Below are 144,179 nucleotides of genomic sequence, written 5' to 3'. Positions count from 1 at the left end.
AGATTAGTTCTCTCCAACAAGGGAGTAAACAGCCGGGCCCATTGAATCATAGAGCGCAAGGAAATAACTTGCAGTAGAATGATGCACCTAGGCAAATATTGCAGAGGGAAAAAACAACTATAGAAGAGTTGCCACAAGGCAACGGGGTCAGCCTTATTGAGGCTGTACGAGTCAATGATGCTGAAACCTCTAACTTAAGAGCCGTGACAAGAGGCCAAAAGGCTAAAGAGGTTGACAAAGATAATTACAAAACCAGTTGAGGCAAACCCTAAACAAGGGGACAAGGGGACGCAAGTCCAGAATTCTAGCATAGAAGGGGGACCCCTAAGGCCAGTTGACAAGAAAGTTGACCCTAAGAAGGATGAGGAAGTGCCCAGAAAGAAGGCAAGAGGCAAGAAAGAAGCACCAAAACTGGTCCAAAGACCAAAAGAGAGGATGGTTCGGCGAGAAAAGAGAGCTTTGGCTACTTATCATGACTTTGATTTAGCAAGTTCTCTTTGCAAAGTTAAACTAGATGTGAACCTCTTGCAATTGATCAAATTATCTCTAGGAGTACGCAAGGAATTTAAGAAGATCCTGCATATCGGGTATATTGTAGAACCCTTGGGCATAGCACGAGTAGGGAAAGATTGGTTTGACCATGCTGAAAAGAACTATCCTAGGGTTCCAGCTTATGTGGATGGAATATTAGTGGAACATGCCACTGTAGACACTGGATCCTCTGTCAATATCATGAGTTCAGAATTGATGGAGAGGTTGGGTCTAGGCATCCAGAAAGAGAGCTCCACCCTTCTGAGAATGGCGGATGATAGTCTAAGACAACCAGAAGGTTGCGTTACTAGAGTCCATGTTATGGTTGCAAGTGTAGAATGTTTCTTGGACTTTAGGGTGATTAGATTTGCAGGACGCCCTAGCTATCAAGTTTTGCTAGGAAGGCCTTGGATCTTACGAATAGACTGTCAAGTCGATATACCCGCCGGTCGAGTGGTTCTAGGTAGAGGTGCTAATCGAGTAATAGTCAATGCTTATCGTGAGTCTCCTCAAAGTGAGAGAGCTCCTTTATCGTCTACTGAATTAGAGACAGCAGAGGATCCAACTGGTACTGAGACATCATCTAGTGACAAATCTAAAGAGGGGTCCACTATAGAGGATATCTATCAGATAACTGTAAATGAGCCGATAGAGCCGCAAGATAGAATAAGAGACGCAGATGTGATTGAGTTAGACCTTGGCACGCCGAATGATTCGCGGACAATTAAATTAGGTTCCATGCTCAGTTCAGCAGAGAAAGGGAGGACTATGTGTCCTTGATTCAAGAATTCCGCGATATCTTTACTTGGAGTTATGATGAGCTGAGAGGCATTCCTCCCAGCCTGGCTGTTCATACTATTCCTGTAAAAGAAGGCAGTCGTCCTATGCGTCAAAAGGTAAGGCGTATGCCTTTTGAATTGAGGGACGGGCTGTTTGAGGAGTTACAGAAGCTAAGGAAAGCTGGGTTAATCTTCCATGTACAACACACAGAATGGTGTTCACCCGTTGTTATCAGGAAGAAGGAAAACAACCAGATCCGATTATGTGTGGATTTTAGAGGGCTGAATAAGTAGACAGTTAAGGATTACTACCCGTTGCCATTTATTGACCAGATTTTGGATCAATTAGCAGGTAGGGAAATATATTTGTTTATGGATTGCTTTGCAGGATATAACCCGATGGCAATTGCAGAAGAGGACAAGTTGAAAACCACTTTTATTACGGTCTTTGGTACTTTTGCATACCATGTGATGGCCTTTGGTTTGTGCAATGCACCTGGATCGTGGCAACGAATAGCAGACAAGACCTTTGATGACATCTCCCCAGATTAGTTGAAAGTATTTATTGATGACCTGGGGGCAGCCACTGTAAGGGAAAGGATGTTGATTATTTTAAGAAAGTGCTTTGAGCTTTGTAGACAATTTATCACTCTTAACCCACGGAAGTGTGTCTTTGGAGTACCTTATGGGCTATTGCTAGGCCATGTGGTCAGTTCAATAGGGATAGCAACTGACCCTGAGAAGATCAAGGTCATAGTCGCTATGAGTCCACCACACACTCCGAAAGAGGTTCATAGCTTTATGTCATCAATAGGGTACCATCGGAGGTTTATAAATGCCTTAGCAGAAAGAACATTGCCATTAACGAATTTATTATCATTTAGATGTTCATTTGAATGGAGCGACCCTTGTAAGGTAGCTTTCGAGGATGTGAAGCAGGAGTTAGTAAAAGCACCCATTTTAAAAGCACCTAAAAGAGGCGAGGTGTTCTATATTTTTTCAGCAGCCACCATACATAGTATCAGCTGCTGCTATTTAGCCCAAATCAAGGAGGAAATTTGGTATCATCCGATAGCTTTTGCTAGTCAAAAATTGGGCATTTCAGAGATTAATTATACCTACATGGAGAAGTTGTGTCTTGCGATGGTCTTTGGGACTAAGAAATTCAAGCACTACATCCTCTATGAAAAGGTAGTGTTCTATACAAAGGCAGAAGGGCTAAAATTTCTTATGAACAAGCTACAACTGCCTGATCGTTTGGCAAAGTGGTTAATCACTTTGCAGGAGTTCGATTATGAGATTAAGAGTAAGCCACTGAGGTTGCAGGGTATTGTGGAATGCCTTGTGGATTTCGAGGAGCCGAAAGAGATTTTGGCTGAAGGAAGTGATATTGAGGAAATGTTTAAAATTGATACAGCTTCTATTCCATCTTGGTATGCTGCTATTACGCACTATCTATCAATAGGAGAGACAGGTAAAAGTCAAAAGAGGAAAATCAAACAACAGGCATTGAAGTTTTCCTTAATCGCAGGGACACTATATCAGCAGGGTGTTGATGATATCTATCGCCGATGTGTGATGCCTGACGAGGTTCCTTTTATCTTAGAAGAGTGCCATGACTCTACATGTGGAGGGCACTTTGCAGGACGATTGATGGCGCAGAAAGCGTTAAGAGCTAGATATTGGTGGCCATCCATCTTCCAAGATTCTTTTGAGTATGTAAAGAGATGTGATACCTGTCAAAGGCATGACAGTAGAGAGAATAGGAAACACCCACTTACGCCTATCATGGCTATCCTTCCATTTGAGAAGTGGGGCATTGATTTTGTGGGTCCTATCACCCCATCGTCTACTACCCAGAAGAGGTACATTATAGTAGCCACTGATTATTTTACAAAATGGTCAAAAGCGCGGGTGACGAGGCAGGACAATGCAAAAGAGACTGCAAGTTTCCTGTTAGAGCAAATTATCTGCCATTTTGGTCCACCAAAAGAATTAGTGTCGGACTGTGGAACCCATTTCCTGAATAAAGTGATCAAAAGCTTGAATGAGGCTTGGCAAATCAAGCACAATAAAACGACTCCTTATAATCCTCAAGCAAATGGACAAGTTGAAAGTACTAATAAATAGCTTGTGGGTATTTTGTCTAAGACAGTCTCTGAGAAGAAACGAGACTGGGATAGGAAGTTGTATGTGGCAGTATGGGCGTATAATACCACTTTCAAGCGAGCTACCGGCCATACTCCATTTAAATTGGTTTATGGGAAAGAGTGTGTATTACCCCTCGAAATCGAATTGCCAACCATACGGTTTGCAATTAACCATTCTTTGGGAGATAAGGATTCCCTTTTTGAATGTTTCACGACCTTAGCCCACCTGGATGAGCTGAAGTTGCAGAGCTTGTTACACTAGGAGGTAGCTAAACGTTGGATGAAGCGGTTGCATGACCTTAGAGCAAAGAAGTATACCTTTAAAAAAGGGCAATTAGTCCTCTATTATGATGCGCGTAGGGAGCTGTTTCTAAGGAAGCTAGAACCTAAATGGGATGGCCCCTACAAGATTGTTAGGTTAGGGAAAAATAGGTCTACAGCTCTATTAGCTGATCTACAGGGAGTAGAGTTTAAAAATAAGGTTAATCTTAATAAGATTAAACCTTATTATTTCTAAGTATGCTAATATCGAGAAATGCGTTGCAAGTCCATGCTAGGGATGATTTGAGACCTGCAAAAAAGAGCTTAAAAGCTGGTTGATGGGGCGGTTAATTCCTTATTTGGAGCACCCATATCTGGAGCAGAGATACCATCAGGGGAAGCTTATCTGGTGGAGCAAAGAATACAAAGTGATTGAGCAAGAAGACAGAACCTTTGTGTGGGAGATTAAAGTCTTCTGCCATCACTGCTTACGACTGTTGACGAGTATCCCTATTGAGTTCAATGAAGAAGGTGGGATGGAGCCGTCAGTTCATCCTCTCAACATGCTAAACTTTGACTACCATAATTACGAATAGAGGAGTTCGTGATGGTAGGCTGTGTAAACCCATTGTGGACGTATACATTATATTTTGATGGAGTGTCCAGGGGCCCTAATAAAAAAGGGAGTATTGGAGTAGTAATCCGAGATTCTCGACGAGGAGTTACAATGAAGTTAGCTGCTTATCTTGGGGTAGGATTCACTAACAATATGGCGGAGTATTAAGCCTTGATTATGGGACTGCATATTGCCAAACAAGGTGGTATTCGTCGGTTGTTGGTAAAAGGGGATTCCCAGATGATCTTGAATCAGTTAGATGGGACATACACAGTGCGGAATCCCATTCTCTGTATGTATCATCAAACTTCTATGACCCTACTTGAAGAGTTTGAGAGAGTGTATTTTCAGTTGATTCCACGTTACTGGAATCAGTTTACGGATTCACTGGCAAATCTTGCTTATGAGGGCTGCCTTATATGTCAACCATTTGGAGTTGAGGATAGATGACATGTTCCAGCACTATTCTTCTAAAATGGCTACTTTCCCTAACACTTTATGGTATTCAATGATTGATTTTGTAATCTTGAACCAACGTCAGAATACAGCTTCTACTTATGTGCAGAGCACTAACCAACTGAGGGTGGATATCATAGCTTATCTTTCCAAGAACCATCCATTCGATTTATCCTTCTCTGATGCCTACCATCGATTATTTATTTTAGGTCCCTCTGTTCCTAGCTTATTGTACTATCAACAAACAGCCCATCGCTATGATGCTTATTTTTCCCTTTATCAATCCAACTCAGCAGCTATCTTACCTCTCCTTTTCCAACTTCAGGGTTTTCCTCAAATTCCAATCTTTACCTATTGTTCTTTCATTGAAGATCGATTATTTTCCCCTTCTCCACCATGCCCTTGTCCATCTATCCATATACCTTCTAATTTTCCTGCATATCAATTGACACCTTTCCTAACTGATTCGCTTAAATTTTCAGCCACTCCTTCTTTAGCTTATTCCTCATTTTATGATTTTGCCTACCCATCTCTTCATCCTCTTTTACTTATTCCTATTCCATCTCTTGCCACTTTTATTTCTCAACCCCCTAAGTTGGTTAGTGGGTACGAAGGATTTGATCAGCAGAATCTGAGAAGAAGAGGGTGGAGCTCAACTAATTCTCTCACGGGACCATAGATCAATTGGCCATTAATTCCAGGAGACTGGACAACTACTAGTCAAGCATACCAAAATTACCTCCATTTTTCTCAACAATATTCACAATCTCTAGATCTTTCAGTGAGATTGACAGCCCATTTTGCTTGGTACTTACCATATATGCATAGGCATTCCCATAACAATCAAAAGGCCATTCCAAAGCTTTATATGAATGTCAATGTGAGCATTGATTCCCAATAGTTGGATGTTCTATATTTTCATGCCCTTTGTCTACCTAGCAGATACCTTGTTTTGCTAGAACGGATGTGCTGCCTTCAATTCTTTCAGAATCCTCCAAAATCCTTTGTAGATGAGTCTTTATCCCTGCATCTCTTTCGTAATCATCGAGCCTTTAAGAGGGATCATCTTCATTAATATCCCTGGATGTATCTTCTGTGCTTCTTAGTGAGACATTTTTTTGAAGGTGCCATTCAGATGGTTATGTTTGCGTGTGTGTTGTAATAATTTGTATGTGATGATTTCGTGCTGGTTGAATAATTTGTTCGAAAGCTCTCTTTTCAATTATTGATACTGATGGTGTATGGCAAGCCTACAATGGAGAGTTGAAGAACTTATTATATCCTTTTCAAATTTGTTATGACTTTTTATTGTTTATCAGATGTGTTAATGAATAACGAAGTTTTCCTTTAGTAGTATTCTTTTCTAGAGATACAGGTGATAAGTTGAGGTCGTGGTGGAGTGATTATTAAAGATACTAAAGAAGATCAAATTGATCTCTTTAGTGAACTTATATTCTTCTTTTCCTTAGTTTGTGAGGACACTTTCTTTCCAAGTGTCGGGATATATTGAGAGTGGAAAAAGACTGAATTTTTTATTACTTTTTGTTGTTTTTGAGGTCTGAATGGTTGAATTTTGATGGATTTAGAGTGATGTATGGTTGTTAATGGAAGTGTTTGGGAGCTTTTTGGATGATATTGATTATGTTTTGGAAGTTCATGATGATTTTTAGTAGAAATATGAAGCTCTGTGATGTGTTCTCTTGAGGTTCTGATTGGTTCTGATACCCTCTGTATAGCTTCTGTTTTGTTCTGATTTTCTTCTCAAGAATCAAAATGAGAATAGTCAAGGGGCAATAAGTATTGCAAAATAGAAAGCATTTTCATTTCCTTAACGAACATGTACCCCAAACAGGCATGCCAAAGAGATACATGAGGTAAAGACCCCAAAGACAAAGCATGATCAATTGTAGATCTAGAAACAACTAAGGGGTAGAGGTTGCCACCCTTGGCACCTCTCGCAAGCACAAGCATGCCACGAGTAATCTTTCATGATGCAGACTCTCCAAAATATACATGATATCCTATATCATCAAGCTCTCTAGCAGACATGAGACTACGTGTCAATGTAGGTACATGGCGTACATCGTGTATAACAAAACTATTGCCAAAAGGAAACTATAGCCTAACATCACCAATGCCAATGATCTCAAGAGACCTATCATCACCCAAGTGCAAAGAAGCTAAAATAGAATGCTATGAATGGAACCACTCTCGGTAAGGTGTCATATGAAAGGACGCACTTGAATGAGTCCAAGATCCAACACTCTGCATACATAGAGTGTATCTCTGTCATCTGCGAAGCACTAGATGAAGCTGTTGCAAGGATGTAATCACTATCACTATCCTCGGGCTGCATGACATTGATCTCTTAGATTTTAACATCTAACTTAGCAGGTACTATGCTGCAATCAGAAGACTTTTCTTGCACTTTCTCTTTTCCCTTGTCTTTGTGTCTTTCATTGTGCAATTCATGACATTGTGGCCTTTCTTCCCAAAAAGATGACATGTTAGATTGGCATTTCTCCCGTGAGACTTACTGCACGACTTGCCACACAACTTGGATGACCAAGATTTTTGTGAATCCCATCCATGGCCATTACCACGGTCATTCTTTGCATTTCCATCATGTCGACCTCTAGCTGTCAAAGCATGAGACACACGAGAGGCATCCAAATTTTGACGATTTATCGCTTCCTATAGAAGAGAGCTCTCAACATCAGATAACTTCAGAGTAGTGGCAGAAGCATATAAGGCAGCTAGGAATACATCCCAAGACTCATTAAGAGTTCCAAGCAAGAACAATGGAGTGAAATCCTCTTTGAAATCAAAGCCTTGCAAAACCAAGTTCTTAAGAATAGCATGCAACTGGCTCAGATGAGTTGACATGGTCACATTCTCTTTCATGAAAAGATCCATATGTTGTTTTAGCTAATATATTTGACTTGCAGGACTTTCCTTCTCATAGAGGTTATTGATCTTATCCCAAAGTTTCCAAGCACTTTGTGCCTCCTCAGCCACATTGTAATGCACCTCTTCAATGAGAGACAAGAAGAGGGTGGACTTACATAACTCATCAAGCTCCATCCATTCGTCATTAGTCATAGTTTCAAGCTGCTCTCCACTCAACCTTAGTGGCTTTTTGCACCAATACCTACCGAAATTTGGCTCTTCCAATAGGCATAATTCGTAACATCAAGCTTAGTGATGTTGAAGATAACACTATTAGTGGAAGAAGATGCCATATTGCAAGCTAAAACAATGTAGACAGTTCAAAACTGCTTGTTGTAAATTGCACAAAATGACCAAAAAACCACAAAAACCAAGGCAAAATGGGGAGAAACGAGTATTTAATGATGTTTCCCACCAAGTACCATCAAAAGTACATCAAACCAAAAAATACATCACAATCGGGAGATATATACTTGCTATAATAATTTGCAACAATGTACAATGAGAGTTGATAGTAGGCAAAAATTAATATTTCAAGTCAACCACTGACTGTCAATGCAAAACCAACATCAAGTGGGCATCAACAAGCATGTAACAGTCAAATTGACATGAGCCAACACCCAAGCATGTCAGACAAAGTCCATTAGTAAATTCAATACATCGCCCAATCAACAAAGTCCATCAATAAAGTCAGTACACAAGTTGGTGTTTGCTCAGTGAATATAAAGCCGAATCAGCCCAAGTACATCTACACAGACCAAGGTATATCAACCATACATCATCCACAAGGAGATCCCGGTCTCAAAGATCCAAAAGTTCAATATGCATAACCTGCATTTCTCAATGTCTAATAAGCATACAAAGACACACACCCATTGGCACAAAAATCATAAGTGGCAAGTAAATAAGCTCAAAAAAAGCATGTAAGAGTACCAGTGACAAAGTACCCAAGATCATACATCAGTAAGACATCCAAAGCTTATGAGCCATCAAGTAACCAATGATAGCATCCAGTGCCATGAATAAAATCCCAATCAATCTCTGATGAGCCAAAGAAAGACAAGAATAAGCTCCAAAATATCCAAAGTCAAGCCCAAACGAAGCTCCAGTAGCATTCAAGTCCAAACAATGTAACTAGCATGTGTAGGTGACATAAGCATCAAGTGTGTAAAAGGTGGTCAAGCATAGACAAATACATGTCAAAGTACATCCAAACGGAGGTCCAAAATGCTAACCAAGATGGAGCTCAAGCTCAATGATACATCCGGGAGCAATGCCAAGCTCTATGTCGACCCCAAAGCATCAATACATCATGTAAAGCTGCCAAGACATAACCCGATTGCAACAGGTATAAGAAACCTTTGACAAAACCACTTCAGCCTTGAAATTTCCAACATACATTCAATGCATAAAATTTAGTATCTTTTAGATCAAGATCAGTTTAAAATGATGGCAAATCAGTAGGCATACATTCCTTAAACATCCGGCATCAAATAGCCAGTGCTATCCAAGCATAAACATAAAGTGTTGATGTAACATTGTTTGTGGCTACTTGTGTACTATGCAAAACAGTCCTAGACTAAGGTCAATCAGTCCAAAAATCAATGCCAGTGATAAACTACCAATGTCGAGATCAAGGGGGTGTTCCAAGTGCCAAATGAAGTGTTTTCAAGCTGCCAATAAGTGCCAAGGGAGGGCCGAAGTAAAAAACGAATTTGTACAGGTCTTCAAGTTGGCGCAAACAAGGGTGATGCTATTGGGTGTATTGCTAGTCCACATGGCATTAATAGGGTGGAAGGGGGACTCAAGTAGGGTCTAAAGAAGGCCTACACAAAGCCTTGTCAAGCCTAATCAAGCAAGAGCCAAGATATGAAATGGGGGAGCTCTAATGGATGTTGGAGCTATGGTTGTCCCTTTCTGTTTTACCCTACAAATTGAAATAAGCACTCAAAAGAATGCTTCAATACCTTTGAAGGAATGCCCTGAAGGTGCCTAAATGGGCCGAATCTAGGGAGTGATTGAAGCTCAAAGGAGTTGAATATGCCCCCCAAGAGTGAGAACCAATGGTGTAGGGATTCGAATGAATGCTAAAGGAGTCACAGACCAAGTCAAATGTTCAAGCAACCATTCTCTGATACCAATTGAAAGGTGAGAAGGATCAAAGCTTGCATAAAGAATAAAAAATAAAGTGATGGTGATGGGCGCCCGCTACGCATGTAGTATGCAGGCGCGAGTATTGTTAGTGCAGTAATAGACAGGTCGCTAGTCAGAGGCACCTTTACCCCCAACAAAAAGCTCAAGCTCCAAAGCCCCAACACCATTGACCTTGCAACACCTCAATGAGTCTATTACTAATGGGACCAAAAATGGGCCGGCACTAGATGGCACTAGCTAGACTTCATGCACACAACAGACAGCTCCACCACCACACGACCTCATAGGCCAGGAGCATCTCCAATAACTAAATGCATACTAGATACATCTAATATTGCATTTGTAGTTGGATAAGAGTCCAACGGCACCTTCCCCAAAACCCCTCAAAGGGGGGTATCCCACACATATTGGCGATAAGTGCCAAGTATCACATACATAGGAGACACCCCATTGGGTTATTGTTGTGGCCCCACTGCAGCTCTCCTACATCTTGGGGATTGGCCCCTCGATGCACTACTTTTCCATATAAACACATTCGCACAAGACTCCTCTCTTTGTTAGTGAGATCCAGGAGATAGCATGTTTCCTCACCAATAATTTTCCACAAGAAACAAACGGCTAACCTACGGCAAGGGTAATCTCACCCTCTCAAGCGTGGGTCAACTATAATTCAAACAATTGCTATGCATTTCCAAGAGTTCATACCATATGTAAGATCAATGCAACAGTGGATGTCTCATCATGCACAAACAGTTATGTTTCGAAATCAACCTATGTGCTAGTACGCAAACAGCCTTTCTATGAATTCCAACTAATACGTATATGCTTTGTTACAAGAATCTAGCACCATGGCGAACCTTGTGCTACTAGACCCTTTATCTCGAAATAGGCCGTTTCCTAAATGCTATGTATAAAAAAACAATCAAAATTTGTATTATTTCAGTTCTCAAACTGTTGCACAAAATCCTCCTCCCCCTCACCGTTTAAATTTTGCTTCGTTGCATAGGTGTGTGGAGGTTGTTTTGTCATAGTTTAATATATAAAAAGCAATAAATCACACACTGTGACAAAAAAATAGGGCAAAATACATCCACAACCACTTATTATATTTTTTCGTATTTTTCTAAGACATGTTCCTATTTTTCTCTTATTTTCTCTCATTTTTCTCTATTTTCCTAATAAATATATTGAAATATTTTCAAAGTTCTAGCTCTTGATTCTTAGAACAATAGAAATATAGATTTTGTTAGCATTTTATCCCATGTGTATTGGTTTATCCCACCCGAAAACACCAAAAACCCCATTTTTCTCATAAAAATCGCATTTTACGGGTTTCTAAAAATTATTTCCAGCATTTTGACTTTTAAAAAAAAAAAATTTCATCATACAAGCATAGAAAAAAGAGTAAATAGAATGTCTAACAATTTTTACTCCATAAGAATAACATTGGCTCAATCAAAAGTAAAAAACAAGCAAATTTCCTTCGTAAAATAGAATTATCGGTTTTTTCCTTCTTCGCGGGTTTTAAAATCTAATGCGGGACTGCAAGTCAGCCCTCATTCAAGGCTCAACCCACCTCCAAACAATGAACTCTATCCCTCCATCGATCCGGGAGTGATTCGGTACTATGCCAGACAAGCATCCTTCAACCAGTTCTCTTCTTGATTCTTCCCTCATGAATTGCTTCTTGGAAGAGAGAGAGGGAGGAGAGAGAAATACTAGTTTTTGTCCTTCATATCCAGGCAACCATTTCACAGGTGGAAACTGGCAATAGGAAGCATAGACAGGAGGAAGATCAGGCATGCAATCAATTGGGGGGTGCTTTGAAGCTCTCCCATCCCCCCTCCCTTGACCCTTGGCACGAAATCAATTTTAGTTGGGGGCTCCAAGGGGATCCCCCAAAGGTCACACCCCTTTTGGCTAAAGTCCCTTTTACACTTGGTTCTTGGTCCTCAGCCTCCCGTCTAGCCTATCTCCCGCGTTCGGCCTCGGATTTGGCCACTGAAAAATTTTGGGCATTCGTTTCGAAGTCTTGTACTACCGGGCATCTTGAGAAGTCTCGTCTGACAGTCAAAAAATTTATGAAAATTTCCCAACTGTCACTCAGTGGGTCTTTAAAGCACTTTTGGGGCATTGCCACTTAAAATCGTACTGATTGCAGCTGCCGCCTTCAACAAAGTCTAATTTTCCCCTGAAATTTTGATTTTTTGGCTATTTTTAAGCACTTCTCAGCGTCCAAAATCATTTGTCATTGGCAACCACGGGATAGGGCGACTCATCCCGTGGAATCCCACAAGCAAATCTGAACATACACAATCAAAGGAAGCATCAAGCTGATACAAAATAGATACGCATCAAAACACATCACAGCTCTCACCCTACCCCCTGACATGACCAAAGTGTGAAATCCACAAGAAGTAGGCCTAGCATAATCTGATGAAAAGCCTAAAGCTAGTCACTAACCAATTGTTCCAACACAGCCAAGCTAAGAAGAACTATCAAAGAGGTCATCCTAAGTGGTGGTCTGAACTACCTACCTAAGGACAACTCAACTAGGAGCTCCTACTAGGCGAGGACTACTATAGCCCGATCAAAAGGTATTATCATCTAGCACAGTTATTGGTTTATCCTTTTTCCATACTTGGGCATGTAAAAAGGAAGGAGCTGAGTGTAGTGACCCAAGGAGAACAAGGCATCGGCCTCAGGTCCTGTCTTGGTACCCAAGAACCTACCAAGCCCTCGCGAGGCGATACTTAATCCTTTTCTAATGCTCAATTTTATTTTTGCTCTTGCCTTCTTCTATTCTTATTCTTCCAACTAGATGCCACCCCTAGGAATAGGAAGACAAGGCATCGGCCCCAAGTCTCATTCCCAGGAACCTATCAGGCCTTCGCAAGGCGATAAAAAACTGCTCAAGGATTTTTCTTTCTTTCCTTTTCTATACGTATATATATTTAATAGGGGTTAGACCCCTTTTTACACACCTCCGTAATTCATAGATTTTTTCTCAGATATTTAGGGTTTTGCTTCTTTATATCATCATTTTAGTAGGCTTCTCTAATGGCCTCACAACTAATAGAAACTCCTAGAACGTCCGCCTAGTAGGTCAACAGATAGGGTCACTATAACTCCCTTTGAAAACAGGTCTTTCAGTGCCTGACAATGCCTTTGTAGGAGGAAACAACTACTCAAACCCCCCACAAACATACATAACCTAAACCTAGGACTTCATGCCTCGATTGCCGGTCCCCAACAAGCAAAAAGAAAGTACCCCCTTATACATGTATTTTTATTTTCTTAAAGGAAAACCACAAGAAGCTCCGCCACAGCAAAGGCTCCCTCCAGCGACTTCATCAACCTGTATGATGCAATCACTAAAATAATAAACCATTAACCATACCTGCACCAAATAGGCATAGGGCCCTCTTGGCCTAAAGAAATAGCACATTTGTACTGCAAACCAACTAGCCCTCTTGGCCTAAAGAAATCAAACATTAAAACCTTAAGACAACTGGCCCTCTTGGCCTAAAGAAATCAAACAAACCAGTTCATATAGATCCCTCATTGGAAGAAGGAAAATATACGAAAATACACTCTATTCCAAGGGAAAAAATAGGGCTCTCAGCCCTAAACTAAATGCATCAAGTTGTGACCCATACCTCCTGCATATATAGCAAGAGACATACACATAATATGTCATCTGACCAACCTATGGGTCGAGGACAATAGTGGTATGTGGGTCTCAGCTACTCTTCGCATTACCCATATCAACCATCACCTACCATATAATGCATGGTTTGATAACATTCCCCACAAATGACCAGGTCCTATCTCATTATCAAGAGCAACATCTGGACTAGAACCAGAGTTGAAGAAGAGGTCCTCTTCATAAGCAAAATTGTCTAGTGAATCTACAAACTCATTCCAAGAACGTGGAATCAGCTAAAGAGATACGCTCTCAAATTCATCAAGTAGGGTTATAGCAGTTCGATGATACATACAAAAGATAGGATTCTCGACTGTATATGTCTCATTGAGTTGATTTAAGATCAGCTGGGAATCCCCTTTTAATAACAACTCCCAAATACCACCTTTCTTGGCAATATTTAGTCCCATAATCAAGGCTTTATACTCCACCATGTTGTTAGTGAATCCTTCCCCGAGATAAGCATCTAATTTCATTGTAATTCTATGTCAGGGATCTCGGATAACTACTCCAACACTCCCTTTTTTATTAGGGCCCCTCGATGCCCCATCAAAATATAATGTGTATGTCCACAATGGGTTTACACAGCTAGCCATCAAGACCTCCCCTATTCATAATTATGATAGTCAAAATTCAACATATTAAGAGGATGAACTACTCCATCACACCTTCATCATTAAAGACTATAGGTATGCTTGTCAAAATCTTCAAACAGTGATGACATAAGACCTTAATCTCCCAAACAAATGTCCCGTCCTCTTGCTCAGTCACTTTATAGCCTTTACTCCACCAGATGAGCTTTCCTTGATGATATCGCTACTCTAAGTATGGGTGCTCCAAATAAGGGATCAGTTGACCCATCAACCTCTATTGTTGTTTCCTTGCAAATGTCTGATCAATCACACATAGACCTGCAAGGCACTTATGTCATTAGCGCAGTCAGAAACAATAAGGTTTAATCTTATTAAGAGTAAGCTTATTCTTAAACTCCACACCCTCAAGTTCTGCCAATAATGCCATGGATTTATTCTTTCCAATCTTGACAATCCTATAAGGACCGTCCCATTTGGGCTCCAACTTTCCTGGAAATAATTCTCTACACGCATCATAGTATAACACTAGCTGTACTTTCTTAAAAGTGTATTTCTTTTCTTTTAGGTCATGGAGTTGTTTCATCCAATGCTTGTTCACCTCTTGATGTAGCAAGATCTACAATTTAATCTCATCAAGGTATGCCAGAGTCATAAAGTGCTCTAAGAGGGCATCCTCGTCACCCATTGATCGGCAATCTTATCATTGGCAACTCGATCTCTAGAGGTAGGATGCACTCCTCTCCATATACTAACTTGAATGGGGTGTGAGAAATAGCTCATTTGAATGTCGTATTGTATGCCCACACTACCACATACAACTTTTTGTCCCAATCTCGTCTCTTTTCCCATACTACCTTAGACAGAATGCCCACAAGCTGCTTGTTGGTACTCTCGACTTGCCCATTGGTTTGCGGGTTATAGGGGGTTTTTTTATTGTTCTTGATGTGCCAAGCCTCAGTCACACCTTTTATCACTACCTTCAGCTAGGGCTTCCTTTGGCTCCCCAAAGTCCACAAGGCACTCTATGATACCCTGCAACCTGGGTGGCTTGCTCTTAACCTCATAGTCAAACTCATGCAAAGTGATTAACCACTTTGCCAAATGGTCGAGCGATTGTAGCTTATTCAGTCATAGCCCTTCCGCCTTCATATGAAGGACAATCTTCTCATAAATGATGTAGTGCCTGAGCTTTTTAGTTGCAAATACCATCGCAAGGCACAACTTTTCCATGTAAGTATAATTAATTTCGGATACACCCAGCTTTCGACTAGCAAAAGCAATCGGGTGACACCACTTCTCTTCCCACATCTGTGCTAAATAGCAACTAATGCTATGCATGGTAGCTACTAAAAATATATATAAAAAATTATCCCTCTTCGGTGCTTTTAGCACAGGTGCTCTTGCGAGTTCCTGCTTTACATCCTAAAAATCCACCTTACAAGGGTCACTCCACATAAATAAACAATTTAAGGATAACACCTTTTTCAATGGTAACGTTCTTTCTGCCAAAGCTTTTATGATTCGATGATAATATCCAACTGATGATAGAAAGCTGTGGACTTCTTTGGGGGTGCGTGGCAGACTCATGGCAACTATAGCTTTGATCTTTTTAGGATCCGTTGCAATCCCTACTGAGCTAACTATATGGCCCAGCAAAAGCCCATAAGGTACACCAAAAATGCACTTCCTCGGATTGAGAGCTATGCAAAATTGTATGCATCACTCAAAACATTTTTGTAAAATAATCAACTTCCTTTCTCTCACGGTGGCTACCCCTAAATCGTTAATAAATACCTTCACCTCTTGAGGGGAAGTGTCATCAAAGGTCTTATCGATAGTTAGTTGCCAAGAACCAGGCTCATTGCATAGACCAAATGCCATCACATTATACACAAAGGTCCCAAAGACTGTTATGAACATTGTTTTGAGCTTATCCTCTTCTACAATCACCATTTGATTATAGCCTGCAAAACAATCCATGAATGAATATATCTCCCTACCCACCAATTGATCCAGAATCTAGTTGATAAAGGGCAGTGGGTAGTAATCCTTAATTGTTTGCTTGTTCAACTCTTGAAAGTCCACACATAGCGGAATTTGATTATTTTTCTTCTTCCTGATCACAACTAGTGAATACCATTCAGTGTGTTGTACAGGGAAGATCAAACCCACTTTTCGTAATTTCTATTACTCCTCAAATAGCCCACAATGCAAATGGCATACGCCTGACTTTCTGCTGCACAAGACGACTGCTTTCCTTCAATGGAATTGTATGGATAGCGAGGCTGGGAGGAATTGTATGGATATTGTGGAACTCTTGGATCAAAGAGGCATAATCCTCCCGCTCCTCTGCATTAAGCATAGACCCTAGCTTTATTGGCAGCTCATCGTCTGGTGTACCAAGGTCTAGCTCAATAACATCTGCGTCCCTTATTCTATCTTGAGCTTCTAATGGCTCATTCAACATTACTTGATAGACATATTCTATGGTCGATCCCTCTTTGGATTCATCAGTCGGCAATGTCTCACTTGTAGACACATCTTCCATTGTCTCTAACTCTGTTGAAGATAGGGGAGCTCACTCACTTTGAGGTGATTCAGGATATGCATCGATTACCACACGTCTAGCACCTTTGCGAAATATCAATCTACCAGCGGGTATATCTACTTGACAATCTGCTTGCAAAATCCAAGGTCGACCAAGCAATACTTGGTAACTTAGACCCCGTGCAAATCAGATTACCCTAAATTCCAATAGGCATTCTACATTGGCAACTGTCACGTGGACTTTAGTAATGTAGCCCTCCGGCTGTCTCAGACTATCGTAAGCCATTCTAAGGATTGTGGAAGCATCTTTCTAAATTGCAAGACCCAACCTCTCCATCAATTCAAAGCTCATAATATTAACCAGGGATCGTGTGTCAACGATAGCATTATCTACTAGGATCCCATCAACATAGGCTGCAACCCTTGGGCAATGCTTTTTGGCATGTTCTACGATATAACCTATATATAGACAAGATGCATAGGTAGCCAGAGAAGATAGTGGAGATATATAGGGTTATATTTCGGGAGGAGCCACGAGTTCCCGTATAACCAACTGGACAACCTGTAGTAGCAATAGGTGCTCATGGCCAGGTTGTTGGACAGAATGTTGAGCAGATAGCAGAGCCTACAGTGCGGCATTCTACTAGAGATAGATGCCCTTGAAAAATTTCATCCCTTGATGCATTGTGTCTTGGTTACAGATACAAGAGATCCTTTCACTTATGATGAGGCTATGCGCAAGGGTGATAGTAACTCCTGAGAGAGGGCTATGCAGTCTGAGATAGACTCCTTTGCATAAGAATGAGACTTGGGATTTGGTTTCCTTGCCTAGTGGCAAGAAGGCTTTGCCATGCAAATGGGTGTAAAAATTGAAGAGTACCCCTAGACACCCCACGCCGGCTTATAAGGCAAAACTTGTTGCTAAGAAATTTAAACAGGAGCATGGAGTTGACTTCGATGAAAACTTTGATGAAGACTTTTCTTGTGTGGTTAAGATGACCACCCTCCACTTGGTTTTGGTCTTAGTCGCGTAGCTTGACTTGGACTTGTATCAATTGGATGTCAAGATGGCATTTTTACATGGGGATTTGCATTATGAGATTTACATGGAGCAGCCTAAGGGCTTTACAGAGCCTGGCAGGGAGCACGTAGTGTGCAGGTTGAAGAAAATTATTTATGGCTTGAAGCAGGCACCTAGGGAATGGTACCATAAGTTTGATGCTTTTATGCAGTCACAGGGCTACAACTGTAGTGTTATGGATATGTGCTTGTATACACATAGAGTATGTGATGGATCTTTTCTTATTTTGGTATTCTCTGTGGATGACATGCTATTAGCAAGAAAAGCTCATGATGAGCTAGACGCTCTTAAGGATCAACTCAAGAAGAGCTTTGGGATGAAGAATCTTGGGCATGCCTCTCACATACTTGGTATGCGCAATAGACACGACAGGCATCAAAGACTCCTCTATTTGTCATAGAGGGATTACATTCATAAAGTCCTTGAGTGCTTCCCAATGCAAGACGTGAAGCAGCCTATTGGCTGTCCATTGCATTCCTATGTGAAGGCATCCCAGACCGATTGTTCGCAAACAAATGAGCAGAGGACTGAGATGGCCAATATTCCCTATGCATCTGCAATGGGCAGTCTTATGTATGCCATGATAGCCACTCATCTAGATGTTTCCTTTGCAGTTGGTGTTGTGGCACACTATATAGCTACACCTGGCAACAAGAAGCATTGGGATGCCATGAAGGGTATCATGAGGTAGCTGAAGGGAAATGCATATATGTGCATATGATCTGCTCACCAAAAGCCTCTCTACAGAGCACTTTGCCTTCCTTAGGATATTGTTGGTGGGCGTGGGATGAGATGACGTCTTTCCTCATCCTATTATACATGTGTACATATTGTACTGTCTTTTCTTTTTCTTTTTCACTCCTCACTGTGGTGGATTCACCTTTAAGTGGGAGGTTGTTGGGGGTAAAGGCACCTCTGTCTAGACGCCCATGTATTACTACACTGATAGTACATGCACTTGCACACCGTAGGCCGCGCGGTCGATGCCTGCTATCACCGTCACTTTATTCTTTATTCTTTTAGTGGCAGATGAATAAAAGGAAGGTTGGTCACACATTGTGACTGTTGGAGTTCCCACATTGTGAGTCTCACTCACTCACTCACTCACTCACTCACTCACTCACTCACTCACACACACACACACACACACACTCTCTCTCTCTCTCTCTCTCTCTCTCTCTCTCTCTCTCTCTCTTGCTCTCCCACCATAGCTCTCCCGTGTAAGAATCAATCCTTCTTATCTTTTACTTTTTGCATTTTTAGTGCCTAATTTATTGTATAGCTTTGTATAGTTGGGTTTGAGGGTGGTGTTTGAATAGTTGGGTTTGAGGGTGGTGTTTGAATTTCTTGGTTTTAGGCACCCATATCTAGGCATTACTCTCGTAATAGCCTTGCACTTGCAATAAGGCCTTGGATACCCATCTTGGCTTGATTGTGCATCTGTGCCTATAGTTTCTCCATTGCCTCTTGGGTTTTGAGTGTGAGTTTCTAAGCTTGCAATGTCGTGATTGCATGCTCCTAAGCAACAGTCCTTGATCTTTAGGCACCGATGGGAACTGTGGTTCAAAGGTCATAGCTTTGATCTCAGGCGGTGTGTTGTGTGACGGTGTGGCATGGCGGGTCGTGACAAGTCTTGGCCCTCCTCCTTAGACTTGGTGGTGGGTTTCTCTACTGATGGCCTTATGAGCTTTGATGGAGCCACACTACCCTTGCTGAAAGCCGTGACTATTTGCACATTGCCGATATCAAGATGAATACACTGTGAGTTGTAGTCGATATTATAGTGTGCTTGCTCTTGAAATGAGTGTCCTAATAGTGATTCATGACCGGCATCCTTTTTGTTTGAAAATACGTAAAAGATTATGGATATGCTTTTAGACTCGATAGAGGCTGCTACTTTGCATTTCCCTAGAAGAGCATACGATTAGCACCAAATGGGCTAATTTTGGCATTGGTAGGTTGTACTTGTGGGAGCAGCCAATTTCAGTCCAATGATTGTGAGTTAAGATATTAAAATAATCTCCCTCATTTTTCAATGCATCAAAGGTATATGTCTATTGGGCAATGACCATTATGCGTAGGTAAGCGAGTGCTATTGCCTCTTCATCTTCCTCCTCAATTTCTGTTATTGTGGCAACTCAAAATTTCACTAGGGACTCTAGCATGGGAGACTCGTGTAGTGGATGTGCAAGAGGGTAGTACTTCTTTATGCACCTCTTGTTGAAGAAGCCTATGCCCTCTCCATCTAGGGTCTCGAGCTCTACATTGCCGGTTCGACTGATAGTGTGGACTCGAAAAGGCTATAATCCCTTGAACTTCATCTTCTATTTGTGGCATTTTATTAACGACAATAGCACTAATTCACCCTATTTGAATTCTCACTACTGCTTGATGTGCTTGTCAAACAAACTCTATCGACATGCCTTTTCACAAATTAGCGCATGGGTGGTTGGAAGTCGAGTCTTAGAGCCTTCTAGCTTGATCAGGCAGTTAGTCCATGCCTTCTTTTCATCCCATCTCTCTTGGGTGGCTAATCTCAAGCTCAAGACAAAGAACTCTACAGGTATAATGGCTTCAGTCCCGTAGGTTAACTTGAAGGGAGACTGTCCTACTGCTATTTTATAGGCTATACGATAGGCCCATAAGGCTGCCATCAGTTTGTTGTTCCAGTTGCTATGTGAGACAGAGACCACTTTGGTCAGGATATTTACTAAGATCTTATTAGTGGAATGAGCCTAGCCATTTTCTTGACAGTAGTAGAGTGAGGATTTTTAATGGATGATTAGAAAGGTTGACAAGAGGTGAGCGATCACTTCATTAATGAAGTGTGTGCCTTGATCACTAACTAGCTCAATGGGGCAGCCAAATTGTGAGATCACCTGCTCCCAAAGGAACTTAGCAGTGGTTCTAGCATCATTTTTCCTTGTGGCTCATGCTTCTTCCCACTTCATGAGATAGTCTATGGCAATGCCAATGTACTTGGCATGTGAGTGCTGTGCAATAAGGCTAATTGGCCCAATGAAGTCAATTCCCCACTTCTCAAATGGTTGCCTTGTAGTGATTAGGCTTAGCTTCATTTTATCCTTGTGAGGAATGGGTACCTTGGTCTTTGGCACTCGTCTCAGTGCTTCACAGCTCGTGCTACATCTTGGAAAAGAGTAGGCCACCACAGTTGAGACTGCAGTACCTTGCGGGACATCGTGCCTCAACTTAAATTCCCTCTTGCGATTCCATCGTGTGCTTCTACAAGTATGTCATGTATCTCATGCTCGCACATGCATCCTAACCTATAGAGGTATCCTACTATCAACTGATAGGGTTAGATTTTAAGGATGAGTATAACCTAAGTCAAGCCTTCTCGATGGGTTTGTCAAGTAGTCTATGCTCAAGCACTTGGACTTTGTTGTTTGCCTAGCAAGGCGTCAAGTCAACTCTAAACAAGTCCCTTTTGCTAGATAGGTTAAATAGATGTGTGTCAAGCAAGTCATCTATGACACCTTTTCCAGCAACTTCTCCTATGGGGATGTGAGACATATGGTTGGCCATGTAGTGCTACTTCCCTTTGCATATGACCATAGAGAAGTGGAACTCTAGAATCAGAAGTAGCCATCGAGTGAATGTGTCCTGTAGTGTAGGGTTTGTTAACAAGATAAAGCAAGGTTTGATGGTTAACAAAGAAGACAAAAGGTATGGCCAAAAGGTAATGCCAAAATTTCTTTACACCAAACACCATGGCAAACCCTTCCCTCTCCGTGGTGAAGTAGTTCATCTCAGTATTCATGAGTTGTCTAGAGCCTTGTTTAACTCTTCGTATGCACATTGACATTTCTTGGTCCATTCAAATATCACCAATAATTTTTATAAAGACCTAGTGATTAATGCATAGTTTAACAAAAATCATCGATAGTACCCTATATGGCTGAGGAAGTACTAAAATCCTAACCCTAACCCTTGAGAAGAGTTATCCTAACCCTAACCCTTGAGAAGTTGGTGGCAATGCCATTCTTTGACACCGTGTGCCTTAGGATGCATCCATGCTTTACCCAAAAGTGGCACTTTAAGGAGTTCACGAGAGACGATACAGTCTACATCTTTCAAAGGATGCTTAGTGCTTTCCTAGGTGTGCCTTCCAATTAGAGTGGAAATATAAATTGTCAGCAAATACCTCCAACTCTTGCCTAAGCATGTCTTTGAAAATGGCACACATGAGCCTTTGGAATGTGGCTGGTGTGTTCGTCAATCCAAAGGGCATGACCACGTAGGCAAAGATGCCCCACTCAATAGCAAATGAAGTATTGTGCCTATCATCTAGATGCACTTGCACTTGATTCTATCCGAAGAAGCTGTGCCAGAAAATTGTAGGCCCCTTTACCTTCCACCCTCTCGAGCATATGCTCAGTGTATAGCAATGGATAATTGTCTCTCTTTGTGGTAGGGTTAAGTTTCTTGTAATTGATGCAGACTCTGATCTTTCCATTCTTCTTCATTACAATCACTATGGGTGATACCCAGACTGTGTGATCAATTTCATAAATGAATCCTTATCTCAATAATTTATCAATTTCTTCCTTGACAGTGTGAGCATGTCTAGGATTCATTGGATACGATTGCTGCTTGACCGACTTTGCATCGAGTGTCATCAGGATGTTATGAGTCAATGTTATGAGTCACTACACTTGGATCTATCCCTTTTAGTTCATTGAGGGACCAAGTGAATACTCTATGTATTCTTGCAAAAGGGCAATAAGAGTTGCCTCCTCTTCCTTCCTTGGTCAAGTTTTCAGCCATAAAAATAGGTCGGGGCATCTCCCCTTGCTCAACTAGATTGACCTCCTTAACTTTGGCGGGTCCTTCTATAGGCTCGCTTGTTTGCCCTTATCTTTTGGCTCCTAGAAAGACCACTACCTTCTCACCTTTCTTAAATCTTGTGAATCACTTTGGTAGGTCTTACGACTTCCTTTGCTCCTCAGATTGCAGATCCCTAGGCTATTTCCTCCTTCAACCTTTGGTACCTTAGGTGGACTGGTAGGTCTTCTTTGGTGCATTTGGACTTAGGTGGTCGGGGTATCTCAAGATCACTGTCTGAATAACTCAGAATTGAACTCTTTATCTTTGTGAGAAGAGGGAGTCTCCTGTGGAGGTCGTAGCTCCAATGGTGATTCCTAGCAAGACCATTGCCCTCTCACCTTTCTTAAATCTCGTGAATCACTTTGGCAGGTCTTGCAGCTTCCTCTACTCCTCAGCTTGCGGATCCCTAGGCTATTTTCTCTTTTCTTCCTTCAACCTTCAGTGCCTTAGGTGGACTGGTAGGTCTCCTCTGGTGCATTTGGTCTTAGGTGGTTGAGGTATCTCAATATCAATGTCCAAGCTTACTTCTGACTCGGAATCAAACTCTTCACTCTTTGCTAGAAGAGGGAGTCTCTCCTAGGGGTCATAGGTCCAATGGTGATTCCATTTTGAGTACTGGTGCAACACTTGGTTGGGTAAGACCTGCTCCTTCATAGTCAATCGCACCTATGTGGTCCAACATGGTGCGATCACAGCCCATTTCATGACTCCTTTCTTAATTCTGAAGATGTTGTTTTTTTGCAATTTGGAGTTTGCTCAGATTTGTTCAATCTCTTGCCCCTCCACATCGTACTCTATCCTTATTTTCTCTCATCACTGGAGGGACAATAGTCTTCGTACTCATCATCAAAATCTTCCTCATCTGACGGATCATCATCTCCTAAGTGCAGCTCCTTGCCATTGGTGTGGCGAAGGCCCAATTATACGTCAAATTCAGGCCATGCACCTTGGTCCACTACCACTTGGGTTCATCCAAGAGATCCTTGAGTGGTTTAAGATTTGCAACTAGGCTACTGGCTAATTTGTTCGTCGGGTGCTATAAGATCTTGTGGAGGTCTAGTTTGTTTTTTGTGACCTTGAATGTAACAAAGATGGGTCACCCATGCCAGCTCCTAGTCATCATGCAAATTGGTATTGAAGGCATGTCTCTGGGCTTACTGACTACCTTAGTAGCTTGTTCATATTCCTCATTAACTGAGAATGGAAAATTGATTGTGGATAGCAAATGCATCCAATCTTGCTCATCCTCAGGGCAAGGGATATACTTAGTTAGTGGCCCGTAGGATTTCCTGATCTGAGCATCACCCTTGAGCATAACACAGATGGTGTGTAGGTCCATTCGTGTAGTCTTCCAAGTATCCATATCCACTCTTACCAATGCTATTCCATTTCCTAGGAAGATTAGACCATTACCCTAGTCTTCTATGACTCGTGCATTGTGCATCTAGGGTCAGCATAATAGGATATCGTAGTCTACTCCTTTCATGACTATGAAGTCCATAGAGAGCTGGAATCCTACGATCTTCAATGGCCTATTTCTCAGCACTCGTGATGGCTTCACTTTTGTTCCGTTAGCTAGTGTGACATTGAACCTAGCATCCTCGAGATGTGGGTTACCCAAGAGCTTGGGAGTAGTGTGTGGCTTAGTACACTAACTCCAGCCCCTATGTCTACAGTCCCTTTCCTCCTGGTATCACCTAGAGCTAGGACATGTAAGACCGTGTGCATTTTAGTGCCCTCTTAGAAAGCATTAACATGCAAAGACCTAGGCACTGAGTGTAGCATCAATTGGCTCAATATTTATGTTATTGTGTCATGGTCTTGCAAGTCAACAACAGCTTGCTCCATTGATCCCTCCACTCACTGCTTTAGCTCCTACCATAGCATTTGATGTTACCTAAGGAGATCTCCTAGGCTTAGAGTTACAGGACTGTTCATTAGCATTGTGAGAAGGTTGCTAGCTGGTTTCTTATCTCCGAATTCTTCGCTTCTCCTTGGCCAATGGCCTTGACTAGTTTGTTGACCCATGGCATTCAATCTCTGTCTCGGCGGCACAATTTGAGGTGCAGACGCATCTCTTGGTTGTGTGGGAGAGATAGATGTGCTTACACACTCGACGATCTTATCCTCCAAGCTGGGCTCAGCATCCTTTAGGTGTTCCTAGGCTTCTCTTACCCACTCCTTGATCTTTTCTATGGCTTTGAGTTGGCACCTAGGGTTGGGGATACTCCCCTACCTTAGATCTCCCTTTCTCAACAATCTTTGGAGTAGATGTTTCTACCTCAGTATCCATGACTTTCTTTCCGATAGGCAGTGTCGTAGCACTTTCTGTTTTCAATGTGACATTTGCTTTTCTTTTCTTCACCTACAACTTTTGTTTCTGATTGAGGCTGCATTGAGGTTACTAGGCCCTAGCAATGATATGTCGGATTGCTTCATCTATGCGCGGGTCATAACATGCAATGGGATGGGTGTGGCCTCCTCATCGAGTGTCTCGATGCCAAACAGACCCAATGGAAATGATGGTACAATTGCCGAGCTAGGGGATGGTTTTTGTCTAGAGCAGTCGGCAACAAATAGGTGGGTGTTCCACAGTCAGCACATTTGAGATTAGCCTTGTATCAATTGGCCCGCTCCCTCTTAGGGAAATGTAAAGAGATGTGTCCTAGGTGACCACAAGTCCACCAAAAAGAAATTATCTCTTGGGTTTGCCCTCCTAAGCCTCTATCTCTCCCTCTTCCTAACACCATCACCAACACTAGTCGTTGATAATCCATGAGGATTGGATTGCCCTCTTTGTCGCATGAGGTGTAGAGGTTCACATAAGGCTCCTCGTTGTTTGGTTCCTTCATATTGAATGGATTGGCACATTGCTCGGTGGATGGGTTATGTAACGTCCAGGCAGCCTAGGTATACTTGTGGGATTGATCTCCATCCTAGGGATGGCTATCTTTGCATCATTAGGTGTTGAAAGGGCCAATGGGGCTCCTCTCCCAAAGAAATTTGGAGGCCTATTCCCTAGCTAAGGCTAGTTGTATGGCATCGAGTATAGGAGTCTCCTTAGTAGTCTGCATTGCATGGAATCGTGGCCAAACCTACCACAGCTAATGCAAGGTCAGGACCTAGGGTCCTGTCACTCAGCTTGGGAGGTGGTTTCCACCCCAATACCCACATTGGACATGTGACCACATAGGTCTCCTCATCATTATTGTAGTTTGGCTAGCTCATCTTCATCTTTGCTAGCTCCGTGCTTGGGTTAACGTCCTTCCCTTTATCTTAGTTGCTTGGGCTTGACCGATCGCTAGATGTTGTTGGTCTTTCAAGGGTTCTGGAGTCGGCTTTCATCTCGATTCGAGCTCCTGGAGTTTCTCTCCTTAAGCTCGTCATCCACTTGTATGGCCTCCTCAGAGACCCTAGCTAGTGTGTCTCTTTGTAAGCTTGAGTTTCCTGCCAAGGCCTTGTAGAGCTCCTCACTGCGTATTCCGTTGATGAACGCTGCGGACACTGCTCTCTTGGTGGATTGCTTGTTAGTGGGGATTCTCTTATAGAGAATCTACATGTGCGTAATGTAGTCCCTAATGTCCTCTTTGTCCCTGCTTGACATTCATCAACCGGTGGGAGGTTGTTGGAAATAAAGGTTCACCATGCCTTTTATAGTTTTTAGATGTGCATGCAATCTTCCACATGTACTTTGTATATATTATCAAAATCCTAAAGTGGTACATGTTATCCTTGTACCTACACATTGAGTGTCCTGCTTTCACTCTCTCACTCTCTACTTTGAACTCTGCACTCACTCCCTCTACATATCTCAACTGCACTCTATCTCGAATGGTGTTGCAGAACACAATAATTGCACCATTGGGAGATGGCAAGGTACATGCTAAAAGGCAAGGGATTACCAAACCATTTTATTGGCTGAAGCTGTAAATACGGCAGTCTACATTCTCAATTGGAGCTTTATAAAGGCTCTCAAGGGTAAAACACCTCATGTGGCTTATACTAGTAAGAAACCATCTGTCTGACAATTCAGAACTTTTAGATGTGAATGCTATGCACATGTTCCTAATGAGAAAAAAAACAAGTTAAAAACAAAAAGTAGAAAATGTATCTTCCTGGGTTATAGTGATGAGCAAAAGGCTTATAAATTCTATGATCAAGAGGCAAAGAAGATCATAGCGAGTTGTGATGCGGTGTTCAAGAGTAGTTGCATATAGTGGAGGAGAGGTATGGGCACCCTGTAACTGTATATAGTCCCAAAGGGTGAACCTCCAATGCTAGCATGAGTGGAGTTATTATAGGAAAAATCAACCAAATGCAACCATAAATCCCAATAATTTTGCACATCATGACAAAAATAACAAAGGTAAGTCTCCAATTACTTATTTACCCTTTTTATCTAACCATCAATCTATTGATGATAGGTTGTAGAAGGAGCCAATTTAGTACCCATGGAGCTAAATATTGCTTGCCAAAAGTTACTCATGAACTTGGTATTTCTATCATGTACAATCACTTGCAATAATCCATGTAATCTAGAGATTTGCTCCATGAGCTGACAAGCCACTTGTGAAGCAATGAGCTGGGTCTTGGTAGGAGTAAAATGGGCTGCCTTAGTGAGTCTATTCACTAGTAAGTAAGCCATCAATGAAATCCATGGTAATATGTGTCCATAAGCCTTAAGGGATAGGCAATGGCTACAACAAATCACTTGGCTTATGAGTGATGTCCTTATTTTGCTAACAAGGCATACACTTCAGGAAATAGTCCTTATCATGCAAGTTCTTCCACTTTATCATCAAGAGAAGTAGTCCACTATGGACTTGTTCCAAGATCTACCCCTATCCTTAAGGAGGAGGAAGAATCATCTTCAAATGATGAAGAGAAGTTCAACAACCTAACATCACGCCACTAGAAAAGTCATTGCCACGATGGGTGATGCAACTCTATGACCAAAGTAATCCCATGCCCACATTTGTTGAGGACAAGGCAAATGGACCAAGGAGGTCTGAGAGAATAGAGGAGCAAAGAAGGGCATCTTCTCACATAGTCAATATAACCTTGATGGCTGAGATTATGAGAGAAGTAAAGGAGCTAGCTAATTTGGAAGAAGCAATTGCAAATCCAGCATGGAAGGCAACTATGCAAGCTGAGTATAACAACATCATGAAGAATGACACTTGAGAACTAGTGGACCAGTTGCTAAAGAGAAAGATTATTTGCACCAAGTGGGTATGGAAGGTCAAGTTCAAGGCTGATGGAATCTTAGAAAAGTAAAAAGCTAGACTAGTTGCATAGGGAATTTTCACAGGTTGAAGGGTTTGATTTTTTCAAGATTCATTTGCTCCAACTGCCAAAATGACCACTATTTGCACAATATTTACAATGGCTGCCTACAATAAGTGTACCAAATAGATGCTAAATCAATATTCTTAATTTGTGACCTCAAGGAGGAGGTGTACATGGTTTAGGCACTAGGATTTGAGACCCCTATCCTGAAAACAAAGTGTGTAAGCTGAAGAAGGCATTGTATAGGATGAAAGAAGCCCCTAGAGCATGGTACCAGTGGATATATAAGTTCTTTTTAAGCTTAAACTTCAAAGATGTGCCTCGAATGCTAATTTGTATGTTTACAGAGATGGTGAAAAGTCTGTAGTTATTGTCCTATATGTGGATGACCTTCTTATTATGGGTGACTATGAAGATATGATCAACCAAACTCAAAAGGCTTTGAGCTCCAAGTTTGAAATGACAGACTTGGGATTGTTGCACTATTGTTTAGGGATTGAAGTTTGGCAAGAGCCAGGAAAGATTTTCATCTCTTAGAAGAAGTATGCATGGGAGATCTTGAAAGCATTTGGTATGACTGAGTGCAAAGAGATAGCTACACCTATGGAGATCAATGCAAAGTTATTTGTTGAGGACAAATCAACACTAGCAAACATTGGGAGATACAGGAGGTTGGTCGCAACTTGATCTACTTGTGCAACACTAGGCCAGATATTAGTTTTGTTGGAGTTTTGAGCAAGTTTTCAAACAAACCCCATGAGAGTCATTGGAAGGTTGGGATGCGAGTGCTCATATACTTAAAGGGAACTCTTGACTATGGTATCACATCCAGTTCTAGTGCTTCTCTTGTGGGATGCTATGACTCAGATTGGGCAAAAGACAACGATTCCTGAAAGTCAATTTTTGGTTATTGTTTTTCTTTAGGTTTAGGAATTTTCTCTTGGATCAGTAATAAGAAGCAACCAACACTAGCATTGTCTTCTACCGAAGCAAAGTACAAGGTAGCTTGTTTTGTTGCATGTGAAGCAATATGGTTAAGGATGACCTTATGGCATATGGGAGTACAGGATGAAGAGCCACCTGTGCTAAGTTGTGACAACCATAGTTCCATCACCACTATCAAGAATCCAGTGTTTCATGCACACACACAAAACATACAGAGATCCAATATCACTATGTACGTGATTTGATGGAGGATGGGATATGGAGCTCCAACAGAGGAGAATGGAGCAAATATCTTCACCAAAGCACTCTCAAAGGATCTGCTTCAAATTCATCTTCAAAGACTCGACACTGGGCGAAAGAGATAGTTCACCTGCCAGTGGACATTGAGGGGTGGTGTTAGATATGCTCAATGCCTACCCTTGTAAGGTGCCACCAATGATCCATGGTGCTCAAAGTTGTAAGGCCCCCATTATGAGGAGAAGCCATGTGTGAGCCTAGACATTGGTGGGTCATTACTTGTATGTCAAATGAGATTGATGTGACTGGATGGCCAAAAAGTGATTATTTCAAGTTTAGCATATGGGCTAAACAAAGTAGTTAAAGCTGGTAGTGAGTCAAGGCACACCGCATCGAGTTGTGGGGTAAGGAAGTTATCAAGGATCCCTATTTTGGGTTCGAGGGCCACAGAAGTAGCCCTTCACTAGCCAACTAGTGGAGGTGCACATGGAAGGTTAATAGACACATGTGCACATGGAAAATCAACAGACACAGGTGCATATGGAAGGTCATCCATCATCACTCCCTTTGCAGGCTATAAAAGGTAGACCCCATCACAACTTTCATGATCCATCCTTTCACCCAATCAGAGTTATTTCAACTAGCCTTAAGCTCTTCACCTATCTTCTGTTTAGGTCCGCCATCTAAGCTTCACATTGGAAGCGCATAGTGGATAGATTCATCTTTGTATCAGCTTGTTTAAAGTTAAAGAAATTTTATGTCCTCCTCTTATCTGGTGTGTACTCCCTTTCTCTATCTCTTGCTCAAATTCTATTCACTGTGCCGTGTAATTTTTACAATCCAGCACCTCAAGATGGCTACAAGACACTCTCCTCTTACTGTTCATCCTGAAAAACCAACAAGCAGCATCTCCCCTTGCTACTACAGCTATTCAAAACACAAGAATGGAAGACAAAGAGCCCCCAAAGAGCCAGATCAAGTTTTGAAATAAATAACTAGCTACCCCTTAATTAAATATTCAATCTATCATTTGTTTTGACGGAGGAGGCAACTCTTTGTAGAGCATCTATGTCTTTTTCACTTAGGTTTTACATGTGTTCACATTGGTTGAGATTTATTTCTAGCATGCATTTATTTTCAGTCAGGTTTTAGGTGTGTTCACATTGGATAAGATTTATTTCTAGCCTGCACTTTTTTCAACCATATTTTACTACATTCACACAGCATAAGACGAGGCGACTAGCATTTACGATGGCGATAACATTTTTCCTATTATTTTATAGTAGTCAACCAACATTTGTTGCTCCTATTTGACCAAGTTAGCAAATTTTAGGCATATCTACCTATTTCGAGCTGACCTCCCTTAGTTGACTGGTCATTCACAAGTTTTCCTCTGTAGGTTTCTACAGACACTTGAACTTTATTTAGTCATTTCCCTGAGATGACACAGAAACCTTGTCAAGAATCGCGTGGTGGGGGGACTTGCTCGAGATGATGCGCCAAACACACACAGAATGCACAAGGAGAAACTCACTCAAGAGACAAGAAGAGAGATGGAGGCCAAAACGTTTTCTTGCTGGTTTCTTCTTCTTCTACACACTTTACAATGTACACAAAGTATAGATAAGATATAACATAAAGAAAAGTGGCCTACTAAGTCAAACAATGCATAACCGACTACACTAGTCGACTGACGCTATAACTATGCCAGCTGTAGATAGGTGTAACAACCTGAATATAATAAGTAATGAGTTAGTGGCCATGTGAGAGTCATAATGACCACCGATATGCTAAGTGTAGACGTGTGGACCCATCTAACCAGGCGGTCCATCATCAATGTCCGCATGTGCTGAGCTTGTCATCTCAACAAACCTGAAGACCCACAAGAAAGGGTGTCTCCCCTCCAAATATGAGAGAGAGAGAGAGACATAGCCATAGAGAGAGAGAGAGAGTGCGCACACACACACACTCAGAGTAGGCGTGTTGGCATCTATGTGACAACCTACAAGTTGAATGAGCAGTTTGATCGCATTGGGACCTGCTCCTCATTAAAGGAGGATGACCAACTGAAGATTTGAGTGGGAAAGAGTGAATCTTCAGAATACTATCAGAACATAAGTGTCCATCCCAGTGATGGATCCAACAAAGCTTTGAAACTACGCCTTATAATTGTGGGCCCAAGTGTCAAGAGCAAGGCCATTAACTCTAGCAAAATTGAAAATAGTTGCAAATGGCAATCACCCTATGTGACATACGAACTGATAAACTAGCAAAAACATAGCCCAACATCATGACTGGGTTTGGATACTACAAACTTAACATTTCAATTCCTCATCTTTTCTGTGTCGGAGCATGACACTCCATTTCATGAGACTGGCAATCAAGATTCAAACAAGAAATGACTTTAATTTCACTGCGATTAGTACAAATGTTAATTCAACACAAGATGACCTCCTATAATCCGCAAGCAAATGGACAAGTTGAAAGCACCAATAAGCAGCTTGTGGGTATCCTATCCAAGATAGTCTCTGAAAAGAAACGGGACTAGGATACAAAATTTTATGTGGCGGTATGGGCATATAACACGACGTTTAAACAAGCCACTAGCCACACTCCATTCAAATTAGTTTATGGGGAGGAGTGTGTCTTGCCCTTAGAAATTGAGTTTTCGATCATAAAATTTGCAATCAATCATTCTTTGGGTGATGAGGATGCCCTATTTGAGTGGTTTACGACTATAGCCCACTTAGATGAGCTTAAATTGCAGAGTCTGTTGCACTAGGAGGTAACTAAACTTCAGATGAAATGGTTGCATGATCTAAAAGCAAAGAAATATACCTTTAAGAAAGGACAGTTAGTTCTATATTATGATGCGCATAGGGAGCTATTTCCAAGGAAGCTAGAACCTAGATGGGATGGCCATTACAGGGTAGTTAGGATAGATAAAAATAAGTCCACCACTTTACTAGCTGATCTATAGGGAGTGGAATTTAAAAATAAGGTTAATATTAATAAGATTAAACCTTATTATTTTTTAGTATGCTAATGCACTAAATCCATTGCAGGTCTAGGCTAGGGCTGCTTTGAGACCTGCAGGAGAGCTTAAATTGGTTGATGGGGCAGTTAATCCCTTATTTGGAGCACCCATATCTAGAGCAAAGATATCATCAGGGGAATCTTATCTGGTGGAGCAAAGGATACAAAGTGATTGAGCAAGAAGACACAACCTTTGTGTGGGAAATCAAAGTTTTCTGCCATCATTGCTTACAAATTTTGACAAGCATCCCTATTGAGTTTAATGAAGAAGGTAGAATGGAGCCGTCAGTTCATCCTCTAAATATGTTGAATTTTGACTATCATAATTACAAATAGGGGAGTTCTTTATGGTTGGCTATGTAAACCCATTGTGGATGTACACATTATACTTTGATCGAGCGTCCAAGGGCCCTAATAAAAAAGGGAGTGTTGGAGTCGTTATCAGAGATCCCGAACATAGAGTTACAATGAATTAACTATTTATCTTGGGGTAGGATTCACAAACAACATGGCGGAGTATAAAGCCTTGATTATGGGACTGAATATTACCAAGAAAGGTGGTATTCGACGATTGTTAGTAAAAGGGGATTCCCAGTACAACTGATCTGAAATCAATTAAATGAGACCTACACAGTCTAGAATCCTATCCTTCGCATGTATCATCAAACTACTATAACCCTACTTGATGAACTTGAGAGCATCTCTCTTTAGCTGCTTCCATGTTCTTGGAATTAGTTTGCAGATTCCCTAGCAAATTTTGCTTATGAAGAGGGTCTCTTCTTCAACTGTGGTCCTAGTCCAGATATTGCTATTGATAAGGTCACTTGTGGGGAATTTTATTAGACCACGTGTTATATGGTGGGTGATGGTTGATATGGGTAATGCAAAGAGTGGCTGAGACCCATCTACCACTATTTTCGTGGACCCATAGGTTGATCATACGACATGTTATGTGTACCCCTCTTGCTAAATATGTAGGAGGGATGGGTCACAACTTGATGCATTTTGTTTAAGGCTGAGAGCCCTATTTTTTCCCTTGGAATGGAGCGTATTTTTGTCTATCCACTTTATTCCAAGGAGGGATGTGTCAGTGCTGTTTTGCTTGATTTATTTAGGCCAAAAGGGCCAATTGCTTTAAGGTTTTAATGTTTGATTTCATTAGGCCAAGAGGTCTAGTCATTTTTGTAGTGACATGATCTATTTTTTTAGGCCAAGAGGGCCAGTTAGTTTGCAGTAAAATGTGTTATTTATTTAGGCCAAGAGGGCCACATGTCTATTTGATGCAAGTACGTTTAATGGTTTTTTGTTTTCATGATTGCAACATACAAGTTGATGACGTCACTGGCAGTAGCCTTTGCCACGAAGGAGCTTCTTGTGGCCATTCTAGGTGTTTTCGTCTCCCTTTTCAAGTCTTTGTCCCTTTTCCTTAAGAAATTAATGATATATGTGTATGTGAGTGTTACTCTCTTTTTGTTTATTGGGGACTAGCAATCAAGGCATGAAGTCCCAAGTTTAGGCTAGGTATGTTTGTGGGAGGTCTGAGTAGTTGTTGCCTCTTGTAAAGGCATTGTAAGGCGCTGAAAGACCTATTTTAGATGGGAGTTCTAGTGACCCTGTTCTACTGACGTGCTAGCTGGCCATTCTAGGAGTTTCTATTAGTGTGAGGTAGTTAGAAAAGCCTGCCAGACAAAATGATGATACAAGGGAAAAAACCCTAAACATCTGAAAGAAAATATATGAATATACATAGGTGTGTAAAAAGGGTTCTAACCCCCTATAAAAAGGAAAGGATAGAAAGAAAAATTTATAAGAGGTTCCTAGGGAGGGACAGGTCTCGTGCCCGGGGCCGATGCCTTGTCTTCCTAGAGGTGACATCAAGCTGGAAAAAAAATTCAGAGAACGTTGAAACGAAAATAAATGTGAGTGCTAGAAAAGGATTAAGTGTCGCCTTGTAAGGGTTTGTTAGGTTCTTGGGTATTGAGATAAGACCTGAGATTGATGGCCTATTCCTCTTGGGTCACTACACTCAACTCCCTCCTTTTTACATACCTGAGTATGGAAAATAATGGCCTAACAGGCCAAAAAGTACTAAAAGATAACATTTCTTGATCAAGCTATAGGAGTCCTTACCCAGGAGGAACTCCTCATTGAGTTATCCTCAGTTAGGAAGGTAGTTTAGACCACCACTTAGGATGACCTCTCTGATAGTTCTTTTTAGCTTGGTTGTCTTGGAACAGTTGGTTAGTGACTAGCTATAGGCGTTTTTGCCAGATTATGCTAGGCCTACTCCTCGTGGATTTCATGCCTTGGTTTTGACAAGGGATAGGGTGAGAGTTGTGATGTGTTTTGTTAAGTATTTTCTATATCAGCTTGATGCTCTTTGTGGTTGTGTTTATGTGCAAATCTGTTCATGGGATTCGACGAGGACTGAGTCACCCTATTCCGTGTGGTCGCCAATGACTGGTGGATGTTTCCCAAAAAACATGCTCAAAATTTGCCAAAACATCCTAATTTCAAGGGAAAAATAGACTTTGTCGAAGGCAGCAGCTACAGTTAGTTCGATTTTAAGCGGCAAGTCTGAGTCGGGTTCCTAAAGTGCTTTAAAGATACAACAACTGGAAGTTTAGGATTTTTCATAAATTTTCCATATGTTGGATGAGACTCTCGGAAGTGCCACTAGTGGGGGACTTTGAGATGGATGCACAAAATTTTTCAGAGTGCGAATTGGACATCGGATAGGGCCAAAGACTGCAGGAAAATGGCCAAACTTGGTGAGAAGGGGCTAAAAGGAGAAGTGAAAGGGGTGACCTTTGGGGGCACCCCCCAAAATCAATTTCGAAGGGGGAGGGGGGGGGGGCGTTTTTGTCAAGAATCGCATGGTGGGGAAACTTGCTTGAGCTGCTGCGTCAAACACACAATGTATACACAAGAGGAAGCTCACTCAAGAACACAAGAAGAGAGATGGAGGCCAAAACGTTTTCTTGCTGGTTTCTTCTTCTTCTTCCACACACTATACAATGTATACCACCTATAGATAAGATAGAACATAAAGGAAAGAGGCCTTCTAAGTCAAACAGTGCATACTTCACATACCTCAATATACGTCTAACTGCATCCAAATGAGGCTTTCTAGGCATCTGCATAAACTGATTGACAAGGCCAACAACATAGCTCAAGTCTGGCCTTGTGATAGTCACGTAAATCAAACTCCCTACTATCCTCCTAAATATAATAGGGTCTTCTATCTCATCCCCAATGTTAGCACTCAAATTCACATTTTTCTCCAATGGTACTGAAAGAGGCTTACATGCTGTCATACCATACTTGGATAACATATCCAAGCCATACTGCCTTTCGGATAGCCATATACCATCATCACATCTGATCACCTAAATACCAAGAAAGTATCTCAGCTCACCCAAATCTTTCATCTCAAACTTCTTCTTCAAGAAGTCCTTAACTTCAGCAATCCCATTGTCAATGTCACCTGTAATAATCAAGTCATCCACATAGATGACTATGATGACCAAACTTGCATCTCCCTTGCTCACATAAAGTGAGTTATCATAGCCTGCTGGCTTCTCCATATACACTTCTTCTTGCAATTCACCATGCAAGAAGGCATTCTTAACATCCATTTGCTACAAACTCCAACCTTTGGCTGTTGCCAAGGCAATTGCACGTCTAACAGTTGCCATCCTAGCAACTGGACTGAATGTCTCTTCATAATCTATGCCATATGTTTGAGCATAGCCTTTTGCAACTAGCCTAGCCTTATACTTGCTAATTGAACCATTTGCATTATGCTTGACTTTGTAAACCCACTTACAGCCAATAGCTTTCTTACCCTTAGGTAAGGGTACCAAATCCCAAGTCTTACTGGCTTCTAATGCATCCATCTCCTCATCCATTGCTACATCCCAATGAGCATGGCCAATAGCATCCTCAAAACAAGTGGACTCAACATCCTCAACTAGTTTCACCATATAAGCATTATGGTGAGCTGCATAACCTTCAAAGCTGAATCTTTTAACACAGTATCTGACCCTACTAGATCTGCGTATCACCGGATCACTCAATGGAGCCTTTACATTACCATGAGCTCTTTGTACACCTAGTGTCCTGACTGAAGGAATAGCAAGCTCATCATCCAAACTCTCCAAACCACTAGAATCTCCATCCAATCCCAAATGACTGGTAGATGCATCATTACCATCCAACACTTTCTTCTTTCCTTTGTCCTTCCTTACAATACTTATAGATCCACCTGAAGATGTGGGGCTACTCCTTAGTCTCCCAGACCAAGGGCTCACTATAGGTATAGTACTAGATGATGTTTCTGGTCCACTAAGACTCTATGATTCTTGTTTTTCTTTTTGCACATAGCTGTCCTGATCATTATCATCATCTAATACATCACCAGTAGGTGCATACCAGCTGCCCATCTCATCAAAGATAACATCCCTGCTCACTCTGAACTCACATGTGACAGGTTATAATAGCAATACCCTTTTTGCTCTAAAGAGTACCCAATAAAAATACATTTTTCAGCCTTTGGATCAAGCTTCTTTCGTAGCTCATCTGGCACGTGAACATATGCAACACATCCAAATACCTTCAAGTGTGCGATACATCGGGTTTCTTGCCAGTAAAGCACTCTTCAGGAGTCATCCCATGAACTATAGCTGTGGGAGTTTTGTTTATAATGTAGACAGTAGTATGGACAGCCTCAAACAAAAAATGCTTGGGCATATTCTTTTTAGCCATTAATGTCAGTAAAACTTCTGCAATATGCTTGTTTTTTCTTTCTGCAACACCATTTTGCTGTGGGGTATACCTACAAGTAAATTGCATCTTTATCCCATGAGTCCTCAAGAAGCCATTGAACTCATTACAGAGGTACTCTCCCCCTCCATCTGATCTCAAGAACTTTACTTTTAAGCCTGTTTCTATTTCAACAGCTGCCTTAAAATATTTAAAGTGCTCAAACATATCACTTTTTTCCTTCATGAAGTATACCCATAACTTCCTTGAACAGTCATCAATAAATGTGACAAAGTATTTGCTGCCACCAAGAGATACATTTTGAGTAGCCCCCCAAACATCTATATGCACTACATCAAGTATTTTTCTACTCACTTCTCTATCATGCAAGAAGGGTTGTCTTGCCTGCTTACCAAACTGGCATACTTCACAAACTTTATGCAATTTTGCAAGAAGGAAATCCTATAACCAAGCCTCTGGACTACATTAATTTCAGCCTTTGCATATTTTCATGTCCAATATGTTTATGCCATATTTCAATATCTGCAACTACTCCTTTTCCTTTAGCATACATAGCAGCATCCATTTCAAGAATTCCAGCATCTAAAATGAACATTCGGCCAACTTTACTTCCTTTTGTGACCAACTTGCACTTATCATTAAAGTCTTCTACAAAACAACATTTTGCATTGAGTTGGACCTGCAACCCCTGCTCTACCATTTGTTCAACAGACACTAGATTCTTTGTAATTGATGGCACATGTAATACATTTGTCAGACTCTTTGTCTGGCCATCATACAAGGACAAGGGAACCTTTCCAATTTGTGAAATTGGGTGGCATGAATCATCACCCATATGCACATAACTTGGATTTTGTAAGTCCTGCATCTCTCCAAACCATTCAACATGACTGGTCATATGATTAGATGCACCTGAATTGACATACCATACATCATCATGTATCCCCTTTCCTGTAACTACATTCATCATATGCTGCATAACAAACAAACACTCATTTTTGTCTTCATTCTATCCTGAAGACGATGCATAATTTCCTTGCTGCAATTTACCACTATGAATATCATCCTTCTTTGCATATCAATGGGCTGCATTATAGCATGTTTTGCCACAATAATGACAAACAATAGCAGAATTTTCAGAACCTCTATTCTACCATCCACCTCTTCCTCTAGAGCTCCCCCTATCTCTAAAGTTTGCTCGGCCTCCTGAAACCTGCATTTCACCACATTGCTGATTGAACTTGTTTTGCTGGTTATCACCAGCATGTCCCATACCACGGCCTCTCAAAGAGGATCTACCACGTCCCCTTCTTGAACTTGAGTAAAATGCTTGAACCTATTCACCATTTTTTTTAGATGAGTCGCCATGCATATTGATCTCTTCGGTAATCATGAGAGAGATCAACTCATCAAAATCTGGAAATGGCTTCCGTACATATACTGAAGGAATAAATGATTTCCATGCCTTCTCATTGTTAAGGCCACTCAAAGTGGATGAAACCAAATCATCATCATCAGGCATTGCATTTATCGCTACTAAAGCATCTGCAATGCTCCTCACCTTCAACACATACTCATTGACAGAAAATTTCTCTTTCTTCAAGGCATTCAAATATTGCTTGAGTTGACTCTTTCGTGCCTTTGTATTTACTGAAGACATGCTCTTAAAAATTATCCAAGCTGTATGTGAAGTTTCTGCATTCTTGATATGTCCCAACATAGTATTATCAATGACTACAGATAGCCAGTACATCACCTTTTTGTATTTTGCATTCCACTCTTTCCATGCTTTTAACTCATTTGCAGTCAAAGGGATACCCAGCTCTGGCTCCTTTTCTTCACCTGAAACAAACTCATAAAGGCTCTTTCTAATGAGGAAGTTCGTCACACGAAACTTCCATGAAGGGTAGTTGTTCTTGTCGAGCTTCTCAATAATGGGATTTCCACTGTTCTCTGCCATTATCACAAACAAGGATATAACACAGCAAGCTAGTCTTCTACAATCTTTAACAACACGGGCACAACAATACACCAAGCAACCTTTTTCACTAATTGCTCAATAGTACATGTAATCAGCAACCTGTTTGCAAATAAGCCTTATGTTTGCTTCCTGCAAACACCTCAAAAATTACAAACATAATAAAAGCCTTATGCGATTTGGGTGCAAACATCTCCATTGCTCTCAATTCCATGCATCTTGGGTGGTTTAGTAGAAACACGGTATGACTATTTTTTATGAAGGAAATGAAGCTTTTTTGGCATTTTATGATGGAAATGATGTTCTTATGTGGTGAACAATTGTTTGAGATCTAGTTTCATTATGTTTAATTGCTGTTTATTAGAAAATTCTGATTTCCTAATGATTTACATGTGCTATTTAAATCCCCCAAAACCCAAAATGTGGTTTTTAAGGGTAAAATGATAGTTTTGTCGTTTTCGGTGGGTGAAATGTGTTTCTATGGGAAAAAATGAAAAATAAATTAAATTTTAGTATGTTGAAATGATTGGTATGAGGAAAATAAAAAAATAATAGTGATTATTATCAAATAAGTGCTAAAAAATAAGAGAAAAATAAGAATACGCTTCATAAAAATAAGAAAAAATACAATGAGTGTTTGTGAATGTATGGTAATGGGGCGAAGCATGAGTTTTAGCCTCAGTTTGCCCTATATCTTTGTCAAAGTTTGTGATTTATCACTTTTTTTACATCAAAACATGACAAAATTAACCCCTACACCTATGCAACGGAAGCACTACCTAGAAGTAGGGGGTGGAAAATAGGAAAAGAGGGCCTAGGCTAATGGCCGGCCATGTAAAAAGTGGGAATGACCGCCCAAAAAGTAGGGCATGTATATAAAGTTCAAAAGTGAATGAGAAGCTCATTCTTGGGTGTGGCTAAAGCTTCTTCTTCTTCTTCTCTTGCTTTTTACCTTCTTCCTTGTGCTTGAATGAGGGATTGAGGGAGTGTGAGGGAGTGAGTGTGTGGGAGTAAGGGATCGTGGAGAAGAAGCTCCTCATCTTCTCTCTTCATCTTCCCTTCTCTTCTTCTCTCCTCTTCTCTTACGCAGCTATGGAGGATGGAGCTTGATGGAGACGGATTGAGGTTGCTTGAGCTTGCCACAAGGATCGTGGAGCTACTGGAGTGTGAGAGAGAGGAGGGAACTCAATCAAGCATCAAGGTAAGCTCACTACACCCACAAGGTAGGCATTGCGCATCGGCTATGTGAGAGGTAGCCATGGCTGCTTGGCTTGAAACGCTTGATCAATAAGCGGTCCATAGGTCTCAGGGTAGAGCTCCATAGCTTCCCTACATTTTAGTTCCATTGCCGGGACCGACGGAATCGATCCTTGAGCGTCATGCGCATCGTATTGAGCATGGCAGTAGGGTTTGCAGCCTGAACGGGTGCTTGAGATAGTTAGGAGGATTAGGAGGTTTTAATCCCTGGAGCAAGTAAATATTTTGATTTGCTGCTGAATGTAGAGTAGGACCATCTGTCTTTATTTCTGTTTCTAATTTTTGTTGCAATAGGTTAAGGGTAGGATAGGAAAAAGAAGGGAACAGAAGGGTTCTGCTGTTACTGGAGATAGGGAAGTTGGGGCGCAGATTCAGACATCTGGCTGGTGGAGTGTATGAGATTAGTCTCTAAGTCTACAATAGACTGAGGGAGGTAATAAGGGGCACAGCAGACTAGGGCGCCCACATTTGACACCCTGTTTTCTAAGACGACTGTGAGATTGGGAGCCCGGGAGAGAGTGAGAGAGGGAGAGAGCTGCGGGAGATCGTAAAGTGCTGACCGATCGAGCGCCCCATCGCTTCGAGGTATGCTAGACGTTTTCCTTTGTTGCTCCATTGATTTGGAGACTGCGGCATGATTTGATAGAGTAGGCATTGACCTAAAGGCGCCGTGCACAATTTGTGGGCCGTCGGTCACGCCGTCGAACCAGTTCGTCCGATTCCCAGAATCGGACCCCATCCAACTGCGAGAGTCGAACCGTCTGATTGCGAGAGTCGAACCATCCGATTGCGAGAGTCGGACCATCTGATTTCCATAATCGAACTAGTTGAATTTGATTCCCAGAATTAGACCAGCCCACCAAGTCGAGCCACGTATCCGAGTCCCAAACTTGAGCCACTCGACCCATTGCAGTGGTCGGCCACTCGACTAAGGGAAGCCAAACCAAAGTAAGACCGGACCCGCCCGTCTAATTTCCAAAATTGTATTAGACCCGCCAGAATCGGACCAGCCCGTCCGATTCCCAGAATCGAAATCCGTCCGATTCTCAGAATCGGACCAAATCACCAGAGCTTGATTAGAAGGTGATTCACCTAGGCCACAGTCCTGGGTGCCCTGGTGACATCTCTGACCTCCCCAGGGAACCCAATTTGATCTTGGAAGTTGGATACCAGACAAGGTGACGAAAGATTCACCCCAAGTAGCTAGACACTGGGCTGACATATTTGGGATTGGATTCAACGTTCAGCGATCAACCGCCCAACTAACCAACCCTGAAGCAGGATAGGGAATGCAGCAGGGTCTTTCTATAAGACTTTAGAGTGGCCAGGACATGCATCAAAAGCCACATTAGGCCACAACCGTAGGCAATGAGGTGGAGCATGCATCAGGCATTTAGTGCACCCTCACCTCACCTCCTGATTTCATCACCTAGGGTACACTACAAGGAAAGGAAAGGCCTACTTCCACACTGAGCACTAGAAAGCACTAAGCACAAGTTGTGGATAAGATCTCAAATGGACCGGCACTGGCTATGGCATTAGCCGGACCTCATACTCATAACAGACAAACACACCCTCATGGCCTTGTGGGCCAGGAGCGTCTATCTACTGCTAAAGGACAAATTGCCCTAAAGCCTAATCTATGCGTTTATAGTTTTATAGTTTTGTAGTCCAATGTTTCCCTTTCTATAAACTCCACAAAGGGAGAACCCATACACATTGGCAATAAATACCACGATAATCACATACATGGGAGGCAACCTCTCGGTGGAATCACCACGGCCCCACTACAGCTCTCCTACATCGCAGGAATTGGCCCCTTGATGCACTGCTCAACATATAAAACAAACGAACAATCTCCACTCTTTCATTTCGCAAGTTTCCAGGAGATAACATGTGTCCTTACTAAATAATCTCCCAAGAAATGAACGTCTATCCTACGGCTTAGGATGCCTTTCCACACTCAAGCGTGGGTCTTTGTCATTGAAAACATGTGCTATGCATCCATGTTTTTTTAATTCTGACACCATGCTTTCATGCACATGCAAAGTGATTGATCCTAAAGTGCTCAAACATCATTTTCAAATCAGCAACGTGCTTGTGCACAACCAGGCTTTCAAATACTTATTCCTTAATCCGTTGCGGTGATGTAAGGATAGCACTGAGACAACACTCGTGCTACTATCCTGTTAATCAAAATAACACGGACTCTATGTCATGATATGCATTAGAAAATCAGCAACAATCAGCATGCAAATCACACCATTCAAACATCCCAACCCCCTACGTTTAGGTATTGCTTTCGTTGGATAGGTGTAGAGGTTCATTTTGTCATGTTTTGATGTATAAAAAGTAGTAAATCACAAACTTTGACAAAGAGATAGGGAAAACTGAGGCTAAACCTCATGCTTTACCACTACCATACATCCACAAACAATCATTATATTTTTTTCTATTTTTCCAAGATGTATTTCTATTTTTCTCCTTATTTTTCCTATTTTTTTGATTTATTTGGCAATAAAATATGCTATTTTCTAATTTTTTTATTCCAATCACTTCAGCATACTAACATTCAATTTATCTTCCATATTCCCCCCATGGGAACACTTTTCACCCACCCGAAACGGAAAAACTACAATTTTACCACTAAAAGACTGCATTTCGAGTTTATGGAAATTAAATGAAGCATGTAAATCATTGCAAAACCAAAATTTTTTGATGAACAACAATTATTCATAATGCAACCAGCACACAAACAAATTTTCATCCAATAAGAACATAATTATCATCATAAACCATAAAAAATCCTTCATTTTCTTCATAAAAATGATCATGCCGTGTTTTTACATAACCCGAGATACCTTGAATAACTGCATAACTAGTAGAAGGAGCCTCCATTGCTCTCAATCCAATGCTGCTCATCAATCTTCTCTCCATCAATCTCCATCACCACTTTCTTCATTCTCCCTCCCCATTCCTCCTTCAAGATGATACACATGAACAACCCATAGAGAAGAGAGAGAGGGAGGAGAGAGAAAGAATAGAATCTGTTCTCTTCATCCAGACAGCCATTCCTCGCATGAAGACCAGCAATATCATCAGCCAAGAGGGAGAAGTTGCCGGGTATCATCGGTTAGATAGGTTGTATTCAGCCTGCCATCATGATCCGTGAGGATGATGGCGCAAAAATCGGTGCCCTGTTCACTCTTCCTTCTCCATGATTTGGTCACGATTTCTTGCATAAAATTTTAGGGGGGGGGGGGGGGATTTTAAGGTTCCAAAGGCACCCCCGGTTTGGTCCTCAAAGTTGTCCACCTCTTCAAATCTTGGCCATTTTGTGGCCTCTTCCTCGTCCGGGCTCTGTTTCAGCCTCTGAAAAATCCTGCGCGTCCGTCTTGACATCCCGCACTGACTGGCAGCTCCTGGCATCCCATACAGCAGTTGAAAAAATTATAAAAAATCCACAAGTGTTGCTTGGGTGCCTTTTAAAAGCCGTCATTCACTTGGTGCTTAAAATCGTCCTAGCTGCAGCCGCCGCCTTCGATGTTAAATATTTTTCCCCTAAATTCTAGATTTTTTGGCAAATTTTAGGCACATCCCGGGCTCAAAACTCTGCTCTCATTGGCAACAACGGGATAGGGTGACTCAGCGCGTCGAATCCCACAACACATCTGCACAAAACAACCAAAGGAAGCATCAAGCTGATACAAAATAGACACATATTAAAACACAGCACAATGCTCACCCTACCCCCTGACAACACCAAGGCATCAAATCCACAAGGAGTAGGCCTAGTATAATCTGATAGAAGCCCAAAGCTAGTCACTAACCGATTGCTCCAACACGGCCAAACCAAAAAGAACTATCAAAGAGGTCGCCCTAAGTGGTGGTCTGAACTACCTACCGTACTAAGGACAACACAACCAGGAGCTCCTACTAGGTGAGGACTCCTATAGCTTGATCAAGAAGTATTTTCTTTTTAGCACATTTCTCCTTTTATGTTTTTATTTCCCCATACTTGGGTGTGTAAAAAGGAGGGAGCTAAGCATAGTGACCCAAGGAGAACAGGGCATCGGCCCCAGGTCCATTCTTGGTACCCAAGAACCTACTAAGCCCTCGCCAGGCGACACTTAATCCTTTTCTGACGCTCACTTTTATTTTTGCTCCAACCTTCCTTTCTTTCTTCTTTTCCAGCGAGATGCCATCCCTCGGAAGACAAGGCATCGGCCCCGGGTCTGACTCCTCCCCAGGAACCTACCAGGCCTTCACTGTCAAGAATCGCGTGGTGGAGGGGGTTGCTCAAGATGCTGCACCGAACACACACAAAATGCACAAGGAGAAGCTCACTCAAGAGACAAGAAGAGAGATGGAGGCCAAAACGTTTTCTTGCTAGTTTCTTCTTCTTCTTCCACACACTTTACAATGTACACAAAGTATAGATAAGATACAACATAAAAGGAAAGTGGCCTACTAAGTCAAACAATGCATAACCGACTACACTAGTCAACTGGCGCTATAACTATGCCAGCTGTAAATAGGTGTAACGACCTAAATATAATAAGTAATGAGTCAGTGGCCATGTGAGATGCATAATGACCACCGACGTGCTAAGTGTAGACGTGTGGACCCATCTAACCAGGCGGTCCATCATCCATGTCCACATGTGTTGAGCTTGCCATCTCAACACTCCCCCTCAAGCTCAACTGCATCTCTGCAACTCCAAGTAAGCTTCAAAACTTTTGAAGCCTCTCTGTACCCAATACCTTCGTGAAGATATCAGCTATCTGATCCTGTGTGCTAACATACACCAAGTCAATCTCACCTGCTAGTACCTTCTCTCTCACAAAGTGGTAGTGTACCTCAATATGTTTTGTCCTAGCATGGAATACAGGGTTCCTAGCCAACTGTATACTACTCATGTTGTCACAATAAATGACAACTGGACCTTCCACCTGGACATCCAAATCAACCAATAACTTTTGCAGCCATACTACCTCACATGCTGCAACAGCAGCACCTCTATACTCAGCCTTTGCACTTGAAAAGCAACTGTAGATTGCTTTTTGCTGCTCCATGCAACTACTGCACTACCAAGAGAGAACATGTATCCGCTAGTAGATCTTCTATCAGACATACTACCAGCCCAATCTGCATCTGTGTATCCAAATACCTGTACATCTGTACCTGCCTCATAGAAAAGTCCATAATGTAATGTGGACTTCACATATCTCAATATGCGTCTGACTGCATCCAAATGTGGCTTTCTAAGTACTTGCATAAACTGACTCACAAGACCAACAGCGTAGCTCAAGTCTGGCCTTATAATGGTCATGTAGATCAAACTCCCCACTATCCTCCTGAACATAGTAGGGTCTTCTATCTCATCCCCAACATCAGCACTCAGCTTTACATTCTGCTCCAATGGGACTGAAAGTGGTTTGCATGCAGTCATACCATACTTGGACAACATATCCAAGCCATACTGTCTTTGGGACAGCCATATACCATCATCACATCTGATCACCTCAATGCCAAGGAAGTACCTTAGCTCACCTAAATCCTTCATCTCAAACTTCATCTTCAAACAGCCCTTGACTTCAGCAATCCCACTATCACTATCACCTGTAATAATCAAGTCATCCACATAGATGACTATGATGACCAAACCTGCATCTCCCTTTCTCACATAAAGTGAGTGATCAGCATCAGAAACATAAAAGCCAATATTGACAAGATACTCTCTAATCTTGTTAGACCATGCTCTAGGTGCTTGCTTGAGCCCATAGAGTGCCTTCTTCAACCTGCACACATACGTCGGATGCTCTAAATCTTCATAACTTGCTGGCTGATCCATATACACTTCTTCCTACAAATCACCATGCAAGAAGGCATTCTTTACATCCATTTGCTGCAACCTCCAACCTTTGGCTGCTGCCAAAGCAATCACACATCTGACAGTTGTCATCCTAGCAACTGGACTGAAGGCTTCATCATAATCTATGCCATATGTCTGGGCATAGCCTTTTGCAACCAGCCTAGCTTTGTACCTGCTAATAGAACCATCTGCATTGTGCTTAATCTTATAAACCCACTTACATCCAATAGCTTTCTTTCCCTTCGGCAATGATACTAGATCCCAAGTCTTATTGGCCTCTAATGCAGCCATCTCCTCATCCATTGCTGCATCCTAATGAGCATGACCAATAGCCTCCTCAAAACATGTGGGCTCAACATCCTCAACTAGTTTCACCATATAAGCATAATGATGAGCTGCATAACCTTCAAAACCAAATCTTTTAACAGGGTATCTCACCCTGCTAGACCTGTGTACCACTGGATCACTCAATGGAGTCTTTGCATTAATGTGTGCTCTCTGCACACCTGGAGTCCTCACTGAAGGAATGCCAAGCTCATCATCCAAGCTCTCTGAGCCACTGGAGTCTCCATCAAGAACTGCATCAATGCCTTCTGACACTTTACTCTTTCCTTTGTCTTTACCTGTAGTGCTACTAGATGCACCTGAAGATGTAGAGCTACTCCTTAGTCTCCCTGACCAAGGACTACCAGATGATGTCTCTGGTCCGCTAAGAGTTCGCGATTCTTGCTTTTCAGCCTGCACATGAGTATCATGATCATCATCATCATCCAATGCATCACCACTAGATGCATACCAACTGCTCATTTCATCAAAGATGACATCCCTGCTCACTCTGAACTTACATGTGACAGAGTTGTAACAGCGATACCCTTTCTGCTCTAAAGAGTATCCAATAAAGACACACTTTTCAGCCTTTGGATCCAGTTTCTTCCGCAACTCATCTGGCACATGAACATACGCAATGCAGCCAAACACTTTCAAGTGTGAAACATCAGGCTTCTTACCTGTAAAACATTCTTCGGGGGTCATACCATGAACTGCAGCTGTGGGAGTTCTGTTCATAATATAAACAGCAGTATGAACAGCCTCAGACCAAAAATACTTAGGCATATTCTTTTCAGCCATCAAGGCACGTGCAACTTCTGCAATATGCCTGTTTTTCCTTTCTGCAACCCCATTTTGCTGTGGGGTATACCTGCATGTGAACTGTCTCTTTATCCCATGAGATCTCAGAAAATCACTGAACTCATTAGAGAGGTACTCTCCCCCTCCATCTGACCTCAAGCACTTTATTTTCAAGCCTATTTCTCTTTCAATTGCAGCCTTGAAAGTTCTAAAGTGCTCAAAAGCTTCACTCTTTTCCTTCATAAAATATACCCACAGCTTTCTAGAACAATCATCAATGAATGTGACGAAGTATGAACTACCTCCAAGAGATACATTTTGTGTAGGCCCCCAAATGTTTGTATGAATAACATCAAGGATATTTCTGCTTACATCTCTGTCATGTGAAAAAGGTTGTCTTGCCTACTTACCAAACTGACATGCTTCACATACCTTCTGAAATTCTGCAACTTTAAATGTAGGCAAATCTGTAACCAACCCTTTGGACTGCATTAATTTCAGCCTTTGTACATTTGCATGTCCAATGTGTTTGTGCCAAATTTCAATGTCTGCAACAACACCTTTTCCTTTGGCATACATAGCAGCATTCATAGTAGGAATTCCAGCATCTAGAGTGAACATATGTCCAACTCTACTTCCCTTTGCTACCAACCTGCACTTGTCATTGAAGTCTTCTACAAAGCAGCCCTTTGCATTAAATCTGACTTGCAGCCCTTGCTCTACCATTTGACCGACTGACACCAAGTTCTTTGTAATAGATGGCACATGTAATACATCTAAAAGACTCTTTGTCTTACCATCATGCAAGGACAAGGGAACTTTTCCAATGTGTGAAATTGGGTGGCATGAGTCATCACCCGTCTGCACATAACCTGCATTTTGCAAATCTTGCATCTCTCCAAACCATTCTGCATGGCTGGTCATATGATTGGATGCACCTAAATCAACATACCAAACATCTTCATGTGTTCCCTTTCTTGTAACAGCATTCAGCATATGCTGCATAACGAACAAACGTTCATTTTTGTCTTCATTCTGTCGTGAAGACGATGCATAGTTTCCTTGCTGCAACTTACCACTGCGGATATCATCTCTCTTAGCATAACATTGGGCTGCAATATGACCTATTTTGCCACAGTAGTGGCACACAATACCAGAGTTGTTAGAACCTCTGTTCTGCCATCCACCTCTTCCTCTAAAGCTCCCCCTGCCTCTAAAGTTACCACGACCTCCTGAAACCTGCATATCGCCAAATTGCTGATTCAATCTATTTTGCTGGTTATCACTACCACGTCCTGTACCACGGCCTCTTGAAGAGAACCTACCACGTCCCCTTCCTGAACTGGAGTAGAAAGCCTGGACCTATTCACCACTTCTTTCAGATGTCTCACTCTGCATGTTGATTTCTTCAGTGATCATTAGAGAGACCAACTCATCGAAATCTGGAAATGGCTTTCTGACATATACGAAAGTTACAAAAGACTTCCAAGCCTTTTCATTGTTAAGTCCACCCAAGGTAGACGACACCAAATCATCATCATCGGGCATTGCATCAATCGCTGCCAATGCATCTGCAATGCTCCTTACCTTCAATGCATACTCATTGATAGACATCTTCCCTTTCTTCAATGTATTCAACTCTTGCTTGAGTTGAATCTTTCGTGCCTTTGTATTTATAGAAAACATACTTTCAAGTATGGTCCAAGCTGCATATGCATTCTCTGCATTTCTAATGTGTCCCAGCATATTATTGTCAATTACTGCACACAACCAATACATGACCTTCTTGTCTTTTGCATTCCATTCCTTTCGTGCCTTTGTCTCTTCTGCAGTTGGAGGATCACTCACCTCCGGCTCCTTTTCTTCACCTGAAACGAACTCGTAGAGGCCTTTTCCAATAAGGAAGTTCGTGACACGAAACTTCCATGATGGGTAGTTGTTCTTGTCGAGCTTCTCAATGATGGGGCTTCACTGTTCTCTGCCATTATCACAAAACTAATACCAAACAGCAAGCAAATCTTCTGCAACCCTTGACCTGTAGTGCACAGCAATACACCGGATAGCCTTTTTCACTGTCTGCTCAACAATACATGCAATCTGCAACTAGTTTGCAGATAAACCTTGTGTTTACTACTGGTAAACACCTTTGAACTTACAGATCTGAAATCTGTAACCTGCGCACCCACGTTCGGTCAATACAGTCGAAGTCACAATGTACCCTGAAATTGCTGTCCGCAACCTTGCGGCTCTAAAACGGGCCCTGAAACGGCCTCAGATGCCCAAAATAACTGCGGGAAAGTCATTAAGGGCTATCTGTAGAATACACAGCGCTCTTCACGCACACCAAATCTCACTGCAATCTGAGCTTTTTGCTCTGCCCTACTTCCGGTGCCTCCACAGGCACTATCCCATCCTTCAAAATCAGCCTTCGAAATCAGCCTCTTCAATGGCGCGGCTCTGATACCATGTCAAGAATCGCATGGTGGAGGGGGTTGCTCAAGATGCTGCACCGAACACACACAGAATGCACAAGGAGAAGCTCACTCAAGAGACAAGAAGAGAGATGGAGGCCAAAACGTTTTCTTGCTAGTTTCTTCTTCTTCTTCCACACACTTTACAATGTACACAAAGTATAGATAAGATACAACATAAAAGGAAAGTGGCCTACTAAGTCAAACAATGCATAACCGACTACACTAGTCGACTGGCGCTATAACTATGCCAGCTGTAAATAGGTGTAACGACCTGAATATAATAAGTAATGAGTCAGTGGCCATGTGAGATGCATAATGACCACCGACGTGCTAAGTGTAGACGTGTGGACCCATCTAACCAGGCGGTCCATCATCCATGTCCACATGTGTTGAGCTTGCCATCTCAACATTCGCAAGGCGATGATCAACTGCTTATAAATTTTCCTTCCTTTTCTTTCTATTTTTATAGGGGGTTAGAATCTCTTTTTACACACCTTTGTATATATTTATTTTCTTTGAGATATTCAGGGTTTCTTCCTCTCTATCATCATTGTTTTCTTTGGCAAGCTTCTCTAACTGCCTCACAACTAAGCAGGAACTCCTAGAACGGCTGCCTAGCAGGCTAGGAGAATAGGGTCACTAGAACTGCCTTCTGAAACAGGTCTTTTGATGCCTCTCAATGTCTTTACAGGAGGCAACAACTACTCAAACCTCCCTCAGACAGACCTAACCCAAACCTGGGACTTCATGCCTTGGACGCGGTTCCCAACAAGAAAAGAAAATCCCCTACAAGTACACAAACACATATAGCATAAAAACACGGTACTCGAAAAGGAGAGATATCACATGGATAGGGCCACGAGAAGTCTCCACACAACATAGGCTCCTTCCAAGCTCTTCTTTAAAGCTGTCTAGCATAGAACTACAACAAGAAACCATTAACCGCACATGTACTAAACAGACGACTAGCCCTCTTGGCCTAAAGAAATAAAGCATTTCTCTACCAAACTGATTGGCCCTCTTGGCCTAATGAGATAAAACATTTAAAACCTCACAAAACTGGCCCTCTTGACCTAACGAGATCAAACAAAATAGCACCTACACATCCCTCCCCAAAATAGTATAGATATACCATAATATGCTCCTTTTCAAGGAGAAAAAATAGAGCTCACAGCCCTGAACTAAATGCATAAGGTTATGACCCATCCCTCCTGCATATATAGCAAGAGGCGTATGCATAACATGTTGTCTAATCAGCCTATGGGTCCAGGATAACAACGGTAGATTGGTCTCGGCTGCTCGTTGCATCACCCATATCAACCATCACCTACCATATATTGCATGCTCTGATAACATTCCCCACAAGCAACTGGGTCCTGTCTCATTATTGATAGCAATATCCAGACTGGGACCACAGTTGAAGAAAAGGTCTTCTTCATAAGCAAGATTTACCAGTGAATCTGCAAACTGATTCCAGTAACGTGGAATCAGCTGAAGAGACACTCTCTCAAACTCCTCAAGTAGGGTTATCGCAGTTCAATGATACATACAAAGGATGGGATTCCACACTGTGTATGTCCCATCTAGCTGATTCAAGATCAACTGGGAATCCCCTTTTACTAACAGCCGTCGAATACCACCTTGTTTGGCAATATGTAGTCCCATAATCAAGGCTTTATACTTCGCCATATTGTTAGTGAATCCTGCCCCGAGATAAGCAGCTAACTTCATCGTAGCTCTAAGTCGGGGATCGTGGATTACTACTCCAACACTCCTTTTTTTATTAGGGCTCCTGGACGCTCTGTCAAAATATAATGTGTACGTCCACAATGGGTTAACACAGTCTGCCATCACGAACTCCTCTTTTCATAATTATGATGGTCAAAATTTAACATGTTTAGAGGGTGAACTGACGGCTCCATCCCACCTTCTTCATTGAACTCAACAGGGATACTTGTCAACATTCTTAAGCAGTGATGGCAGAAGACTTTGATCTCCTACACAAAGGTTCCTTCTTCTTGCTCAATCACTTTGTATCCTTTGCTCCACCAGATAAGTTTCCCTTGATGGTATCTCTACTCCAGATATGGGTGTTGAGATATCGAGCTCCACTTGTGATACGCCAGGGTGACCATTGTGTATTTATGTCACCGACTTGTCAGTTGCAAACGCGGTTGGTACACCGCCCATGAATAATAGCTACATGATAGCTATCCTTATCTACTCTAGTTTGTGGCTCAGTTAGTATGCCACCTTAGTTAGTTGAGTTTGGTTTGAGACCCATATATAGGGTCCTTCTATTTCTTTGTACTTGAGTTCTTTTGGCTTACACAACTAAGAAGAAAAAAACTGTTTTCAGCCTCCACCCTTGTGTGTCTTCCCCCATTGTGCAAGCAAGAAAGCTTCAAGCGAGACTCCTTCCTTCTCTTCCACAATCTTGACATGGTATCAGAGGCTTGTTCGTGGTCAGGAGCTCAAGAAAGCAAGCCAAGCTCGCGGTGTTCTGGTAAGAGGAGCAGTGTTGCTTTCATTTTCTATTTTGGGAGCAGATATCTGCAGGTAGCACAGCTAGAAAGTGTAGGAGTGCATTGTCTCAGGTTGAGACGCCCTTCGCGGTGAAGCAAGAGGGCAGTATATGCTGCGGGAGAGGGCTTTAGACCTTGGCGACCTTGTTTTTTTTATTTGAGGCCATTTCGGGGCTTGTTTTGGAGGCGGAAGTTTTCTTCACGCACTCAGAAAAAGGCCCAGTTTTATGCTGTGTAGCCACTGTTCTACAGGTCGGTGAAAAGTTACTGTAGAAATTGCATCGTATGCTTGTGCGCAGAGACATTGGGAGTTACAGAATCATCCCTGTTGCCTGTTGATGCAAAATCGTCACTAGAAAGTGACTGTGTGGTCAAATACCACTTTCGCCAGTTTTGCAGATTTTTCCTTGTGAGGGTGAAGCTGTGGTTTTTGCAGTGACAGAATTTTTTTGCAGTCTTCTGTAATGGCATCTGATTCTCTTTCACAGATTGTCACTGAAAAGCTTGACAAGAACAACTTCCAAGCATGGAAGTTTAGAATGACGAATTTCCTTATGGGAAAAGGATATTGGGAATTTGTTGCAGGAAATGAAGAAGAACCAGTTCTTCCTGATGTTCCCAATCAACAGCAAATGCAGGCATTTAAAGCATGGCATGAGAGAGCTAGGAAAGTTATGTATTGGCTGTCTATCAGCATTTCAGACTCTATGATTGTGCATATTCAGGATGCAAGTACGCCAAAGGAGGCATGGGATACTTTGTCAAAAATGTATAGCACAAATACGCAAGCCAGGAAAATGTAGCTCAAGCAAGAGTTGCACAATGTGCAAAGAGAAAATATGAGCATCAACAACTACCACATGAAGGTGAAGAAGATTGCAGATGCACTTGCTTCCATTGGGTCACCAGTGGAAGATGATGATTTAGTTTCTGTGACCTTGAATGGTCTAGGAAAGGATTATGCACAGTTTCGGACATCCATTTCCGTTCGTGAAAGATTTCCTGATTTTGAGGAGCTGATTGCTCTTCTAATTTCTGAGGAGCAAAGAAATGGTGGTGCATCTTCTTCAGGAGGAACTTCAAAAGAAGCTGTCTTCTACTCAAATGCTGGAAGAGGTAGAGGCAGAGGTAGAGGAGGCCGATATGGAGGCCGTGGTAGAAATCAGAATATGCAGCAAACTCAAGAAAACCAGTCCTATGGAGGAGGACATGGTAACTCTAGAGGCAGGGGGAACCAAAGAAGTCGTGGTGGATGGCAAAGAGGTCAAAATGCAAACAGTAATGTTGAATGCTACTACTGTGGTAAAATGGGTCATATGGCTAAAGACTGCTATAAAAAGCAGAATGACATCATGAATGGAAAACTGCAACAAGGGAATTATCCATCTTCTAGCAGACAGGGTGATGACAGAAATGAGCATTTGTTCATGGTGCAGCACATGAACAATTCTGTGACAAGTGCAGAAGAAAGCAATGATGTATGGTATGTTGACTCAGGTGCATCAAACCACATGACAGGTCATGCAGAATGGATGGAGGATGCAAGGAAAATGGAAAAACCAGGATTTGTGGAGACTGGTGATGATACTGCACATCCTATTGTGCAGATTGGAAAAATTCCATTGTCTATGCAGGATGGGAAAAAGAAATACCTGTCCGATATATTTCATGTCCCGAATATCACCAAGAATCTGGTTTCTGTCGGTCAAATGGTTGAGCAGGGCTTGCAGGTCAGATTTAATCCTCATGGATGCTTTGTTGAGGATATGAAAAATAAAGGTCGCTTGATAGCAAAAGGAAAGAAGAAGGGCAGAATGTTTACGTTGGATGCAGACATGTCTGAATTGAGTGCAGCAATGTTTGCACATGGGACCGGTGTAGTTGCAGATATTGATATCTGGCATAAACGCATTGGTCATGTTAATGTACATCGACTTAAATCAATGCAGGCCCAAAATATTGTTGCAAGTTTGCTGAAATTCAAGGTTGCAGAAATGCATAAGGTATGTGAAGCCTGTCAGTTTGGAAAACAGGCAAGGAAACCATTTCCTAGACATGTTCAAGAGAGTAAGAAGCCATTGAATTAATCCACTCTGATGTGTGGACAACTAAAGCTGCATCTCTTGGAGGCTGTCATTATTTTGTCAGTTTTATTGATGACTATAGCAGAAAAGTTTGGGTGTATTTTATGAAAAAGAAAAGTGAAGTTTTTGGGCATTTCAAAACTCTTAAAGCTATGGTTGAAAAAGAAACAGGCTTGCAGATAAAATGCCTAAGGTCAGATGGAGGGGGAGAGTACCTCTCAAATGAGTTTGCAAGGTTCCTGCAGGAGCATGGCATAAAGCAGCAATATTCATGAAGTCATACCCCACAACAAAATGGAATTGCAGAAAGAAAAAATAGGCATATTGGAGAGGTATCTCGTGCCATGCTCAATGAAAAAGACTTGCCAGATTTTTATTGGGCTGAAGCAGTTGCTACAGCAGTCTACATAATGAACAGGACTCCCACTGCAGCAATACATGGAATGACTCCAAAGGAGAGGTATACTGGTAGGAAACCAGATATTTCTCATTTAAAAATTTTTGGTTGCATTGCCTATGTACATGTGCCAGATGAGTTGAGATCCAAGTTGGATCCAAAAGCTGAGAAGTGCATCTTTATTGGTTACTCTCTGCAGCAAAAAGATTATAGATGCTATAACCCTTCTACTCGTAAGTTTACAGTGAGCAGAGATGTTGTTTTTGATGAGATGAGTAGCTGGTATAAACCAGTAAATGTGATTGATGATGTAGATGCACAAAATGGTAATGCTGCACAAAATTCACAGCAACAGTCACAAAATATTAGTGGACCTGGAGCGTCCTCTAGCAGTGGTTCACATTCTTCGCCATGGACAGGCAGATTGAGATCAGGAGAATCTTCTCAAAGTAATGCAGATAGTGGTATGCAGGTATCACAAAAAGGAAAAGAGAAGGTTGATCAGTCCATGTTTGATGTGAATGCAGGTCACTCTTATGTAGATGGTGAATCCAGTGGCTCAGAACAGAGCATTGATGATGAGTTGGGTATTCCTTCTATTGTTACACCTGGAGTAAGGAAGACCAGGGATATTTTGAGAGCACCTGGGAGTGAACCTACTTTGCGCAGGTCTACGAGAGCTAGGTATCCTATGGATAGGCTGAAATATGATGGATTTACAGCCATTCACTATGCATATATGGGTAAAGTGATACAGGAACCAGAACCCACTTATTTTGAGGAAGCCATGGGAAAAGAAAAATGGGAGAAAGCCATGGATGAAGAAATGGATGCCTTGGAAGCAAATGCTACATGGGAATTGGTACCTTTGCCTAAAGGTAAAAATGAAATTGGCTGTAAGTGGGTTTATAAGGTGAAGCACAATGCAGATGGTTCTGTGAATAGATACAAGGCAAGATTAGTAGTCAAGGGGTATGCACAAACATATGGCATTGACTATGAAGAAACATTCAGTCCGGTTGCAAGGATGGCAACCGTAAGAGCAGTCATTGCTATGGCTGCATCAAAGGAATGGTCTTTACATCAGATGGATGTAAAGAATGCCTTCTTGCATGGTGATTTGCAAGAAGAGGTCTATATGGAGCAGCCACCAGGTTATGTGCATGCTGTTCATCCTGAGTTTGTTTGCAGGTTGAAGAAAGCCTTGTATGGCTTGAAGCAAGCACCTAAAGCATGGTCTGACAAGATAGGACAGTATCTTGTCACTATTGGCTTTCAGATTTCCAAGGCAGATTTCTCACTTTATGTGAGAAAAACAGAGAAAGGTATTATGCTACTTGTCATTTATGTTGATGATTTGATTATGACAGGTGATAGTGATGAAGATATCCTTCATGTGAAAATGCTATTGAAGTAGAAGTTTGAGATGAAGGATTTGGGAGAGCTGCGTTATTTCTTGGGCATTGAGGTGATTAGATCACCAAATGGGATTCAGCTCTTGCAGAGGCAGTATGGATTGGACATGCTGTCCAAATATGGGATGACAGGCTGTAAGCCTATTTCAGTTCCTTTGGAGCAGAATGTGAAGCTGAGCACAGATGCATGTGAGCTTCTAGAAGACCCTACTATGTACAGACGCATAGTAGGAAGTTTGATTTATATGACTATTACCAGGCCAGATTTGAGCTACGCTCTTGGATTGGTAAGTCAGTTTATGCAGGCTCCAAGGAAACCACATTTGGATGCGGCTAGACGCATACTCAGGTATGTGAAGTCCACATTGCAGTATGGACTATTTTATGAGACTGGGGTTCAGATACAGTTGCATGGATACACTGATGCTGATTGGGCTGGTAGTATTTCTAATAGACGATCTACTAGTGGATATGTGTTCTCTTTTGGGAGTGCTGCAGTCACTTGGAGCAGCAAGAAACAGCCTACAGTTGCCTTGTCGAGCACAAAGGCTGAGTACAGGGGTGCAGCAATGGCTGCATGTGAGGTAGCTTGGTTGCATAAGCTACTTTATGATATGCATCAGTCTACAGATGGGCCAGTTGTCATTTATTGTGACAACATGAGTAGTATACACTTGGCAAATAACCCAGTCTATCATGCTAGAACAAAGCACATTGAGGTGCATTATCACTATGTGCGAGAGAGGGTTTTACTAGGTCTTATTGATCTAGTTTATGTCAGCACAGAGGATCATGTAGCTGACATATTCACGAAGGCATTGGGCGCAGAGAAGCTGCGCAAGTTCAGAGACCTGCTTGGTGTGCAGGAATTGGGATTGAGCTCGAGGGGGAGTGTTGAGATATCGAGCTCCACTCGTGATACGCCAGGGTGACCATTGTGTATTTATGTCACCGACTTGTCAGTTGTAGACGCGGTTGGTACACCGCCCATGAATAATAGCTACATGATAGCTATCCTTATCTACTCTAGTTTGTGGCTCAGTTAGTATGCCACCTTAGTTAGTTGAGTTTGGTTTGAGACCCATATATAGGGTCCTTCTATTTCTTTGTACTTGAGTTCTTTTGGCTTACACAACTAAGAAGAAAAAAATTGTTTTCAGCCTCCACCCTTGTGTGTCTTCCCCCATTGTGCAAGCAAGAAAGGTTCAAGCGAGACTCCTTCCTTCTCTCCCACAATCTTGACAATGGGTGCTCCAAATAAGGAATTAACCGCCCCATCAACCAGCTTTAAGCTCTTTTGCATGTCTCAAATCAGCCCTAGCATGGACCTACAATGCATTTTTCCGTGTTAGCATACTCAAAAACAAAAAGGCTTAATCTTATTAAGATTAACCTTATTTTTAAATTCTACTCCCTGCAGATCAGCTAGTAGAGCCGTAGACCTATTTTTCCCTATCCTGACAATCTTGTAGGGTCCATCCCATCTAGGTTCCAGCTTCCCTAGAAATAGCTCCCTACGCACATCATATTACAAAACTAATTGCCCTTTTTTAAAGGTATACTTCTTTGCTTTAAGGTCGTGCAACTGCTTCATTCGACGTTTAGCTACCTCCTGGTGTAATAAGCTCTGCAACTTCAGTTCATCCAGGTGGGCTATGGTCGTGAAACATTCAAAGAGAGAATCCTCATCTCCCAAAGAGTGGTTAATTGCAAACCGTATGGTTGGCAACTCGATTTCAAGGGGTAACACACACTCTTCCCCATAAACTAATTTAAATGGAGTATGGCTGGTAGCTCGCTTGAACATTGTATTGTACGCCCATACTGCCACATACAACTTCTTGTCCCAGTCTCGTTTCTTCTCAGAGACTATTTTAGACAAGATACCCACAAGCTGCTTATTAGTACTTTCGACTTGTCCGTTTGCTTGCAGATTATAGGGGGTTGTTTTATTGTGCTTGATTTGCCAAGCTTCAGTTTATTCAAAAAGTGGGTTCCACGGTCCGACACTAGTTCCTTCAGTGGACCGAAACGGCAGATAATCTGCTCTAAAAGAAAACTTACAGTCTCTTTTGCATTGTCCTGCCTTGTCGCCCACGCTTCTGACCATTTTGTAAAATAATCAGTTACTACTATAATGTACCTCTTCTGAGTACTAGATGACGGGGTGATAGGACCCACAAAGTCAATGCCCCACTTCTCAAATGGAAGGATAGCCATGATAGGTGTAAGTGGGTGTTTCCTATTCTCTCTGCTCTGCTGTCATGCCTTTGACATGTATCACATCTCTTAACATACTCAAAGGAATCTTGGAAGATGGATGCCCACCAATATCCAACTCTTAAAGCTTTTTGTGTCGTCAACCGTCCAGCGAAGTGCCCTCCACATGCAGATTCATGGCACTCTTCCAAGATGAAAGGAACCTTGTCAGGCATCACACATTGGCGATAGATATCATCCACACCCTGCCGATATAGTGTTCCTGTGATCAAGTCTCTTAGCAAGTTTGTGTTAGAGTAGCTGGTTAGTGGCTGGCTTTGAAGTTCTATTAGATTATAGGTCCCATCACACACTCACTTCTGGAGAGGGATATTTGAGGCCATTGGAACTCAACTCTATTCTAGTATAGCATATCACCCTCAAATTGATGGCCAAACAGAGAGAGTTAACCAAGTATTTTAAGATATCCTTAGAGCATATTGCTGCCGCAAACCCAAGAAGTGGATCCAATATCTACCATTGGTAGAGTTTGCCTATAATGCTTCCTACCAACAAAGCATTCACATGACACATTTTCAAGCATTGTATGGGCATGATTGCCATACTCCATTGAATATTTCAAATCCTACCTTAAGGTTAGAAGCTTCCAAGAAAATTCTTGAGGAAATGGATGAGCAGGTCAAGGCCATCAGACAAGACATTAGAGCTGCCAGGGATAGGCAGAAAGCCTATGCAGATCTAAATAGACAAGAGCAACTCTTCACAGAAGGAGATATGGTTTTTATTTTTGTATGACCGAAGAAGAGTTCCTTATCGTTGGGAGAATTTAAGAAACTAAGTCCAAGGTATTGCGGACCCTATAGGATCCTCAAGTGCCTAGGGCCCAATGCCTACAAACTCCAACTCCTCGAGAATGTAAAGGTTCACGATGTATTTCATGTTAGCCTATTAAAGAAATATGTAAACCAATCCTAACCATGTACTTAATGATCAATATGTTGTAATGCCAAGCCAAGGAGTCCTTGAGATCTGGCCAGATAGAATCTTAGCCATTCAAGAAAAGAGATTGAGGAGTAAAACCCTTAGAGAGTACCTCATCTAGTGGAAGGACTATCCAGAAGAAGATGTCACATGGATTGACAAGAGTACTCTCAACTAACAATACCCCCAATTCCTTTCGAGATGAGAACATCTCGATTCCTTAAGGGGGGAAGGATGTAATATCTCCCCTTGGCCCCGTAAGTCACCCCTTCATAATTAAATATTTTTTAAAAAAAATTCCCTCTGTCGGCATTGCCAGTTGGTGAAGGGAGGGGGAGCTGCAATGGCCATTGACACCAGGAGAAGACAAGATGATGTGTGGGTAGTGAAGCTACGGAGGAAGGAAATGAACGCGATGGCAATCCCTTCTCTCCCGATTAACCATAGTCCTCATGGCGATGGCTCACCCGACCACCTAGATAGAGATAAGGGGACTCCATGCCATGTCATTCCCCCTCCCCCCCAATAATGCTATAAAATCCCCCCCTTAGGCAAGAGAGGGGCACCTTATTTTCCCCTCCCCCCTCCTATCATATTGAAAGAGAGAGAGAGAGAGAGAGAGAGAAAGAAATACAGTGGGAGAGAGAGAGGGCACTAAGGGATAGGGAAAGAGAGAGAGGGAGAGAGAGAAAGGGGGAATCTCTCAAGAATCTTCCAAGCTTTCTCCCCCCTTTTTAAGAGGGTTCCCACGACCGTTCTCCCGCGAGGAGTCAACTCCTAGTAGCATGTGTGCATATCCGTGAAGGAAAGGCCAAACTAAACGATGCCTCCCAAATGAAATAAGGTCCAATCAAGTGTGAATCCTGCATCAACTGATGGAGCTACAGGTCAAGGAACGACAACGATTGGTAACTAGGTGCATTCCAAGAATATTACTCCGGTAGGAAACTTTTATAAACGTAGATTGACTACATTAGCTAGGAAGAAGTATTCATGCAAAAATCTATGATAGCTAACTACCAATTAGGTTGTATTATAAAATCATGTTGGATATTGTGTTTTATTGCACTAAGACATGTTATAGAATGAACAATTTGCATAAAAGACTTCGCATTGGTGCACATTGAAATCAATGATTTTATTAATTTTGTTTGGAGAGCATTAGATTTATGCACTAGTATTGGCATACTTGAGAGGTAAAAGGAATTGAAAAATGGGTTATTAGGTATAGATGTGAATTCATCACTCCAAAACTACCTACCGCTATGGTGACTTGTCCTATGAGTGGAATGATAAAGTGTAGTTATCATAGAAAGTAGTCATGTGTTTTTCATCATGTGATTTGTATAACCGGAAAGGTAGATGCATATGAATTTAGTTCATGATGATCATGATAGGCCATGAGTTGATTGAGAATCTATGGGTTGTTGCAATACTAATTGATTATCAGACATGAATTTTCGCAAGTGCATCTTAGGTTATCGATATGTATAATATGCAAGACCATGTAAGACAATGGCATCCTATAAACCATTAGAGAGATGTGGCTTGCATTTACATTAGGCATGAGGAATTCATGTACCTCACACAAAGAAAAAATATAAGTCACAATTTATGATTTGCATGAGTTCATTGAAATGAATTTCCAAGAATAGAAGCTCCACATTGCATCACCAACACTAGAAAGACTTGCATCTGGATCTGCGTGGCATCGTGGATAGTTTTGATTGCAGTACATGATAGAGATTCATCCTAAAAGATAGATTTAAGATGTGCATGCAAATTGTTAAACTTAATTGCAAGAGAAAATTCAGTAAATGAATCCCTATATGATAAGTAGGGCTAGGGTTTAATCTGACTTATTTAGGGTTAATTGTAAATAAGCTAAATTATTGTTACGATCATAGGTTGATTTAGAGTTAAGTAAACATGCTCATTGGCATCTATCCTAGAAACTAGCCACGATAAGTCCAAAACACCCTTAGAGGTATCATTTGAAACTATGATACAACTCGATGTCAATACAAGAAAACTTGAATGTCGTATCCGCAAGAGAGAATGACTATTTGTCACGTGACATTTGATGGTCGCAACTACTCATGGATTGCAAAGGACTTAGTTTACTATTGGCTTGCGGGAGGACTAAACAAAAGTTTATGTTGAGAAATCGTGAGGGAGTGAAACCCTAGGGTAAACTTAGGGACCTTGATAAAGTTCTGAGGAAAATGGTTATCAAATGACCAATTGAAATCCTAAATTGAATCATCTAAGATATGTGATCTCAAGACAAGAACCTCGGTAAAAAGGTTAGAAAATCAGGGCAACTACATTCGGGTGGATATAAATCCAAAGGCATAATTGCTGGCTCCTATTTGCATAAGAATGAGGGTCGGAACGAGGGTATTCTCTACCCCTCAGAAGGCCATGGTAGTTGACACTAAGACAAGAAAAACCCAAAAAAAGGGTGAACACTAAGCATTCAAAAAAAGAACTTCACCTTGGCAGATGTCCTAAGCACTAGCCTTCATTGCTGTTTGTGCTTGTAAATTTAGGAATACCATCTGTGAAAGGATTGTATGACCCAAACTCACAAAAGAAATTGGAATAATAAATCACCTTAAATTCATGGAGGGTGTACCAAACCACCCCCAGTAGGCCACCAACCCTATCAAAGGGGGTTCTAAATAACCGTGACGGGATCATGTACCGAACCCACCACGAGAGGTCTTTCCATGGATTAGTTTGAATGTAGGAGGACACTTGGATATGCCAGGGGGGACTCTCGCTGTAAATTCCCTGCCTCGAGTCTTACTCAAACAATCTATGTGACTCAAGATGGATTCTTGAGGCCTTGGTACTAGTGCAAGGGTAGAAGCTTGGAAGAAATAAGATGCATCCTCATAGATTGCGGGAATCGTCCTTTTTGGACAAGACTTGTATCTCAGTTAAAATGCTAATATAAAGTGTACTTCCAAGGAACTTGTTTGAACTATTTTTGTGTCATTGCCTTAAGTTACGTGAACAAATCATGTTCCTTAAAAGGGTTAATGAAAGAAGCTAATTTTAAATGTCACCCATAAATGTGGTAGGACCTAATTAGGTAACTAAAGAATGCCTAATGAGAAAGTGGGTGGACGGAACCCTCAACAGATCTGTCCTAGGGAAGGGTGGTCCCAGAGAACTGGGAGGCTTCTTACAAGGTTCTATAGACGTACAACCTTTAGGTATTGCTAGGTTAGAACCCGATTCATGCTGTTTTAGGGGATGTGAATGGGACTACTCCCTATGGATAGAGAGGTTGATTGATGCATCCCTCTCATTTCCCATTCTCTTTGAACCAAGTGCGGCATGGATGTGCTTCGGCTTGGGTATCTCTACGTAAAGTAGGATGTTCAGGATCGGACGCTAGAATGCTATCATGAGATCTTGACCACTAGGAACCCAAATTTTAGGTCGATCCTAGTGGGTTTGGCTGCAAACGTTCCATTGCGAGGTGGACTCAAGAAACCCTAGGTGATAAACCCTATAACATTCCCTGGGAGTGTCCGGATGTGTCACTTAGATTTGTCTCTTGATGGACTGCTAAAAACGTGTCGACATAGTTGATAGGCAGCACATTACATAGAGACTAGAATCCAAGCTGCCTATGTAATAAGAGGCTATCCCTCTTGATTCCTTGAGTGGTATCAAATGTTGTGCTAACTAGTTATAATCCATTACTTGCATTCTATAGTAGATTTTTAGCCCAAGTTGGAGGCCCAATAAAGAGTTTTATAATTACTAGCTTTTAGGATGTGAAATGTTTTCTAGTTCATGCTTATGATATCTATGAGTAGTTAATCCACTCCCCTTGTGAATCAATTGGCCATATAGTGAGACAACCCTCTTCAAATAGTTTGTGGGGGTGAGGCTGCTTATTATGAATCTTGTGCATCCAATATCATGGAGGAAGTAAACGATATGAGGAAGCGCTATATTGATATGATCACAGAATAATACTATTAAATTGCATCATATGTTAATTTTCTTAAATGCCAATAGAATTTGACTGACATTAGAAAGCCTTACGATGTAGGCCCATCAAAATTCAATTGTAAGTGGTGTGATGGTTAGCAACTCTTTCACAATTATCCACATGCAAAGTATGATATATGAGGAAAATCACGGCATATAGCCAACACATGGTGGAGTAGAATAAGTTCACTGCAACATCAATTTTTTAAATTTACATACTTGGACTAATTAGGTTTACTAAGAATTATTTTCATATCACATTCCATTCCATATGAACACCATATACACAATAAAACCCTAAAAACTCATGATTTTCCTTAAAATCGTAATGTTGCGGGCTTTGTGTGTTAGAAATTATTCGATGATTGACTTTTCCTACTTTTTCTAATATTTTTGATCAATCACATCATTAATAACCAACCAAGAACAACCATTTCCAACCATTTACAAATAGAACTTATCATAAAACGATTAAATTTAAGACTTACTCATGTGTGGAATAGTCTAAATTCTCATAATTTACTGATTGATCCATATACATTTCTTCTTGTAAATCACTATGCAAGGAGAGATTGTTCACATCCATATACTATAAACCCCAACCTTTGGCTACTGCCAAAGAAATAATAAAATCGATGGTTTTTGTCCTAGTAACTAGACCAAATGTCTCTTCATAGCCTATGCCATATGTTTGTATATAGCCTTTTGCAACTAGCCTAGCCTTATACCTATCAATAGAACATTGTCATTATAGTTTATTTTATAGACCATATAGAGCCAATAGCTTTCTTGACCTTAGCTAATGGTACTAGATCCCAAGTTGTATTGGCCTCTAATGTAGCCATCTCCTCATCCATTATTGCATCCCAATGAGCATGACCAATAGGCTCCTCAAGATAAGTGGCTTTAGCATCCTTAACTATCTTAATTGTATAAGCATAATGGTGATATGATAACACTAAAAACCCAATCTTCTAATAATTTCTCTCACATTTTTAAACCTATGTACCACTGGATCACTCAATGAAGCCATTACATTACCATATGCTCTCTATATACCTAGTGCCCTCACTAAAGGAGTACCAAGCTCATCATCTAAAATCTCTAACACACTAAGGTCTCCATCAAGTCTTGAATGACTAGTAGATATATAATAAACATCTAGCACTTTTTTTCTTCTTTATCATTATCTACAATACTAGTAGATGTACTTGAAGATGTGGGGTTGCTCCTTAATCTCCTAGACCAAGGGCCAACTATAAATCTACTTCCAAATCTTATTTCTAACTTATTAAGGATCCATGATTCTTACTTTTTTCTCTAGACATGACTATAATGATCATCAACATCATCCAATGCATCTCCATTAGATGCATATTCTTCCTAGAAAGCACCTTAGAACTTATATATTTGAAATTTATATGTGTACCCACTTTTGATCGGTACAGTCAAAATTTCCGTATATCCTAAGCTGTTGGTATCTACAACCTTGTGGATCTAAATCAGGGCCTAAAACGGCCTCAGTTTGCTAAAAAAACAGTGAAAATTCCCTAAAGGACTTATTTACAAAATATATAGTGCTCTACTTATACACCAAATCTTTCAGCAATCTAAGATTTTTTCTATATGCCCTACATTTGGTGCCTGCACATGCAGTATCTAAGAGAAAGAGTGAAAGAATGGGAGAGCTTCTTACTTGTTGCTTTTTTTCTTGAATCCTTGCTTTTTCTCATTCACTTTGCTCTCAAAATGAGCCTCTCTCAATGGTACTACTCTAATACCATATGAAGAATTGTGTGGTGGAAGGACTTTCTTTAGTTAATTGTTAACCTTAGCTTAAGAAAAAGTGAGAAAAGTGGAAAAGTGCAAGTCAAGAGCTGAAAGAGGCAGCCTAGAAGGAAATTCTGACCTCGAAGTTCTCAAAAGTGCAGGCATGGCCACAAGAAGCCCAAGATGCAACCATCGGAGCCCAAAAAGTGCTAAAAAATGAGAAGGTGTAGCTTTGAATGTAAAGGCGCAACCAAAATCCTTGTAAAAGAGCGCTAAGCTCCCTCCTGTGAAAATTGTAAAGGTAAATGAGTGGTAGAAATGGATCTAGGAAGATAGAAGGACAATAGGAAAGAGGGCCTCGTATGCCACAACTAGCCATGTAAAAAAGGGGATGACCTCCCAAAAGGGATTTAGGGTTTTGTATATAAACTCAAAAAGTGAATGAGAAGCTTATTCTTTGGTGTGTGGCTAAAGTGGACTCTTCTTCCTCTCTTTTTCTCTCCTTCTTTCATGCTTGTGTTTGCTTGAGAGAGGGAGTGTGAGAGTGTGAGGGAGTGAGTGTGTGAGAGTGAGAGATCTTGGAGAAGAAGCTCTCTATCATCTCCTCTCTTTTTCTTCTCTTCTCTTGCACACAGCTATGGAAGATGGAGCTTGGAGGTGGAGGCTATTGAAATATTTGCAATCACACTTACTTTAGTCCCTTTGTGAGGGGGAGTGAGGGCTCAGGAACAGAATCCCATATGCACAATAGGAGAAAGTGCCACCACTCAAATCCTATAAAGCATTGTACTTGCACTCTTTTTCTAATGCAATGATAGTACTATTTTCTTTCTAGTAAAGTGCATGTCACCGTCAAGGTAATCAACAACTTGGGCTAGTAAATCATCATGTAAATGATGGAACACTCAAAGGGGTGGCAATGAGAAGATTATACAATGCAGTATAGCCACTCTTGAGTAGATGCTACCTAGTGGGATCACTTTGATAGAGACACTCCCAGTCAGTGAGAATACTACTTCTAATGATATTAGAGCAATTACCATCATACGATATTCGAATAACATATCCAAGCCATATTGACTTTTGGACAAACATATACTATTAACATATCTCATCATCTCAATACCAAGAAAGTACCTCAATTTTCCTTATCATTCATCTCAAAATTTTACTTCAAAAATCCCTTAGTATTAAGAATTCCATAGTTTCTATTACTTGTAATAATGAACTTATTCACATAGATGACTATGATGATCAAAGCTGCATCACTCTTCCTCACATAAAGTGTAATTTGCATCACAAACATAAAAATAAATATTGATAGGATACTCTTAAATCTTCTTAGAGCATAGTCCAAGATTGTGTTTATGAGTCCAAGTCTCAATATTGGAACCTAATTTACTTGTGTAACAATTTGTCCTTGTTAGGGTCAATGTCTTCATGAGTTTCCTTTTCCTCTTTCAACCTCCATAGCTTTCGCATCTGCCATGCTCTAGATCCCGTGTATTTTAACATGGTATCAGAGCAAGCTCAGCTGAGCATGGCTTAGCTCATTTTAGTAGATCTTCACCTCTTGTCCATCTCTACTTAGCATTGTCAGTTGTCTCAAGTTTTGTTTTGTGGCCTCCATAGCCAAACAAGACCTGTTGCACTTGGAGCTTTCATATCTCATCATAGAGCTAACATATTTGGAAGCTTCCTTCTAGAGAGTTGTGCCTTGGGAGAAGATTCCTATCACTTGACACCTTGACATTGGCCACTCCAGAGCTATGCTAAGCAAGATGTATGTTACTTGTGGAATTTGTACTTTGGGTAAGCATTAAAGAGTTGGAACAGGGTCTACATAGTTGGTACATGCATGAAATTGATGGTACAAGTCATTAAATGACCAAAACAAAGCATTCACAGGTTGCAAGAAATTCCAGACAACTACAATAAATTTCCTACAGAATTTTTTGTACTCAATAATTTTCAATACTGGATAGCTCATCTAACATGAGATATCCTAAGATTTATATAGAGCCAAAAAGTTATTCATTTGGATCACTAGAGCTTAAGATATTTGAGTTTTTCTTCTTTTGTGAATCTAGGACAAGATGTCACCTATGGCTAAAAATAAAGGAAAGGACCCCATTATGGATACCATCAGTGAAGGTTTAAAGGAACTATCCGCTAGATAAAGAGTGTGAAGCTTCACAAGAGGCTATTTACCATGAGAACCATGTTAATGAGGAGCTAGAGATTAGTTCAACACATGCTGCAGTAAACAAACAAGTGAATGGGGTTGGAACTACTCATGCCTCTACTGATTCTAACAGTTTTCAACAACTCTCCAATGACATAAAGGACATGAAGTCTAGCATTGATAAGCTTGTGGCTCTCTTGAGTGAGATGATATTACCTACAACTATTCTAAATGCTCCAAGTCCTCCCATTGTTCAAGAGCAGCCAAAGACCACAACTCCCAAGGTTGTTTGATACTATGAAGTTGGAGAGCCATCAAGAGCTCAACCCTCTCATTTTCAGCCTCAATTTCAGCCCCTTAATCAACCCAAGACCTACACTAGCCTTCATGGATAGGACTTGGAAGATAAGACTCATGCTAACTCAAGGCTTGATGATGACACACATGGATGCCATCCTTTTTACAAGTCTTTTTATGGACAACAATCTACTATCTGTAAATCTACACATGAAGAGAAAGCTGAAGAACAGAGGTCTTATCATGGTCAAGCAAGTGGAGGTAATAATTTTCATGGGCAACACCATTACAATGGACATGGTCATGTAAATTCAACTCCAAATGCTTTGGACAACAACATCAAGTCAATAATAATCATGTAAATAATCAGCCTTCTAAACAAGGTCCTCATTCAAATCAATTTTTGCCTCATCAAATAAGTGGACAGCAACCACCAATGAATGCCACAACAAATATACACTCTCCAATTATGGACGTCAAGTCTATGGAGAGCCTCATGTTGTTGGAAACTCTTTCTTTCCACCACAAGGACAATTTAATAAGCCAAATGGTTTTGTACATACTCAGCAACAACCATATGTTCATGGAACATGGAGTAACGATGTGCAAAAGCAAAAAAATTTTGGTCCAAACTTAAATGGACAACAACACAATAATGGCCAATCTCATCAATATGCGTGGGAATACAAGGAGAAAATAACTATTTCTAATTTCAAGGGTGAAAATCCATCCCCTACCAAATTAGAAGAATGGTTTGACAATTTTGAGATGTATTTCTCTTTGTATCCTAGACCGAAGAATGCAAAGATAAAATTTGCAACCCTACGTTTGGAGGGATATGCAAACACTTGGTGGCGGTATATGTCAAGGATTGGTAATGAATTTTTGACATGGGATGCATTAATGAGGGAAATTATTGAAGTTTTTGTTTCTCCTATTGAATAAGAGAAGTTAGAGAAGAAATGGTATGCTCTTGAGCAAAGTGGATTATTCGTTAGAGATTATTCTAATGAATTTCTTAACCTCTCCATGTATGTGGATGGAGTATCCGATAATGCCAAGGTGAATAAGTATATATTTAGGATTGAATCTTCTCTATCTTTGGAAGTGAGAGCTATGAAACCATCTTCTTTACAAGCTGCCATACAATTGGCTGAAAGGTATGGTAAAAAATATAAGAGTTTTCAGCAAATAACAAGGCAATATTTTTAGCCAAACTAGTCCACTAGAATAGCTACAAATTATGGGCAAATAAAGATTGAATTTCAGCAAGGAGGGAAGCCTACAACAAGATTCCTACATATCCTTCTATTTATGGATCCAAACAAGGCAGTAATTTCAAATTTAATGTTGAAAATAGATCATATGGAAAGAGGACTGAAATAGGTGGCAAAAACTCAACTCCTATGGTGCAAGGAAAGCATGTGTCTAATGTCTAATGACAAACTAAAGGATTTGTATGTGAAAGGTCTATGCTTCAAATGTAATGGTCTCCCACACAAGACAAAATGCAAACCCAAGAATGTCAAAGTGAGCATGATCTTTGAAGAGGAATTGGATGTTGAGGCAAATGAAAGCCATCTATCTCAACTTGAGTGCTTACCTACTCTTGAGGGGATGCATGACCATGACAATGATTACCATGAAGAATTTTATGACCCTATGGATGGTTTTCCATTCCACCTCAGTAGTTACTACATGGATGATCCTTGGACAAATTTGGATTCATCGAATCTTTATTCTATCTCCTGTGATGCATGGAATGATTCTAAAGGGGACAATACATTATGCCTTGAAGGATACATTAATGGAAGAATTGCTCATATTCTGTTTTTCTTCCTTCCTATGTAGTATATCCGTGGCGCAAGCCTACAATGCAAGAAAATTTCTCGGCGTTCATTTATCTCCAAGCAAAATGGGGTTTTCCATGGGTTTGCCTTTGTATCATGTTCATACTGTTGTACTAAATGATCCCAGTCGTCTAATTTCTGTGCATTTAATGCACACTGCTTTAGTTTGCGGTTGGGCTGATTCAATAGAGGGAGGAGAGAGAAAGACTAGAATTGGCTCTCTTCATTCAGGCCACCATTGTACGGGCGAAGACAAGCGATAAGATCGGCCAAGAGGGAGAAGATCAACCCCAAGATCGGTTGTATGGGGTACTCACAGCCTGCCATCTCCATCTCCATCCATGGAGGCACAAAAATGGGGCGTCAAGATGGTGCCTTCTTCCTCCATTCTCTCTCCACGTTTTTTGCTTCATAAGGTGCATAAAATTTTAGACGGGGATCCAATACTCAAAAGGCATGCCCAATTTTGGCCTCCCAAGTGTCCACCTTTTCATATCTTGACCATTTTGTGGCCATTTCCCCATCCTGGCTCCAAATCGAGCTTTGAAAAATCCTGGGCGTCTGGCTTGTCATCCTGCATTGACCTGAAACTCCTGACATCCTGCACGGTAGTCTGAAAATTTATAAAAAATCAACAAGTGTCACTCGGGCGCCTTTTAAGAGTCGTATCTCACTTGGTGCTTAAAATCGTCCTAGCTGGAGCCGCCGCCTTCGATGTTGAATATTTTTCCCTTAAATTTCAAAAATTTTGGCAAATTTTAGGCACATCCCGAGCTCAAAAGTCCGCTCTCATTGGCGACCATGGGATAGGGTGACTCAGCCCGTCGAATCCCACAACAAATCTGCACAAAAACAACCAAAGCAAGCATCAAGCTGATACAAAAGAAATACATACTAAACACAACACAATGCTCACCCTACTCCCTAACAAAACTAAGGCATGAAATCCACAAGGAGTAGGCCTAGCATAATCTGATAGAAGATCCGCAGCTAGTCACTAACCGACTGCTCTAACACGGCCAGACTAAAAAGAACTATCAAAGGGGTTGCCCTAAGTGGTGGTCTGAACTACCTACCTAACTAAGGACAACACAACCAGGAGCTCCTACTAGGCGAGGACTCCTATAGCCTGATCAAGAAGTATTTTCTTTAACACATTGATTCTTTTAGGTTTTTATTTTCCATACTCGGGCATGTAAAAAGGAGGGAGCTGAGCGTAGTGACCCAAGGAGAACAGGAAATCGGTCTTAGGTCCTGTCTCGGTACCCAAGAACCTACCAAGCCCTCGCAAGGCGACACTTAATCCTATTCTGACGCTCACTTTTATTTTCGCTCCAACCTTCCTTACTTTCTTCTTTTCTAGCAAGACGCCACCCCTAGGAAGACAAGGCATCATCCCTGGGACTGACTCGTCCCCAGAAACCTACCAGGCCTTCACTAGGCGATGATCAACTGCTCATAAATTTTTGTTTCTTTTCTTTTCTATTTTTATAGGGGGTTAGAACCTCTTTTTACACACCTTTGTATATGTTTATTGTCTTTTGGGATATTCAGAGTTTTGTTTCATCATCATTATTTTTCTTCTGGTAGGCTTCTCTAACTGCCTCACAACTAACAAGAACTCCTGGAACGGCTGCCTAGCAGGCCAGCAAAACAGGGTCACTAGGACTCCGGTCTAAAACAGGTCTTCCAATGCCTAGCAATGTCTTTACAGGAGGCAACGACTACTCAATGTTGAGATATCGAGCTCCACTCGTGATATGCCAGGGTGACCGTTGTGCATTTATGTCACCACTTGTTAGTTGCAGATGCGGTTGGTACACTGCCCATGAATAATAGCTAGATGACAACTATCCTTATCTACTCTAGTTCGTGGCTCAGTTAGTATGCCACCTTAGTTATTTGAGTTTGGTTTGAGACCCATATATAGGGTTCTTCTATTTCTTTGTATTAGAGTTCTTTTTGGCTTACACAACTAAGAATAGAAAAATTATTTTCAGCCTCCACCTGTGTGTTTATTCCCCCATTGTGCAAGCAAGAAAGCTACAAGTGAGACTCCTTCCTTCTCTCCCACAATCTTGACATGGTATCAGAGCCTTGTTCGTGGTAAGGAGCTCAAGAAAGCAAACCAAGTTCGCTGTGTTCTGGTAAGAGGAGCAGTGTTGCTTTCATTTTCTGTTTTGGGAGCAAGTCTCTGCAGGTAGCACAACCGGAAAGTGCAAGAGTGCATTGTCTCAGGTTGAGACGTCCTTCGCGGTGAAGCAAGACGGTAGTATATGCTGTGGGCAAGGGCTTTAGCCCTTGGTGACCCTGTTTTTTTGATTTGAGGCCATTTCGGGGCCTGTTTTGGAGGCGGAAGTTTTCTGCACGCACTCAGGAAAAGGCCCAGTTTTATGCTGTGCGACCATTGTTCTACAGGTCGGTGAAAAGTTTCTGTAGAAATTGCATCGTATGCCTGTGCGCAAAAACATTGGGAGATAGAGAATCATCCTTGTTGCCTGTTGATGCAAAATCGTCACTAGGAACTGACTGTGTGGTCAAATACCACTTTCGTCAGTTTTGCAGGTTCGCCCTTGTCAGACTGAAGCTATGTTCTTTGTAGTGACAAAATTTTTTCCAGTGTTATGTAATGGCGTCTGATTCTCTTTCACAGATTGTCACTGAAAAGCTTGACAAGAACAACTTCCAAGCATGGAAGTTTAGAATGACTAATTTCCTTATGGGAAAAGGATATTGGGAATTTGTTGCAGGAAATGAAGAAGAACCAGTTCTTCTTGATGTTCCCAATCAACAGCAAATGTAGGCACTTAAAGCATGGCATGAGAGAGCCAGGAAAGTTATGTACTGGCTGTCTATCACCATTTCAGACTCCATGATTGTGCATATTCAGGATGCAAGTACGCCAAAGGAGGCGTGGGATACTTTGTCAAAAATGTATAGCACAAATATGTGAGCCAGGAAAATGCAGCTCAAGCAAGAGTTGAATAATGTGCAAAGAGAAAATATGAGCATCAATGACTACCACATGAAGGTGAAGAAGATTGCAGATGCACTTCCTTCCATTGGGTCGCCAGTGGAAGATGATGATTTAGTTTCTGTGACCTTGAATGGTCTAGGAAAGGATTATGCACAGTTTTGAACATCCATTTCCGTCCGTGAAAGATTTCCTGATTTTGAGGAGTTGATTGCTCTTCTAATTTCTGAGGAGCAGAGAAATGGTGGTGCATCTTCTTCAGGAGGAACTTCAAAAGAAGTTGCCTTCTACTCAAATGCTGGAAGATGTAGAGGCAAAGGTAGAGGAGGCCGATCTGGAGGCCGTGGTAGAAATCAGAATATGTAGCAAACTCAAGAAAACCGGTCCTATGGAGGAGGACATGGTAACTCTAGAGGCAGGGGGAGCCAAAGAGGTCGTGGTGGATGGCAAAGAGGCCAAAATGCAAACAGTAATGTTGAATGCTACTACTGTGGTAAAATGGATCATATGGCTAAAGACTGCTATAAAAAGCAGAATGACATCATGAATGAAAAACTGCAACAAGGGAATTATGCATCTTCTAGTAGACAGGGTGATGACAGAAATGAGCATTTGTTTATGGTGCAGCACATGAACAATTTTGTGACAAGTGCAGAAGAAAGCAACGATGTATGGTATGTTGACTCAGGTGCATCAAACCACATGACAGGTCATGCAGAATGGATGGAGGATGCAAGGAAAATGGAAAAACCAGGATTTTGGAGACTCGTGATGATACTGCACATCCTATTGTGCAGATTGGAAAAATTCATTTGTCTATGCAGGATGGGAAAAAGAAATACATGTCCGATATATTTCATGTTACCAAGAATCTGGTTTCTGTTGGTCAAATGGTTGAGCAAGGCTTGCAGGTCAGATTTAATCCTCATGGATGCTTTGTTGAGGATATGAAAAATAAAGGTCGCTTGATAGCAAAAGGAAAGAAGAAGGGAAGAATGTTTACATTGGATGCAGACATGTCGGAATTGAGTACAGCAATGTTTGCACATGGGACCGGTGTAGTTGCAGATATTGATATCTGGCATAAACGCATTGGTCATGTTAATGTACAGCGACTTAAATCAATGCAGGCCCAAAATATTGTTGCAGGATTGCTTAAATTCAAGGTTGCAGAAATGCATAAGGTATGTGAAGCCTGTCAATTTGGAAAATAGGCAAGGAAACCATTTCCTAGACATGTTCAAGAGAGTAAGAAGCCATTGGAATTAATCCACTCTGATATGTGGACTACTAAAGCTGCATCTCTTGGAGGCTGTCATTATTTTGTCACTTTTATTGATGACTATAGCAGAAAAGTTTGGGTTTATTTTATGAAAAAGAAAAGTGAAGTTTTTGGGCATTTCAAAACTCTTAAAGCTATGGTTGAAAAAGAAACAGGTCTGCAAATAAAATGCCTAAGGTCAGATGGAGGGGGAGAGTACCTCTCAAATGAGTTTGCAAGGTTCCTGCAGGAGCATGGCATAAAGCAGCAATATTCATGCAGTCATACCCCACAACAAAATGGAATTGCAGAAAGGAAAAATAGGCATATTGGAGAGGTATCTCGTGCCATGCTCAATGAAAAAGACTTGCCAGATTTTTACTGGGCTGAAGCAATTGCTACAACAGTCTACATAATGAACATGACTCCCACTGCAGCAATACATGGGACGACTCCAGAGGAGAGGTATACTGGTAGGAAACCAGATATTTCTCATTTGAAGATTTTTGGTTGCATTGCCTATGTTCATGTGCCAGATGATTTGAGATCCAAGTTGGATCCAAAAGCTGAGAAGTGCATCTTTATTGGTTACTCTCTACAACAGAAAGGGTATAGCTGCTATAACCCTTCTACTCCTAAGTTTACAGTGAGCAGAGATGTTGTTTTTTATGAGATGAGTAGTTGGTATAAACCAGTAAATGTGATTGATGATGTAGATGCACAAAATGGTAATGCTACATAGAATTCACAGTAGCAGTCACAAAATATTAGTGGACCTGGAGCGTCCTCTAGCAATGGTTCACATTCTTCGCCATGGACAGGCAGATTGAGATCAGAAGAATCTTCTCAAAGCAATGCAGATAGTGGTATTCAGGTATCACAAAAAGGAAAAGAGAAGGTAGAGCAGCCCATGTTTGATGTGAATGTAGGTCACTCTTATGTGGATGGTGAATCCAGTGGCTCACAAAAGAGCATTGATGATGAGTTGGGTATTCCTTCTATTGTTACACCTGGAGTAAGGAAGAACAGGGATGTTTTGAGAGCGCCTGGAGTGAACCTACTTTGCGCAGGCCTACCAAAGCTAGGTATCCTGTGGATAGGCTGAAATATGATGGATTTACAGCCATTCATTATGCATATATGGTCAAAGTGATACAGGAACCAGAACCCACTTCTTTTGAGCAAGCCATGGATGAAGAAATGGATGCCTTGGAAGAAAATGCTACATGGGAATTGGTATCTTTGCCTAAAGGTAAGAATGCAATTGGTTGTAAGTGGGTTTATAAGGTGAAACACAATGCAGATGGTTCTGTGAATAGATACAAGGCAAGATTAGTAGTCAAGGGGTATGCACAAACATATGGCATTGATTATGAAGAAACATTCAGTCTGGTTGCAAGGATGGCAACTATAAGAGCAGTCATTGCTATGGCTACATCAAAGGGATGGTCTTTACATCAGATGGATGTAAAGAATGCCTTCTTGCATGGTGATTTGCAAGAAGAGGTATATATGGAGCAGCCACCAGGTTATGTGCATGCTGTTCATCCTGAGTTTGTTTGCAAGTTGAAGAAAGCATTGTATGGCTTGAAGCAAGCACCTAAAGCATGGTCTGACAAGATAGGACAGTATCTTGTCACTATTGGCTTTCAGATTTCCAAGGCAGTTTTCTCACTTTATGTGAGAAAAACAGAGAAAGGTATTATGCTGCTTGTCATTTATGTTGATGATTTGATTATCACAGGTGACAGTGATGAAGATATCCTTCATGTGAAAATGCTATTGAAGTAGAAGTTTGAGATGAAGGATTTGGGAGAGCTGCATTATTTCTTGGGCATTGAGGTGATTAGATCATCGAGTGGGATACGACTCTTGCAGAGGCAGTATGGATTGGACATGCTGTCCAAATATGGGATGACAGGCTGTAAGCCTATTTCAGTACCTCTGGAGCAGAATGTGAAGCTGAGCACATACTATGTACAGACGCATAGTAGGAAGTTTGATTTATATGACTATTACCAGGTCAGATTTGAGCTATGCTATTGGATTGGTAAGTCAATTTATGCAGGCTCCAAGAAAACCGCATTTGGATGCGGCTAGACGCATACTCATATATGTGAAGTCCACATTGCAGTATGGACTATTTTATGAGACTGGGGTTCAGATACAGTTTTATGGATTCACTGATGCTGATTGGGCTGGTAGTATTTCTGATAGACGATCTACCAGTGGATATGTGTTCTCTTTTGGGAGTGCTGCAGTCACTTGGAGCAGCAAGAAATAGCCTACAGTTTCCTTGTCGAGTACAGAGGCTGAGTACAGGGATGCAGCAATGACTGCATGTGAGGTAGCTTGGTTGCATAAGCTACTTTATGATATGCATCAGCCTACAAATGGGCCAATTGTCATTTATTATGACAATATGAGTAGTATACACTTGGCAAATAACCCAGTCTATCATGCTAGAACAAAGCACATTGAGGTGCATTATCACTATGTGCGGGAAAGGGTTTTACTAGGTCTTATTGATCTAGTTTATGTCAGCACAGAGGATTAGGTAGCTGACATATTTACGAAGGCATTGGGCGCAGAGAAGCTACGCAAGTTCAGAGACCTGCTTGGTGTGCAGGAATTGGGATTGAGATCGAGGGGGAGTGTTGAGATATCGATCTCCACTCGTGATATGCCAGGGTGACCATTGTGCATTTATGTCACCACTTGTCAGTTGCAGATGCGGTTGGTACACTGCCCATGAATAATAGCTAGATGACAGCTATCCTTATCTACTCTAGTTCGTGGCTCAGTTAGTATGCCACCTTAGTTATTTGAGTTTGGTTTGAGACCCATATATAGGGTTCTTCTATTTCTTTGTATTAGAGTTCTTTTTGGCTTACACAACTAAGAAGAGAAAAATTATTTTCAGCCTCCACCTGTGTGTGTATTTCCCCATTGTGCAAGCAAGAAAGCTACAAGTGAGACTCCTTCCTTCTCTCCCACAATCTTGACACTCAAACCTCCCTCAGACAAGGAAAAAAACCCCTACAAGTAGACAAACACATACAGCATGAAAACACGTTACTCGTAAAGGAGAGATATCACCTGGATAGGGCTACGAGAAGCGTCCATGCAACAAAAGGCTCCTTTCAAGCTCTTCTTTCGAACCTGTCTAGCACAAAACTAAAACAAGAAACCATTAACCGCACCTGTACTAAACAGACAACTGGCCCTCTTGGCCTAATGAAATCAGGGCGTAATGTCCAAAGCATCTAGCCTTCCTAGCTTAAAACTAGATGGGTCATTTTAGTCCACATAATACTGATGTCCTTGGCATATACATCACACCCTATCAGACTACCCAGGGTGTCGAGGATAGCATATCATAGGTCGACTAGCCCCATGCTACTCATGCAAGTTAGCTAAAAGCTTGATCTTGTATTTTTTGATCTTAGGTTTTTTCTTGTAGAGCTACAAGTCCAAGTCTTTCCACAAATAACTCATCAATAAGGCCAATCCCTTCTTGGGCACTATGAGCTTAATGAATGGCCTCAGTGGGCTCGCATGTCCTACATTTATTGTAATCCGAATAAACTGGTTGTTCAAGTGGCTGAGTGGCTCCTTTGGCAGAAATAATCATAGCTTTGTACTCATTCGAACCTCCCCTATTTGGGTTTTCACATAAATCAATGTTGCGACCCAAACTAGGTAGAGCTTCAAGCCTAGGCACATCACATGGGTGTATCCCAAGGCAGTGTATATTGTCAGATGTATATCCAGTCTTATCCTCTTGGGGGTTCGACAAAATATATCTAGATGGGATCCTTGGCCTTACATCCGACACTCCTGCCATACTTTTGGAGATTTTGGGTCTCCAAACCCAGCTCACATTTCCCTTAATATTCTTGCATTCCCTCAATTTGTTGCACTAGTCTAATGAACTCAATGCAAACTTATCCCTATGGCCAAATGGCCTCACATCCTTATGACCTTTGTGAAGCACAAGTGGACTTTTAGCATTTTGCATCCTCTTTACAAAAGATGTCTTATTTTTTTACATAAGAACCATGCTTGCACTGAAGGGAACAACATCCACCCGGAAGCATGATTCCAACACCAAAGGTCTCTCAAGAGCCTTACTAGCTACAAAATTAGAACCACACATAGAATGCTTATCAACACTCATAGGCCCATCGCTTCTATCCATGTTGCCATCACAACTACCTCTCATGGAAGTGTTGCAAGCCCTAATGGGACTTACATGGCTTGGCACCTATTCACTGAGAGGCATGTCATTACTACTCATAGGATGGCCATTTTCTGCTTTGAGATTTCGGCCACCAAGGTTCCCCTCATAGGCTACCTTGGTATCAACAAGTGAGCTGTCTCCTTGCAGAGATGATTGGAAGCTAGGATGCACTTGTACTGAGCGGGGAAAACTCCAAAAGTTTTCCCAACATCTCTGAATATGCCCCTCATAATGAATGGCATGCAGTTTTGCTTCCCTTACCGACTTAGGATTCCGCAGTTCCACTTGGATTTGTGTATTAATCTCTAAGCCAATCAGAAAGAGCTCACATAGCACATCATCTGGTAGTGCACTGGCTCTTCTTATCCAAAGCCTAAGAACACTATCAAAGGCTCTAGCATACTCTTTAACAGAAAGATAAGACTCCTGTCTAAACTGCATAAGCTGCCCTAAGACTTGAATCATAGGGAGCTTCTTTTCATACTCATCTAGAAATTTATCACAAGACTCCTCAAATGATCTTATCCACCCTCTTGGGAGGCTCTAGTACCATTTCCTTGCCTCTCCCTTTAGGGTACTTGGGAATACAAGAATCCGATGTATATCGTCAAACCCACTTGCAATGCAAGTTAGGTCATATTCTCTTAAATGAATCATCGGATCCTCATTTGGCAACCCATAAAACATTGGGAGATCCCTATAAAGAGGAGGACATTTGGTCCTCACCTTTGGGATCAACACTGGGCCATTAAAATCTTCATAGTCATCATGATCTAGGTCCATCCTCTTAGGATCTCTAACCTCTTCCATCCCCACCCTTTCCGTTGTGGGGAGGTTAATATCCTCATTGACATCCCTTTCTGCCAACTCACTAAGTGGTCTAGGGAGTCCTATAAGTTTCAACATGTCATTTTGATCCCCTCTTAGAGGATCTTCCATACCTTTCCCTTTAAAAGGAAAGTCCATACCGGGTTTATATAAGAGCTTTTGGTCCTTATCTAAAGCAGATTTATATTTACCACTTCTTAAAACTTGGGAACCATGCCTTTTAAGCAACGGTTTTCCCTTGACAGCTAGGGCTTCTAACATCCTTGTGATGCCTACTGTGTCGTCATGGTGGCCCATTACACAGGATGTTTCAACCACAAGCATATTCCATCGTATATCAGCACTTTCCCATGGCATCATGGCTTTAGCATGATAACTTGTTGATGCCATAACTACCCTAGTTTCCAACATGCTTGTTTCATGCCCTCTAGGTTGATGGATGGTTAAACATGATTTCTCTTGGGTAGAGACCACACCAAGGTGAACCTCAGCCCATGCCATCATATTAGAGGATGGGGTAACCACTAATGGGCTACTCTTTTCATCACATAAATTATCTTTTGCAGAGGTCTCATGCTCTACATAACTAACTAGGTCCATTAGTAAGTTTTGTATGGGGAAAGCCAAGTTTTTCCATCCTTGAACTAACCCCATTTTATGGATAATTTAGGGTCCCTTAAAACCCTAGATTCAAAAACCGCCACTTATAGGCAGCTCCCGGTAGACGCACCACTGATGGGACCTGAAATGGGCCGGCACTGGCTATGGCACTAGCGGACCTCATGCTCATGACACACAAACACCCTCACAGCCTCGCGGACCAGGAGCGTCAATCTAATGCTAAACGACAAACTGCCCTATAGCTTAATCTATGCGTTTATAGTTTATAGTCCAAAATTTCCCTTAAACTCCTCAGAGGGAGAACCCATACATATTGGCAATGCTACAATCACACACATATGGAGGCAACCTCACTGACTAATAGTCGGAGCCCCACTGTAGCTCTCCTACATTGCAGGGATTGGCCCTTTGATGAGCTGCTAGATATATAGAACATTTCCACACATACTCCTCTCAAGGTACCAATATTTTACGTTCCAGGATGTACCGTTCCTCACTACAATTTCCCCTTAGGACCCAACGACTAACCTACAACTTAGGACATCCTCTCACACTCATCGTTGGTCACAACCTAAGGAAAACAAGTGCCATGCATCCAGGAGGTTTTTCTGATACCTTTTAATTATTATGCTTAATGCAAATCATGTATGGCTATGTGCTCAGACAAAAGAAAGATCAGCATTGTGCATAGTGCATAAAGCATTCTTTCCATGAATTTTACTAGCGTGTGTTGCGTTGAAAGGAGGCACCGAGCCATATGCTCATGCTACCATCCTCTTTATTCAAACCATTTTGTATATGCCAAGTGCAATGCATAATACAAATATTTTCTTATCTTTCAATGTTTCAGCCCCTCTTCATCCAATTCTTAGCATTTTGCATCATTGATCGGTTAGATAGGTTTTCTATGCATTTCTCTCTTTTAAAAGAACAATAAATACACACAAAACATAGAAACGAGGACAAACTGAGGCCAACCTCATGCTTTGCCATCGTTATACATTGCACAAACATAGGCATAATTTTTCTTAATTTTTATCAGCCATTTTCTATTTTTTCTTAATTTCAAACCCATTTTTTCCATTTTTTAGGCATTTTTCCTATTTTTCTTTAATAAATAATGACTAAAAATGAAAATTGATTGTGGGCTGTGGCCCTTATGTTCATTGATAGAAAAAAATTCAGATTTAGTTGGTGTGACATATCATATTTCTCATTTATATAGCAAAAATTTCAATTTTACCCTTAAAACACATATTTTCATGTATTTTGACACAAATTCCAGTCATGTAGCCTTATATTTTCTGATTTTCAGGTTGCAAACAGTTGAAACTCATAGAAAACAATATCATAATGAACTTTCATCCCATATGAGCAAGGTTTCATAAACCAAATAGCATAAAAAGATCATTTTCCTTTATAAAAATAGCATTACCGCTTATTTTCAGGTTTCGGTTTCTTGTTCTTGGCTATGGGACTGATTTCTATCATGCATTTAATGCTCAGCATCTTCAAAATTAGCACTCTTCAAGTCTTCATCCATCCGGAAGCAATCCAGTCTCATCCGGACAAGCTTTCCTCCACTATTCTTCATTGTCTTCTTCCACACAAGAACAACCCTTTAAGGGAGAGAGAGGGAGGAGAGAGAAAGACTAGAATTGGCTCTCTTCATTCAGGCCACCATTGTACGGGCGAAGATAAGCGATAAGATCGGCCAAGAGGGAGAAGATCAGCCCCAAGTGTCCACCTTTTCATATCTTGACCATTTTGTGGCCATTTCCCCATCCTAGCTCCAAATCGAGCTTTGAAAAATCCTGGGCGTCTGGCTTGTCATCCCGCATTGACCAGAAACTCCTGACATCCTGCACGGTAGTCTAAAAATTTATCAAAAATCAACAAGTGTCACTCGGGCGCCTTTTAAGAGTCGTATCTCACTTGGTGCTTAAAATCGTCCTAGCTGGAGCCACTGCCTTCGATGTTGAATATTTTTCCCTTAAATTTCAAAAATTTTGGCAAATTTTAGGCACATCCCGAGCTCAAAACTCCGCTCTCATTGGCAACCATGGGATAGGGTGACTCAACCCGTCGAATCCCACAACAAATCTGCACAAAAACAACCAAAGCAAGCATCAAGCTGATACAAAAGAAATACATACTAAACACAACACAATGCTCACCCTACTCCCTAACAAAACTAAGGCATGAAATCCACAAGGAGTAGTCCTAGCATAATCTGATAGAAGGTCTGCAGCTAGTCACTAACCGACTCCTCTAACACGGCCATACTAAAAAGAACTATCAAAGGGGTTGCCCTAAGTGGTGGTCTGAACTACCTACCTAACTAAGGACAACACAACCAGGAGCTCCTACTAGGTGAGGACTCCTATAGCCTGATCAAGAAGTATTTTCTTTAACACATTGATTCTTTTAGGTTTTTATTTTCCATACTCGGGCATGTAAAAAGGAGGGAGCTGAGCGTAGTGACCCAAGGAGAACAGGGAATTGGTCTTAGGTCCTGTCTCGGTACCCAAGAACCTACCAAGCCCTCGCAAGGCGACACTTAATCCTTTTCTGACGCTCACTTTTATTTTCGCTCCAACCTTCCTTACTTTCTTCTTTTCCAGCAAGACGCCACCCCTAGGAAGACAAGGCATCATCCCTCGGACTGACTCGTCCCTAGAAACCTACCAAGCCTTCACTAGGCGATGATCAACTGCTCATAAATTTTTGTTTCTTTTCTTTTCTATTTTTATAGGGGGTTAGAACCCCTTTTTACAAATCTTTGTATATATTTATTGTCTTTTGGGATATTTAGGGTTTTGTTTCATCATCATTATTTTTCTTTTGGCAGGCTTCTCTAACTGCCTCACAACTAACAAGAACTCCTAGAACAGCTGCCTAGCAGGCCAGCAGAACAGGGTCACTAGGACTCCGGTCTAAAACAGGTCTTCCAATGCCTGGCAATGTCTTTACAGGAGGCAACGACTACTCAATGTTGAGATATCAATCTCCACTCGTGATATGCCAGGGTGACCGTTGTGCATTTATGTCACCACTTGTTAGTTGCAGATGCAGTTGGTACACTGCCCATGAATAATAGCTAGATGACAGCTATCCTTATCTACTCTAGTTCGTGGCTCAGTTAGTATGCCACCTTAGTTATTTGAGTTTGGTTTGAGACCCATATATAGGGTTCTTCTATTTCTTTGTATTAGAGTTCTTTTTGGCTTACACAACTAAGAAGAGGAAAATTGTTTTCAGCCTCCACCTCTGTGTGTATTCCCCCATTGTGCAAGCAAGAAAGCTACAAGTGAGACTCCTTCCTTCTCTCCCACAATCTTGACATGGTATCAGAGCCTTGTTCGTGGTAAGGAGCTCAAGAAAGCAAACCAAGTTCGCTGTGTTCTGGTAAGAGGAGCAGTGTTGCTTTCATTTTCTGTTTTGGGAGCAAGTCTCTGCAAGTAGCACAGTTGGAAAGTGCAAGAGTGCATTGTCTCAGGTTGAGACGTCCTTGGTGGTGAAGCAAGAGGGCAGTATATGTTGTGGGTAAGGGCTTTAGCCCTTGATGACCCTGTTTTTTTGATTTGAGGCCATTTCGGGGCCTGTTTTGGAGGCGGAAGTTTTCTGCACGCACTCAGGAAAAGGCCCAGTTTTATGCTGTGCGACCATTGTTCTACAGGTCGGTGAAAAGTTTCTGTAGAAATTGCATCGTATGCCTGTGCGCAGAGACATTCGGAGATAGAGAATCATCCTTGTTTCCTGTTGATGTAAAATCGTCACTAGGAAGTGACTGTGTGGTCAAATACCTACCACTTTCGTCAGTTTTGCAGGTTTGCCCTTGTGAGACTGAAGCTGTGTTCTTTGCAGCGATAAAATTTTTTGCAGTGTTATGTAATGGCGTCTGATTCTCTTTCACAGATTGTCACTGAAAAGCTTGACAAGAACAACTTCCAAGCATGGAAGTTTAGAATGACGAATTTCCTTATGGGAAAAGGATATTGGGAATTTGTTGCAGGAAATGAAGAAGAACCAGTTCTTCTTGATGTTTCCAATCAACAGCAAATGCAGGCACTTAAAGCATGGCATGAGAGAGCCAGGAAAGTTATGTACTGGCTGTCTATCACCATTTCAGACTCTATGATTGTGCATATTCAGGATGCAAGTACGCCAAAGGAGGCATGGGATACTTTGTCAAAAATGTATAGCACAAATACGTGAGCCAGGAAAATGCAGCTCAAGCAAGAGTTGCATAATGTGCAAAGAGAAAATATGAGCATCAATGACTACCACATGAAGGTGAAGAAGATTGCAGATGCACTTCCTTCCATTGGGTCGCCAGTGGAAGATGATGATTTAGTTTATGTGACCTTGAATGGTCTAGGAAAGGATTATGCACAGTTCTGAACATCCATTTCCGTCCGTGAAAGATTTCCTGATTTTGAGGAGTTGATTGCTCTTCTAATTTCTGAGGAGCAGAGAAATGGTGGTGCATCTTCTTCAAGAGGAACTTCAAACGAAGCTGCCTTCTACTTAAATGCTGGAAGAGGTAGAGGCAGAGGTAGAGGAGACCAATCTGGAGGCCGTGGAAGAAATCAGAATATGTAGCAAACTCAAGAAAACCGGTCCTATGGAGGAGGACGTGGTAACTCTAGAGGGAGGGGGAGCCAAAGAGGTTGTGGTGGATGGCAAAGAGGCCAAAATGCAAACAGTAATGTTGAATGCTACTACTGTGGTAAAATGGATCATATGGCTAAAGACTGCTATAAAAAGCAGAATGACATCATGAATGAAAAACTACAAGGGAATTATGCATCTTCTAGTAGACAGGGTGATGACAGAAATGAGCATTTGTTTATGGTGCAGCACATGAACAATTTTGTGACAAGTGCAGAAGAAAGCAACGATGTATGGTATGTTGACTCAGGTGCATCAAACCACATGACAGGTCATGCAGAATGGATGGAGGATGCAAGGAAAATGGAAAAACCAGGATTTTGGAGACTCGTGATGATACTGCACATCCTATTGTGCAGATTGGAAAAATTCCTTTGTCTATGCAGGATGGGAAAAAGAAATACATGTCCGATGTATTTCATGTTACCAAGAATCTGGTTTCTGTTGGTCAAATGGTTGAGCAGGGCTTGCAGGTCAGATTTAATCCTCATGGATGCTTTGTTGAGGATATGAAAAATAAAGATCGCTTGATAGCAAAAGGAAAGAAGAAGGGAAGAATGTTTACATTGGATGCAGACATGTCGGAATTGAGTGCAGCAATGTTTGCACATGGGACCGGTGTAGTTGCAGATATTGATATCTGGCATAAACGCATTGGTCATGTTAATGTACAACGACTTAAATCAATGCAGGCCCAAAATATTGTTGTAGGATTGTCTAAATTCAAGGTTGCAGAAATGCATAAGGTATGTGAAGCCTGTCAATTTGGAAAACAGGCAAGGAAACCATTTCCTAGACATGTTCAAGAGAGTAAGAAGCCATTGGAATTAATCCACTCTGATATGTGGACTACTAAAGCTGCATCTCTTGGAGGCTGTCATTATTTTGTCACTTTTATTGATGACTATAGCAGAAAAGTTTGGGTGTATTTTATGAAAAAGAAATATGAAGTTTTTGGGCATTTCAAAACTCTTAAAGCTATGGTTGAAAAAGAAACAAGTCTGCAAATAAAATGACTAAGGTCAGATAGAGGGGGAGAGTACCTCTCAAATGAGTTTGCAAGGTTCCTGCAGGAGCATGGCATAAAGCAGCAATATTCATGCAGTCATACCCCACAACAAAATGGAATTGCAGAAAGGAAAAATAGGCATATTGGAGAGGTATCTCATGCCATGCTCAATGAAAAAGACTTGCCAGATTTTTACTAGGCTGAAGCAATTGCTACAACAGTCTACATAATGAACAGGACTCCCACTGCAGCAATACATGGGACGACTCCAGAGGAGAGGTATATTGGTAGGAAACCAGATATTTCTCATTTGAAGATTTTTGGTTGCATTGCCTATGTTCATGTGCCAGATGATTTGAGATCCAAGTTGGATCCAAAAGCTGAGAAGTGCATCTTTATTGGTTACTCTCTACAGCAGAAAGGGTATAGCTGCTATAACCCTTCTACTCGTAAGTTTATAGTGAGCAGAGATGTTGTTTTTGATGAGATGAGTAGTTTGTATAAACCAGTAAATGTGATTGATGATGTAGATGCACAAAATGGTAATGCTACACAAAATTCACAGTAGCAGTCACAAAATATTAGTGGACCTGGAGCGTCCTCTAGCAATGGTTCACATTCTTCGCCATGGACAGGCAAATTGAGATCAGGAGAATCTTCTCAAAGCAATGCATATAGTGGTATTCAGGTATCACGAAAAGAAAAAGAGAAGGTAGATCAGCCCATGTTTGATATGAATGTAGGTCACTCTTATGTGGATGGTGAATCCAGTGGCTCACAAAAGAGCATTGATGATGAGTTGGTTATTCCTTCTATTGTTACACCTGGAGTAAGGAAGAACAGGGATGTTTTGAGAGCACCTGGGGGTGAACCTACTTTGCGTAGGCCTACCAGAGCTAGGTATCCTGTGGATAGGCTGAAATATGATGGATTTACAGCCATTCATTATGCATATATGGTCAAAGTGATACAGGAACTAGAACCCACTTCTTTTGAGCAAGCCATAGGAAAAGAAAAATGTGAGAAAGCCATGGATGAAGAAATGGATGCCTTGGAAGAAAATGCTACATGGGAATTGGTATCTTTGCCTAAAGGTAAGAATGCAATTGGTTGTAAGTGGGCTTATAAGGTGAAACACAATGCAGATGGTTCTGTGAATAGATACAAGGCAAGATTAGTAGTCAAGGGGTATGCACAAACATATCGCATTGATTATGAAAAAACATTCAGTTTGGTTGCAAGGATGGCAACTGTAAGAGCAGTCATTGCTATGGCTGCATCAAAGGGATGGTCTTTACATCAGATGGATGTAAATAATGCCTTCTTGCACGGTGATTTGCAAGAAGAGGTATATATGGAACAGCCACCAGGTTATGTGCATGCTATTCATCCTGAGTTTGTTTGCAAGTTGAAGAAAGCATTGTATGGCTTGAAGCAAGCACCTAAAGTATGGTCTGACAAGATAGGATAGTATCTTGTCACTATTGGCTTGAAGCAAGCACCTAAAGCATGGTCTGACAAGATAGGACAGTATCTTGTCACTATTGGCTTTCAGATTTCCAAGGCAGATTTCTCACTTTATGTGAGAAAAACATAGAAATGTATTATGTTGCTTGTCATTTATGTTGATGATTTGATTATCACAGGTGACAGTGATGAAGATATCCTTCATGTGAAAATGCTATTGAAGTAGAAGTTTGAGATGAAGGATTTGGGAGAGCTGCATTATTTCTTGGGCATTGAGGTGATTAGATCATCGAGTAGGATACGGCTCTTGCAGAGGCAGTATGGATTGGACATGCTGTCCAAATATGGGATGACAGGCTGTAAGCCTATTTCAGTTCCTTTGGAGCAGAATGTGAAGCTGAGTGCAGATGTAGGTGAGCTTCTGGAAGACCCTACTATGTACAGACGCATAGTAGGAAGTTTGATTTATATGACTATTACCAGGTCAGATTTGAGCTATGTTGTTGGATTGGTAAGTCAATTTATGCAGGCTCCAAGAAAACCGCATTTGGATGCGGCTAGACGCATACTCAGGTATGTGAAGTCCACATTATAATATGGACTATTTTATGAGACTAGGGTTCAGATACAGTTGTATGGATTCACTGATGCTGATTGGGTTGGTACTATTTTTGATAGACGATCTACCAGTGGATATGTGTTCTCTTTTGGGAGTGTTGCAGTCACTTGGAGCAGCAAGAAACAGCCTATAGTTGCCTTGTCGATCACAGAGGCTGAGTACAGGGGCGTAGCAATGACTGCATGTGAGGTAGCTTGGTTGCATAAGCTACTTTATGATATGCATCAGCCTACAGATGGGCCAGTTGTCATTTATTGTGACAACATGAGTAGTATACACTTGGCAAATAACCCAGTCTATCATGCTAGAACAAAGCACATTGAGGTGCATTATCACTATGTGCGGGAAAGGGTTTTACTAGGTCTTATTGATCTAGTTTATGTCAGCACAGAGGATTAGGCAGCTGACATATTTACGAAGGCATTGGGCGCAGAGAAGCTACGCAAGTTCAGAGACCTGCTTGGTGTGCAGGAATTGGGATTGAGATCGAGGGGGAGTGTTGAGATATCGATCTCCACTCGTGATATGCCAGGGTGACCGTTGTGCATTTATGTCACCACTTGTCAGTTGCAGATGCGGTTGGTACACTGCCCATGAATAATAGCTAGATGACAGCTATCCTTATCTACTCTAGTTCGTGGCTCAGTTAGTATGCCACCTTAGTTATTTGAGTTTGGTTTGAGACCCATATATAGGGTTCTTCTATTTCTTTGTATTAGAGTTCTTTTTGGCTTACACAACTAAGAAGAGAAAAATTGTTTTCAGCCTCCACCTGTGTGTGTATTTCCCCATTGTGCAAGCAAGAAAGCTACAAGTGAGACTCCTTCCTTCTCTCCCACAATCTTGACACTCAAACCTCCCTCAGACAAGGAAAAAAACCCCTACGAGTAGACAAACACATACAGCATGAAAACACGTTACTCGTAAAGGAGAGATATCACCTGGATAGGGCTACGAGAAGCGTCCATGCAACAAAAGGCTCCTTCCAAGCTCTTCTTCCGAACCTGTCTAGCACAAAACTAAAACAAGAAACCATTAACCGCACCTGTACTAAACAGACTACCCAGGGTGTCGAGGATAGCATATCATAGGTCGGCTAGCCCCATGCTACTCATGCAAGCTAGCTAATCTTGTATTTTTTGATCTTAGGTTTTTTCTTGTAGAGCTACAAGTCCAAGTCTTTCCACAAATAACTCATCAATAAGGCCGATCCCTTCTTGGGCACTATGAGCTGAATGAATGGCCTCAGTGGGCTCGCATGTCCTACATTTATTGTAATCCGAATAAACTGGTTGTTCAAGTGGCTGAGTGGCTCCTTTGGCAGAAATAATCATAGCTTTGTACTCATTCAAACCTCCCCTATTTGGATTTTCGCATAAATCAGTGTTACAACCCAAACTAGGTAGAGCTTCAAGCCTAGGCACATCACATGGGTGTATCCCAAGGCAATGTATATTCTCAGATGTATATCCAGTCTTATCCTCTTGGGGGTTCAACAAAATATATCTAGATGGGATCCTTGGCCTTACATCCGACACTCCTGCCGTAATTTTGGAGATTTTGGGTCTCCAAACCCAGATCACATTTCCCTTAGTATTCTTGCATTCCCTCAATTTGCTGCACTGGTCTAACGAACTCAATGCAAACTTATCCCTATGGCCAAATGGCCTCACATCCTTATGACCTTTGTGAAGCACAGGTGGACTTTTAGCATTTTGCATCCTCTTTACAAAAGATGTCTTATTTTTTTCCATAAGAACCATGCTTTCACTAAAGGGAACAACATCCACTCGGAAGCATGATTCCAACACCAAAGGTCTCTCAAGAGCCTTACTAGCTACAAAATTAGAACCACACACAGAATGCTTATCAACAATCATAGGCCCATCGCTTCTATCCATGTTGCCATCACAACTACCTCTCATGGAAGTGTTGCAAGCCCTAATAGGACTTACATGGCTTGGCACCTATTCACTGAGAGGCATGTCATTACTACTCATAGGATGGCCATTTTCTGCTTTGAGATTTCGGCCACCAAGGTTCCCCTCATAGGCTACCTTGGTATCAACAAGTGAGCTGAGATGATTGGAAGCTAGAATGCACTTGTACTGAGCAGGGAAAACTCCAAAAGTTTTTCCAACATCTCTGAATATGCCCCTCATAATAAATGGCATGCAGTTTTGCTTCCCTTAACGACTTAGGATTCCGCAGTTCCACTTGGATTTGTGTATTAATCTCTAAGCCAATCAGAAAGAGCTCACATAGCACATCATCTGGTAGTGCATTGGCTCTTCTTGGCCAAAGCCTAAGAATACTACCAAAGGCTCTAGCATACTCTTTAACAGAAAGATAAGACTCCTGTCTAAACTGCATAAGCTGCCCTAACACCTGAATCATAGGGAGCTTCTTTTCATACTCATCTAGAAATCTATCACAAGACTCCTCAAATGATCTCATCCACCCTCTTGGGAGGCTCCAGTACCATTTCCTTGCCTCTCCCTTTAGGGTACTTGGGAATACAAGAATCCGATGTATATCGTCAAACCCACTTGCAATGCAAGTTAGGTCATATTCTCTTAAATGAATCATCGGATCCTCATTTGGCAACCCATAAAACATTGGGAGATCCCTATAAAGAGGAGGACATTTGGTCCTCACCTTTGGGATCAATAGTGGGCCATTAAAATCTTCATAGTCATCATGATCTAGGTCCAGCCTCTTAGGATCTCTAACCTCTTCCATCCCCACCCTTTTCGGTGTGTCGTAGCACTGATTTCCGCCAACTCACTAAGTGGTCTAGGGAGTCCTATAAGTTTCAACATGTCATTTTGATCCTCTCTTAGGGGATCTTCCATACTTTTCCCTTTAAAAGGAAAGTCCATACCGGGTTTATATAAGAGCTTTTGGTCCTTATCTAAAGCAGATTTATCTTTACCACTTCTTAAAACTTGGGAACCATGCCTTTTAAGCAACGGTTCTCCCTTGACAGCTAGGGCTTCTAACATCCTTGTGATGCTTACTATGTCGTCATGGTGGCCCATTACACAGGATGTTTCAACCACAAGCATATTCCATCGTATATCAGCACTTTCCCATGGCATCATGGCTTTAGCATGATAACTTGCTGATGCCATAACTACCTTAGTTTCCAACATGCTTGTTTCATGCCCTCTAGGTTGATAGATGGTTAAACATGATTTCTCTTGGGTAGAGACCACACCAAGGTGAACCTCGGCCCATGCCATCGTATTAGAGGATGGGGTAACCACTAATGGGCTACTCTTTTCATCACATAAATTATCTTCTGCAGAGGACTCATGCTCTACATAACTAACTAAGTCCATTAGTAAGTTTTGTATGGGGAAAGCCAAGGTTTTCCATCCTTGAACTAACCCCATTTTATGGATAATTTAGGGTCCCTTGAAACCCTAGATTCAAAAACCGCCACTTATAGGTAACTCCCGGCAAATGCACCACTGATGGGACTTGAAATGGGCCGACACTGGCTATGGCACTTGCCGGACCTCATGCTCATGACACACAAACACCCTCATGGCCTCGCAGACCAGGAGCGTCAATCTAATGCTAAAGGACAAACTGCCCTACAGCTTAATCTATGCGTTTATAGTTTATAGTCCAACATTTCCCTTAAACTCCTCAGAGGGAGAACCCATACATATTGGCAATGCCACAATCACACACATATGGAGGCAACCTCACCGACTAATAATCGGAGCCCCACTGCAGCTCTCCTACATTGCAGGGATTGGCCCTTTGATGAGCTGCTAGACATATAGAACATTTCCACACATACTCCTCTCAAGGTACCAATATTTTACGTTTCAGGATGTACCCGGTTAGGGCAAAAAACGCTTCAAAAATGGCACTTGTAAGAAAGTGATTAAGTTGCTAATTAGTTGAGGTTTAGGAAGAATAAAACCTCTTAATTTGGTTGTCCAGATGTGATTAATGAGAGAATATTTGGCTCATTGAAGAGGTCGGCCATTTATTGCCCTCATCTTTTAATCCAGGTCAGGGGTCATCTTTTCGGCCGTTTATTGTCTTGGAACTCGAGAGATTTTGTATTTTCGAGATTTTTGTACGAACTTCGCATTTGTTTGCTCCCGCGTTTTCTTTCTATACACTATTCTCTTTTACCATTCCTTTTGTTGCACTTGCTTCCTACCACTGTGAGATTCTTGCTCGGTTCATTTGCTAGAATGTCTAGCAATACTACTTCAAATAACACAGGCGCAAGCACACGTAAATACAAGCTATCTATTCAACTAGATCCGACTTACACATCTTGGAGAAGTATACATCATCGAGTATTGATAGATGAGATTGAAGCCAACAGGTTGTGAACACAAGGAATGAAGCATATAGATTTGTGGGTGGATGGAAATATCTATCCCAGGGATCCTTCTACAGGTAAACCACCTCCTTTTTTGAATGTCCATGACTATATAAGATATGCTGGAGAAGGTTACAATGGAATGCTTGGCTACTATATGAGGTTATACTTTGCATCTTACACATATATAGCTCAAGTGCACGAAATGAAAAAAGCACTAGAAACTACACAAACAAATATTTTAGAGTTGACAAGTCAGATTGATATTTTGAATAATGTTAACAACTCATTGCAGGATAAGCTAACACGCTTGAGAGAAACTCCAGTAGGATTTAGAGAGAGGAAGAGACCATTAAAAAATATAACCAGCTTGTGTGAGAGAGCAAAGAAAAGGAGACTAAATCTTACAAAGAAATATGTCTCTAACATACTAGGCATAAATATCCGACAGAATGAGGAAAGAATCAAACTTTTGAAGGAAACAATGAATAAGAAAGACATTTTGAGGATTATTAAGTCACCAGAAAATGTGGATTTGAGAGGTCCAACTCTGAGAGAGTTAGTGAAGGATTTAAAAGGCACAGTGAAAGCAAATGAAATCGTAGAGACATGTGATACTGTGGGTATAAGTTGAAAAGGTTATCGTGCTATCTCTGGATTATGGTTTAAAAATCTTAAACGCAATAGGGTAACTACATTTGGATTGCCCCGAGCCCTTGCAGTTTCGACTGCAAGAATTTCCATGAATCGCAAGATTCCACATGTTTTTGGACATTACATTCACATCGAAAGGTCTATGTCCTATGAAAAACAAAAAAAACAGGCAATTTTTTATTACAATGAGTTTAACAATATATGGGTTGATCTAAAAAAGGTGCAAATTGCAATGGTTCACATGTATAAAATCACAGTAGAAGAAAGTTATGGTGTTCTAAAGTTTGCCTTGAAGTTGGATGAAGCACAGATTCAAAAGGGACAGAAGATGGAAAGAATTAGCATTTGCCTCATGAACATGCCATTGGACCATGGCAATGGCGAGGGCAAAGCTCCATTTCATAAGATCCAATCCGAGATGGAGATTTGGTGGATTGGTGCAGCCCAGGTACCAATTGAAAATCATCAAACATTGAAATGGTTGTTCAACCATACAGGTATTCCAAATATCATTAAGTCTCAAAGTGAAGGCGAAATGTTGGTAGTTGATGGGGTTGGTAAATTTAATGTGGAATGGCATATGAGTGCTGATTTGAAAACTATCAAATGTATGCTTGGAATATGTAATGGTGCAAATGCAAAATATCCTTGCATTTATTGCATGGAAAGTATTGGATCCAAAGATTGGAGTAGTTTGCGACCAGTAAGAAGAGCCCCAAATAGAGACTCTATAGATTTGAGTAAATTTAAAAACATAGAAGACATCTGGGATCCCATTCTTTCCATCTCTCTTAAGAATGTTCATATTTGTACTTTGCATGCAGAGATTAGAATAATCGATAAGCTTCTCAGGTTGCATCTTGACTACGCATATTCCATTAAGCCATTATCTTTATTAGATGAGTGTATTGATAAATGCGAGGCATTGCTATCGAAAATGGGATTTCATGGGGGCAAAGTTCACTTGAGAAAGGATCCAATACTTTCAGGAAAAACAAGAGATATCTTGGCCGATGTCTCTATGGGAGGCTCAAAAGCTAGACGATTCTTAGGAAACCATTGAGGAAGGCAGGTGAATGTGGCTTGGGAGTGTTGGAGAGAGCTATATGAGATCACAACAAATGTTGCAAGCACGCCGAGGCTTGCGTTTCTTAGAATGGAGGTCTGGATACACCTTGATGTTTTTCTGAAACTCCTCAGGCAACATAAGACAACATATACATATGCGGAAGAGTTCAAAAGATCAATCACAAAGCTTGTTCAGGTGATAAAAGAGGCATGGGGAGAAAAAGATATCACTTTTATCTGGTAAAGTAATAATTATTTAATATGGGCTTATTTTGATAGGTTTTTCAATTGGTATAAAATTTGTGTTACTTTGTATTGCAGCATATTCTTCATATTCATGGACCTTTCTTTGTGGAGGAGCATGGCCCCTTAGCAACTTATAGCAACCAAGGCATGGAAAAATCCCACTATCAAGCACGCACAAGTTATTTTCGAAGCACAAGGCATGGGAGGAGTTACAAAAAGCAATGCTTTGGAGGAGCTATTCAACTGGTTTTTTCGACAACAACTTCAAAGAATGCAAATAAAAGACGACAATGACACATGAGCAATCACACTTTTATATATAAGAAAGAATATATACAAAGCTAGTTTTCCAAAACTCTCACATTCTCTTCCTCCTCAGGAATCTTTCCTCTATATCGTAGAAATTTTTTTCTCTTGTAGCCAGCTATAGATTTCACATCAGTTCGGTCTGCAGCTAAGGCGTAGGATGAAAACGCCAAAAAGTATCCTGCTCTAGAAGCAGAGTAACCTGGACCGTAGCCAAAAATCCTAATTGCTGCAGTCTTTTCCAAAAACATTACTTTGTGGGAATTATATTGTAATCCTGAGAAACCTAGAAGCCTTGTAATAGCTTTAATACAAAGTATCGGCCATGCTGCATCCTCTGAGAAACTACTATGAAGTACAAAAAAGGAATCGGGGTCAATCCTAGCCAAGTAGTGGCCGAGTGCAATGTCTTTGGTGGTGTTACTAGCAGCTCTCAATCCTTTGCCACGCCCCAAGAAGTTATATGTATCAGCAATCTCCAACTGCAAATAAAACCCATACTGAATGAGCATGAAATGTAAACCTACCAATGTGTAAAAGCAAATTCAAAATTATCTTACCACTTGATTTTCATCGTACTCCAATTTAAATGGATTCCATAAATTAATTGATGATGCTGTCTCATTGGTGTTAGTCAATTCTTTAACATATTCAGGCTCCTCTCTTCCAAAATTGGAAATCCCGAGTTCGCTTTGAATGCGATCGAAGTCCTCATCAGTAATACTCAACTCTTTCTCAGTTTCTTTGGCCTTCTCAAAACAAAGAGAGAGGGCCTCACCAACATCAATAAACTTATCATCTAGAATTTCTTTATCAAGTTTCAGAATCTCTTCCTTTGATTCATTTTCTGTGTCAATTATCCCATTTGCAGCATCAGAAGCCTCTGCAATAATTGCAAGACAATAATCTTCCCTAAGATTAAAAAGTTTTTGAATATCTGACAGTAAAATGTACTCCTTGTCCTTGAAAGGTATACATGGTAGGGAAGGAACAATATGGTGAGAACTCTCATCAGGTTGAGGGTTTGTATCTCCTTGGCTCTCCTCAATGATAGTCTCAGCTTTGAAGTGAGCAACATCCAAATTCTCAGCAATAGAAGCCTCAAAATCTGTATCTACAACCTCCTCTGTTTCCTTTTCATCTACCAGATCATCTAACATGCAAAAGCTGGCAGACTTTGCTCCTTCCAACTGTTGCTCCTCAACTTTCACAGGGTATTTGACAAGGCTGAAAACAATAAAAGCAGCAGATTTTCTCACCAACTTGTAGTTTTTGGAATGAGTGCAGCAAAATATGTCTCTTGAATAAAACCTCTCCAGAGAGTGGACCCTGCACTTTTTAGTAAATACTGACTTCTCATTTCCTATTGACCCAATGGGAACATGGACATATTCAATTGTGCCAACTTCAACAGAAGGACCTGCAAGATTTTCAAACTCCAAAAAGTCCTCCACAATATATTTTTCACAAGATTTCAGAACTTTCTCAAGTTCCCAATCAGGATTAAACACATTTTTCACAACTCCATAGAATGAGAGATCCATTCCATTTTGAAGCATAAAATCAAGTAGCCTCTCTAATGGAGTGATATCAGTGAGCTCTGATACTCCTTGACCTCTCACTACCGACGTTCGCTTCCCTGGAGATGTACTTGGCCTTCTCACACTGGTTGCAGAGGATGGAGAGGAAAAAGAATCACATGTTGATGCCCTTGAGCCTTTTGAAAGCCTTCTTCTTTTACCAGTTCCTGGAGAAACCTTGGATCCTAGGAATTCTATGGGTTCAGACATGTTTATAGCTTCTACCGATACGGCGCGATAAGAGAGAAACAAATCGGACGGAAAGGCCCCCTCGCGCCGTATCGGTGATTCCAGTAAGAAGCGCGAACGCCACAACGGTGTTCACACGAGCTTGGGCAGAATGAGCTTGAGAGGAGAGCTGAAAGAAGACTCTCCAGAACCTCCAAAACGACGCAAAGAGAGAAAAGCAAAGAAGGCAAACAGTCGCCCTCGTGCCGTATTAGCAATACAAAGAGAGATCCCGGAAAACCGAAAAAAAACGTACAGATAAGGAACACACCCTTATGTAGGCGCGGAATTATGCCACTTGGCAGTATCCGTTGGTTTCCGACACGTGGCAGTAGCCGTTGGCCAACACGTGGTCGATAACCACGTGGCAAAGAAGTGGACCGGTCGTTACTTGACACGTAGCACACAGACCATAAATGCAGATACGTGGCTTAATCAGCGTCGGACACGTGTCCGACACGTATCATGATATATGTGGGTATATAAGTGGTGATTTTTCCTACGTGTACACTTTTCATTTCTCGAGCTCTTCCCGCCTTCCTTACCGATATAGTGCGATACAAGACTTTCGTCTTCTCCGTTTCTTAACTCTCACGTTGTATCGGTGGTCTTTCGGCTCGGTTCTTTATTCGCTAGTAAAAAAGAGGTGTGCCGATACGGAGCGAGGGCGTCCGAACGCTGTTCTCATTTCCTCCATATCGTGCCGTATCAGCAGTTTGGTCTCACCAATACGGACCAAGTCTATTAACATTCCGCTTTTGTCATTGCCAATACGAAGCGAGGGCGTCCATACGCTGTGTTCGTTTGCTCCATATCGCGCCGTATCAGCATTTCGGTCTCACTCTTGTGGCTTTGCCAATACGGAGCGAGGGCGTCCATACGCAGTCTTGGTTTCCTCCATATCGCGCCGTATCGGCATTGTGGTGTCCAATACGGAGCGAGGGCGCTGTTCCATTGTGCTCGTTTTGTTCATATCGCGCCGTATCGGGATTGCTCATTTCGTCCCTTTTCGCGCCAATCAGCCTGTTTGATTTACTATTTCTGGAATTGTCCTTCTGGTTGTTATTTTTGCATTTCTGGATGGCAAGGACAAAGCAAACTGCAAGAAGAGTGTATCTGGATGGGAAGGACAGTGGGGGTAAAAGAAAGTTAAAATTTGATGAATCTGAGGAGGAGCCCTCTTCCAAGTTTACTGAAGCTGGTCCATCACAGGCCCCAGAGCATTTTACAATAGAAATCCCCCCTACACCTGGTGTTGGCCTTACATCTTCTATAAATGTTTCTTCTCCTGAAGTTGAGGAAGCAAAGGGTGATTCTTGCCCTGTGAAAGACTCATTCCCTACAATGGCACCTGAGGCTACATCTGCTGAACCCACTGAACCTCCCAAGCCACAAAAGAGAAAGAGGAAGTCCAGGTTCTTCTATATGCAGAGATGTTTCAGTGAGATAAGGAAAGCCCAGAGAGCTACACAGCATGTCATTCCAAAAGCTGCTTTTATAAGGGTCGTTAAAGAGATCTCTGATAGATTGTCTCAAGTGGCAACTGTCTCTGGTCTAAATAAGAAGTGGCAACTCTCAGCCATTCTTGCCCTGCAAGAGGCCACAGAAGATTTTGTTATTGATTTCATGAACGATGCTTACATTGTTGCCGCCCATGCTCATAGGATCACCCTTATGAATAAAGATTTCAGCATCATCAGCAAAGTCAGGTATAGGTTTGACAAAGTGCTGTGGCCCTTGCCTTCCAATGATCAAAAAGCCTTTGAAATCCTTAACATTCCCCCAAATTGTCCAGGAAAGAGAAAAAGCTAAATGTTGAGGATGTTACTCACCTTTACCCTACAAGGGGTGCCACCTAGCAGGAGGCTTTCTTGAGTGAAAAAAATCAGGAGGTGCTTGAAACTGAAGACGATGTTTACAAGAGGAAAGCCACATTACTTGCTCCCGTCAACAGCGAGAGGATGGGCAAAGTGTATGGGCAGATTCTTGTGAATGTCTCTGCGGAACCTGAGGAGAAATATCTTAGTATATCTCCCGAGGACAAGCCCATGTTGGAAAAAAAGGATGTCCAACTATCTGACTTCGTGGGTTTTTTGTTGCATAAGGTAAGGTTTTTTTTTTTTTTTGCATAAGTTAAGTCTTTTAGGTTCAAGTATATTTTGGATGAAATTTGTATTGAATAGCTTTTGCTATTGTCTGCAGGGCATTGGTCTCCTCGCTCACTCTCGATATCCGAAGAACCATATACATTGTTGATCCACTTCTCTCTGTGGAACTTTTTGCAAAATCTAGTTCTAATATTTCACCATTTTTTTGTAGCTTCGATAGTGTGACAAATTACCACATCTTTTTCCCTTATGTAGAAAGGTATTTTTCTTTTTCTGTAGAGGAAAATTTATATTCATTTGCTTTCACCCTTCTACTCACCTCTTTTATGAATTTGCAGAGGGCATTGGAGTCTCATCTACATTAATTGTCTTTCAAGGGAAATTATCTTTATGAATTCTCTCAGTGGTGTTCATGGTCAAGCACGAATGTATGTTGAAAGAAAATTACTTACTTTGATTTTATTTATAAAGAATATTTTGAACTTACAAAGCTTCATTTTGCAGTGCTGGTAGACTCGTTTCTACATTTTTGGATACAACATACGAGGATCTTGCTGATCCTCAAAGGCCCTATACTTTTCTTCTACAAGAAGTTCCATTGCAAAGCGATGCGCATTCTTGTGGATGGAGAGTAATCTCAAACATTTGCAGAACAGTGGATTCAAAGTTGTTACAAATAGAAGGAGTGAATGTAAGTTAATTTCATTTGATGTTTGTGCAACCCTTATCATGATTTCTTTTCACTAACTTATAACATTTATTCTTACAGTGTAAGGACTATCCCGAATCATATGTTTGGTGGATAAGGGAGAGATGCATCGAGCTGATTCTGGACAAGGCAATCACACCGTATGATCCTGACTCCCTTCTTCCTCCCAAAACTTCAATGTCCAAGGGCACAAGCAAGGGAAACGTCAAGGGAAAGGGTAAGGACAATGGCAATGGTAAAGTCAAGGGCAAAGGCAATGGGACAACTGTTGCAGAGTCTAAGAAAAAAGGAATGCCAATGCTCTCTCCTCTTAAATTTGATCCATCCCCTCTTAAGCCCCAAGAAAAGAGACTGCCTGTAAAGGTGAAATTTTTTCAACAATCAAAGAAAGGCCCTATGAGAAAAAATATCTTTGAAGAAACCGATAAAGAATGAAAATAGCAAACATAAGCATACACGAGCCTTATTATTTTGGCTTTGTACATTTTTATGCAATTTTTGTACCTCATTGTGTAATGAAAATTTTCACTTGTAAATCGAATGTAATGTACATTTTATTTATACACATTCGAAAGGCAACTTGCTTCCTTATGAGTTCCCATTAAAAAATATCTTAAGGACAGTCTATTAAGATAAATTCCTGCCAAGTTTTCATTCTCAAGGCTCAAAACTCACAATTGTGGGAGACAAACAGCTTGTACAAAAGAAAGAGCGCTCGGCTCTTTTACCAATTGTTACACCATTCACTTTGAACTTATATCTAGGGGATGTATTGTCTAGCAATTCCAAGGTATCCCTCATATCTTTCAGACTCCAATTGGAAGTAACATTCACCTTCTTTACTTCTTCATGCGGCAAAACGTGCACCGCAAGTTTATATGGTGTGTAATTTGTATCGGAATCCAAGGGAACCCAAATACCCAATCTTAGTTTGTATCTCCTGTAATCAAAGCCCAAAGCAAGAGTTTGGCGAGGGATACTGTAAGCCAAAGCCAAGGATTGAGGGCATGCACTGCACCTCAAGATATCACCCTTATGATCGCACTCTCTAGATTTCCAATGCGTCCCTATAGTGTTGTCCAAATCCTCTTCCGAAAAGTTTCTACTTAGCCAGGGTACCTTCGTTCTTTGTAAATTTGCTGTTTTGAAGAAAGCCACGAAGATATGGAGGGGTACAAACCATGATAAATGTATTCTTCTTGAGATCCTTCCAGCTGTCATGGACTTTTTAATATCCTGAGATATTTTGAATTTGAAACTCTGCACCGTTACCTTGTCAGGAATCTCCCAGTTTAGAGATGAAAGACTTGGCAATGGCAAATCTTCGATATTCCCATACCTATCCGCTTTAGAGGGAACCACATACTGTGCATAATATATAAAAACCTTGCATTCACTATAAAAAGACACAGTTTAATCGGCATAAATAATGTCTGCCAATACCTTATGAATGGCATGGAAAGTCCCACTTAGACTTTCCACAGGTTGCCATTCAATACTTGTTGACGGAAAGATATCTACAATGACGAACCGTTTGTTAGAACTTGCATAAATGGAAAAGAATTATATACGTTATTCAACTTATAACTTACAATGTGTTTGTTGGGGAACACGTTCGTTTGGAGGAAAGTGCATATCCTTGGCCATGTAAACATGTTGCACCTTGACAAACCAGCCTTCGGGCATAATTTTGAAGGCAATGATACGCCCCTTCCAGTGATGTTTTATATCTTCTCGTTTTCTTCTTTTCACCTTATGAGAGCCCTTGCAAGAAGGCAGCATGGTAACCCAATCGTTTACAGCAAAGGTTTTGGGCTCAAAATTTCCATCTACTCCCTGGCTATAGACTATGCAAGAGTGTATTAAACGAGAAGGGCGCCTGGAGGAAGCCATGAAAAGAAAGAAAGCGCAGAGAAAGAAGCTCAAAGAGGGGTGAATGAACTAAAAAGTAGCTCCAAGAACCCAAATGAGTATGTATTGGGCGCCAAAAACAATATTGAAAGATCTCCCGACTTTCAAAAAACTCATTATTAATTTCATCACATCTCTGTCACATATTTTGTTAGATTTGTAAGTAAATGACGTCTTTGGGACTCCAAAACAAGTCAGACTTTAGGGGTTTTGGCTGAAAAAGAAGAGAGAATCACGAAAAGGACTCCACTATCTCTAAAAAAGAGGAGACAAGAATACCATATTCTTGCACACGTGGCGAACTCTCTTTGGCCCTTTCCTTAATCCCGTGATTAACAAAAGTGCATTTTTTGAAGCGTTTTTGGCCCTAATATGATTCCTCACTACAATTTTCCCTTAGGACCCAACGACTAACCTACAACTTAGGACATCCTCTCACACTCATCGTTGGTCACAACCTAAGGAAAACAAGTGCCATGCATCCAGGAGGTTTTTCTGATACCTTTTAATTATTATGCTTAATGCAAATCATGTATGGCTATGTGCTCAGACAAGAGAAAGACCAGCATCGTGCATAGTGCATAAAGCATTCTTTCCATGAATTTTACTAGCACGTGTTGCGTTGAAAGGAGGCACCGAGCCATATGCTCATGCTATCATCCTCTTTATTCAAACCATTTCCTATATGCCAAGTGCAATGCATAGTACAAATCTTTTCTTATCTTTCAATGTTTCAGCCCCTCTTCATCCAACTCTTAGCATTTTGCATCATTGATCGGTTAGATAGGGTTTCTATGCATTTCTCTTTTAAAAGAACAATAAATACACACAAAACATAGAAACGGGGACAAATTGAGGCCAACCTTGTGCTTTGCCATCGTTATACATTGCACAAACATAGGTATAATTTTTCCTAATTTTTCTCAGCCCATTTTCTATTTTTTTCTAATTTCAAACCCATTTTTCTCATTTTTTAGGTATTTTCCCTGTTTTTTTAAATAAATAATGATTGAAAATGAAAATTGATTGTGGACTGTGGCCCTTAGGTTCGTTGATAGAAAAAAACTCAGATTTAGTTGGTGTGACATATCATATTTCTCATTTATATAGCAAAAAACCCAATTTTACCCTTAAAACACATATTTTCATGTATTTTGACACAAATTCCAGTCATGTAGCCTTATATTTTCTGATTTTCAGTTTGCAAACAGTTGAAACTCATGGAAAACAATATCATAATGAACTTTCATCCCATATGAGCAAGGTTTCATAAACCAAATAGCATAAAAAGATCATTTTCCTTTATAAAAATAGCATTACCGCTTATTTTCAGGTTTCGGTTTCTTGTTCTTGGCTATGGGACTGATTTCCAGCATGCATTTAATGCTCAGCATCTTCAAAATCAGCACTTTTCAAGTCTTCATCTATCCGAAAGCAATCCGGTCTCATCCGGACAAGCTTTCCTCCACCATTCTTCATTGTCTTCTTCCACACAAGAACAGCCCCTTAAGGGAGAGAGAGGGAGGAGAGAGAAAGATTAGAATTGGCTCTCTTCATTCAGGCCACCATTGTACGAGCGAAGACAGGTGATAAGATAGGTCAAGAGGGAGAAGATCAGCCCCAAGATCGGTTGTATGGGATACTCACAGCCTGCCATCTCCATCTCCATCCATGGAGGCGCAAAAATGGGGCGTGAAGATGGCGCCTTCTTCCTCCATTCTCTCTCCACGTTTTTTGCTTCATAAGGTACATAAAAGTTTAGAGGGGGGTCCAATACTCAAAAGGCATGCCCAATTTTGGCCTCCCAAGTGTCCACCTTTTCATATCTTGACTATTTTGTGGCCATTTTCCCATCCCGGCTCCAAATCGAGCTTTGAAAAATCCTGGGCGTTTGGCTTGTCATCCCACATTGACCGGAAACTCTTGACATCCTACACGGTAGTCTGAAAATTTATCAAAAATCAATAAGTGTCACTCGGGTGCCTTTTAAGAGTCGTATCTCACTTGGTGCTTAAAATCGTCCTAGCTGGAGCCGCTGCCTTCGATGTTGAATATTTTTCCCTTAAATTTCGAATTTTTTGGCAAATTTTAGGCACATCCCGAGCTCAAAACTCCGCTCTCAGGGTACTATGAGCTAAATGAATGACATCATTAGGTTGATATAACTCATCTTCTTGGTTGTCATTCAAATGGATCACTTGTCTCATTTTTTGAGTAACTCCTCCTACAAGGAAAATCATGGATTTATGATCATTCAACTCTTCTCTAACTGGACCCTTACATATGTTAATGATACGATCCAAACTAGACAGAGCTTCAAGCTTAGGCACATCATATGGATGCAGCTTAGGACGGTGCATATTGTCAAATGTAACATTATGGCCTTTAGTCACATCCTCTTGGGAATCTATCAAAGCATGTCCACATGCAATTCTTGGCCCTTCATCTGACACACCAACTATACATTTAGAAATTTTGGGTCTCTAAACCCATCTCATATTCCTTTTCGTATTCTTAGACTACCTCCTAATGGACTCAATGTGGACTTATTGCTATAGCCAGATGGCCTCACATCCTTAGTGCTTCTATTCAGCATAGGTGGACCTTGAGCATGGTACACATTCTTCATATGAGATGTCTTTACTTGCCTTTGTCCACTCTACAACTACTTATTTATAGGAACCATGATTTTACAAAAAGGAATAATATCTACTCAAAATCATGATTCATCCATAAATTGAAAAAGATTCCCAAGAGCCTTACTAGTAGCACAACTAGGACGTCTCATAGCACGCTTATCCATACTCATAGGTTCAATGGTCTTATCAATGCTACCATTGCAACTACCTCTCGTGGAACTATTGCAAGCCTTGATGGGACTTGCTGGGCATGGAATTGTTTTATCCCCAAGAGGCATATTATCACTACTCATCAAATTGTCATTTCTTGCTTGTAGATTCTGGCTACCAAGATCCCCTGCCAAGGTTGCCTTTGTATTAGCAAAAGGATTTTCCCTTTGCAAAATTGGCTGGATATTTGAATGCACTTGCAACAAGCGGGGGAAACTCCAAAATTTTTCCCAACATCTTCGAATATACTGCTCATAGTCAATTGCATGCCCCTTGGCCTCATTTAATGACTTAGGATCTCTCATCCTCACTTGGATTTGCATATTAATCTCTAAGTCACTCATAAAGAGCTCACATAGCACATTACCTAGCAATATAGTAGCTCTTCTTGGCCAAATCCTAAGAATATCGTCAAAGGCTCTAGCATATTCTTTAGCAGAAGGGTAAGACTCTTGTCTTATCTGCATAAGCTGCCCTAAGACCTAGGTCAGAGGCACCTTCTTTTCATATTCATCTGAAAATTTATCATACAGCTCCTCGAACGATTTAATTGACCCTCTTGGGAGGCTCCAGTACCATTTCTTAGCTTCTCCCTTCAGGGTGCTAGAAAATACAAGCATCCTGTGAATATCATTGAACCCACTTGCAAGGCAAGTTAGGCCGTATTCTTTTAAGTGCAACATTGGGTCCTCATTAGTCTTCTCTTCTGGGATTAGCATTGGGGTATTAAAATCTTCATATTCATGACCTAACTCTAGTATCTTAGGGTCTCCAACCTCTTCCATTTCCACCTTTACTAGTTTTTTCCAGCTCACAAAGTGGTCTAGAGAGTCCTATAGCTCTTAACATGTCGTTCCGATCCTTTCTTGGAGGATTTTCCATATCTTGCCCCTTCCTAGGCAATTCCATGATGGCTTTATCTAGGAGCTTCTACCCCTCATCAAAAGCAAACTTATCCTTAGCACTTAGGACGACTTGGGAACCATCCCTTTTAAGCAACGGTTTTCCCTTTATAGCTAGGGCTTCTAGCATCCTTGTGATACCTAAAATTTTGGCATGATGCCCCACCACATGGGATGTTTCAACCATAACTGCACTCCACTGTATGTCAAGTTTTTCCCATGGCATTAAGGCTTTAGCAGAATCACTTGTTGATGCCATGACCGCCATAGCTTCCAACATACTTGTTCCATGCCCTCTAGGTTGATGGATGGTTATACATGATTTCTCTTGGGTAGAGACCACACCAAGGTGAGAACCTTGGCCCATGCCATCGCATTAGAGGATGGGGTAATCACTAACTGGTTACTCTTCTCATCACCTAAATTATCTTCTGTAGAGGACTCATGCTCTACATAACTAACTAAATCCATTAGTAAGTTTTGTATAGGGAAAGCCAAGGGTTTCCATCCTTGAACGAAACCCATTTTATGGGTAGCTTAGCACACTACTAATGGAGATTATAAACTTAGGTCCCTTTACAACCTAGATTCAAAAACTGCCACTTATAGGAAACTACCGACAGACGCACCACTAATGGGACCTAAAATGGGCCAGCACTGGCTATGGCACTAGCTCGACCTCATGCACACAACAGACAACCCCACCACACATGGCCTCACTCTTCACTAATCGATTCTACATTTGTATTGAGTCAGAGTCCAACATTCACCATCTCTTCTTCTCAAAGGGAAATCCCATAACATATAGGCATAGTGCCTCGCAACACAAACATAAGGAAGCACCTCTCGACTGATTGCCGCGGCTCCACTGCGACTCTCCTACACCTCGAGGATTGGCCCCAATATGCATCGCTTCAACATAAAGTACACACAATACAAACTCCACTCTTTCATTTTGAACGTATTCCAGGAGATACCATGTATCCTTACCAAATAGGTCCCCAAGAAACTTGATCGACTAGCCTACGGATTAAGTTGTCTCACACTCTCAAGCATGGGTCATGATAATGGAAAACAAGTGCTATGCATCCAATTCTTTATATTCTGATACCATAGTTGATATGCAAATGCAAAAGGGGATGATTCTAATGTGCTCAAACATAATTTGCAATCAAAAACGTGTCGTGCACAACCAAGCTTTCCAATGCTCATTCACTAACTTGTTGCGGCGATGGAAGGATAGCACCGAGACAACACCCATGCTATTATCCTCTTAATTAAAACACAACAAACCCTATATCATGCTATGTATCAGTAAAATCAACAATAATCAGCACCTAAATTGCATCATTCAAACACCCCGCCCCCTACATTTAGGTATTGCTTCTGTTGCATAGGTGTAGGGATTCATTTTGTCATGTTTTGATGTATGAAAAGTGATATTTGTGTGAGTGCTATTTGCATTATGTTTAATTGTTGTACATCAGAAAATTCTATAGCATTCACACAAATAGCACTCATTTCCATCATAAAATATTCGCATAAGAACATCATTTCCATCATAAAATGTCAAAAAACTTCATTTCCTTCATAAAAAATAGTCGTACCGTGTTTTTATGAAACCCGAGACGCATTAAATGACTGTGTGACTAGGAGAGGAGCCTCCATTGCTCTCAATTCCATGTTGCACATCAAGCTTCATCATCTCCATTAATTTCCACTCATTTTGACAATGCCTACTACATCAATCTAGAAAATGGCAAGCGCCTTCTTACTACCGATGAGGTTCTCTTCATTGATGCACACACCAAGCTGCCCATTTAGATGATTGTGATGTCAATTATGCAAGCATCAATGCTATTATTTGCTACACCACTCGATGTTATTGGTAGAGGTGGAGTATCAGCTGCTGCAGCATCAGGCAAGACGATTGTCTCCCTCCGTCCTCGCCCAAATTTCAAATTTCATGCCATTAATTGTACACTTCCCTCCCTATTCTCACACCATTGAAGCCTCAGTGTTGGTATAGCTTTCTAGCCTTTCTGACAATGCATCTATCATGCCAATGATGGTTCTTATTCTTTTGTATTTCTGCCTTGCATTTGAGATCTATACCTGGATTAGCAGCTCCCGTTCCTATGGAGCTTATGCTTGTACGTTGCGCAATTTAAAAGCATTACTAAGTCCTATTTTTGGTGAAACTTTTAGGATTGTCATTCATCCACCGGCTCCTCTTCCTCATTTGCAGCATTTCAGTTTGAGTCTACCGGTTCCTCATTGTAGCATATAATCTGGCCATTGTGTCTCCGTCCTCATTTGAGCAAGTCTCACATGGGATGGAGGCTCTAATACCATATTACCATTCATAGAGAAAAAGATATGGAAAAAATGCACAGGTTGAAAGGGTACCAGACATGCTACCTTCAGTTCATTCCATCAACACAGTCACTAAAGTCAACTTTGTGTACTATTCACACAAAAGATCAAAATGACCTAGATCTAACCATGGTTAAGTCAGTGGGACTTAACCTTATTCAACTAAGGTAGACAACTGTGAGCTTGAATATCAATATCTATCACTCTGGCATTCCTCAACCAAGGTCTACCCAGTAGGATATCATTATCCACTCCCTTCATGACTATGAAGTTCATGAAGAATTGGATTTCCAATATCTTTAGAGGCCAATCCTTTAGGACTCTGAAAGGTCTAGCCTTCATCTCATTCACTAGAGTGACATTGAACCATGCAATTTCCATTAGTGGGTTTCCCTAAGCTTGTAGGGATGCATGGCTAACTACACTAATCCCTGCTCATGTGTCTACTATCCCCTTCACATAGTTTCACCTAGGGCAATGATAGGTAAGACTACATGCATCTCAGTGCCTTCCCAAAAGGAATTCACTTATGGGGACTTAGATATTGGATTTAGAATTATGCTTGGTATGTGTGCCACATCCTCATGATCGAACAAGCCTTGCAATTCATGTTTATTACTTTTTTCCACCCATCGCTTCAATTCTGGACATCACATATCTCAATATACGTCTAATTGCATCCAAATGAGGCTTTCTAGGCATCTACATAGACTGATTGACAAGGCCAACAACATAGCACAAGCCTGGCATTGTGATAGTCATGTAAATCAAACTCCCTACTATCCTCCTGAACATAGTAAGGTCTTCTATCTCAACCCCAATGTCAGTACTCAACTTCACATTTTTGCTCCAATGGTACTGAAAGAGGCTTACATGCTGTCATACCATACTTGGATAACATATCCAAGCTATACTGCTTTTGGGATAGCCATATACCATCATCACATTTAATCACCTCAATACCAAGAAAGTATCTCAACTCACCCAAATCCTTCATCTCAAACTTCTTCTTCAAGAAGTCCTTAACTTTAGCAATCCCATTGTCACTGTCACTTGTAATAATCAAGTCATCCACATAAATGACTATGATGACCAAACTTGCATCTCCCCTTCTCACATAAAGTGAGTGATCAACATAAGAAATACAAAGTCCAATATTGACAAGATACTCTCCGATCTTATCAGACCATGCTCTAGGTGCTTACTTCAGCCCATAGAGTACCTTCTTTAACTTGAACACATATGTGGGATGCTCTAAATCCTCATAACTTGCTAGCTACTCCATATACACTTCTTCTTGCAATTCACCATGCAAGAAGGCATTTTTAACATCCATTTGTTGCAAACTCCAACCTTTGGCTGCTGCTGCCAAGGCAATCACATATCTAACACTTGCCATCCTAGCAACTGGACTGAATGTCTCTTCATAATCTATGCCATATATTTGAATATAGCCTTTTGCAACCAGCCTAGCCTTATACCTGCTAACAGAACCATATGCATTATGCTTGACTTTGTAAACCCACTTACAACCAATAGCTTTCTTACCCTTAGGTAAGGGTTCCAAGTCCCAAGTCTTATTGGCTTCTAATGTAGCCATCTCATCATCCATTGTTGTATCCCAATGAGCATGACTAACAACATCCTCAAAACAAGTGGGTTCAACATTCTCAACTAGTTTCACCATATAAGCATAATGGTAAGCTGCATAACCTTCAAATCCAAATCTTTTGATAGGGTATCTAACCCTGCTAGCCTTGTGTACCAGTGGAACACTCAATAATGAAGTCTTCACATTACTATGAGCTCTCTCTACACCTGGTGTCCTGACTGAAGGAAGCTCATCATCCAAACTCTTTGAACTATTGGAATCTCCATAAAATCCCAAATGACTAGTAGATGCATCATTACCATCTAGCACTTTCTTCTTTCCTTTGTCTTTTCCTGCAACACTTATAGATCCACCTGAAGATGTGGGACTACTCCTTATAATCTCCCAGACCAAGGGCTCACTATAGGTGTAGTACAAGATGATGTTTCTAGTCCACTAAGACTCCATGATTCTTGCTTTTCTTTCTATACATACTATCATGATCATTATCATCATCTAATACATCACTAGCAGGTGCATACCAACTGATCATCTCATAAAAAATAACAACGATACCCTTTCTGCTCTAAAGAGTATCAACTAAAAATACCATTTTCAGCCTTTGGATCAAGCTTCTTCTGTAGCTCATTTGGCACATGAACATATGCAACAAACCAAATACCTTCAAGTGTGATACATTGAGCTTCTTGCCAGTAAAGCATTCTTCAGGAGTCATCCCATGAACTCAACTCTAGGAATTCTATTCATAATATAGAGAGTAGTATGGAAAGCTTCAGACCAAAAATGTTTTTGCATATTTTTTTCAGCCACCATCAATGCCCGTGCAACTCCTGCAATATGCCTACTTTTTCTTTCTGCAATCCCATTTTTGTGTGGGGCATACCTGCAAGAAGTAAATTTCCTCTTTATCCCATGAGTCCTCAAGAAGCCACTAAACTCATTAGAGAGGTACTCTCCCCCTCCATCTGATCTCAAGCACTTCACTTTCAAGCTTGTTTTTGTTTCAATAACTGCCTTGAAAGATTTGAAGTGCTCAAATACATCACTCTTTTCCTACATGAAATATACCCATAGCTTCCTTGAATAGTCATCAATAAATATGACAAAGTATTTGCTGCCACCAAGAGATACATTCTGTGTAGGCCCCCAAACATCTGTATGCACTACATCAAGCATATTTCTGCTCACTTCTCTATCATGCAAGAAGGGTTGTCTTTCTTGCTTACCAAACTGGCATGCTTCATAGACTTTATGAAATTTTGCAACTCTAAAGTAGGGCAACCTTGTAACCAATCCTTTGGACTGCATTAATTTCAACATTTGCACATTTTCATGTCTAATATATTTATGCCATATTTTAATGTCTGCAACCAATCCTTTTCCTTTAGCATACATAACAGCATCCATTTCACGAATTCCAACATTTAAAGTGAACATGCGGCCAACTCTACTTCCTTTTGCAACCAACCTACACTTATCATTAAAGCCTTCTACAAAATAACATTTTGCATTGAATCGGACCTACAACCCTTTCTCTCAACAGACACTATATTCTTTGTGATTGAAGGCACATGTAGTACATCTGTCGGACTCTTTGTCTAGCCATCATGCGGATAAGGGAACCTTTCCAATGTGTGAAATTGGGTGGCATGAATCATCACCCGTATACACATAACTTGGATTTCGTAAGTCTTGCATCTCTCCAAACCATTCAATATGACTGGTCATATGATTAGATGCACTTGAATCAACATACCATACATCATCATGTGTCCCCTTTCTTGTAACTACATTCATCATATGCTGCATAACAAACAAATGCTCATTTTTGTCTTCATTCTATCATGAAGATGATGCATAGTTTCCTTGCTGCAATTTACCACTACGAATATCATCCTTCTTAGCATAACAATAGGCTGCAATATGAACTATTTTGCCACAACAATGGCAAACAATAGCAGAATTTCCAGAACCTCTATTCTGCCATCCACCTCTTCCTCTAGAGCTCCCCCTGCCTCTAAAATTTTCTTGGCCTCCTGAAACCTGCATTTCACTAAATTGCTGATTGAACCTGTTTTGCTAGTTATTGCTAGCACATTCCATGCCATGCCCTCTTGAAGAGGATCTACCATGTCCCCTTCCTAAACTTGAGTAAAATGCTTGGACCTGTTCACCATTTTTTTCAAACGACTCACCTTGCATATTGATCTCTTTGATAATCGTGAGAGAGATCACATCATCAAAATCTGGAAATGGCATCCGTATGCATACTGAAGTAACAAATGGTTTCCATGCCTTCTCATTGTTAAGGCCATTCAAAGTGTATAAAACCAAATCATCATCATCAAGCATTGCATCAATCACTACTAAAGCATTCACAATGCTCCTCATCTTCAAAGCATACTCATTGATAGACATTTTCCTTTTCTTCAAGGTATTCAACTCTTGCTTGAGTTGAATCTTTCATGTCTTTGTATTTACTGAAAATATGTTCTCAAAAATTGTCCAAGTTGCATGTGACATTTTTGCATTCTTGATATGTCCCAGCATAGTATTATCAATGATTGCAGATAGCCAGTACATCACTTTTCATATTTTGCATTCCATTCTTTCCATGCCTTTAATTCATCTGCAGTCGAAGGGATACCTAGCTCTGGCTCCTTTTCTTCACCTAAAACAAACTCATAAAGGCCCTTTCCAACAATGAGGAAGGTCATCACACGGAACTTCCATGAAGGGTAATTGTTCTTGTCAAGATTCTCAACAATGGAAATTTTCATTGTTCTCTGTCATTATCACAAAAAGGGATACAACACAACAAGCTAGTCTTCTGCAACCTTTCACAACAAGTGCACATCAATACACCAAGAAACCTTTTTCACAGATTGCTCAATAGTACATGTAATCTGCAACCTGTTTGCAGATAAGCCTTATGTTTCTTTTTTAGAAAACACCTAAAAATTTACAGATTCAAAATCTGTAACGTGTGCATCCACTTTTGGTCAATACAGTTGAAATCATAGTACACCTTGAAAGTGTTGGCCGTAACCTTATGGCTCTAAAATGGGGCATGGAATGGCCTTAGATGCCCAAAAAATCTGCAGAAAAACCCTAGAGATCTATTTGCAGAACATACAATACTTTGCTCACACATCAAATCTCACAGCAATATGAGATTTTCACTCTACCGTGCTTTCTATACCTCCGTATGCACTATCCAAGAGAAAGAGTGAAAGAATGGGAGAACTTCTTTCCCCTTTCTTGTTCGAACCTTGCTTCTTTTCCTTCACTTCAGCTTTTAGTATTTCTCACCAGCGCGGCTTTGATACCATGTCAAGAATCGCATGGTGGGGGGACTTGCTTGAGTTGTCACACCAAACATACATTGTATACATAAGAGGAAGCTCACTCAAGAACACAAGAAGAGAGATGGAGACCAAAACGTTTTCTTTCTGATTTCTTCTTCTTCTTTTTCAACACATTATACAATGTACACAAATTATAGATAAGATACAACATACAGGAAAGTGGCCTACTAAGTCAAACTGTGCATAACAAACTACACTAATCGACCGGTGCTATATCTTTACGAGCTGTAGGTAGGTGTAACAAACTAAATATAATAAGTGATAAGTCAGTGGCCATGTGAGTATCATAATGACCACCAATGTAATAAGTGTAGACATGCGGACCCATCTAGCCAGGTGGTTCATCATCAGCATCTGATATATTGAGCTTGCAATCTCAACAATTAAGGTCCCCCCTAAAAGGAAATGGAATGCCTTTATAAATTAGGCTACAAGAGTGCTTATTGTTGACATGACAAGCTCAACACATGTGGACATTAATGTTGGACCGCCTGGTTAGATGGGTCCACACATCTACACTTAGCACATTGGTGGTCATTATGACTCTCACATGGCCACTGACTCATTACTTATTATATTTAGGTTGTTACACCTATTTACAGCTGGCATAGTTATAGTGCCAGTCGATTAGTGTAGTCGGTTATGCATTATTTGACTTAGTAGGCCACTTTCCTTTATGTTGTATCTTATCTATACTTTGTGTACATTGTAAAGAGTATGGAAGAAGAAGAAGAAACCAGCAAGAAAACGTTTTGGCCTCCATCTCTCTTCTTGCCTCTTGAGTGAGCTTCTCCTTGTGCATTCTGTGTGTGTTCGACGCAGCATCTTGAGCAAGTCCCCCCACCACATAATTCTTGATATAGTTTCAGAGCCACGCCACTGAGAGAGGTTGATTTCGAAGGCTGAAGTGAAGGAGAAGAAATAAGGTTCAAGCAAGTAAGCCACGGGTAAGAAGCTCTCCCATTCTTCCACTCTTTCTCTTGGACAGTGCCTGTGGAGGAACCAGAAGCAGGGTAGAGCAAAAATCTCAGATTGCAATGAGATTTGGTGTGCGCGAAGAGGTCATTTTAGGCCCCGTTGTAGAGCCGCAAGGTTGCAGACAACAATTCGAAATACCCTGCAATTTCACCTGTGTCTACCGTATACAAGTGCACAGGTTACAGATTTCAAATCTGTAAGTTCAAATGTGTTTATCAGGGAATAAACACAAGGTTTATTTGCAAATTGGTTGCAGATTGCATGTATTGTTGACCAGACAGTGAAAAAGGCTGTCTGGTGTATTGCTATGCACTACAGGTCGAGGGTTGCAGAAGATTTTCTTGCTGGTTGGTATTAGTTTTGTGATAATGGCGGAGAACAATGAAAACCCCATCATTGAGAAGCTTGACAAGAATAACTACCCTTCATGGAAGTTTTGTGTCACGAACTTCCTTATTGGAAAAGGCCTCTATGAGTTTGTTTTAGGTGAAGAAAAGGAGCCGGAGGTGAGTGATCCTCCAACTGTAGAAGAGACAAAGACACGGAAGGAATGGAATGCAAAAGACAAAAAGGTCATGTATTGGCTATATGCAGTAATTGACAATAATATGCTGGGATATATTAGAAATGTAGAGAATTCATATGCAGCTTGGACCATACTTGAAAGTATGTTTTCCGTAAATACAAAGGCACAAAAGATTCAACTCAAGCAAGAGTTGAATACATTGAAGAAAGGAAAGATGTCTATCGATGAGTATGCAGCACTGATAACCAGGAAATCAGTGCAAATAAAGGCATCAAAATGTGCTAAACATGGAAACATCCTTTGTAAATTGACACTTTGCTTTTGTACTCTTTTGTCAAAAATTCAAATATGAAGCAATGTAAAATGTGTAGTCCAAAAGACTCACATTAAAAAATGTTGAAAGGAAAAGGAAAGGTCAATACCTTTTATCTCATTCCAAAAATTGAAAGGTCCTTAGACCTTAGCCAATATATGCAAATTTGAATTTTTATAATTCAAGAAAGGAAAAGGAGGTAGTTGCAGCAGTGGGATTTGGGGAGGTGGGAGGTTGAGGTGGTTACACCCTCTCTCTTCCTTTATCTTCTCTTCTCATGGTTCATTTCTTCCTCTCTCTCATTTGGCACAACACTTACTTTCTTGTTCTTGCTTCCCTCTCTTGTGCTCCTTTGCAAGATCTTATGGAGAGTGAGGAAGAGGAAGAGGGTGAGGATGGAAGAATTTCTCTCAATTTCTTGTGTGCCTTTCATTTGTGTGTTTGGAGAGCATGGTTCTTGGTGAGAAAGAAGAGGTTTCTTGCAGGTTTTCATGGCTAGCAAATGTATTTGCAGCCTCTCTTGGCCGGTTCATGGTTCTCATGGTGCCGTGGCAGGGTGCTCTTCAAGCACTGAAGGTAAGGTGCATTGCAAATGCCTTGGTAGTGATTGATGCAATGCCCGATGATGATGATTTAGTGTCATCTACCTTGGGTGGACTTAACAATGAAAAGCCTTGGAAGTCTTTTGTAACTTCCATATATGTCAGAAAGCCATTTCTAGATTTCGACGAGTTGGTCTCCCTTATGATCACTAAAGAGATCAAGATGCAGAGTGAGACATCTGAAAAAAGTGGTGAACAGGTCCAAGCTTTCTACTCTAGTTCAGGAAGGGGACATGGCAGGTTCTCTTCAAGAGGCCATAGTACAGGACGTGGTAGTGACAACCAGCAAAATAGATTGAATCAGCAATTTGGCAATATGCAGGTTTTAGGAGGTCGTGGTAACTTTAGAGGTAGGGGGAGCTTTAGAGGAAGAGGTGAATGGTAGAACAGAGGTTCTAACAACTGTGGTATTTTGTGTCACTACTATGGCAAAATAGGTCATATTGTAGCCCAACGTTATGCTAAGAAAGATTATATTCACAGTGGTAAGTTGCAGCAAGGGAACTATGCATTGTCTTCACGACAGAATGAAGACAAAAATGAACGTCTGTTTGTTATGCAGCATATGTTGAATGCTATTACAGGAAAGGGAACACATGATGATGTTTGGTATGTTGATTTAGATGCATCCAATCATATGACTAGCCATGCAGAATGGTTTGGAGAGATGCAAGATTTGCAAAATGCAGGTTATGTGCAGACGGGTGATGATTCATGCCACCCAATTTCACACATTGGAAAAGTTCCCTTGTCCTTGCATGATGGTAAGACAAAGAGTCTTTCAGATATATTACATGTGCCAGCTATTATAAAGAACTTGGTGTCAGTTGGTCAGATGGTAGAGCAAGGAATGCAAGTAATATTTAATGCAAAGGGCTACTTTGTAGAAGACTTCAATGACAAGTGCAAGTTGGTTGCAAGGAGAAGTAGAGTTGGACGTATGTTTACTCTGGATGCTGGAATTCCTACTATGAATGCTACTATGTATGCTAAAGGAAAAGGTGTTGTTGCAGATATTGAAATTTGGCACAAATGCATTGGACATGCAAATGTACAAAGGCTGAAATTAATGCAGTGCAAAGGGTTGGTTACAGGTTTGCCTACATTTAGAGTTGCAGAATTTCATAAGGTATGCGAAGCATGTCAATTTGGTAAGCAGGCAAGACAACCCTTTTCACATGACAAAGATGTAAGCAGAAATATCCTTGATGTTGTGCATACATATATTTGGAGGCCTACACAAAATGTATCTCTTGGAGGTAGTTCATACTTTGTCACATTCGTTGATGATTGTTCTAGAAAGCTGTGGGTATATTTTATGAAGGAAAAGAGTGAAGCGTTTGAGCACTTTAGAACTTTCAAGGCTACAGTTGAAAGAGAAATAGGCTTGAAAGTAAAGTGCTTGAGGTCAAATGGAGGGGGAGAGTACCTTTCAAATGAGTTCAGTGATTTTCTAAGGTCTCATGGGATAAAGAGACAGTTCATATGCAGGTATACCCCACAGCAAAATGGGGTTGCACAAAGGAAAAATAGGCATATTGCAAAAGTTGCATGCGTCTTGATTGTGGCTGAAAAGAATATGCCTAAGCATTTTTTGTCTGAGGCTGTTCATACTGCTATTTATATTATGAATGGAACTCCCACAGCTGCAGTTCATGGTATGATCCCCGAAGAATGTTTTACAGGTAAGAAGCATGATGTCTCACACTTGAAAGTGTTTGGCTATATTGCATATGTCCATGTGCCAGATGAGTTGTAGAAGAAACTAGATCCAAAGGCTGAAAAGTGTGTCTTTATTGGATACTCTTTAGAGCAAAAAGGGTATCGTTGTTATAACCCTGTCACATGTAAGTTTAGAGTGAGCAAGGATGTCATCTTTGATGAAATGAGTAGTTGGTATGCATCTAGTGGTGATGCATTGGATGATGATCATGATCATGATACTCATGTGTAGGTTGAAAAGCAAGAATCATGGACTCTTAGTGAACCAGAGACATCATCTTGTAGTCCTTGGTCTGGGAGACGAAGGAGTAGCTCTACATCTTCACGTGCATCTAGTAGCACTACAGGTAAAGACAAAGGAAAGAATAAAGTGTAAGATGGCATTGATGCAATTCTTGATGGAGACTCCAGTGGCTCAGAGAGCTTGGATGATGAGCTTAGTATTCCTTCTGTCAGGACCCAAGTGTACAGAGAGCTCATAGTAATGTAAAGGCTCCATTGAGTGATCCGGTGGTACGCAGATCTAGTAGGGTCAGATATCCTGTTAAAATATTTGGTTTTGAAGGTTATGCAGCTCACCATTATGCTTATATGGTGAAACTAGTTGAGGATGTTGAGCCCACTTGCTTTGAGGATGTTGTTGGTCATACTCATTGGGATGCAGCAATGGATGAGGAGATGGATGCATTAGAGGCCAATAAGACTTGGGATCTAGTATCATTGCCAAAGGGCAAGAAAGCTATTGGATGTAAGTGGGTTTATAAGATTAAGCACAATGCAGATGGTTCTATTTAGTAGGTACAAAACTAGGCTGGTTGCAAAAGGCTATGCCCAGACATATGGCATAGATTATGAAGAAACCTTCAGTCTAGTTGCTAGGATGGCAACTGTCAGATGTATGATTGCTTTGGCAGCAACCAAAGGTTGGAGGTTGCAGCAAATGGATGTGAAGAATTCCTTCTTGCATGGTGATTTGCAGGAAGAAGTGTATATGGATCAGCTAGCAGGTTATGAAGATTTAGAGCATCCCATGTATGTGTGCAGATTGAAGAATGTGCTCTATGGGCTCAAGCAAGCACCTAGAGTATGGTCTGACAAGATCAGAGAGTATCTTATCAATATTGGCTTTTATGTTTTTGATGCTGATCACTCACTTTATGTGAGAAAGGGAGATGCAGGTTTGGTCATCATAGTCATCTATGTGGATGACTTGATTATTATAGGTGATAGTGATAGTGGGATTGCTGAAGTCAAGGACTTTTTGAAGAAGAAGTTTGAGATGAAAATTTAGGTGAGCTAAGGTACTTCCTTGGCATTGAGGTGATCAAATGTGATGATGGTATATGGCTGTCCCAAAGACAGTATGGCTTGGATATGTTGTCCAAGTATGGTATGATAGCATGCAAATCACTTTCAGTCCCGTTGGAGTAGAATGTAAAGTTGAGTGCTCATGTTGGGGATGAGATAGAAGACCCTACTATGTTCAGGAGGGTAGTGGGGAGTTTGATCTACATGACCATTACAAGGCCAGACTTGAGCTACGCTGTTGGTCTTGTGAGTCAGTTTATGCAAGTACCTAGAAAGCCACATTTGGATGTAGTCAGACACATATTGAGATATGTGAAGTCCATATTATATTATGGACTTTTCTATGAGGAAGGTACAGATGTACATGTGTTTGGATACATAGATGTAGATTGGGCTAGTAGTATGTCTGATAGAAGATCTACCAGCGGATACATATTCTCTCTTGGTAGTGCAGCAGTTACTTGGAGCAGCAAAAAGCAATCTACAGTTGCTTTGTCAAGTAAAGAGGGTGAGTATAGAGGTGCTGCTATTGCACCATGTGAGGTAGTATGGCTACAAAAGTTATTGGTTGATTTAGATGTGTAGGTGGAAGGTCCAGTTGTCATTTATTGTGACAACATGAGCAGTATACAGTTGGCTAGGAACCCTGTGTTCCATGCCAGGACAAAACATATTGAGGTACACTACCACTTTTTGAGAGAGAAGGTACTAGCAGGTAAGATTGACTTGGTGTATATCAACACACAGGATCAGATAGCTGATATCTTCATGAAAGCATTGGGTACAGAGAAGCTTCAAAAGTTTTGAAGCTTACTTGGAGTTGCAAAGATGAAGTTGAGCTTGAGGGGGAGTGTTGAGATGACAAGCTCAACACATGCGGACATTAATGATGGACCGCCTGGTTAGATGGGTCCACACGTCTACACTTAGCACGTCGGTGGTCATTATGACTCTCACATGGCCACTGACTCATTACTTATTATATTCAAGTTGTTACACCTATTTACAGCTGGCATAGTTATAGCGCCAGTCAACTAGTGTAGTCAGTTATGCATTATTTGACTTAGTAGGCCACTTTTCTTTATGTTGTATCTTATCTATACTTTGTGTACAATGTAAAGAGTGTGGAAGAAGAAGAAGAAACCAGCAAGAAAACGTTTTGGCCTCCATCTCTCTTCTTGTCTCTTGAGTGAGCTTCTCCTTGTGCATTCTGTGTGTGTTTGGCGCAGCATCTTGAACAAATCCCTCCACCACACGATTCTTGACACTTATAAGTAGAGTATTTATAATTTTCTAAAAAGCCTATCTTTAGATGTTTTGGAGAAAAATTTGTCTCCAATTCTTTGGGCACTTCAGGGGTGGTAGGGCATTTACTAGTAATATGCTCTATCTTCTTACATTTATTGCAGTTCATTTTGTTGGGATATTTTTTCCAACAATTACTGACAAGATGCCCCTTCTTATTGCAAAAGGAGCCTTTGGTGGAGATAGTATGAACCAGGAGTTGCTCATGGGTTGTTTAAGTAGATCCTTGGCTTCTTTTCTCCTCATCTAAGAAGGACTAGATGGTGCTTTCTAAAGTTGGATTAGGGATAAAATTGATAAGGGTAGTGACAAGGGTTGGAAAAACCTTTTTTACAGCCTTTAGGAGGATGGCAATGGCATCTTCATCATGTAGTGGTGCTTGAACGGAGGCTAGTTGTGCCATGAGCCCCTTCATGTGAGAAATGAACTTACCTAGTTCTTCTCCTTGTTTATACTCGGAGCCTAAAAATTTGATATTTAGGAAAATTTTTGAGTTCTTCCATGTAGCACTATTTAGCTTCTCAAGCCCATCCTATTTCTCCTTGATAGTGGAGAGTTGGTCAATATGATGAATTAGGGACTCATCTAGATGAAGCATGATGATGGCTTGAGCTCTTTCATCATCTTCTATATCAAGTGGATTTGATGGATCAATAACCTTCGTCCCTCCTTTGATGAAGGGCCAGTAGCCCCATTCCATCATTTTATAATTCACTCGAGACTTGCCAGGGATGGAAGTCTTTTCCATCAAACTTACAGATTTGAGGCCTAACATCAACATAAGACATGGTCATAATAGGAAGGTCTTACCTATTGCCCTAGGAAATGGGAGTATCTAGTCCTTTACAAATGACCAAGTACAAACCAACTGACAAAAATGATCTATGTGTTTATAAATGCCACATAGCCTTAAAACTACAAGGATGAAAAGGGTTGAAAATCATACATATGTAGTACCTCAAAATAAGATTTTGGTGGTCCTTTCCTTTGGAAAACCATTGTTTTAGGTTTTACTATCTTCCTAGGCTTCAATGAAGTGAAATTTGATTGGACCTCTAGCTCCTCCCCTCTTTGTGATTTAGTGGATGAATATTTGGTTGTGCACGATCAATTGAGAACTTCGACACTTGGAGAAGAGTTTGATGATATTTCAATTACATCCATGTTCTCGTTTCATCATAAGGTAGCAACAACTAATGACATTAAATTCCTTTTAGTGCTAAGAAGCACTCATCTCAAGGCTAAGACCACTTGAGATGTTTAGGTATTTACCTTGTCAAGCTTAGTGAGATGCTTGACTAAGGACCATTTTTGAGAGTCGGCTTCTCATAAGCTCATTGACATCCCTCAAGGGTTGGAGTTGCTCCCAGATCAGGAACACACTTCAGAGCATATGCTTCAGTGATTCCCAAAGTGAAAAAAAAGAAAATAGGAGAGCTTGAAGCTTCCTTCCTATGGCTACCAGGAAACCCACATCTAGGATTTGATAGATATCTCTCCTTGTAGATAGAGACTTGAGAAGCCCTCTTATGGGAGGATAGCCCACTAGGGGGGCTATCAAATCCCCATGGTAGCTATCCACATTGCATCCCTACTGATCGTGCTAGGCCCTGAATCATCACACTACCCAGACTGCATGTTTTTTGAGAAATGAGCAATGCTACCCTACTTGTCACCCAATGTATGCATTTTTTCTACCATGCTGGAGCATTGTGAGCTAGGGAGCAAAACTCCAGAAGGAATCAGAGCAAGATATGGTCTCTTTTGTCCACCCCAGGTCATCCACTGACAGGTGGTCAAGGTTGGCTATGGTGGAAAGGAACTGAATGAGAAAGAAAGGGATATTCTTGTGCACTTAGATCAAGATGTAGCTAAATAAATCTTGTTGGATTAGAGATAGCTTTGATACCACGTTGAAATGTCAGAGTGGAAGCATGAGAGTGTGCACAAGAGGGAGAGAGAGAGCTCAGGTACAAGAAGAACATCTTGCTTAGTGAGTTGTTTAGAAGTATAACTAGTACACTCTCCTTAACTGTGAGAGTGACCTTTAGGAAGTTTATATAACCTCTAGATGGCTAGGGTTAGGGTTTCCCCCTGCCCTCCAATTCATTTACACCCAGCTACCCTTATCCACCCTTGCATACATAGGGTTCACATGCCTATCTTTCAACATTTCAATCCGGGGCTTGTAAGATTAGTGTGATTGTGAGAGCATTTTTTAGTTCCTCATAGGCATGTTGGCATTCCTTGGTCCACTCAAATACGATGAACAATTTGTAAAGGGGTCTAACAATCAATGCATAGTTCAAAACAAATTGCCGATACTACCCTATGTGTCCAAGGAAGCACTGAACTTCCTTATAGTTTGTGGGTGGTGGTAAATCAATAATGACTTTAGTCAGTGGGAATACCATTCTTAGACACCAAGAGCCCTAGGATACATCCATGTTTCACCAAGAATTGGCACTTCAAGGGGTTCAAGGAGAGATTATACAGCCTACACTCCTCAAGAATTGCGCAAATTTTATCTAGGTGTTTCCTCCAACTGGAGTGAACACATAGATCCTCAAAAAACACCTCCAATTCTCATCTAAGCATGTCTTTGAAGGTGCCACACATGAGACATTGAAAGGTAGATGGTGCATTCATCAACCCAAATGGCATGACTATGTAGGCAAACACACCCCATTCCATCACAAATGTTGTCTTATGCCTATCATTGGGATGTACCTTCACCTAGTTATAACTTGAGAAGCCATCCAAAAAATTGTAGGCCTCTTTTCCCACTACTCTCTCAAGCATGTGCTCTATGTAGGATAGTAGATAGTTATCTCTCTTTATCGCAACATTGACTTTTTTTATAAATTATGCACACTCATATTTTTTTGTTCTTCTTCTAGACAATCATTATGGATGAAACCTAGTCCTTGTGCTCGATTTTATAGATGAATTTGGACTTCAAAATCTTATTTATCTCCTTGACAACATGTGCATGCTTTGAATTCATAAAGTATGGCCATTGTTTAACTAGTGTTGCATCAAGAGTCATCAGGATATTATTGGTCATGACCCTAAGATGATCAACTCATTTGATTTCATCTAATGACCAAGTGAATATATCTATTTACTCTCACAGGAGAGCAATGAGATCAACCTCCTCTTGCTCAGTTGGGTTGTCAATTATGAATATGGGTCGAGGCTTTTCCCCTTCCCCTGCCAAATTGACTTCCTTGAACTTAGTAGGCCCTTCTATTAGTTCATTTTCTTTTCCTTACCTCTTAGCTGTTAACACGATCACTACCCTATCACCCTTTCTGATCTTTGTCAAGTGCTTAGGTAGATCTTGGGGCTTCCGTTGTTCTTCGGCTTTTGAACTCTTTGGATATTATCTCTTTTCCTCCCTCAATCGCATGTGCCTTAACAGGATTGACAGGTCCCCTTTGGTGCATTTGGTCTCGAGTTGTAAGGTGCTCGCCCATCGGCTTTCCAGCCACTCTTTTAGCGGCCTATAGAGAAACAAATCTAAGCATCACTGCCCGGCACTCCCAGGGAATGTTTCGAGTTTTGTCGCCTAGGGTTTCCTGAATCCGCCCCGCAATGGAACGTTCACAACCGAACCCACCAGGATCGACCTGAAATTTGGGTTCCTAGTTGTCAAGGTCTCCTGTTAGCATTCTAGCGTTGGGTTTTGGACATCCTACTTTACACAAAGATACCCAATCCAAAGCAAACCCATGCCACACTTGGTTCAAAGAGAATGGGAAACGAGAGGGATGCGCTGCTCAACCTCTCTGCCCATAGGCCATAGTCCCATTTCGGTCCCCTAAAACGGCATGAATCGGGTTCTAACCTAACAATACCTAAAGGTCGAATGACGATAAAAACTTGTGAGAAGCCTCCCGGTTCTCTGGGACCACCCTGCCATAGGACGGACCGGTCGGGGTTTCCCTCCACCCGCTTCCCTTAATAGCTTTAGTTTTCTAATTAGGTCCTACCACATTTATGTGTGACACATAAAATCAACTTCATTAATTAAGCCTTTTAGGAAACATGGTTCGTTTGCATAACTTATAGCACAGACACGAAAATATAGCACAGCAATCTATTGACAAACAAGTTCAAACAAGTTCCTTAACTTATTTTCGAGTTAATCTTTGTCTCCTGCCCATACATGAGGAATTATGTATCGCTTCTGTCCAACAGAAGTATCCCTTCTACCCTGTAGAAGCAACTAGTCCAATTCACATGGCACCACAAACTCAATCCTTTATCTAGAATATGATCTCCCAACATGCCCAGATGTTGGGGGCCACGGAGATCTTCAACTCCATTCTAGACCTAGCAAGGGGTGTCCAGAGCTCCAACTAACCCGCAAGCTGTCTAGGAGCGAAACATCATTCCCGTGGTTGGCCTTTTCACCATTCGACCTTTGGCCAATGAATCAAGTAGTGCCCTCTCGGCTTAATACACAGTGCAATCATGGAGGTTATCCACCCGTGCAATATATCCTTCCTTAATTAAATCCTTTAAGAATCAAGCACAAACAAGGCATTCAGTCCTAATATCATTTCCAAGAAAACATTCCTTTATTTCCATGGCGACTTGTCATCACAAACCCTTGCCATGCATTTACCATAAATCACAAGCACTTGGAATAATCATCCAAACAACAACTAACAACCAGTTGAATGTAAAAGCATTTAGAATGTTGTTCGATCAATCAACAAAACCAATTGCATTCTTTCCAACCAATTGCATTCTTTCCAACCAATGCAAGAATAGATGACATAACATTTTCTTAACACTTCCTTCCTTTGGCTAGGGCATATGTTAAGGATTCAAACACTTTTCTTGATGTAAGTCCTATAGGTCACTTACCTTGATTGATAACCCAACCCTGGATTTGGATTGGCAAAAGTCATCGTTATCGGACGAATCTCAAGACATCTTAGTTTTAACCCTTATGATTAATTTCTTGTACTAGCTCTTAGTCAAGTCATGAGGCACCTAGAAAATTATCCTCATATATCAAACATGTTATAGGTATAACGTGTAAGTACTTGATAAGATAAGTGCGAGATGACCTCAAGAAATTAGACTCCAACACGCCTTGCATTGAGCTAGAATCTAGTTTTTCTTAATATTTGGGCTCTTAGGCTAAGTACTTTTGAAGTATTTAAACTTTAAACTAGTACTTTCTATTCATGATTCTCAATGTCATATTCTTTTAGTAATTATGCCATTTGTAACCCTTGACTATACTTTAATCTAGCACTTGTATGCACAATCTTTTAATGTCATTCTTTTGATGACTATCCCATTCATAACACTTGACTAATTCTTCCTTGTAATTTCTCTACTAGCAAATAAGTCATATCTAACTAGGTGCAATTATCTTCCCTTGATATATGCACTTCACAAACTCCCTCTTTCGAGTAGGTGAGATGAAATTTATCATTTCACATGACCTATACTCGTGCATCGTAGTGTGGGGCCTAACGTATCTCAAACGAGAATCAAAGCAAGCATCTATAAATTTGAAAATACATTACTTACGACCGGAACTCCAGTTGGATTGACAATGATGCCTTTGCCCGAAGCCTTGTTGCTGGTTGCAAGATTGTCATCCACACGCGACATTCTTCGCTTGGAGGCCATCGTTCGCAGGTAGACTCAAGAGATTAAGAAGGTGGAATAGATTCAAGTTCGGAGAGCATAAGAGAAGATGGTTAAGTTGAGGATCAAGATAGAGGGAATTGAGCTAATTCTCTCGCTTGCAGCCTCTCGGGGTGACTGTTCTCTCTCTCTCTCTCTCTCTCTCTCTCTCTCTCTCTCTCTCTCTCTTTCAAGCTCTCACTCACAATCGCTTGGAGGGGTATACTCTCTCTCCCCCTCTGTCTTGCAGCCTTTCAGGGTCTCCTTATCCTCCTTATGCCTCTCCCATGCCTCATATTTATAGTGAATTAGAGAAGAGGGCTTGTGGTTGAGAAGTGGAGCTCTTTGTGGAGGGGGATCTTGGAAAGATTAGTGATCTGATGCTCAGATCATAAATCTAATGGTTCCATTGGCTCTGAAAGGGGGGTAAAACACCAAGACACTTGTTTAGAAAGCTCTTAGTTCACTCCTTCTTTTTTCTGTTCAAAGTGATGTCCACTACTTGTGTACTGCGATCTCAGCACGCGCGATTTTGCAAATCCTCTCTTTATTTTTTTCTTTTTATAAAATCTCCAAATGAACTAAAATATCAATTGTCTTTTCTTTTAAATGACATCCAGTTCTAAAAATCTCCATATATTTTTTAGGATAATATCTAAAGTATCTAAAATATACTAGTTTTACCCAAAATCTAATATTTTTGGACCATCCAAACCATACACATTAACCTAGTGATTAATATAACTCATAAGTCTCGTTCACATTGTTATTTACGTGAAGGGTGGTTACGGTCCTTATTAATTCGAGAAAAATATCGAATTTACGACTCTCAATTTTTCTAAATAAAATATTTTAAATTAAATAAAAACTATTAACAATTAATGTTAGTTAGTTTTTACCTTAGTTAGTCTTTAGTTAGTAATCTTACTAACTTATTAACTGACTAACTAACTTTCGAACCAACCAACTAACTTTTATTGTGCGGAGATATTGCATCCTCCTCCCCTTAGAGAAATCGATATGTCCTCATCTCGAGAGAAACGGGGGGTATCATTTTGGAACCTGTGGGTTATGGACCCACCATACTTTCGTTGCGCCACTCTGATCACTCACAGGCATGCGGTCTTTTGAAACAACAACCTATGGTATTTGATATATCCGAGTCTTTTGGTTATAATAGAAAATCTATTGTAGTCACATCTCATGGATATCTTCTAGGTTTTTCCTAAGCACTTGGTATATTCTAGATCACTGGAGCTTGTATAACTTTATTTCTTGTAAGCTCAAGTTCTCTTCGAGTTCTGTTGGGATAATTGATATAGTTATGTCCAATGTTGTGGCACTCGGAGCATCAGTGTTTAGGGTGCTTTGGACATTCCCTTTGAAATGACCTAACTCCCTGCAATAGAAACATTGCGGAGCTTTATCACTTGTGGTCACAAGATTCTTAGTTGTCCTTAGTAGGATTTTCTTCTTTAGACCAAAGTGTCCTAGGATTCTTTTAGCAGATTGGAGTGGTCCTTTATCTTGGAAACTACATTCCCAGATTGTCCTCTTCTTAGTTCGAGATTGAGCTCCATGGACAATTGGCTTTGCTTGTAATATTAAAGAATACTTCCAAGCTTCGACATTCTAGTAAGACCCAATCTATATTGGCTGAGAAGAAATGACTTAAGAGAAAATCATTACACATTATAACTATCATTCCTTGCCAGAGTATCTCTAATTATTTGCAAGTTCTAGGCTCAAAATAAATGCAACTCATAATACTCAAGTTAACTGTAGTTACAATAGTAAAGTTTATTCCAATACAAGTTGTATTTCATGTCGGTAAAATTTCTAGGATTTCTAATAATCCTGAAGTGCTGTAGTAGGTTCTAAGTTTTCATCTTCATCAGATTCCTCTATATATCCGAAGACTGCACTTGAGTAGCTTCATTTTCTTGGAGGCTCCGTATCTTTTGGACTTAAGTCAGGGCAGTCTGCTTGGACATGTTCTAGTTCATTGCAATGGAAACATTGACAGTAGGGACATCTCCTACGGATGTGCCCTATCTCTCCACATGTATGACATCTCTTACCTAGATCTCAAGAGCCATCTTTACTACAATTTTCCGATTTAAATTCTTGGACGATTGGATTCGCTCGGAGTAATGCATCTTGCAATTCCGTTGGACGCATTGCTTCAAGATGGTGGTTCAGAGGAGTGTTTAGGCCATGGCAAAACTTGGATACTTGCTGCGCAATATCCATAGGTGCTGCGTATTTTAGTAGGGTTACAAACTTTGAGTAGTGAGCTTCCAAACTTAATTCTAGTTGCTTTAGCTTGAACAATTCATTCATCTTCAAAGTCTAGTAGGTTGGCGGAAGGTATCGTCCGCGTACAGCATCTTTCAGCTGAACCCAAGTAACAGTGGCTTCAGAAACACCTTCATCTTTGCACCATTGCTTCCACCATAATCGAGCTTGGCCAACTAACTTAAGTTTGGCTATCATTGCTTGATTGATAGAGGCAGTTCTCGAAGCAAAGAAATAGTCATCCATTGACTCAATCCATATCTTTGCCTTTGCTGCGATGTCTATCCCTTCTCCATCAAACTCGCGTACCTTAATTTGTTTGAGAAAGAATTGATTCTCTTGCATGTCAAGTTTCGTGGGTGCAGAAGGTGCCTAGCAATCAAGCCATACTGCTTAGATTATTTTGTTTAGGATATGTCTACAAACCATACATTAATCAATCACCTATCATTACAAAGTTTCGCTCTGATACTAGCTGTGAGGTGCCTGCCCATCGGCTTTCCAGGCACTCTTTTAGCAGTCTATCGAGAAACGAATCTAAGCGTCGCTCCTCGGCACTCCTAGGGAATATTTCAAGTTTTGTCACCTAGGGTTTCCCGAATTCGCCTTGCAACGGAACGTTCATGACTAAACCCACTAGCATCGACCTAAAATTCAGGTTCCTAGTTGTTAAGGTCTCCTGTTAGCATTCTAGCGTCGGGTTTTGAACATCGTACTTTACGCAGAGATACCCAATCCAAAGCAGTCCCATGCCGCACTTGGTTCAAAGAGAATGGGAAACGAGAGGGATGCACTGCTCAACCTCTCTGCCCATAGGGCATAGTCCCATTCCGGTCCCCTAAAATGGCATGAATCGAGTTCTAACCTAACAATACCTAAAGGTCGAATGATGATAAAAACTTGTGAGAAGCCTCCCAGTTCTCTGGGACCACCCTACCGTAGGATGGACCAGTCGGGGTTTCTGCCCACCCGCTTTCCTTAATAGCTTTAGTTTTCTAATTAGGTCCTACCACATTTATGTGTGACACTTAAAATCAGCTTCATTAATTAAGTCTTTTAGGGAATAGGATTCGTTCGCATAACTTATAGCACATACACAAAAACAGAGCAAAGAAATCTATTGACAAACAAGTTCAAACAAGTTCCTTAACTTATCTTCAAGTTAATCTTTGTCTCCCACCCATACAGGAGAAATTATGTATCGCTTCTGTCCAACAGAAGTATCCCTTCTGCCTTGCAGAAGTAACTGGTCCAATTCACATGGCACCACAAACTCAATCCTTTATCTAGAATAGGATCTCCCAACATGCCTAGATATTGGGGGCCACGGAGGTCTTCAACTCTATTCTAGACCTAGCAAGGGGTGTCCAGAGCTCCAACTGACCCGCAAGTTGTCTAGGAGTGAAACATCATTCCCGTGGTTGGCCTTTTCACCACTCGACCTTCGGCCCATGAATCGAGCAGTGCCCTCTCGGGTTAATACGTGGTACAATCATGGAGGTGATCCACCCATGCAATATATCCTTCCTTAATTAAATCCTTTAAGAATCAAGCACAAACAAGGCATTCAGCCCTAATATCATTTCCAAGAAAACATTCCTTTATTTCCATGGCGACTTGTCATCATAGACCCTTGCCATGCATTTACCATAAATCACAAGCACTTGGAATAATCATTCAAACAACAACTAACAACCAGTTGAATGTAAAAGCATTTAGAATGTTGTTCGATCAATCAACAAAGCCAATTGCATTCTTTCCAACCAATGCAAGAATAGATGATATAACATTTCCATCGTATATTTGCTCTCCCCCTTGGGATCTAAGAGCAATACTATGCAAAAATGTTTCTTAACACTTCCTTCCTTCCGCTAGGGCATATGTTAAGGATTCAAACACTTTTCATGATGTAAGTTCTATAGGTCACTTACCTTGATTGATAACCCAACCCTGGATTTGGATTGGCAAAATTCATCGTTATCGGACGGATCTCAAGACATCTTAGTTTTAACCCTTATGATTAATTTCTTGTACTAGCTCTTAGTCAAGTCATGTGAGAGCAGAGTTTTGATTCCGAGAAGTGCTTAAAAATAGTTAAAAATTACGAATATCAAGGGAAAAATATTCAACGTCAAAGGTGGTGGCTCGATCTAGGACGATTTTAAGCGTCAAAGTGCTTTAAAGGCGCCCGAGCGACACTTGTTGGTCTTTGATAATCTTTCAGACTGCTGTGTGGATTGTCAAAAGCCCAATGCGGGATGTCAAGCCAGACGCCCATGATTTTTCAGAGCTCAATTTGGAGTCCGGACGGGGAAATGGCCAAGAAACCAGTCAAGATTTGAAGAGGGGGACAAAAATTTGGCCAAAATGAGTGGTGACCTTTGGGGACTAGGGGCATTTTATGCCAATATGCAACTTTTGGGAAAAATCGTGAGGAGAGAGAGAAGGATGGCGTGAACAGTATGGCGTCGAAAAATGCGCCTAGATCTTGGGGATGCTTCTTCCTGGCTGTGAACAACCACCCCAATTGACATTGGCCCTTGCTTCCCCTCTGTCTGCTAGTCTTATCGCCGTGCTTTGCTCGCGCAATGGTGGTCTCTATGGAAATCTTTGAAATCAATCGTTCTCTCTCCTCCCTCTCTCTCTTCTAGAGGCAAATTCATGTGGGAAGAAGAAGGATTGTCAAACGATAAAAAGAAAATTTCAAAAAATTACATAAGTGTTTGTGCAATGTATAATGAAGGTAGAGCACGAGGTTAGCCTCAGTTTACCCTCATTTCTATGTTTTTTTTCGTATTTATTGCTTTCTCTACAAAGAAATACACATAAAATGACTCTTACACCTATCAACGATTGCAAAACATTAAACGGTAGGGTGAGAGGGGAGTTTGAGCGTCAAAGTACAATCTTAAATCTGATTTATGTGTTGCATCATGGTTATAGGGCGTTGTTTTAAGATAAAGGAAAAGGCAGCATGAGTGTAAGGCTCGGTGTCTCTCCTCATTTCAATACATAAATGTTAGCATGGAAATCATGAAAAGATTGGTTGCACACGATACACAATGCTGATTTTCTATTGTTTGTGCACTAAACCATTCACATTATGCACTATGCATGGTTCATGGTATCGAAGGAAAATCTCCAAGACTGCATAGCAATTGTTTTCTTAGGACTTTGACCCACGATTGAGAGTGTGAGGTTATCCCTTGCCGTAAGGTAGAGGGTCGGTTTCCTAAGGGACTGTGAAGTGAGGAAGCATGGTATATCTCCTGGAAATACGAGAAATATAAAAGAGAGGAGTTTGTGTTCGTTTGTGTTATATGTTTAGCAGCGCATCAAAGGGCTAATCCTTGATATGTAGGAGAGTTGCAGTGGGGCTACCGACTATTAGTCGGTGGAGTGCCTCCTATGTGTGTGTGATCGTGGCATTGCCAATGTATAAGGGTTCTTTCTTTGAGGAGTTTTAGGGAAACGTTGGACTATGAACTATAAACGCAGGGATTAAGCTTTAGGGCAGCTTGTCCTTTAGCATTTGATAGACGCTCTTGGTCTGCGAGGCCGTGAGGGTGTTTGTGTGTCATGAGCATGAGGTCCGGCTAGTCTATAGCCAGTGCGGGCCCATTTTAGGTCTCATCAGTGGTGCGTCTGCCGGGAGCCACTTATTAGTGGTGGTTTCGGATCTAGGGTTTCTAGGGACCAAAAGGAAGTTGGTTTATGTCCTTTGACAAGTACCGTCAAGCCAAAATCCAAAAAGCCGAACGTGCTGAGAGGGCTAGACGGAGGTTAGAGATCGTGAGCCATTATTCTCCTCAAAGGAGTAGCCCAGTACGTATACGAAGCAGTGATATTAGTCATTTAACTACTCCGCCCATTCCCTTAGGTGCAGGAGGAAGCATAAGTTCTTCCTTTTCTCCACCAAGGCTACCCACTTCAAGTGGGGGTGGAAATCCATCATTTCAAGCTCCTATTGCTGATCCAATTGTCACCATGGCACAGCCTATTGCGATTCCTGCAGGAACGCTGGATTTACTAGCCTTAGGAGTTCCCTTGCCCATTTTTAATGGGTTAGCGGAAGAGGATGCAGAATTTCACATTTGTGAATTTCAAAGATTGATGTTCAATTATCGCATCCAAGACGAGGGACATCTTATGATGTTCTTCAATATGGCGTTAAAAGGAAGGGCTGCGGTATGGTATCACAGCATAGAGTCTGGAACCATAACCACCATTGATCAATTCTATGCAGCTTTTCGAGTGGAATATGCCCCTGAAAGAGGTGGCCAATATTGGTTGCGGGTCTTGAATGTAACGCGTCAAGATCCTCATGAGAATGTAAAATCATATGCCAAGAAGTTGAAGGAAGTATTCTGTAAGTTGCAAACTTACATTCCCATTCCGTCGGTTGCCCAATTGCAATACTTTTTGCATGGGTTGGACTTTAATATCCAAGTACAATTGAGGAGTGTGGCCTTGGCAGACATAGATACCGCTATTACGCGGGCAGAGGGAGTGGAAGCACGATTACAAACGGCCTACTCCTCTCGAATGAATGTTAATGGGGGTTTAGTACCTAGCGGCAATCCATTATTGACGAATGGAAGTCAAGGGATGCCTATGACTAACCCTATTGGGAGAGGGAGTATGGTTTCGAATGTACCTTTACTACCAGCTCCTCCCAGTGTGACTATGCCTATGGCAAGTCAGTTGGCTCCACCAAATGTTGGAGGCCAAGTTTCAAATTCAAATGTTGTTCATGTGGGTCAACAGCCAATGCCAAATCAGATTGTTAGGCCAATGGAACGACGGGTTGACGATCGAGGCTACGAATCGAGTGCATCTAATGTCATTGGCGAAGTTAAGGACATGATGAAGCATTATACCGATATGATTTCTGAACAATATCGACAAATAGCCGTCGATGTTAATTTCTTAAAGAAGCAACAAAATATGATAGGGAGTTGACGCCCTGAAGAGGCTGGACCCTCTAGATTTAGTTGTAAATGGTGTTGTGGACAGCACTTCCCCAGAAATTGTCCAAATGTGAAATGTGACATTTGTGGGAAGTCGGGCCATCTAGCTGCTACCTGTTGGAGTAAGATTAGTTCTCTCCAACAAGGGAGTAAACAACCAGGCCTAGTGAATCATAGAGTGCAAGGAAATAACTTGCAGCAGAATGATGCACCTAGGCAAATATTGCAGCGGGGAAAAGCAAATATAGAAGGATTGCCACAAGGCAACGGGGTCAGCCTTATTGAGGCTGTACGAGTCCATAATGCTGAAACCTCTAACTTAAGAGCCGTGACAAGAGGCCAAAAGGCTAAATAGGTTGACAAAGATAATACAAAACCGGTTGAGGAAAACCCTAAACAAGGGGATAAGGGGACGCAAGTCCAGAGCCCTAGCATGGAAGGGGGACCGCTAAGACCGGTTGACAAGAGAGGCGACCCTAAGAAGGATGAGGAAGTGCCAAGAAAGAAGGCAAGAGCTAAGAAAAAAGCACCAAAACCGGTCCAAAGACCAAAAGCGAGGATGGTTTGGCACGAAAAGAGAGCTTTGGCTACTTATCACAACTTTGATTTAGCAAGTTCTCTTTGCGAAGTTAAACCAGATATGAACCTCTTGCAATTGATCAAATTATCTCCAGGAGTACACAAGGAATTTAAGAAGATCCTACGTATCGGGTATTTTGTGGAACCTCTGGGCATAGCACGAGTAGGGGAAGATTGGTTTGACCATGCTGAAAAGAACTGCCCTAGGGTTCCAGCTTATGTGGATGGAATATTAGTGGAACATGCCATTGTAGACACTGGATCCTCCGTCAATATCATGAGTTCAGAATTGATGGAGAGGTTGGGTCTAGGCATCCAGAAAGACAGCTCCATCCTTCTGAGAATGGCTGATGATAGTCTAAGACAACCAGAAGGTTGCGTTACTAAGGTCCATGTTACAGTTGTGAGTGTAGAATGTTTCTTGGACTTTAGGGTGATCAGATTTGCAGGACGTCCTAGCTATCGGGTTTTGCTAGGTAGGCCTTGGATCTTACGAACAGGCTGTCAAGTCGATATACCCGCTGGTCGAGTGGTTCTAGGTCGAGGTGCTAATCGAGTAATAGTCGATGCTTATCCTGAGTCTCCTCAAAGTGAGAGAGCTCCTATATCTTCTACTGAATTAGAGACAGTAGATGATCCATCTGGTAGTGAGACATCATCTAGTGATGAATCTAAAGAGGGGTCCACTACAGAGGATATCTATCATATAACTCTAAATGATCCGATAGAGCCTCAAGATAGGATAAGAGACACGGATGTGATTGAGTTAGACCTTGGCACGTCGAATGATTCGCGGCCAATTAAATTAGGTTCTATGCTCAGTTCAGCAAAAAGAGAGGACTATGTGTCCTTGATTCAAGAATTCCGCGATATCTTTGCTTGGAGTTATGGTGAGCTGAGAGATATTCCTCCTAGCCTAGCTGTTCATACTATTCCTGTAAAAGAAGGCAGTCGTCCTGTGCGTCAAAAGGTAAGGTGTATGCCTTTTAATTTGAGGGACGGGCTGTTTGAGGAGTTGCAAAAGTTAAGGAAAGCTGGGTTAATCTTCCCTGTACAACACACAGAATGGTGTTTACATGTTGTTATCAGGAAGAAGAAAAACAACCAGATTCGATTATGTGTAGATGAGAGCTGAATAAGCAGATGGTTAAAGATTACTACCCATTGCCATTTATTGACTAGATTTTGGATCAATTAGCGGGTAGGGAGATATATTCGTTTATGGATTGCTTTGTAGGATATAACCAGATGGCAATTGCAGAGGAGGACAAGTTGAACACAACTTTTGTTACTGTCTTTGGTACTTTTGCATACCATGTGATGGCCTTTGGTTTGTGCAATGCACCTGGATCGTGGCAACGAACAGCAGACAAGACCTTTGAAGACATTTCCCCAGATGAGTTGAAAGTGTTTATTGATGACCTGGGGGCAGCCACTGTAAGGGAAAGGATGTTGATTATTTTAAGAAAGTGCTTTGAGCGCTGCAGACAATTTTATATCACTCTTAACCCACGAAAGTGTGTCTTTGGAGTACCTTATGGGCTATTGCTAGGTCATGTGGTCAGTTCAGTGGGAATAGCAACTGACCCTGAAAAGATCAAGGTTATAGTTGCTATGAGTCCACCATGCACTCCGAAAGAGGTGCATAGCTTTCTGTCATCAATAGGGTATTATCGAAAGTTTATAAATGCCTTGGCAGAAAGAACGTTGCCATTAACGAATTTATTATCCTTTAGCTGTTCATTTGCATGGAGCAACCCTTGTAAGGTAGCTTTTGAGGATATGAAACAAGAGCTAGTAAAAGCACTAGATTTAAAAGCACCTAAAAGGGGCAAGGTGTTCTATATATTTTCAGCAGCCACCATGCATAGTATCAGCTCTACTGTTTAGCCCAAATCTGGGAGGAAAAGTGGTATCATCCGATAGCTTTTGCTAGTCGAAAATTGGGCATTTCAGAGATTAACTATACCTACATGGAGAAGTTGTGTCTTGCGATGGTCTTTGGGACTAAGAAATTTAGGCACTACATCCTCTATGAAAAGGTAGTGTTCTATACGAAGGCAGAAGGACTTAGATTGCTTATGAACAAGCTGCAGCCGCCTGATCGGTTGGCAAAGTGGTTAATCACTTTGTAGGAGTTCGATTATGAGATCAAGAGTAAGCCACCGAGGTTGCAGGGTATTGTGGAATGCCTTGTGGATTTCGGGGAGCCGAAAGAGACTTTGGCTGAAGGAAGTGATATTGAGGAAATGTTTAAAATTGATACAGCTTCTATTCCATCTTGGTATGCTGCTATTACGCATTATCTATCAACAAGAGAGATGGGAGCTGGTTTATCAAAGTCTGAAAAGAGGAAAATCAAACAACAGGCTTTGAAGTTTTCCTTGATCACAGGGACACTATATCGGCAGGGTGTTGATGAAATCTACCGACGATGTGTGATGCCTAACGAGGTTCCTTTTATCTTAGAAGAGTGTCATGACTCTGCATGTGGAGGGCACTTCGCGGGATGGTTGACGACACAGAAAGCTTTACGAGCTGGATATTGGTGGCCGTCTATCTTCCAAGATTCTTTTGAGTATGTTAAGAGATGTGACACCTGTCAAAGACATGACAATAGAGAGAATAGTAAATGTCCACTTACGCCTATCATGGCTATCCTTCCATTTGAGAAGTGGGGCATTGATTTTGTGGGTCCTATTACCCTGTCGTTTACTACCCAAAAGAGGTATATTATAGTAGCCACTGATTATTTTACCAAGTGGTCAGAAGCACGAGCGACGAGGCAGGACAATGCAAAAGAGACTACAAGTTTCCTATTAGAGCATATTATCTACCGTTTCGGTCCCCCGAAGGAATTAGTGTCGGACCGTGGAACCCATTTTCTAAATAAGGTGATCAAAAGCTTGACAGAAGCTTGGCAAATCAAGCACAATAAAATGACTCCTTATAATCCGCAAGCAAATGGGCAAGTGAAAAGTACTAATAAGCAGCTTGTGGGAATCTTGTCTAAGATAGTCTCCGAGAAGAAACGAGACTGGGACAGAAAGTTGTATATGGCAGTATGGGCGTATAGTACCACGTTCAAGCGAGCTATCGGCCATAATCCATTTAAATTGGTTTATGGGGAAGAGTGTGTGTTACCCCTCGAAATCAAATTGCCGAACATACGCTTTGCAATTAACCATTCGTTGGGAGACAAGGATTCCCTTTTTGAACGTTTCACGACCATAGCCCACCTGGATGAGCTGAAATTGCAGAGCTTACTACACCAGGAGGTAGCCAAGTGTTGAATGAAGCAGTTGCATGACCTTAGAGCGAAGAAATATACCTTTAAAAAAGGGCAATTAGTCCTCTATTATGATGCGCGCAGGGAGTTATTTCTAGGGAAGCTGGAACCTAAATGGGATGGCCCCTACAAGATTGTCAGGTTAGGGAAAAATAGGTCTACGGACCTATTAGCTGATCTACAGGGAGTAGAGTTTTAAAATAAGGTTAATCTTAATAAGATTAAACCTTATTATTTCTAAGTATGCTAATATAGAGAAATGCATTGCAGGTCCATGCTGGGGATGATTTGAGACCTACAAAAGAGCTTACAAGCTGGTGGATGGAGCGGTTAATTCCTTATTTGGAGCACCCATATCTGGAGCAGAGATACCATCAGGGAAAACTTATCTGGTGGAGCAAAGGATACAAAGTGATTGAGCAAGAAGACGGAACCTTTGTGTGGGAGATTAAAGTCTTCTGCCATCACTGCTTACGACTGCCCTATTGAGCTTAATGAAAAGGTGGGATGGAGCCATCAGTTCATCCTCTCAACATGCTAAACTTTGATTACCATAATTACGAATAGAGGAGTTCGTGATGGCAGGCTGTGTAAACCCATTGTGGACGTATACATTATATTTTGACGGAGCGTCTAGGGGCCCTAATAAAAAAGGGAGTGTTGGAATAGTAATCCGAGATCCCCAACGAAGAGTTACGATGAAGTTAGCTGCTTATCTTGGGGTAGAATTCACTAACAATATGGCGGAGTACAAAGCCTTGATTATGGGACTGCATATTGCCAAACAAGGTGGTATTCGTCGGTTGTCAGTAAAAAGGGATTCCCAGTTGATCCTGAATCAGCTAGATGGGACATACATAGTGCGGAATCCCATTCTTTGTATGTATCATCGAACTGCTATGGCCCTACTTGAAAAGTTTGAGAGAGTGTCTTTTCAGCTGATTCCACGTTACTGGAATCAGTTTGCGGATTCATTGGCAAATCTTGCTTATGAGGAAGACTGTAATATCTCCGCACAATAAAAGTTAGTTGGTTGGTTCGTAAGTTAGTTAGTCAATTAATAAGTTAGTAAGATTACTAACTAAAGACTAACTAAGGTAAAAACTAACTAACATTAATTATTGATAATTTTTATTTAATTTAAAATATTTTATTTAGAAAAATCAAGAGTCGTAAATTCGATGTTTTTCTCGAATTGGCAAAGACCGTAGCTACCCTTCACGTAAATTACAAGGTGAACGAGACTTATGAGTTATATTAATCACTAAGTTCATGTGTATAGTTTGGAAGGTCCAAAAACATTAGATTTTGGGCAAAGCTAGTATATTTTAGATATTTTGGATATTATCTTAAAAGAAAAAGATATGGAGATTTTTAGAATTGGATGTCATTTAAAAAGAAAAGACAAGTGATATTTTAGTTAGTTTGAAGATTTTATAAAATGAAAAATAAAGAAAAGTGACTGACGAAATCGCACGCGCCGCGATCGCAGTTTACAGGCAGTAGACAGCACTTCGAATAGAGAAAAGAAGAAGGAGTGAACAGAGAGCTTTCTAACCAAGTGTCTTGGGGTTTTACCCCCCTTTTGGAGCCAATGGAACCATCAGATTTATGATCTGAGCATCAGATCACTGATCTTTCCAAGATCCCCCTCCACAAAGAGCTCCACTCCTCAACCACAAGCCCTCTTCTCTAATTCACTTTAAATATGAGGCATGGGAGAGGCATAAGAAGCATAAGGAGACACCGAGAGGCTGCGAGAGAGAGGTAGAGAGAAGGATACCCCTCCAAGAGATTGTGAGGAAGAGCTTGAAAGAGAGCTTGAGAGAGAGAGAGAGAGAGAGAGAGAAGAGTCACCCCGAGAGGCTGCAAGGAAGAGAATTAACTTAATTCCCTCTATCTCGATCCTCGACTAAACCATCTTCTCTTACGCTCTCCCATCTTGAATCTATTCTACCTTCTTAATCTCTTGAGTCTATTTGCGGACGATGGCCTCCAAGCAAAGAATGTCGCGTGTGGATGACAATCCTGCAACCAGCAAAAAGGCTTCGGGCAAAGGCATCACCGTCAATCCAACTGCGGTTCCGGTCGTAAGTAATGTATTTTCAAATTGATTGATGCTTGCTTTGATTCTCGTATGAGATACGTTAGGCCCATACTATTGCACGAGTATAGGTAATGGGAAAGGATAAATTCATCTCGCTTACTCGGAAGATGGGGTTTGTGAAGTGCACATATCAAGGGAAGATAATTGCACCTAGTTACATATGACTTATATGCTAGTAGAGCAATTACAAGGAAGAATTAGTCAAGCGTTATGAACGGCATAGTCGCCAAAAGAACGACATTAAAAGATTGGGCATAGAAATGCTAGATTAAAATATAGTCAAGGGTTATAGATAGCATAATTGCTAAAGAATATGACATTAAGAATCATGAATGGAGAAGTACTAGTTTAAAGTTTAGATACTTCAAAAGTACTTAGCCTAACAGGCCAAATACTAAGAAAAACTAGATTCTAGGTCAATGCGAGGCCTATTGGAGTCTAATTACTTGAGATCATCTCGCACTTATCTTATCAAGTATTTATACGTTATGCCTATAACATGTTTGATATATGAGGATAAATTTCTAGTTACCTCATGACTTGACTAAGAGCTAGTACAAGAAATTAATCATAAGGGTTAAAAACTAGGATGTCTTGAGATCCGTTGGATAAGGATGACTTTTGCCAATCCAAATTCAGGGTTGGGTTATCAATCAAGGTAAGTGACCTATAGAACTTACATCATGAATAGTATTTGAACCCTTAACATATGCCCTAGCCAAAGGAAGGAAGTGTTAAGATCATGTTTGCATGGTATTGCTCTTAGATCCCAAGGGAGAGAGCAAATATACGATGGAAATGTTATATCGTCTATTCTTGCATTGTTTGAAAAGAATGCAACTGGTTTTGTTGATTGATCGAACAACATCCTAAATGTTTTCACATTCAATTGGTTGTTAGTTATTGTTTGGATGATTATTCCAAGTGCTTGTGATTTATGGTAAATGCATGGCAAGGGTCTGTGATGACAAGTCGCCATGGATTAAAGGAATGTTTTCTTGGAGAATAATATTAGGCTGATTGCCTTGTTTGTACTTGATTCTTAAAGGATTTAATTAAGGAAGGATATATTGTACGGGTGGATCACCTCCATGGTCGCACCGCGTAGTAACCCGAGAGGGCACTGCTCGATTCATGGGCCGAAGGTCGAGTGGTGAAAAGGCCAACCACGGGTATGATGTTTCGCTCCTAGACAGCTTGTGGGTCAGTTGGAGCTCTGGACACCCCTTGCTAGGTCAAGAATGGAGTTGAAGACCTCCGTGGCCCCCAACATCTGGGCATGTTGGGAGATCCTATTCTAGATAAAGGATTGAGTTTTGGTGCCATGTGAATTGGACCAGTTACTTCTGCATGGCAGAAGGGATACTTCTGTTGGACAGAAGGGAAACATAATTTCTCCTGTATGGGCGGGAGACAAAGATTAACTTGAAGATAAGTTAAGGAACTTGTTTGATCTTGTTTGTCAATAGATTGCTTTGCTCTGTTTTCGTGTCTGTGCTATAATTTATGCGAACGAACCTTGTTCCCTAAAAGGCTTAATTAATGAAGCTGATTTTAAGTGTCCCACATAAATGTGGTAGGACCTAATTAGAAAACTAAAGCTATTAAGGGAAGCGGGTGGGCGGAATCCCCGACGGGTCCGTCCTATGGCAGGGTGGTCCCAGAGAACTGGGAGGCTTCTCACAAGTTTTTATCGTCATTCGACCTTTAGATATTGATAGGTCAGAACCCGATTCATGCCGTTTTAGGGGACCGGAATGGGACTATGCCCTATGGGCAGAGAGGTTGAGCAACGTATCCCTCTCGTTTCCCATTCTCTTTGAACCAAGTGCGGCATAGATCTACTTTGGGTTGGATATCTCTGCGTAAAGTAGGATGTCCAATACCCGACGCTAGAATGCTAACAGGAGACCTTGACAACTAGGAACCCAAATTTCAGGTCGATCCTAGTGGGTTCGGTCATGAACGTTCCGTTGCGAGGCTCTTAAATCCCAAGGGAAAGAGCAATTATGCAATGGAAAATATTATTTCATCTACTCTTGCATTGTTTTGGAAAGAATGCAATTGATTTTGTTGGTTGATCAAACAATATTCCTAAATGCTTTTACATTCAACTGGTTGTTAGTTGTTGTTTGGATGATTATTCCAAGTGCTTGTGATTTATGGTAAATGCATGGCAAGGGTCTGTGATGACAAGTCGCCATGGGATTAAAGGAATGTTTTCTTGGAAAATGATATTAGGCTGATTGCCTTGGTTGTGCTTGATTCTTAAAGGATTTAATTAAGGAAGGATATATTGTACGGGTGGATCACCTCCATGGTCGCACCGCGTAGTAACCCGAGAGGGCACTGCTCGATTCATGGGCCGAAGGTCGAGTGGTGAAAAGGCCAACCACGGGTATGATGTTTCGCTCCTAGACAGCTTGTGGGTCAGTTGGAGCTCTGGACACCCCTTGCTAGGTCAAGAATGGAGTTGAAGACCTCCGTGGCCCCCAACATCTGGGCATGTTGGGAGATCCTATTCTAGATAAAGGATTGAGTTTTGGTGCCATGTGAATTGGACCAGTTACTTCTGCATGGCAGAAGGGATACTTCTGTTGGACAGAAGCGAAACATAATTTCTCCTGTATGGGCGGGAGACAAAGATTAACTTGAAGATAAGTTAAGGAACTTGTTTGATCTTGTTTGTCAATAGATTGCTTTGCTCTGTTTTTGTGTCTGTGCTATAATTTACGCAAACGAACCTTGTTCCCTAAAAGGCTTAATTAATGAAGCTGATTTTAAGTGTCACACATAAATGTGGTAGGACCTAATTAGAAAACTAAAGCTATTAAGGGAAGCGGGTGGGCGGAATCCCCGACGGGTCCGTCCTATGGCAGGGTGGTCCCAGAGAACTGGGAGGCTTCTCACAAGTTTTTATTGTCATTCGACCTTTAGATATTGATAGGTTAGAACCCGATTCATGCCGTTTTAGGGGACCGGAATGGGACTATTCCCTATGGGTAGAGAGGTTGAGCAACGTATCCCTCTCGTTTCCCATTCTCTTTGAACCAAGTGTGGCATAGATCTGCTTCGGGTTGGATATCTCTGCGTAAAGTAGGATGTCCAAAACCCGATGCTAGAATGCTAATAGGAGACCTTGACAACTAGGAACCTGAATTTCAGGTCGATCCTAGTGGGTTCGGTCATGAACGTTCCGTTGCGAGGCGGATTCAGGAAACCCTAGGCGACAAAACTCGGAACATTCCTTGGGAGTGCCGGGCAGCGACGCTTAGATTCGTTTCTCGATAGACCGCTAAAAGGGTGCCTGGAAAGCCGATGGGCGGGCACCTCACAAAGACCTCTTCTTTAATTGTGGTCCTAGTTTGGATATTATTATCAATTATGAAATAGGACCCAGTCGCTTGTGGGGTATGTTATCAGAGCACGAAATATATGGCAGATGATGGTTGATATGGGTGATGCAAAGAGTAGCCGAGACCAATCTACCGTTATTATCCTGGACCCATAGGTTAATTAGACAACATGTTATGCATACGCCTCTTGCTATCTATGCAAGAGGGATGGGCCATAACCTTATGCATTTAGTTTAGGGCTACGAGCCCTGTGTTTTCCTCCTTGGGAAGGAGCTTATTATTGTATATCTGTGCTCTTTCAGGAAGGGATGTGTAGGTGCTATTCTGTTTGATCTCGTTAGGCCAAGAGGGCCAGTTTTGCGAGGTGTTACTGTTTTATTTCATTAGGCCAAGGGGCCGATTAAGTTTCGTGGTGAAGTGTTTTATTTCATTAGGCCAAGAGGGCCAGTTGTCTGTTTAGTGCAGGTACGGTTAATGGTTTCTTGTTTTAGTTTTGTGTTAGACAGGTTTAGAAGAAGAGCTTGGAAGGAGCCTTTTGTTGCATGGACGCTTCTCGTGGCCCTCTCCAGGTGATATCTTTCCTTACCGTGGTTTTTATACTATACATGTCTGTGTACCTGTAGGGGATTTTTCGTTTCTTATTGGGGACCAGCGTCCAAGGCATGAAGTCCCGAGGTTTCGGTTTAGTATGTTTGAGGGAGGTCTGAGTGGTTGTTGCCTCTTGTAAAGACATTGTCAAGCATTGAAAGACCTGTTTTAGACGGGAGTCCTAGTGACCCTGTTTTGCTAGCCTGCTAGGCGGCTATTCTAGGAGTTCTTGTTAGTTGTGAGGCAGTTAGAGAAGCTTGCTAGAAGAAAAATGTTGATGATAGAAGGAAAAAACCTTGAATATCTTAAAGATAATAAATATATACAAAGGTGTGTAAAAAGGGGTTCTAACCCCCTATAAAAATAGAAAAGAAAAGAAATAAAATTTTATAAGCAGTTGATCATTGCCTTGCGACGGCCTGGCAGGTTCTTGGGGATGAGTCAAACCTGGGGCCAATGCCTTGTCTTCCTAGGGGTGGCATCTTGCTGGAAAAGAAGAAATTAAGGAAGGTTGGAGCAAAAATAAAAGTGAGCGTCAGAAAAGGATTAAGTGTCACCTTGCGAGGGCTTGGTACGTTCTTGGATACCGAGATAGGACCTGAGGCCGATGCCCTGTTCTCCTTGGGTCACTACGCTCAGCTCCCTCCTTTTTACATGCCCGAGTATGTCAATAAAATAAAAATCCTAAAAGAAGACATGTGTTAAAAGAAAATACTTCTTGATCACGCTATAGGAGTCCTTGCCTAGTAGGAGCTCCTAGTTGTGTTGTCCTTAGTTAGGTAGATAGTTCAGACCACCACTTAGGGCAACCTCTTTGACAGTTCTTTTTAGTTTGGCCATGTTGGAGCAGTTGGTTAGTGACTAGCTTCGGATCTTTTATCAGATTATACTAGGCCTACTCCTTGTGGATGTCATGCCTTGGTTCTGTCAAGGGGTAGGGTGAGCATTGTGCTGTGTTTAATGTGTATCTATTTTGTATCAGCTTGATGCTTCCTTTGGTTGTTTTGTGCAGATCTACTGTGGGATTCGACGTGCTGAGTCGCCCTATCCCGTGGTCGCCAATGAGAGCGGAGTTTTGATGCCAAGAAGTGCTTAAACATAGTTAAAAATTACGAATATCAAGGGAAATATATTCAACGTCCAAGGCGACGGCTCGATCTAGGACGATTTTAAGCGTCAAAGTGCTTTAAAGGCGCCCGAGTGACACTTGTTGATTTTTGATAATCTTTCATACTGTCGTGCAGGTTATTAAGAGTTATCAGCCAATGCAGGATGTCAAGCCGGACGCCCAGGATTTTTCAGAGCTCAATTCGGAGTCCGGACGGTGAAATGACCAAGAAACCAGTCAAGATTTGAATAGGTGGACAAAAATTTGGCCAAAATGAGTGGTGACCTTTGGGGGCTAGGGGCATTTTATGCCAACATGCAACTTTTGGGAAAAATCGTAAGGAGAGAGAGAGGAGGATGGAGTGAACAGTATGGTGCCGAAAAATGCGCCTAGATCTTGGGGATGCTTCTCCCTGGCTGTGAACAACCACCCCAATTGACATTGGCCCTTGCTTCCCCTCTGTCTGCTGGTCTTATCGCCGTGCTTTGCTCACGCAATGGTGGTCTCTATGGAAATCTCTGAAATCAGTCTCTCTCTCTCCTCCCTCTCTCTCTTCTAGAGGCAGATTCATGTGGAAAGAAGAAGGATTGATGCTTGTCCAACCGAGATGGGATTGCTCCGTGATGTAAGAGGAGGGTAGATTGCTGATTCGAGACTGTCATGGACATTAATGGCTGCTGGAAATCAGTCCGGAGACATGGCCAATAAAAACCCACAACCCACAAAGAACGATAATTTTATTTTTACAAAGGGAATTGATGTTTTATGCAATTTGCTTCATGAATATTTGTTCCCATGGGCTGATTATGCATTATGTTGTTGTTTGTTGTGATTTTGATCAGTTTATGCTCAGAAAATTAGAAAATCATAAGTGTTATGACTGAAATTAATGGTATAAAACCTGTAAAACACGCGTTTAAGAGGTAAAATGGGGGTTTTTTGCAAAGTAAAGGGGAAACAAAATATAACATCAATAAAACCTAAAATTTTACTGTCAAAGAACCTAAGGGCCACAGCCCATAATCAATTTCAATTTTTAAGCATTTTTTATTGAAAACAATAGAAGAAAAATACCCAAAAATGGTGGAAAATTGGTTTTAAATGGGAGAAAACTAGGAAACGATAAAAAGAAAATTCCAAAAAATTACATAAGTATTTGTGCAATGTATAATGAAGGTAGAGCACGAGGTTAGCCTTGGTTTACCCTCATTTCTATGTTTTTGTCCGTATTTATTGCTTTCTCTACAAAGAAATACACATAAAATGACTCTTACACCTATCAACGATTGCAAAACATTAAACGGTAGGGTGAGAGGGGAGTTTGAGTGTCAAAGTACAATCTTAAATCTGATTTATGTGTTGCATCATGGTTATAGGGCGTTGTTTTAAGATAAAGGAAAAGGCAGCATGAGCGTAAGGCTCGGTGTCTCTCCTCATTTCAATACATAAATGTTAGCATGGAAATCATGAAAAGATTGGTTGCGCACGATACACAATGCTGATTTTCTATTGTTTATGCACTAAACCATTCACATTATGCACTATGCGTGGTTCATGGTATCGAAGGAAAATCTCCTGGACTGCATAGCAATTGTTTTCTTAGGACTTTGACCCACGATTGAGAGTGCGAGGTTATCCCCTGCCGTAAGGTAGAGGGTCGGTTTCCTAAGGGACTGTGAAGTAAGGAAGCATGGTATATCTCCTGGAAATACGAGAAATATAAAAGAGAGGAGTTTGTGTTTGTTTGTGTTATATGTTTAGCAGCACATCAAAGGGCCAATCCTTGAGATGTAGGAGAGCTGCAGTGGGGCTCCGACTATTAGTTAGTGGAGTGCCTCCTATGTGTGTGTGATCGTGGCATTTCCAATGTATAAGGGTTCTTTCTTTGAGGAGTTTTAGGGAAACGTTGGATTATGAACTATAAACGCAGGGATTAAGCTTTAGGGAAACTTTTCCTTTAGCATTTGATGGACGCTCCTGGTCCGCGAGGCCGTGAGGGTGTTTGTGTGTCATGAGCATGAGGTCTGGCTAGTGCTATAGCCAGTGCCGGCCCATTTTAGGTCCCATCATCATGAGGCAACTAGAAAATTATCCT

The sequence above is a fragment of the Lygodium microphyllum genome, chromosome 25 (assembly GCF_053477565.2).
Source record: "Lygodium microphyllum isolate KBCC chromosome 25, Lygodium_microphyllum_v1.1.10, whole genome shotgun sequence".
Taxonomy (NCBI): domain Eukaryota; kingdom Viridiplantae; phylum Streptophyta; class Polypodiopsida; order Schizaeales; family Lygodiaceae; genus Lygodium; species Lygodium microphyllum.
The sequence above is the reverse complement of the archived record's forward strand: the minus strand, read 5'-3'. Positions refer to the sequence as shown.